A 129148-nucleotide genomic window follows, 5' to 3' on the forward strand; every position below is an offset into this window, starting at 1 on the left:
ATCAATTTTTACTACAGGTCCTAGAATACACCAAAACTCTATATCTTACCTAAACTCAAGAAATATGCAAAATTATAAACACATTTTAGGGTTAAGGGCGCACTTCATATGGGTTTTGGCAAAATTGTCATACAAAGCATCATTTGAGAAGAATGGCGTCAATGACATAAATGTTCTCCGCTAAATTTCACTATAAGTCACCAAAGAAATGAAATCTCTATTTGCATTACATACCAAGGAAATATCCGCATCAATTTTGCCAAAATACCAAGAAACTAAAATAGGGTTGCAAGTTTCTACCATTTCTACAGTTTTGGAAGTGTTTGAGTTAAGATCAATTGGAATCCTTGCACTTTTGGTGTATAATGTATTTGGCAACTTTACTTTACACATCTTTAAAATCTCCTACAAAATGTGATGGAATCTGATCAAAATATTCTAGAAATTTGTTCGCCATAAAATTTTACTATAGCTCTTAGAATACCTCAAAACTCTAAATTATACCCAAACGCCAGAAAGTGACCCTATACTATATTCTGACATTCTGAATCAAAGAAAATCTGTACATATCTGCACGACACAATATCACATAAAAACGAAAGGTGCAAATATGTGCAGGATATTTTGATGGAAATTGGTAAAAAAACTCGTCCCTTTTTATGAAATGGTAAGGTACACAGCCCAACTCGATCTTACTCACAACTATTTTCATCATTTTTTGTTGAAAATTGTCCCATAAAAATCAACAAGTACGGACATCAATTATAAAAAACGCGCACTTTGTTGACGATGCTGAACGTTTTAAATTTGTTTCACATAGCTTTAATTACAATTACACCAAAAAATATTTAAAAACCGCCGTTTATTTTGGATATTATAATATTTTAATAAACAACTTAAATATTCAGAAAATTTTTTTTCTAAATAGGGTCACTCTGACCTGCTTTTATACACACTTACTTAACTAGAAATGTATGTATTGTATTTTTTCATAACCAACCCATGCAAAAGAAGTCGTGAAAGATCCGATCTTTTCATCAGCATTTGAATCATTTGTACAGATCACTATACAAACAAACAAACAAATCGATTTGTACCTCCCTACAAGTAGCGACATCAAAACAAAAGAGTATACATTTCCAAAATTTTTGTTATAAAATTAAATTAAATGTAGGTCCACGAACTAGAAATCTGAACTGGTGATGAGAAGATAATAGAGAAGCTTTTGTAAGATGAAAAAAATCAATGGCTGATAGTGGACGAAGTAAACTATATTGCGGTGCAGCGGCGGTGATAAAATTGAAATTTTGGGTGTAAACTTTATGCTGATAAATTAGTTCTAAGTTATTTCATGAATTAGTTTGAATTAATAAACAGCCCTATTCTGAACGCATGGGAGTTGGGAATTTTTTCCCATTCCCACATTTTCGTATTCTGAACAAAATTTTGTGGGAGTTTTTTTCCCATCTCCCCTCATTCTGAATGAAGTTCGAATTGGGAATTTGTTCCCATGGGAAAAAAGTATACATTCTCTATCTTGAATTGTGGGAGAATTTTGTGTCTTTTTGTGGGAAAAATCTCCCCAGCAAACAGTGTGGGAGTTTAAAAAAAAAATTCAAGAAATTTCATATTTTTATGAAATTTCATATTTTAAGACATCTACACGACAAAATTATTGCAAATATTTATAATCGCCATGTGTTTGCTTAATAAAAGCATACAAAATGTACTGTTAAATATGTCATTAGTAGACTTCGGATTTTGCATATTCTTATATGATACAAAAACCTGCAAGAATCTAACATGTTTTACACCGATAAAAAATTTTCCTTTATGTTATCGAACAAAACAAAAAAAGTAGTAAAAATTAGTAGATTTTTGCAGTTCTGGAACAGACCATATGTATTGAAATACGAGAAAAAGAGTCATGGTTGATTCTATTAACGCAGAACAACAAGTAAAAACAAATCAATTTCAAAAGAATTTTTGGCAATAATTATTAAAATATATTGGAAAATAACCATAATATACAATCTTTACAACTTTTATTCATTTTCGTAATATAACTTTCGGGTTTTTTAAATCAGACGACCAACGTTCTATTGAAAACGTGTTAGTCTCCTCAACGACACGACAAAGATCACAGGCGTACATACATATATGCCAAATTATTGCAATGCTATTCCATTTTGCGAAATGCCTTTTCTTGAATAGGATCGTTATTTTTGAACGTAGAAGCTTGAAATTTTGCAAGGGCATGTGTTTTAGTTTTAGATTCAATCACAAACGTATTTTATTATTATTATTATTATTTTTTTTTTTGAGATACGTCTTTGGATATTTATGGTGACGATATGTAATAACAAGCAAAAATATGTAATAATCGAGAAAAATATCCGAACTTATCTTTTTGAATTTTTTTAAAAATATACAAAATACGAGTTCTAGCGATCATTAGGAATAAGTAAAACTAGCGATATACTCGTTAAACCCCTAACTAAAATTACTCGGTATCAACATACAATTTTTAAATTCGATACAAACTTAAAAAGTTCCTATTACTTTTTACATAAAAATTATGTTTGCCTACTAATTAAAAAATGCTTACACCAATTCGCGCAATCTGAAGAAAATGTGCTTATTAGAACAACATCACACATCGTTGACTCCATTCACTTAAAAAATCCATAAATCAATGCACGGTTGTTGAATTAAGTAAGTTGTGCTTTTGCTAATCTAATTCAAAAACCGCGAATTCAATGCAAATAGGCATTTTGTATTACAAAACAAAATTACAGCCCCCTAAAAGTATGCTATCATAATTTGGTGTAACTAATTTCGAATTTCGAAAATTCAATTCCCATGATTTGATGTTCCCACGTCGTTGAGAATATGGAAAACGTGGGAATGGGAAATTTCGCTCCCATGGGAAACAGTTCCCATGGGAATGTTCAGAATAGGGCTGAAAGATTTTGGTTTGTCATGAAAATCATATTTCAATACAGAATTTTCCATTTTCCAAACAAGACATGAAAATGTCATGCCAAAGGGTAGGTGAAAATGACATGTCAAAGCATTGGTCAAAATGACATGCTTAGGATCCGACAATGAATGTCATCTTAAGATCCGAAAATGAATGTCATCTTATTGTGGTCACGCTCATATAAAATTCATGAGTGAAAATGCTAAAAAGATGACATGCCAGATCACTTGCACCCATGATTCAATAGCATCCTTGGCATCGAACATTTTGCTGGGTTCTTATTAATCACGAGCTGTATCGGCAATACAACGACGTCAGTAGAGCAATGCCGTTCTTTGGTATTGTTAAAGTTACGAAGTTTTTCGGCAATTCACACACACACACACACCACTCGAACGCTACGAAAAAGCACACAAAAGATAGCAAATGTTTTGATTTGTTTTTATTTTGCAGCATGCGTGCGTACAACCTTACTAACACACTGTCAAAACCCAGCAAAATGTTCGATGCCAAAGATGACATTCAATCATGGGTGCAAGTGATCTAGCATGTCATCTTTTTAGCATCTTCATCGATGAATTTTATATGAGCGTGGACCCCAAAAGATGACTTTCTTTTCTGGATCCTAAGCATGTCATTTTAACCAATGCGTTGACATGTCATTTCCACCAATGATTTGACATGTCATTTTCGCCCATGCTTTGACATGTCCTTTTAACCAATGCTTTGGCATGAAATTTCCATATCTTGTTTGGAAAATGGAAATGCTGTATTGAAATATGGTTTTCATGAAAAACAAAACTCTTTATTAATTCAAACGAATTCATGAAATAGCTACAATTAATTTATCAGTTTAGTTTTTCAAAAGTTTACATCCAAAATTGCAATGTAATCACCACCGCTGCAACGCAAAAGATTACTTCCTCCGTTCTCCGCAACTGATATTCTTTCATCTTACAAAAGGTTTTTTCAATTATCTTCCCATCACCAGTTCAGATTTCGACATGGACTCCAAATGCACTCCTTTAAGTATTTTTATTTCGTAAATTACTTTTATTTTATAATTTTGTTATTTTATAACAACATTTTGGTAATTTATACTCTTTTGTTTAGTGACGGAAATATGTAGGGATCTACAACCCGGCTTGCTTTAGGGATCTCTAAGAACAAAATGTAACGAACGGGGAGGAGAGACTTTTTATGGAAAATACCATTTATGCTTCTTCTTCTTTATTTGCGGATCCGTTATTCGGATATAAAGCGATCATACAATAGTATACATTACATTTATATATATCATATGTACATGTTATGTTATTTTATGAAATTATAAACAGCTCTCGATTTTTAGCAGCATGTAGCAGATTTGTTTCATCTCTGTATCCTGTCCACTCTTGGATGTTACTTAGCCAGTATATCTCTCTTCTGCCTCTTGGTCGTTGTCCTTCTATGTTGCATTTAATAATGCATTGTATAAATCTGTATTTGTCATTTCTCATCAGGTGTCCAAGGTATGCGATTTTTCTCGATTTGACCGTGTGTAAGAGTTGCCTGTCGACATGCATTCGTCTGAGAACGTCTTGGTTTGAAATGTGCGATGTATAGGGTATCTTAAGTATTCTTCTATAGACCCACATTTCAAATGCTTCAATTCTTTTTTGATCTGCACTTTTGATGGTCCAAGTTTCTACGGCATATAATAGTATAGACCAAATATAACATTTGACGAATCTTATCTTGGTTGCGAGACTTAATTCGTGATTTGTAAGTGTTTTTTTTTTTGTATTTAAAAAAGGCGTTTCTGGCCATCTCCACTCGGCGCTTTATTTCGTTTGAAATATTCCATTGGTCGTTAATTGAAACGCCAAGGTATTTAAAAGTTTTTACACGTTCGACAAGTTCATTTATGCTTAATTAATTTATTTTTAATTGTTTCTTTCCAAAAGTAGTTTTTTCTTTATTTTCAGATTTTTGTTCCTTTTCGTTTCGGACTTTTTTTTTCAGATTCCAAGAAGCGAGATTTGATTGATTTCATTCTATGTCAGATTTTGAACAGACAAGGGAACTTTTAAAATAGCAATGTGTGCAGTCCGATTCTATTTTTAGCTCGATGGTTGGGACTTCATAAAACACCAATTGTTTAGAAGTTTTAGTTGTTTGATATGCAGGAAATGTGAGACAACATCACGACGACAGTTCTAACAACTTTGGTCTGTTCCAGAAACTGCAAGAATCTACTTATTTTTACTACGATAACAATTTTTCCATTATGTTATCGGAAAAAATAGTAAAAATTAGTAGATTTTTGCAGTACTGGAACATACCAAAATGAAAATAAACAGGTGTGTAAATAAAAACACAAACATCATCTCTATTGGATCGATGGAATGGGTTCAAATGCTGATGAAAAGATCGGATCTTTCACGACTTCCTTTGCATTGGTTCAAATCCTAATGAAAAGATCGGATCTTTCACGACTTCCTTTGAACCAATGCAAAAGATGACATGAAATCACGTCATCGCAAAGAACCCCTTCCGTCAAATTTTGCTGGGAAGTTGTAAATATTCAGAACATTGTGTGCCCTCTTTTTGGTCGGCAGTGCAGTAGAGTTGAACTTATCAAGGTACAGCGATTGCGTTGGCTAGGCCATGCCATTAGAATGAGCGATGATGAGCCCGCTAAAAAGGCTTCTAAATATGGGTCACATGGGGGTACACGCAAAACTGACAGGCCAAGGTTTCGATGGAGCAAACAAGTGGAAGACGAGATCGAAAGACGCGGTATTCCAAAAAGCAAAGCAACAAACAGAGAGGAATGGAAATTTGTTCTTAGTTCGGCTTATAGAAAAAAAATGTTTTGTAATAGACCAACTAAGTAAGAGGTAGTTTACACTATATGTAAATGTCATATGACATGAAATTTTCCATCATTTTATAGTCGCTAATATGTGCAATATTGGGGATTTTCCTTACGCCATTTACTTTGTGCGTCCACACCAACAAAATTGTTATAAAATTACGTCTCCACAGTGCCTGCGTGGGTACCCAGCGAAATCTTCGATGCCAAGGATGCTATTGAATCATGGGTGCAAGTGATCTGGCATATCATCTTTTTAGCATTTTCACTCATGAATTTTATATGAGCGTGACCACCATAAGATGACATTCATTTTCGGATCTTAAGATGACATTCATTGTCGGATCCTAAGCATGTCATTTTGACCAATGCTTTGACATGTCATTTTTCCTACCCTTTGGCATGACATTTTCATGTCTTGTTTGGAAAATTGAAAATTCTTTATTGAAATATGATTTTCATGACAAACCAAACTCTTTATTAATTCAAACTAATTCATGAAATAACTAGAACTAATTTATCAGCATAAAGTTTACACCCAAAATTTCAATTTTATCACCGCCGCTGCACCGCAACATAGTTTACTTCGTCCACTCTCAGCCACTGATTTTGCTTCATCTTACAAAAGCTTTTCTATTATCTTCTCATCACCAGTTCAGATTTCGACATGGACTCCAACAGCACTCCTTTAAGAATTTCTAGTTCGTGAACCTACATTTAATTTGTAATTTTATAACAAAAATTTTGGAAATGTATACTCTTTTGTTTTGATGTCGCTACATGTAGGGATGTACAAATCGACTTGTTTGTTTCTAGTGATCTGTACAAATGATTCAAATGCTGATGAAAAGATCGGATCTTTCACGACTTCCTTTGCATGGGTTTAGATGCTAATGAAAAGATCGGATCTTTCACGACTTGCTTTGAACCAATGCAAAATATGCCATGAAATCACGTCATCGCATAGAACCCCTTCCTTCAAAATTTTGCTGGGTAGATATGGAATGTTTTTATTTCGTGTCATATGACATTGATATATAATGCAAACTACCTCTAAGAAAGCAAGTATAAATACGGGCTCATGGTGATACACACAGAACTGGAAGGCCAAGGCTCCATTGGAGTAAACAAGTGGAAATCTATACTTAGTTGGCTTTTAGGACAAATATTCTGAAGATATGTTAAAAAGGGCCACCAGTAAAAAAAAACTTTTTGAACCACTGTGCGACGCCTTAAAATAAGTTTCTTTTTCATACTATTCTTATGGTCACACGCATTGGTTAGTGACGACATTTCGTTAATTGCGATGTTAATAGGGTTATGCCGAACAGGTAAAAGTAAACACTTGAGTAGGAAAGGCTACGTATTTTTCACCACCACCACCCCATCTATACCCTCCTTCTGTTTCATTTGTTTTGGCAAAATATTGACAAACTTGTGAATTGTTTATATACTTAATTTTTATTATCAGATAAATTATTAATATTTTACATTTATTTTCTTTTTTGTATATAATAATTATTTTTTATTTATTTTTTTTTGAGGTACTTAGCAAAGTGTAGAATGTTTTTGTTTTGTTTTATATAATTTTTGTTTTATTTTAAAACAACACTCTATTTATATAATAGTTTATATAAAGTTTGTAACGCATCGTATAATCTCTCATTTCAAAAGCGTTTTTATTTATATATTTTTTTTTTAATTTTTTTTTTGTGATAATTATCCTTGATAAGCAGGAATAACAAACAATTGATTTAAGTGATTTTTCACTTTTTTAAATAAAGGAATATAAATTAAAAAAAAATATATAATACTAAAACATGTTTTATAAACATTATATCTTACATTTTTTTAATAAGATGATTACATTTTTTTCGAGTAGCAAATTTCGTTTGACAACAAAAAGGGGGATTTCTGCATTCATTATTTTTTTGATTTATTTTATTGTTTTGTTTATTTTTAATTTTTCTTAGTATTTTTTGTATTGTTTTTGTTTTTTTTTAACATATGCATGTAGTTTTTTATATTGATTGTTTTAAGTTTAGCTTCTTGAAAATTAATAAATAATTTATGGCAGCTGTCTATCTAATTATATTCACATTTAGTTTATACATTTTAATTGTTATTTTGATGTTCATTTGACAATAATAGCGGCGGCACACAAGCGGCTGACTATCATCTATCGGTTACTATTCAAATGAGTTTTCAGAATTGAAACAAGTTTTTGACGTAAAACCAATATTTGGTAATTTTTTAGAATTCGTCATCACGTTTTCGAATTCGAGTTTTTATTTTTTTGTGTTGTTTTAAATATTCTCTCACACCGAAATCTAGGTAAACCAGTCAAGAGTAACAAACGCAGCCAACCAAAAACAAAAACAGATTATTTATTTAATAATTTATTTATTGAACAACTTAGAAAACAAATACTAAAGTGGAACAACGAAACAAAAGCAAATGCATTTAAATGGTCCTCTTTCTACGAATAAAGATATTTCAAATTATATCGATTGGAATCATAACATTAAATTAAACTGAGTTATTTGGAGAGAAGAGTGGGATGAGAAATTAAATTAAATGAAATTTTAAATACCACATATTCGGTCATTACACTTTTTATACCCTTAGCCTTTAGGCTTAAGAGGTTGTATACACATTGATATGATGAAAATGTCCCTCTTCGATATTCGTTTCAGACAATTTGGAGTCGATTTCATCATGTCCGTCCGTCTGCCTGGAGCGAACGATAACTCTTGAACGGATCAACTGATTCGGTCCAAGATTTGGCCCTCGCAATATTTATAACCTCAGCCTTTAGACTAACGAGTACGACCAAATATGTTTGGACGAAATTCACATAAAAAAACATTGTTCCACAACATCCCATACGGGACAAGGGAGACTTCTCTCATATCAATGAGTGCACCCCGATTCATATTTAGCTCAATGATATGGGACCTACTGTTTATCGCCGAGTCCGAACGGCGTGTCCTAAGACACCACTTATAGAGAAGTTTTCAAGGCTGAAATACTCAGGAAATGTCGCCAACATTACTGAGGGGTATTTTGCCACCGTTGAAAAATGTTTGTTGTTGCCTGGCCGGGGAATCGAACCACCGACCTTCTGCGGGCAAGGCGGGCGTGCATACCATTGCACCACGGTGGCACCCAATGGACGAAATTCATTTCAGAAAATTTGTAGTCGATTTAGCCGGCGTACAGAAATAAGGCCCCATGAAATAACACCCCAAACAAAAATGAAAATAGATCCCAATTTTTGGGGTTTATTTTTCAATTTGAAAAATGTCCCCAATACAAAAAGGCCCAAAATAAGTAAATTTGGCCCCAAAAAATGTATGCCCCAAAATTTCATTGGGGCCAAAATGCATTTTTGAAATTGTGGTGCATTTGGCAAACGCAATATCACCCCAAACACCGAAAATACAATTAGGCCCCAAACTATCCCTACAATATTTATTCACTTTAATTTGGGCTGTAAATGAAGCAAAAAATTTGGGGTAAATTTGCAAAAAGGATTTTTAAAGATATTCATACAATAGTTTGTAATAACTAATTGATGGCTATACTTTTTTTATAATTGTAACATATTGAAACCACTTCTACTCTCCATTTTTTATACCCTCCACCATAGAATGGAGGGTATATTAAGTTTGTCATTCCGTTTGTAACACATCGAACTAATCATTTGCGACCCTATAAAGTATATATATTCTTGATCAGGATAAAATTCTAAGACGATCTAGCTATGTCCGTCTGTACGTCCGTCTGTCCGTCTGTTGCAATCATTCTAGCGTCCGCAATAATTGAGATAGAGTGCTGAAATTTTGCACCCGAGAGTCTTTTTTCCATAGACAGGTCAAGTTTGAAGATGGGCTATATTAGTCGACGTTTTGGTATAGCCCCCATATATCCGTACCTCCCGATTTTCGGTATTTTGAGGATTTTAGCTACAATGTTTAACCGAACTTGCTGTAATTTGACGTATGATGTTATCTGTGGCCACGAAACTTATCCACCGAAAATCGTCAATATAGGTGCATGTTTTGGTATAGACCCCATATATCGGTACCTCCCGATTTTCGGTATTTTGTGGATTTTAGCTAAAATTTTTAACCGAACTAGCTGTAATTTGACATATGAGGTTCTCTGTGGCCAAGAAACCTATCCACCAAAAATCGTCAATATAGGTCCATGTTTTGGTATAGTCCCCATATATCCGTACCTCCCGATTTTCGGTATTTTGAGGATTTTAGCTACAATGTTTAACCGAACTTGCTGTAATTTGACGTATGATGTTATCTGTGGCCACGAAACTTATCCACCAAAAATCGTCAATATAGGACCATGTTTTGGTATAGCCCCCATATATCGGTTTCTCCCGATTTTCGGTATTTTGTGGATTTTAGCTACAATGTTTAACCGAACTTGCTGTAATTTGGCATATGGTGTTATCTGTGGCCACGAAACTCATCCACCAAAAATCGTCAATATAGGTCCATGTTCTGGTATAGCTGCCATATAACAATACCTCCCGATTTTCCGCATTTTGAGATTTTTAGGTACAACTTTTAACCGAACTAGATGTAATTTGACATATGAGGTTATCTGTGGCCACGAAACTTATCCACCAAAAATCTTCAATATAGGTCCATGTTTTGGTATAGCCCCCATATCTCGGTTCCTCCCGATTTTCGGTATTTTGTGGATTTTCGCTAAAATTTTTAACCGAACTAGCTGTAATTTGACGTATAGTGTTATCTGTGGCCACGAAACTTATCCACCAAAAATCGTCAATATAGGTCCATGTTTTGGTATAGCCCCCATGTATCGATACCTCCCGATTTTCGGTATTTTGAGGATGTTAGCTACAATGTTTAACCGAACTTGCTGTAATTTGACGTATGATGTTATCTGTGGCCACGAAACTTATCCACCAAAAATCGTCAATATAGGACCATGTTTTGGTATAGCCCCCATATATCGGTACCTCCCGATTTTCGGTATTTTGAGGATTTCAGCTACAATGTTTAACCGAACTTGCTGTAATTTGACGTATGATGTTACCTGTGGCCACCAAATTTATCCACCAAAAATCGTCAATATAGGTCCATGTTCTGGTATAGCTCCCATATAACAATACCTCCCGATTTTCCGCATTTTGAGATTTTTAGGTACATTTTTAACCGAACTAGATGTAAGCTGACATATGAGGTTCTCTGTGGCCAAAAATCGTCGATATAGGTCCATGTTTTCGTATAGCCCCCATGTATCGATACCTCCTGATTTTCGGTATTTTGAGGATGTTAGCTACAATGTTTAACCGAACTTGCTCTAATTTGACGTATGATGTTATCTGTGGCCACGAAACTTATCCACCGAAAATCGTCAATATAGGTCCATGTTTTGGTATAGCCCCCATATATCGGTTCCTCCTGATTTTCGGTATTTTGAAGATTTTAGCTACAATTTTTAACCGAACTTGCTGTAATTTGACGTATGATGTTACCTGTGGCCACGAAATTTATCCACCAAAAATCGTCAATATAGGCTCATGTTCTGGTATAGCTCCCATATAACAATACCTCCCGATTTTCCGCATTTTGAGATTTTTAGGTACATTTTTAATCGAACTAGATGTAATTTGACATATGAGGTTCTCTGTGGCCAAGAAACCTATCGATCAAAAATCGTCGAGATAGGACCATGTTTTGGTATAGCCCCCATATATCGGTACCTTCCGATTTTCGGTATTTTCAGGATTTTAGCTTCAATGTTTAACCGAACTTGCTGTAATTTGGCAGATGGTGTTATCTGTGGCCACGAAACTTATCCACCGAAAATCGTCAATATAGGTCCATGTTTTGGTATAGCCCCCATATATCGGTTCCTCCCGATTTTCGGTATTTTGAGGATTTTAGCTACAATTTTTAACCGAACTTTCTGTAATTTGACGTATGATGTTATCTGTGGCCACGAAATTTATCCACCAAAAATCGTCAATATAGGTCCATGTTCTGGTATAGCTCCCATATAACAATACCTCCCGATTTTCCGCATTTTGAGATTTTTAGGTACATTTTTAAGCGAACTAGATGTAAGTTGACATATGAGGTTCTCTGTGGCCAAGAAACCTATCGATCAAAAATCGTCAATATAGGTCCATGTTTTCGTATAGCCCCCATATATCGGTTCCTCCCGATTTTCGGTATTTTGAGGATGTTAGCTACAATGTTTAACCGAACTTGCTGTAATTTGACGTATGATGTTATCTGTGGCCACGAAACTTATCCACCAAAAATCGTCAATATAGGACCATGTTTTGGTATAGCCCCGATATATCGGTTCCTCCCGATTTTCGGTATTTTGAGGATTTTAGCTACAATGTTTAACCGAACTTGCTGTAATTTGACGTATGTGTTATCTGTGGCCACAAAACTTATCCACCAAAAATCGTCAATATAGGTCCATGTTCTGGTATAGCTCCAATATAACAATACCTCCCGATTTTCCGCATTTTGAGATTTTTAGGTACAATTTTTAAACGAACTAGATGTAATTTGACATATGAGGTTCTCTGTGGCCACGAAACTTATCCACCAAAAATCGTCAATGTAGGTCCATGTTCTGGTATAGCTCCCATAAACTGTATTTTGAGATTTTTAGCCAAAAACTAACCAATGGGGTTAATTGGAGATTTTATGTAAAGTTAAACGGTATTATATACAAAGTTTTTCTAAAAAATTTCAAATAATTGTATAAAACCAAAAAGCGCCGCAGATGAAAATAATTTTGAAAAAATCGCACGACTTTTTTACAAAAATATTTTCACAGTTTTACTAAATACAAAGTTTTTCTAAAAAATTGCAAATAATTTTATAAAACCGAAAAGAGCCGCAGGTGAAAAAATTTTTGAAAAAAATCGCGCGATTTTTTAAGAAATATTTTCCGAACTGCTATTGAAAAAATCAGATATAATTTCATTTTTAAATACTTTTATGAAATCTGGAAGATTTTGTGGAGACTTTGGCACTTAAGCCTTCCCAAATGTATGTACAATTCCACTTCTTCTCTAAAATTTATAACAGTTCTTTGATCAATAGAAAAGAATGGAAAATTTCGAAAAGCAAAAAAAAAATAACTTTGGCATTTAGAAAAAAATCGTTGAAAACAATGTCCGCGTTTTTTATAGTTATGTCCGCTTTGCCCCAACGAATTTTGAGAGTAATGTCCGCGCACCGTTTTTTGTTTGTTCTTAATAAAATTTAAAAAAATTACACCCTAATTTTTGTTCGTTTTCTTTATCATAACTTTCGAAAATTCGCCCCAATTTGTTTTTTTCTGTTAAACACTGGATTGCATTTGGGCCCTATGGCCTCAAGGAAAAATACAATTAGGCCCCAATATTATTTAGACCCCAATTAGATTTTCAAATTTTCGATTTACTTGTTGTGAAGACAAATTGGCCCCAACATCTGAATGAAAAAAGGCACGGTGATCTTGAAACAGTTTTAAATGGAAGGTGCTTACACCTCGAAAGTTTTTGCGGATTCTGAAACTACAATGTTCGTAGATGAGAAAAATCAAAAAACAAAAAAATCGCCGGATCGCTTTTTAAATGAATCGCGACTTAAGTTGACATTTTTAGGGGTTGTATAGGTTTTCACGATTTTGCTTAGAAACCGCAAGTCCTATCAAAACGGGACTAAAGGAAATGTTGTAGCTATGAAAATTCTCTACAAGATAGACCTTTAAGGTATTTTCGTAGTTTTTACCATTTTTGAGATGTAGAAGTTCAAATTGGGACAATGCACTGACTGTATCGCATCAACTAACTTTTGATGAAAATCGCTTACACAGGGAAAGTTTTTGTGAATTCTGAAACAGCAATGTTCATATATGAGAAAAATCCAAAACCAAAAAAAAAAATTGCTGTAGGGATTTTTGAATAAATCGCGGACAAAATTCACATTTTTAGGTTTTCACGATTTTGCTTGGAAACCGCAAGTCAAATCCAAATGGAGCTAAAGAAAATGTAGTAGCTGTGAAAATTCTCTAGAGGATTGACGTTTATCATTTGTTCCCAGCATGTACCATTTTTGAGATAAAGAAGCTCAGTTTACATTTTTAAGTTTTTTTGTTAGGGTTTCGCGATTTTGTTTGAATACGGTAAGTCTTATCGACATGGGACCTGAAAAAATCTTAAAGCTGTGAAAATTCTCTACAAGACTGGCTTAAGTAACTTATCCTAAGTTGTAACATTTTTTTTGATATATATGTTTAAGTTGGGAATTTGCAGTCATGACATTGTTTTATAAGGAGGCGATACAGAATTGAATTGAATTTGAATTGTCCCAATTTGAACTTATATATCTCAAAAAACGGTAAAACCGACGAGAATATCATAAAGGTCAATCTTGTAGAGATTTTTCATAGCTACAACATTTGTTTTAGTCCCATTTTGATAGGAATTGCGGTTTCTAAGCAAAATGGCGAAAACCTACACAACACCTAAAAATGTCAACTTAGCGCTCCGGCGATTTTTTTTGTTTTTTGATTGTTCTCATCTATAAACATTGTAGTTTCAGAATCCGCAAAAATTTCCGAGGTGTAAGCACCTTCCATTTAAAATTGTTTCAAGAGCACCGTGAAGGTTCAAAAAAGACGAAAATAGGCCCCAAAAGTTTTGTTGTTGTTTTCCATATACCTGTTTGGGGTATATTTTCATTTTCAATTTGGGGTGTTATTTCATGGGGCCTTATTTCTGTACGCCGATTTAGCCATGTCCGTCCAACCGCTTACCTGGCTGGCTGGGACGCACGAATATACTTTTTTTCGGGGGCAAGTCTATACTTCCTGACATAATGGCTTAAAAATTCCAAGAAATCCTGACGGTACCAACGAAAATGACTATTCCGCAAGATAATTCACAGGGAATTTCTGATTGGTCCAAACTTTGTATATTGTTATATTTCCTCCAGATCTTTATATTTCCTCCAGACAGTTTCGATTATGGACTATATCGATGTACTACGTCGGATACCTCCCACACAAAAAATCGAAATTATTGGTTGGCACAAGTGCAGTTTAAGCACACTTCACAGGTTGTGCTCGTTGCCCCTTTTACGACAATGTTTTTCGTGGGCAAGCCCATGCTTCCTGAAATAATGCCCCAAGAGCTCTAAATAACCCTGCCGGTACCAACTAAAATGACTGATGATCACGAAAACTTACAAATTGAGTATCCGATTTGGTCGAAACTTTGCACACCATAAAATTACTACCAAAATACCATATCCTCGCTTAAGTGCAGCTAAAGGGATGTTCGAGGATGGTTAGCATATTTTTACCGAAAGTATTTCTTCTGGTCCTGTTTACAGCGATATGTTTTTTCGCGGGCTAGTCCATCCACGGTGACCAACAAAAGTGCCTGATGGACACGATAACTATCGAAAAGAGTTATTTCCTTTGGGCTGTCCAATCTAAAAAATATAAGATTGGTATTGCGTCCCACTGATGTTGTTGCTGTTCCTGCGGGAATTGCGATGGAAAAACGCAAGAAAAAAAATCAGAAATTATTTGTGCCCACGACCCGACCAAAGATAAAGATGAAGAAACAAGTAACAAAGTATCAGTCGGCCTTGCCGACAGAGTTTTACCCTCAGCCCGTGTGAACTGAAACACATTTTTCTCAAAAACGTATGTATTTAAGGGGTCTTCAGAATTTTGGGCGTATGAACTTGCCGACAAAGATATGAATTAGGATAAAATCTCCAAAGTTTTGCGGGAGAGAGGTACCTAAAGGAATGGACCGACATAGTCCATTTTGGAAGTGTGTCTTATTTTGTGAGTAATTCCTCTCAATAGTACCATCATCTCAGGAAACATGGACTTGCCCACGAAAAAACATCCACAGGGCTACTAGGAGTACCTTTGATTCAAATTTCCAAAGGATTCTCTCACATTTGTGTGGTTGGTACCCTAAGGAATGGACCATAGAACCCACTTTTGAACATAAACTAAGTTTGAACTAAGTTTTGCAAGGTACTCGAAGAAGTGAACCTACAAGCACCATCTTCGAGTTTTATCTAATATTCGAAGAAATATTACGATATACTAAGTGTTGACCAATGAAGTATTCGGTTCGGGAGTTGTGGTGGGCACCAGCCACTACACATGCTGGCCGTATGGTTTTTTTTTAGTTTTCGGGTCATTTTGGACTTGCCATTGAAACCTGTACCATCGTAATAGGGGCCTTGAGTGCAACCTTTCCGAAATTTTGTGTGGGAGGTATCCAAATGAGTTGACATAGATATATAGTCCATATTCTAACGTAATCTAAGTCTCGTAGAAATATTACGATGTCCAAAGTATGGACAAAATCGGTTACTGCCTTCGAAATTTATCGTGGGGAGGTACCCAAAGGAGTGGACCGATAAGGCACATCTTAGAACATGACATAACTTTATGCAAAATATTAATTAATTGTTCCACACACATCCCACACGGGACATGTCTCTCATACCAATGAGTGCACCCCGATTCATATTAGCTCAATGATATGGGACCTACTGCTTATCGCCGAGTCCGAACGGCGTGTCTTAAGACACCACTTGTAGAGAAGTTTTACATGGCTGAAATACTCAGGAAATGTCGCCAACATTACTGAGGGGTATTTTGCCACCGTTGAACATTTGATGTTGCCTGGCATGGAAATCGAATCCTCGACATTCTGCGTGCAAGGCGGGTGTGCATACCATTGAACCACGGTGTCACCCAAAATATTATTAAGTCGAAATCGCTTATAACGTAGGTCAAAGGACCGACGGAATTCGTCGCTATAACCGATATGTCGTTATAAGCGATAGGGCTATAAAGGGCCCCAGAGATTTGGGACTTTTGGATATGGTCGTTATTATGGACGTTATAAGCGATTTCGACTGTATTCCCAAATTTTGGATCGAATCGGTTATTCATTCGAGAGTTATCGTGCGCTCCATACACTACACATGGTGTCTTATCGGGTTTTTACAGCTTTCAGGCCATTTTCTCAGGAAGTATGCCCTTGCCCCAGGAAAATTGCACCGTCGTAATGGGGGACAGCGAATACAAGTTGTTACAACAAAAATCAAAAGGATTCGAGAGGAGGTCTTAAACTGCACATTTCTGAAATATTTTGGGTATTTCTGAAATATTTGGGATATTATGTATCCGTTCGAGAGTTATCGTGAGCTTCAGTTAGACAGACAGACGGACGGACATTGCTAAATCCATTCCAAATTGTCTGAAACACATTTCGTCCAAACAGACTTGGGGTCTAAAACCATTATTTCGATGAAGCACATTTTGCCCGTATGAAAGTGTATATCCCTCGTTAGCATAAATGCTGAGGGTATAAACATTGATATATTCTATGAGCACCTAGAGAGAACACATATCTGCAGCCCTGGCCATGACATTAAGATTATTCTAGGAGATTTTAATGCTAAAACTGGGAGTGAAAATATCTTTGTACCAGAAAACGGAAAGAGAAAGAAAACCTAAATAGCCCTAATACAGACGACCTCCGCAAATGTCCAGTGTGTTTCGGATTATTTCCTTGTAGGAAACAAGGTATGAACCCATCTTAATCTTGCATCAAAAAGAGCGATCTAATACAACATATAGAACTAGCCTACTCCACCTAACTGGCCCAAATGCTGAAAGACGGCACACCTTGTCCACAATTTTGGATGGAGAAGGTTTTTGCCACTGGGAACCGTAAATGCCCGAAAATGTAGACAAAAACTAGAAAAAACTACTGAAATTGGTGGTACTGTTTTCTGGGGGCCATACCAAAATGTTGGGACTATGTTGACAATTTTTATTGGAGAAGTTTTGTGACCACGATCAAAACATGTAGCTTATATCTTCAAATTACCTAAAATCGGGAGATACCGTTATATGGGGGCCATACCAAAACATGATTTTGGGATCTGTGGGAACCTCAAATGTTAAAACATGTACCTATATTAACAAGTTTTAGTGGAGAAATGTTGTTACCTCTGAGAATCTCAAATGTTAAGATACATATAGTTCGGTTAAAAATGTGACGAAAATCCTCAAAATACCGAAAATCGAGAGGTACCATTATATGGGGGATATAGCAAAACATCGACCCATGCTAACAAAATTTAGTGAATATGTTTTGTGACTACTGGGAACATCAAACATCAACAAATTACAGGTAGTTCCGTTAAAAAATGTGGCTAAAATACTCAAAATACCGAAAATCGAGAGATACCGTTATATGTGGGCTATAACAAAACATGTACCTATGGTGACAATTTTTGGTGGAGATGTTGTTTAGACTCTTGAGAACCTCAAATGTTAAATTCAAGGTAATTCGGTCAAAAAATTTAGCTAAAGTCCTCAAAATACCGGAAATCGTGAGGTACCGTTATACCAAACTTGATCTGCCCATGGAAAAAGATTGAAACCTTAGTATATTAAATTCTATGCACAAGATGGGAAACAAGACGGTATATGCTGTCTACAGAGGTATATGCTGTCTGCTTCCCATCGCATAAAAAAATAAAAAATGCTTTTGAGCGTATTGAACGGCTAAAACCGATGTTTGACAAAATGATTTGATCATATCAATGCGATTTAGGACTGGTAGACCATATCTTTTTTGTTTGGTGGAAGTGGGCAATTTGACACCCCCCCCCCCCCCCCCCTCCCCCCCTTTAATTTCCTCGAATTCAAGAAGAGTTTCATTCGCGAGTGGAATTCAAGCGAGTATTCGGAAACAAAACCACTTCTCGCCGAACAAAAATCTGTCTCTACAAGACACTAAGGGGTCGATTATGCATTGCCACTAAACTTGAGTTGCATTGTCAATGGCCAGCGAGACTGAGATGAAATGTTGTATTATTGATGTCAACCCAACTGGGTGATCGATAAACGTGTTATCGATCAGTGTTTTTATACCCTACACCACTATGTGGTAAGGGGTATTATGTGTTAGTGCACTTGTATGTAACATACAAAAGGAAGCGAGATAGACCCATAGTTCCTTCTAGGGATATACATAGAATCACTTACTGAGTCGATTTATGCATGTCCGTCCGTCCGTCCGTTCGCAACATACAGGTCGCATTTGTTAACCGATTTCGCTGAAAATTGGGGAATAAAATTTTTTTAGCCGTCGGAAGGTCAATTTCGAAGATGGGATATATCGGTCCACGTTTTGGTATAGCCCCCATATAACGGTACCACCCGATTTACGGTATTTTGACGTTTTCAGCTACATTTTCAGACCGATTTAGCTATAATTTGACATTTAGGGTTCTTAAGTGTCAATAAACTTATATAACAAAAGTTGTGGACATAGGTCCACGTTTTGGTATAGCCCCCATATAACGGTACCCTCCGATTTGCGGTATTTTGACGTTTTTAGCTACATTTTCAGACCGATGTAGCTATAATTTGACATTTAGGGTTCTTAAATGTCAATAAACATATATAACAAAAGTTGTGGACATAGGTCCACGTTTCGGTATAGCCCCCATATAACGGTACCCCCCGATTTACGGTATTTTGACAGTTTTAGCTACATTTTCAGACCGATTTAGCTATATTTTGACACTTAGGGTTCTTAAGTGTCAATAAACTTATATAACAAAACTTGTGGACATAGGTCCACGTTTTGGTATAGCCCCCATATAACGGTACCCCCCGATTTACGGTATTTTGACAGTTTTAGCTACATTTTCAGACCGATTTAGCTATATTTTGACACTTAGGGTTCTTAAGTGTCAATAAACTTATATAACAAAACTTGTGGACATAGGTCCACGTTTTGGTATAGCCCCCATATAACGGTTCATTTAAGTTCATATTTTCGTATAGCCCAGATACCTCCGAACTAGCTGTTAATGACATTTGAAGTTCCCACGTTATGTACCGATTTTCGATATTTTGAAGATTCTAGCTAAATTTTTTAACCGAATTAGAAGTTATTTGACATTAAAGGCTCCCATCAAAAACTGTCAACATAGGCCCATGTTTTATTATAACCCCTATATAACAGTACCTCCCAATTTCAAGCCCACCAAAAATTGTCAACATACATAGTTAGATATAGGCACCATAAAAAAGGGCCTCGCGAATGAAGCATAAATGTACATAAACATTATCTGACATTTTAACGTACCCACTTAAAGTTGGGGACAGGAATGAAAAGTAATTATTCCATTTTAGTTCAGAATATTTTATGGTGGAGGGTATGAAAAGTTCGACCCGGCCGAACTTAATGCTTTTTTACTTGTTTTAAACTTGTGAACTCTATATTCAATCAAAAACACACAATTCGCAAAAAACTATTTTAAAATGATAAGTTCAGTGGAATTATTTTTTGATGAAGAAGAAAATGTACAGGACATTGCATATATTAGAAGAAATTTGGGGGACAAATCGAATCCATTGGAATTGCCGTCTACACTGTAAATTGATGATGATGATGATGATGTTGGAAAGATCTGTATAATCAGTAAATTATTTTTAGGTTTAAGGTGTATTTTCGATCGCCAAATGATGCCGTAGTTTACACTGTGGAAACGTTAAAGGATGACTTTTAAAGTGTCCGCTGCGTTGATTTTTTGCGGAGGGAAGTTTTGTCCCGGTCCACACTAACGTGAATTTCATTAAAAAAATCATGAAATTAGGCGTTCTTAGATGGCATTCCACTCTACTGCAAATTCATGATTTTACTCTACTATGAAACTCGATCTACAAACGCATAATTTCGTGAAATTTTTTAATTAAATTCACGGTAGTGTGGACTGGGACCTTCCAAAAGTCCCATAGCAATGATTACAACTATTGCATGGCTCAATCTACATTGTCGAACAGCATTTGCTTGGTGTATTTGAGATTGAGAGAAAAGGCATATGTATACGAACCATTTGATTGTACACGGTGATAAGGGAAGAAACAAAACTACGATAGAAAAACCAAGAAGAAGATGATATCCCAAAGCATGGTATTATTCTAAGTTGGAAGAAACAAGTAAAATAGTACCACTCCGCTTTGGCGACAGAAATGTATCCTAAGCCCATAACCTAATGAAAAAAGTTCGAACTTTTGTGAGTGAGGTACCGGAAGAAGAGGACCGATATAGTTCATCTTTGAGTTTGTCGTAAGTTTGGAAGAACGATTACGATGTGCAACGAATGGATTTAAGAGTCATAGTTGTTGTAACAATGTTTATTATTACATGTTTGTGTATTCGTTCTTCTGCTCAATCTGGCTCTGGGTCTATCTCCAGTTCTAGGAAGGTGGCTGCTTCGATGGGATGTAACCACAGATCAACTGGAGTTAGATGAGTAGGTTTAGCAGGACAGTTGAAAAGGTGCAGTGTTCCGTGCGGGCCCATGCCTATAAGAATTTAAGCGACTGCAATATCCCGAGCGTAGTTGAGCCAAAACATCGTGGCAGCTGACGTTCCTCAACTGCGATAGATGGGGGATGTACTCCGAGGACTTCACACTATATTTGCTTATGGCCTTAGCAACTGCGTGGCCAATCTTGGTATTTAGAGTAATAGAGTAAATAGAAACCCTACATGCAAAAAATCATCAATATAGGTCCACGTTTTGATTTTAGCTATTTCGAGGATCTTGGTCACATTTTCCAATTGATTAGGCTCTAATTTAGCATCTTCGTTTCCCAAGGTTTCTGGTTTTAGCTATTTCAAGGGTCTTGACTGAGAACCCAAAATTCTTTTGGAATTTCTCACACCCTAAACCATGGCCCGAAAATTGTTGTACTGAGTTATTAATTGCACTGTATAAGCGGTTCCCACCGTATTTTGATTTTAAATGAAAAAAAAAAAAAAACAAATCAATGATGATTTTACACGTGTTGATTATTTGTTAGCAATTAATTTTTTGTTTATTTGACAATCCGACATTCTTCCTGAAATAATTTGTGGGACATGTGCTGGTTTACATTTGTTTGGATGATGAATTAGAATATTTTTTTTCATTTGTAATAGACTTCGTCCTAGTGAGGGGCGTTCAACTTTGCTTTACATGCTTTGTTTCTGAACACGAAAAATTAGTCATTGTTAGGCTTAAATAAAAAAATCGATTTTCAAAAAAATTTCATTGTCTAATTTTGGAATTGTGAATTTTGTGCAGTGAAAGTGTCAAAGTCTCAAACGGGTTTATAAAAATCGCATAGAATGTCTAACAGTGCCTTATCCGAATTGTAATTACCCCGAAATTGTAATTTTTAGAAATTTTTTGTATATTTTACTAACAAAACATCAAATTTTGTCAAGTGTCAAATTTGGTGTTTATTCTTCGTTGGGGCTATAAAACTTTCCACCAGAAATTTGTCGATATTGGTACACATTTTCATATAGCCCCCATAGAACGGTACCTCCGGATTTTCGAAGGACTGAACTTTGTTAGTTATAAAATATTTCGGAAGAGAATTATTAGTATAGGTCCGCGACTTCTATATACCCCATAGAAGCGCGTACCCCTTTATTTTCGAAATTTTGAAGGGTTTACCGAAATATCGGAAATTTCGTTTTAGTCTTCTTTGAGTCTAAAAACTTTCCACCAGAAATTTGTAGGTATAGATTGACGTTTTGATATAGCCCCCATGTAACGGCACCTCCCGATTTTCGGTATTTTGAAGGTTAGCCACGTTGTGTTACCGAACTTGCTGAAATTTGGTATTTACCCAGCTAACAATTTTTCCGATTTTTTTCCGAATTCGAAACGAAACTCTGCCCAAATTTCCGATTCTGATGCCGCATTCGTTCCGAAATCGGAACACAATTGTGTAAAGGTGCCCACGAATTCGGAAAGTTTTGTCGGAAAAAAATCGGAAGGAACATTCGAGTTTCTTTCCGAATTCTAAACGAAATCGTTTAAAAACTAGAATGAAACAAGTAAAAAAGTGTCAGTCGGCTTTGCCGACAGATGTATACCCTCAGCCTGTATATATTGAAACAATTTTTTCCCAAAAAAAAAAACGTATTTATTTAGGAGTTTTTAAGAATGTTGGGCGTATGAACCGACAAAAATGTTGATTAGGATTAAAGAGCAAAAGTTTTGCGGAGGAAATACTAAAAGGAATGGATCGATATTGACCATTATGGAAGTGGATCTCCAGCCACTACATATCTTGCCATAGGGGGTTTTTACACCCTTCGGGCTGTTTGCTCAAGAAGTGTGGATTTGCCCCTGAAAAAACTTTTACCATCGTAATTGAGGCAGCGAATGCATGTTGTTTCAACAAAAATCAAAGTGATTCGATAGAAGGTCTTAAAATGAACTTATCCGAAATTTTGTTTGGGAGGTACTGGATGAAGTGGACAAACATAGTCCATATTTGAACCTGATCTATATCTAGCAGATATATATTGGAATGTGTACAATATGGACCAATTCGGCCACTCCCTTCAAGAGTTACCGTATGAAAAATTTTTCCGAATATTTTTGAACTTTTGTGGGGAAGGTACTTGAAGGAGTGGACCGATATGGCTTATCTTCAAATATTACTAAATATTACTAAGACCAAATTTTGGACCGAATCGGCAGATCCGATCGAAAGTTATCTTGCGCTCCAACCACATCACACGGTGTCGTAGGGTATTTTTGCAACTTTCAGGCTTTTTTCTCAGGAAGTATGGACTTGCCCCTAATGAAACTTGTACCGTCGTATGGAGGGCAGTGAATACAAGTTGCTAAAACAAAAATCAGAGCGATTCGAGGGATGGGTCTAAACTCAACTTTTCCGAAATTTTGTGTGGGAGGTACCCGAAGGAGTGGACCGATTGAGTCTATATTGAAACATTATTTAAGTCTGGTACAAATTTTGCGATGGGCGAAGTATGGACCAAATCGGTTACTCCCTTCAAGAATTATCGTGCGCTCCAACCAGCCAGACAGACAGACGGACGGACATTGCTCAATCGACTTCAAATTGTCTGAAACACATTTCGTCCAAACATACTTGGGGTCTAAAACCATTATTTCGATGAGGCACATTTTGCCCGTATGAAAGTGTATATACCCTCGTTAGCATAAATGCTGAGGGTATAAAAAGGGGAAATTTTGAGGGAATTTTCGATATTCTGCACAATTTCGGATAAAACTCTAACAGAACATTCGAAAATGGGCAGAAAATCGGATGAATTTCGGATAATTTCCAGAATTTCGAAAAGAATTCTGATGTTTGATCCGAAATTCGGAAAATTATCGGATGTTTCATCCGATTTTCGAAAAATTATTGGACGTTTGATCCGATATTGGGGAAAAATCGGAATATTTCCGAATTTCTCGGAACAAATTCCGGTGATTTATACCAAATCCGGAAAATTGTCGGATGTTTGGTGCGAACTTCTCAATAATTATTTTCTTTATTTGTTGAACTTTATAAATTGGATTTAATAGTATTCATTATAAAATACAGCCTTTCTTAATAAAGTTTCCATATGCCATCATGTTCTTGTTCTTTATTTGACGTATCTAAAATAGAATTAACAATATTAATTATTATAAACAGTTCTTTTACAAAATGTGTATGCAAACATCCCATTTTCATTTATTTTAAACACACACAATAATTTGTTCCGCTACGTCTTACTCACTTAATTGCTGCGAACTAACTAAAAAAACAAGCTACAGCAGGCAAACAAAACAAAACTCTCAACCGAAGTTCGGGAATTTTGCTCGCAAGAAAAAAAAAACGAATCAAAATTTCTTTTTCAGATTATGTACCGATTACTCGGAAACTAATCGGAAAAAAACGTATTAACATTTCCCTTCAGCATATGTGCAGAGTACTCGAAAATTAATCGTAAAAAATCGAATCAAAATTTCCCTTCAGAGAATGTGCAGAGCGCTCGGAAAATAATCGGAAAAAATGGTTAGGAACTCTATAAAAAAATCTGATATCAGAGCCATCGGCAAAAATTGTTGGCTGAGTAGTCTTCTTCATAAACGGAAGAATCTAATTGTTTAATTTTACTTCAATACAACTCGTGGTGGAGGGTATAACAAGTTCGGCCTGGCCGAACTTAATGCCGTTCTTACTTTCATAATAAATTTTCCAAATATTGTAAACAAATTGAGACTTATTTTATGGGTTTCTCCATAAACTTTCTAAACTTGAAATTTTTAATCACCAACAGTCGATTCATTGATTGTGAAATTACCTAAGGTGACTCACCTTAGGTGAGTTCGGAGACCGGATCAACAGTTAATCTCGCCATTTTCCTGAAGATAAGAAACGTACTACCACCCTCAGAAACTAAGAAGTTGTCTGGGCATTAAAACTGAAACTGGATAAAGACATGGATAGTCTTATTACATACCACGGTGCTCCTGAACTAACTTTAAATGAATGGTGCTTACACCTGAGAAGTTTTTGCGGATTCTGAAACTACAATACAATGTTCATAGATGAGAAGAAAAAAAAACAAAACAAAAAATGTTCTGGTGTGTTTCTAGTCTTCTATAAGACTTTTCACTCTTCTGGACACCATAACTGTAGAAGGTGAAGCATTCTGCTGCGTATTCGTTTTGCATCACAAGTACTGCAACATCGGTACCGGAACGAGTTAATTGTTGAAAACAGTCAAGACAATGTCGAACCATGTAAAAAAAGGAAGATGGACATCATGTTCAAAGGCGAAGAACTGACAGATTCAAACAAGTGGACTGATTATGTCAAGCAACCGTTTGTGGGAATTTAAATTTTATTTGGTTCCGGCCGTAAAACTCTCTACCGCAAATAGACGTAGGATGTACATGATTGGACACAATAACCTCTAGGAAGTAGAAAAATAAAGAAAAGAATGACAAAAATATACAAAAAATTGCGAATTTTTTCTTTGAGAATTTAATATGTGTATGTGTTGTTTTTATTTGTCTTAATGTAATGTAATCAATATACCTATGTATGTATAATTTTTCTTGGAACTTTTGGATAAAACAAACAAATTGTTTAGTAAAAAAACTAAGTAAAATAAAAAAAATAATCTGGCCGTTATTTGCTACACTTTCAAATGTTTCGTTTGTATCTTAGTTTGGAAATTCATAAAATTCATGGACATACAAATAGAATGGATACGAGTACATGCTACTAATATTCGAATTTCTTCATAAATATTCATACATACATTCATTTTCACCCAAAAACTTTATAACGATTTGCATTTGTATTTTTGTTTGTAATAACTACACAATATTATTATTATCATCAATTCAATATCAATCAATATTAGGAGCAATTCCAAATTTTAGGTTTCGTTTTTTAGTTTAATTAAATCATATATAAAAACGATTTATATATACACCATATCGTATATAGTAAAGCAATTGTAATTTGTAACAGTTCTTATACATAGGAAGAGATAGATGTGTGTTTGTGTAGTTGTTGCTTTGTATATATTAAAAATAATAATGTGTGAGGAGGTTATGTTTTAATTTACTGCTTTCGTTTGTTTTCCGTGTTTGTTCAAAAAGAGATACTTCTTCGTTATTTTACAATACTCTCATAAACTAATAGTTAAATATGTAGTAAGGAAAAATAGGAAAATTTAATACAAATTATATATTAGAAAATACTATACAGCAGGAATTATATACAAACAAATTATTATTTATAAGCGAAACTTCATAAATAGGGTTCAGGGAGATTTATAAATGTTTTTTTTTTTTTGTTCATAAAAATCGATTTTTCATAACACATGACCTAAATGTTCGGTTGAAAGGCTTACAGTATTTTTACATATAACCGAATTTAAGATATCCATATATACATATGTTCCCACAACATCCCCGAATTGACAAGGTAGGTATAATCTCATATCAACGAGTACACGCCGATTCATATTGGCTCAATCCCAGCAAAATGTTCGATGCCAAAGATGCCATTCAATCATGGGTGCAAGTGAGCTGGCATGTCATCTTTTTAGCATCTTCATCGATGAATTTTATATGAGCGTGGACCCCAAAAGATGCTATTCATTTTTGGATCCAAAGCATGTCATTTACACCAATGCTTTGACATGTCATTTTCACCAATGCTTTGGCATGTCATGTCCACCAATGCTCTGGCATGTCATTTTCACCAATCCTTTGCAATGACGACGAGGGTTTTTTAACAATTTTGGTTGTGATTTCGAGCCTCCGACAACTTCAAGCCTATTGTAAATAATTAATCTTATATTTAGAAAAATGTGTATAAATAAAAACACAAAATGCATCTCTATTGGATCGATGGAATGGGTTCAAATGCTGACGAAAAGATCGGATCTTTCACGACTTCCTTTGCATTGGTTCAAATGCTAATGAAAAGATCAGATCTTTCACGACTTCGTTTGAACCAATGCAAAAGATGCAATGAAATCACGTCATCGCATGAAACCCCTTCCTTCAAATTTTGCTGGGATGATGTAGGACCTACTTTTTATCGCCGTGTATGAACGGCGTGTCCTATGACACCACTTGTAGAGAAGTTTTTCGTGGCTGAAATATGCAGGAAATGCCAACATTACTCTGATGCTCTGGTCAGGGATTAAGCCGCAGAACTTTTGAGTGCAAGATGGATGTGCTTACCACTGCACCACGGTGGTTCCCAAATCCACTGCCAATTCAATTGCGCATACGTCAAATAAAGAAGATTAACCCGAAAACAGTTATAATACAAAAAGTAAAAAAATATCACTTGGCATTGCTGACTAAGATATACCCTCAGACTATATGAATTGAAATTTTCGTCTACGGACAGATCGAATACCGGCCACACAATCAAAATTCTTTTCCCCAAAAATTATGTATATAGGACATTTTTAGAATTTTGTGGCCCTTTTTGGACATTTGAACTTGCCTACAAAAATGTAAATTAGGAGTAAAGATGCGGAGGAGGTACTTGTAGGAATGGATCGACATAGTCCATTTTGGAAGTGGATCTTATTTTGGGAGTCATTTCTTTTCGACAGAATGCGTGCTCTCCAGTCAATTCAGTTGGTCACCGTATAACTTAGAGGTTTTGTCAGGAAGCATTGACTTGCCTACGAAAACATAATATCGGTGTAAACTAAGGAGAAGACCGATATGGACCATTTTTGAAGTTGAACTACATTCGAACAAAATATTAGGAAATCCAAGGTTTGCACCAAATCAGTTGCTCCGTTCAAGAAATATCGCTCGTATCATTTTAGTGAACGTTTTTGAACTTTTGAGGGGGAGGTACCGGAAGGATTGGACCGAAATGGCCCTTATTCGAACTTAAACGAAATTTGGACAAAATATTACGAAAGCCAAATTCTGGACCGAATGCGTTGATCCGTTCGAGAAATATCGTGCGTCGTCAGACTTTTTATAGCTCTCGGACCATTTTCTCAGGAAGTATGGACTTGCTCCTGAAAAAATGTGTACGTTGTAATGGTACAAACTAAGTTTGGACAAAATATTACAAAAGCCAAATTTTGGACCGCATCGGCTAATCCGTTCGACAGTTATCGTGGGCTCCAACCACTACACAATGTGCCTTAGGACTTTTTACAGCTTTCGGGCCATTTTATCAGAAAGTATGGACTTGTCCCTGAAAATAACTTGTACCTTCGTAATGGGCGAAGCAAAGCGAAAGTTTTTGAACTTTTGTGGGGGAGGTACTCGAAGGATTGGACCGATATGACACATCTTCGAACTTAAACCAAATTTTGGGCTCCTATATGATTCCTGCCTTCCACAAGAACTTCTTGTATTCTCAAAATGTTCCATATCATATTTAAATACTTCTTAAGACCTTTAGTTTCTCTAAACTATCTTTTGGATTTTATTGGACCTTTCGCTCGTCAATAAATCCTCCTAGTTACTTATGTAGTTAGGAACATTCAAATATATGTATTAGACCGGGGCGATTTGTATGGAAGAAAAAACACCTTATTTGGGCCTTCGCGTTTCTGAGTCCTGGGATTGTACTGAGCAAAAAAGTCCACTATACCATATGTCTACCTATGGTGAAAATCGAGCCTCCCGATTTTGACATGAAGTTTTTTATCCACAAGGCCAAAACTGCCTGAAGGAGCGTTCCAATGCTTTTGCGCTGTCCTAGAAAGGTCTTATTTATTGTCTTGGCTACAATTTTAGACTTGGTGTTGGATCGAAAATCTCGATGGTTGAGCCAAAATATCCAAAAAAAGTGGATAAAAAACTTCTGGACTTTTTTACGCAGTACAATCCCAGGAATCAGAAAGGCGAAGGGCCCAATAAGGTGTTCCAATCGCCCACCATATTATAGGCATATATGTAAAAACGCGGCCAAAATATTCCAATATTTTGTGATGTTTAGCGTAATTTTTAAAAATTATAATTATATTTTTATAATTGTCTACAGAATGGAATTTAAATCCCTGGACTCATTTAGGTCATGTGTTGTTTGTTTCTTTGCCTATTTTGCTTTTTTCCTTTTTTATTATTTTATATTCTATTATTATTATTTAAGGATATAGTTTCATTTTTTTTAAATATTACTTCTTTATTATTATTAATCAATTAATAATAATAGTTATACTAAAAAATAATTACAATTTATAATACGTTTGTGTGTGTTCGTTTGTTGTTGTTTGTTATTTAGATATTGATTTGGTTTTTGTTTATAAAACATTTCTAATATTATTTTCGGGAATATATTTTTTTTTTTCATTGTATGTACGTTGTTGTTACACAAATACAATTAACCTTGAGTTAAATTTTGGAGCGAAACAAAAATTATTGTTTATTACTGTTTACGGTTATTATTATTTTGTTTGTTCTCCTTTTCTTTCAAAAGTCTACTTTGTATCTTCGGTTAAATACAACATTCCATTAGAAATTCTTTTTTGTTTTGTCATTTTATAGATTTGTAACGATTGTTTTGTGTTATTGTTGTGGTTTTTGTTTTGTTTGTTTTTACTTTAAATCTACCTTTACTATATCATAATTATTATTATTATATATCATCTACTACATTTACAGAGTTCAATGGTATTTTGTTTTTGTTATTATTATTATTAATACTATTTACTACCCATTTGTTTAGATGTTTCATGTTTGGTTTTAATCGGGTAACATATGGACGAAACTTACGGGAAACATGCCACGCCGCGTTGGATCACCTTCTATAACACCTTCCATCCAGTTCTCATCATCCGTTCGTTCGTTGAGAACAATTAGGACTTCGCCTTCTTTGAATTCCAATTCGTCATCATTGTCGGCAGAACAATCGTATAAGGCACGACAACGGCGATGACCGGCCTAAAAAGATTAAAATAAAATTAAAAAAAAAAAAAAATAATTAAATTATAGAACATATAACTTCAATGAGATATGAAATTCCCAACTTCCGTAAGATCATTGCTTGTGCTGTTACCACAACAATCCTTGGTTGCTTTATGAAGGAGGGAAGCCATCTTAGAGAGCTTTTGCAAGAAACTCCATAAAATATTTAAAAAAATAAATTTGCAATACTTACATAATTATATTTATTTCCACCGGTTGTTAGTGTCAATACACTGCCACATACACCGGAACCACTTGTACTACCACCACCAAGTCCACCACAACCACCACCACCACTACTGCATGGGCCCTTAAGGAGATTATCTGGCGACGAATTAATACGATCGTTATCACTTGATGATAAATTTGAATCGGCTGAGTGGTCTAGACCGCCTCCCGAAGAATCCATATCAGTGTTCCATGACTCATATTCGGTGTAATTGGTCGATTGATTCATTAGCTGGAAAAAATGAAATGGAAAAATAGAAGGAGAAAAACGAAAAACAATACAATTATAATTTTGTTGTAAATTGGACATTCTATGATGGTGACGACGACGATTCATGAGAAAAAAGAGTTTGTTTTTTTTTTCTTCTTCAGATAAGATATTGTAAAGGAAAAATGCATACACAACAACGCACGCACATACAGTACATTAAAAACGCATACATTAAAGAGTAAACATTAAAGTAGTTGATTGATGATGGGCAAGTAAAATAATGATTAATAATTCTATTGTGTTTTGTTTGTTTTTGTAATACACAACTCTCTATGGCGGAGTAACTTGAATGAGGGTAGATTACAACTTGTAAATAATAATCGGAACAATGTAATTGTTGTAATAATGTTGTTGTTATTGTTTCTGTTTTTCATATTCATTGTGTTTTTTACTTTATTTTTTGAATGAATTTCATAGTGGTATTTTTCGGAGGGTTTAGGGGGGATGATAGTAGTTACATGCCTTCATCGTTCGTTTAATAGCGCCATAAATTGAACGAAAAAAAAAACAAAATTTGATCGTTTCCGATAATTGTCATTAAATACTATTGGCTATATAAATCTCGACGACATTCATGGTCAATACACAACAAATAGAAAATTAGCGCTTGGCACCAACATTTAGAAGGCGTGGAAATTGTGTATATCTTTTGTAAAACTTAGATTGCAATTTGTAGAACAATCTCCTAACCTAATCGTATGAAACCGTACTACGCTGCACAAGGAAATTCGTCAATCTTGTGAGGATCCCTGCAAAAAAAAAAATGTTCAATATAGGCTCCGCCCGCTTTAAGGTTATTAATTTATAAAAATATGAATTTGTTATAACATTGTAAGATAAAAAAACTTGCTACCGTGTTGTTTATTTTAGAGGAGATGATAAGTCTTCCCGGAGGACCTAAAGAGGACTGTATACGAGAATTAATAATGTAAATAAATATTGATTTTCAAAAGATGTTTAGAAGTACGTAAAGTGGAAAAGAATCGTGGATTTTAAACTATTTTTGTTTTAGGAGCAGAAGCTCTACCAAAAGGACAAGATTGGATTTTTAAATGGTGATTCGAGAGAGCACTGCTTCTGGCAGGGAGAGGGAGCACTGCTTCTGTCGCGATTTCATATAAACAGTGGCTAAAAATAGAAGGCTGGAGTAGGTGGATGAATTTTGATACAAGTACTTGTTGAGTGCAACAAATTGGAAAGGTCAGTCTTGTGTGTGAAGATAAATTGGATTTCAAATGGAAAATTTTAGCAAAGACACGATTAAGGGATTAACAGATCTTTGTTAAGGACTTAACAAAGCACTGCTGAGGCTTAATTGGAATTTAATGACAAAATGTAATTTAAGAATGAAACTATTAAATTCGGTATAATATGTGAAGAATATTTAACAGAATTAAGGGAAACTGTAAATATTTAGTATACAATTTTATTATATTAGTGAGGTTTGTTTAAACGTTTAAATAATTATATATGTAAGTGTCAATTTCTAACAAAAGTACCAACGACCAAAACTGCTAAAGGGTAATTACTTTGGGGAGGGGTTCGTCGACGGAATTTTTTTTTCTGGACGACGAACCCCTACCCATTGTTTGTTGAGGGGCCCCAAAGTAATTACACTTTATCAGCTTTCGAAGTGGGTATATAAAATAATTTTTTTCCAAAATCTGAATATATTTAGAATTTCTTGAAAGACATAGGCTAGGTGGACATTCGATGCCCTATCCAGAAAAAAATATTCCGTCGACGAACCCCTCGCCATTGTTTGGTGGGGGCCCCAAAGTAATTACCCTTTAGCAGCTTTCGGGGTATATAAAATATTTTTTTTCCAAAATCTCAATATATTTAGAATTTCTTAAAAGACATATGCAAGATGGACATTCGATGCCCTATCCAGAAAAAAATAGCCCGTAGACGAACCTCTCCCCAAAGTAATAACCCTTTAGCAGTTTTGGTCGTTGGTATTTTACAGTTTCCCTTAATTCAGTTAAATATTCTTCACATATTATACCGAATTTAATAGTTTCATTCTTAAATTAAATTTTGTCATTAAATTCCAATTTCAATGTAGCCTGTGCTCTGTTAAGTCCTTAACAGATATCTGTTAATCCCTTAACAGTACAATGTTGTTGGTTCGTGTCTTTGCTAAAATTAAATTTTCCAATTTGAAATCCAATTTATCTTCACACATATTATTGAATACATCAAAATTTTGTATTTAACTAAGAGAATTTCCCTTAAAAAAACCTTTTTTACCGATTAATGATCAAAAACGGTCCATTTTTTAAATCGAAATGTCGACTTTAACTCTTCACAATCTTTTTTTTTTTTTTAAATTGATATTTTTAAAATTTCCTAGTTTAAAAACAAGATTATTAGGTACTTATTTAGCCCACAAAATTTTATGATGATCGGTCCATTCGTTTTCGAGCTTTAGTCGACACCACAAAACGCTTGGTTAAAAAATGGGGTGGTCGGGTACTGAAAAAGATAAATAACATGTTCGTCTGCAAATCTCTTCAGCTGGCGCCTTTATACATTTGAAGTACTCACAACTCAACTCACAACTCAAACAGCAAATAATGTGTTAATATTTATTTAAAGATATTTATTATAATTATAATAAGGACAAATTACAAAAGCACTAGCAATAAAAGCTATCGGCTATTAACAGCAAATCATATCGATATACACTTATACAATTTGCCCACTCCTCTAATTTTCAAAATTTCCTTCACAAAATTGATGAACTAAGAACGGCAGGCCTGTGTAACTGTAAAGACCATATGATCACTATTTGTTTTCAAACAAATGTAAAGCCACGTATATTACATCCAAAGCAACTTAAAAAAAATCTGTTTTTAACGACCGTTACTTTAAATATTCAAATATTTGAAGAAAATATGGAGAAAAATGAACATTGCCAATAATTATCGGATTTGAAACTACTTGAGGTACCTCCTAATTGGAATGTTTTCTATAGACTCTCATCAATATATTTGTACTCCGAGGTACTTGATTTTAAGCATTTTTGGCCGCTGTCGTGACACCGTGGGTCGCCTTCCATTTTGGTGGATGGTAAGTATTACTAATAGAGTTGTGCCAATTGAACTAAATAAAACTACCACACTACGTCGTTCCACATCGTTTGTATAAAAAACACTGAGTACGTTTTGGAAGTAGGACAGTGAAGATTACTGAACTCTAATTACTTTCGAAAAATCTGGCAAGGCAACATCAAATTTTCAACTGTGGCAAAAATACCCCTCAGCGTAATCTTGGCGACATTTCCAGACTATCTCAACCATGGAAAATTTTTCTATAAGTAGTGTCTTCATTGGACGTACTCTATGTCCTCTATTTTTGATTTGTTTTACAAATACATGTGAGTTAGGGTGGGGTGATTTGAACACCTTATTGGGCCCTTCGCGTTTCTGATTCGTGGGATTGTACTGAACAAAAAAGTCCACTAGATCATATGTCTACAGTAAAAATCGAGCCTCCCGATTTTGATGTTTTTTTATCCACGTTTTTTGGGTATTTTGGCATAAACAGCCAAACCATTGAGATTTTAGATCCAGCAATTAGAAAAAAATTGTAGCCAAGACAATAATTAAGAACTCCCTAGTACAACACAAAAGCATTGGAAAAGGAGCGGAGGCAGTTTTAGCCTTGTGGATAAAAAACTTCAAGTCAAAATCGGGAGGCTCGATTTTCACCGTAGACAAATGGTGGAATCAACATCGCGAAGGGCCCAATAAGAGATTTTCCTTCCATACAAATCGCCCCGGCCTAATGTGAATACATACGAAATCCAATGAAATCAGAGAGACCTAGGCAGAAATTAAACAAAGCATTGACTTGGTTTAAATGAAATCACTCATTTTTTTGTTGATATCACTATGCAACATTTGATGATTATATATCTGAAAACTCCATTAATTTGTATATTTAGCACCATATCTCCAAACCAATGCATTATTCTTTGACTTATCTTTGGAAAAATAGCCGTTGGAATGTTATTTACAGGTCTTTACAGGTCATTCTTGTAAAATGCCTCAATCAAGCTGTTTCTAGCATATTTTTCAAAGTCAATTTGATAAATATATAAAGAATGCATTGAAATCCCAAATATTAAATATATAGGCAGTCTAAACATTGTTTGAAACACATTTTGTAGAATGTATAATATAAAACACCGAATAAACAACATGAAATAAGTATTTTAGAGTTTCAGAATGTGCGAAAGAAATGTCGAGCACAATATTTGGAAAATTTTTGCGAAAGGTTACTTGGTTCGACTCCCAATAGTTTAGCTGCTGCTGGCCAGAGTTCCAGAAATTATGTAGACATATATTTTATCGATTTTCACCCGCTAGATGCAGTTTCTAGTTAATCTGTTCGACACTTAAGTTCTACTACTTTAGAGGTATAATATTGCTGAAGACCACAAGGCAAAATTCTTATTAGTTTTAGAGATGAAGCCTCGAACAATGAAAAAAGGGTCGTTTTAGCCACAACGCAAAACCCCAAATAGGGGTTTTGTAGTCTTAATATGCTTAATATGTTTGAATTTTCAGTGTTGCACAGTGTATTAAAAGTTTTAAAGGGAAGTTTTTAATAATAGAAATATTAAAATCAGTTGATTTTTTGTTTAAGTGATTTTACCGTCTTCTTTTTGGCATGTAACTATTCATGAATATGTATATGTACTCTATTTTCATCCAAAAATATTGGTCAGCGTAGTTATTTAAGGGAGAGAAGTCTCCCTTGTCCCGTATGGGATGTTTGTGGAACAATTATATAGTTATTTATTCCATATTCAAACCTGATCTATGTCTGTCCCTTGGTGGATGTTGTGGGAATATATGGTAAAAAACAAAAAAGTTGTACAATCGATTAATCCAAGTTTCATCCTTGACATATTCCATAGAATATGAGTGAATTTCTTTAAAATTAAGTGTTTTAGGACCATTAAAAATAATTTACGTGGAAGCTGTGCTGGCATCAATGTTGAAAAATGAGTTGAAGCCAACAGGTTTTTTTATGTTCCATTCCGACTTCTGGCTTAACCTTACATTTCATAGACCTATGCCCAAAGAAAAAATCGTGGGCATCACGATACTAGTGTATGATTTTTCGATATATCCAGTGCATCCACCTAAAATTAATGCTGACATTTTGAAACCTGAATTTCGGATTTTTTATTGGTTTTTTATATATATATAACCGGGCTCGTAACAAGATAATATTCAAAACTGATTAGAGGATTGTAGAACTCGTTATTTCACGTATGTAAAATCTATGATGTGTATCTCATGAGTAGACAGCGGAATCCTATGCAAAGGCATATATATGGTTAGGATGGTCGTAGAGAAAATCTGATTATTACAAAATAAAACGAATTAGGCCCAGAAATTTTTGCATATACTGCATATTTTATATATCGTGCATATTTTGACATATTTTTACATATTTGCATAAAATGAGCATATGCAAAACCATATGTAAAAATATATACAAGGATTTTTGGTCTAAAAATCCCACTCAAATGGCTGAAATGTGGAATTAAGTCTTCGTTAGGGGTATGAAACTTTACACCTGAAATTTGGCAGCATGGGTCCACGTCTTCATATAGCCTCCATAGAACAGTAACTCCCGATTTTCGGTATTTTGGAAGTTGTAGCTTCAATATCCCACCGAAATGACTGAAATTTGGTATTTAGTCTACGATGGGTGTATAAAACTTTCCACCTGAATTTTCTCGGTATAGGTTAACGTCTTTATATAGTCCCATAGAACGGTACCCCCGGATTTCTGGTATTTTGAAGGTTGTGGTCTCAATATCCCTCCGAGATTGCTGAAATTTGGTATTAAGTCTTCCTTGGGAGTATAAAACATTCCACTTGAAATTTCTCGGTACAGGTTCAGGTCTTCATATAGCCCCCATAGAAAGGTACCCCCGGATTTCTAGTATTTTAAAGGTTGTGGCCTCAATATCCCTCCGAAATGGCTGAAATTTGGTATTAAGTTTTCCTTGGGGATAAACAACTTTCCACCTAAAATTTGTCGGTTTAGGTTCAGGCACTCATATAGCCCCCATAGAACGATACCCCCCGATTTTCGGTATTTTGAAGGTTGGGGATGTGGTTATTTATACATTTCTCTATTTAATTAACTTGTCTGAAAAGAATTTTAAACAGAAAAATTGTACATTTTTGTACCTATTATTGAAATAATTGTTGCATAAGAAAATATGTATATGTCATATGTTTCGATTGCAATTTAATCAGAAGCCAAAAATATGCCCAGTCCCAAAGTTTGACATGAATCGGACCAAAAATAGGAGTTGCATAAAATTCCGCTGTCTACTCATGAGTGTGCTCCGTACATCATCCTAGTAATTGGAGTCTAAAGTCATAAGTTTGATGCGTAAATTTTCTTAAATTTTTTTCGCTAAAGCCACTACAATAGGTCTATACGATAACTGTAAGCAACATTTTTGGGTTATCGTGCATACTTAATATCGTAATTTATTTTATGTTTTTTTTTTCACAATCTCCCACTTCATCATGTCTTGTTTTTTTTCCTTTCAGATCCTCTTATTTCATTATCAATGAACATCACAATGGACCGAAAGGTCTGCGAGTGGGTTACCTTCAGAAATTTAGAAGTGGTATCTATAAAAAACCATTTCAATTCGATGATGGCTAAGTCGGATAAGAGTGATAAAGGTTACTTTAAGGGATTAACCCCACTTGTCACTTTCGCCAAATCGACTATTATTGAATAATAATATAAGTAGTAGCATAGAATATGCGGTAAAAATTTCTAGCCTGTCGGTAATGGAAGGGATAATAAAACCATTTTCTTTTGTATGTTGCGTAGAAACGCGTTTTTCTCGAAATCCCCCGTTTAGATTTTTAAGGTTCCCACGTTTAAAGACCAGATTATGTACTTAATAAGCATACAAAAATATAATATGATCTGCCCATTCGTTTTCGAGCTAGAGTGGACAACACACAGTGTTTCATAGGCGACCACTTGTATAAAAACTATACAATATTTTTCAACAAAAAATTATCGAAAGTAGCTCAAGTTGTGACCTTTCAACATGACGAATTCGAGCCAATGTAAACACCTAGTATGCCATTATTCAAATGCTATCAGCCAAAAGATTACATAGGTGTGCACAGAATCCCAGCTCTAAGTTCACTCTCGGACTCAGTAAAAGTAATTTGACAACATAAGTTTTATTAGTAATGATGATGTGGTTAATAAAAAAACTGCAAAAACACATTTCAAAAAAATTTAACAACAATCTCAAAAAGATTAAACAAAAAAGAACAAATTATCTTGTAGCTACATATAATAGGCAACAACAGTAACAATATAACTTAGTAAAAATCAAATAGGAAATGCCAAAGCGAGCTTATGTGTTTAACCAATTAGTATTGCTATAAATAGTATATTAGGGTGGGCCCAAACAAATAACACAGGTCAAAAACACAACAACAACAACAAATTCTAGTATGAAAATTAGAATCAAACAAAACGCAACGGACAACAAACAGAAGAGTTCTAATTTTACCGTTTCTTCACTGGGTTGAGACAATTTCAATAATTTATTATGTTTGCGCTGAAAAATAGTATTTTGAAATAAATTGTTTTGAAAAAAAAAAAAAAACAAATAACAATATAAACGAAAATAAGAACATAGCACAGGGATATCTATATTTCTTTATAACAAGTAGAAGCAGATAATTTAAACTTTTAATAATCCCGGAAACTGCAATTTTAAACAAGAAGAGAAAGTCGAAATAGTATTTTTTTCTTATTAAACTTACCTTACGGGGTGGCGCAATGGGTCCTTCGTCTATGGAACTAATGCTTTCATTTGATTGACCATTAGAGATTTCACGTTCTGAAAAGAGTTTTTATTTTTAATTTGCTTTTATAGATTAGAATTGGGTTTGGGGGTATTACCTGCTGGTGGTCCTGGTGGTGGTATTTTTGGTCTTGACAATGCCGATTTATCCACATGTTTCAATGTGGGTATTTCCCCAGCTGGTGGCAATACTAACTTGGCACCGGCCAAATGCAAATTACGATTTAATGATTCTCCACTGGGTGAACGTTTGTGACCGAATGTTGTCATCGCTGGCATTATATGATGCCCACCTGTTGTGGTGGGACCACCATTGGGATCCTGAGAGACAACAAGTTTATCTATTCGTTCATAAAAACTACTACCATGTGATGATGAACTATTATGACCTCCACCGCCGCCCATAATACGTGGACTACTGTCAACGGAACGTAAAAGCGGAAGCGTACCATATGATGCTGGATCCATTGATTGATTTTTATGATTGTGCGTTCGTATATCATTTGTATCGAAATTTGTTGAATGCCTAGGCGGATGTGGTAATGTACCATAGAAATTTGATGACGTTGTTCCGGGTGGGGGTGCTGGAGCTGTTCGTTTCTTTAGAGAATTCATATTGGCTGCGGAAACAAAGGAGAATAAGAAAATAAGTTAGGGTAATTTGAAAGGTGTAATGTAAATAAGATATTGTTAAGTTCTTTTAGGTGGGTCTTTTATAGGAAGTCCTTCTAAAGATAAAGAAATACTGCCTCCAAAGTTTTCAATATAGACGAAGGTCCTCAATTGGGTTTCTATATTAAAAGTCCTGTATAAAAAGAAGCTCTGGATTCGCTATAAAAAGAAACCCCGAAATGAATACCTTCTAGAAGTCATCTATAGGAAAGAAGGCCCTCTAGATGTCTATAGAAGAAAACTTTCTAATGCGCTTATACAGAATGAAGGCCTAGTAGAGGTCTTCTTCTTTTCGCAACTCTTCTAATGATAGAAGAAGACTATCTTCAAAGTTTTCTATATAGACGAGAGGGTTTCTTGGGTTTCTATACTTAAAGTCGTGTATAAAAAGAAGTTCCGGAGTCGCTATAAAAATAAACACTGAAAAGAAAACCTTTCGTAGTTAGCTACTAAACCATCTTCCCTCTTTAAATAACCTGACTTCTCCAATACAGTCACTAAGTATTCTAATTATTCTTACTCTTCTCTCTTGTCATACCAACTTTCGCTTCCCTTCCTGTCCAACCTTTCCAACCTAATCATCTTCCTCCCACACAGCACATCACATCAACAGACATATATCATCACCAACAGTCAGTCACACAGCACCACATAGCTCTATCCACAACAGGCACCACATCACTTGTCTTCCACACCACCAATATCTTCACACACACTATCATCATCTAAATAGCCACGCATCATCATCTACAGATATATAACATATCTCTTTGCACAGTCATCACCTGAATTCACAAATCACCATATAGCCATCAGTTACACACCATCACCATCTACAACCCAATCAACATCAACACACATAGCCATATCCATCATCTACAATCAAATAGCCCAAATCACACATCAATACAACATCCTTCACCTCTACAACACACATAATTCAATAGTTTGGATGATCACAATGGACCTCAAGGTCTCCGAGTGGATTAGCTGCCAACATGGCAGTTGCGCATCCTGAACCTAACCTAACCTAAACTTTCTAGAGGTCATCTATGGGAAGAATATCTTCTAGAGGTCTTCTATGAAAAAAGGTCTTCTAGAGGTCGTCTATAAAAAACCCCTTCTGAAGCGCTTCTGTGGAATGAAGGCCTACTACTACTTTCGCAGCTCTTGTAAAGGTAGAAGCACACTATATTCAAAGTTGTCTATATAAATGGAAAATCTTCAATTGGGTTTCTATACTAAAATTCGTATATAAAAATAAGTTCTGGAGTCGTTATAAAAATAATCCCTGGAGAGAAGCCTGTCTATTGAAAGAAAACCTTCAAAAGCGCTTCTATGGAATGAATGCCTACAAGAGATCTTCTATGGAAAGAAGACCTCCTAAAGATCTTCTATGGAAAGAAGACCTCCTAAAGATCTTCTATGGAAAGAAGACCTCCTAAAGATCTTCTAAAGAAAAATAACGGGAGTTAATCTGAACATAAATCCCTCGTGAGTTTCCTCACTTTCTCCTTTAAGTTGAAACGGAGGAAAGACAAAACTCACGGGGAATTTTTGTTCAGAGGTCTTCTACAGACTTCTAGGGGTCTTCGCAGGAAAGAAAATCTTCTAGAATTTTTTATGGAATAAAGAATTTCAAGAGGCCTCTATTAAAAATTGTATTTATTTCTTTACAAAGAGAAGACCTTTGAGAGGTCTTTTACAATGAGGAGAGAGGGACAGTAGGCATTTCCAAAATAAATAGATAAATAGAGCCTTCCAGACGTCATTTATAGAAAGAAAAGCTCTACTATGGATAGAAGATCTTCTAAATGTCGTCTATGGAATAAGACCTTCTAAAGGTTTTCTGCAAAGAGAAGACTTCAAGGAGGCCATGTAAGGAATTTCTACAAAGGAATACCTTTCGTGAAGCCTTCTGTAAGAACGAGGGAGCTGTAGGCCTTCACGAAATGGATAGATAGAAAAAGGTCTTCGAGATGTAATCTATGGGAAAAATATCTTCTAAAGATCTTCTGAGGAAAGAGAGAGGGCCATATAAAGGTTTCCCACAGAATTAAGACCTTCAAGACATATTCTACTAGGAGGAAACCCCTGTAGAATGTTCTTCTTCTATAGAAGATCTTCTCCTAATTTATATAGAGAGAAGTACAGAAGAATCTCTAGATATTTTTTATAGAAAGAAATACTTTCTGGAGGCGCTTGACTTGCCGAAATACTTTGATACATTCATGCTCTTCACGCTGTTTCTTGTTGTTGTAAATCATTAAATATGTGGAGGCCAGTAGTATGACTTATGATAATAAGACGATAAGAAGTCGACGCCTCGTAGATTAAAACAGGGAGTTCCACAAGTTGGGGTGATATCTCCGGAACTCTTTAACCTCTGCCTTTCCGTGGTACCTTCCCTAATGTTGTTTGTGAAAGGTTGAACTCCGATTTTATCGATTTTTCAACGTAAAAATATACCCCACTAATTCTATGGCCACTCTTTGCACCATCTGGACTGCGGGAGATGAGCACTGAATTGAATGTCCTGGTCAATGGCAACAGAATTCCGACCACTAACTACCCCAAGATTCGACAATATATTCATGTCGTTCGCGCATGCCACAACTCTCTGCGACAAGTTGAGATGTAGGAACATATCGAGTCGTAGAACTTCTTCCATACGACTCCTTAACAAGACTGAGATCAGAATTGCTGTAGGGGTCATGACGGGACACTGCTACGTAAGATCCAGAACTTGTCTGTGGGACAGTACTGTCGATTACTGCAGGCTATGCGAGGATGAGGAGGAGACAGAAAACATTGAGCACCTACTATGTCATTGCCCAATGTTAAACAACACTAGACACAGACTCTTCGGCAACTATGAGATATCTTCTGCCTCAGACCTATCTAGCATAGACCCATGAACACAATGGACCTTTGGTCTCCGAGTGGAGCGGCTGCATTAATTGCAGTCGCTCGTCCTAAAACCTAAACCTAAGTCCCTAGCAGGCAGCACTTGGGGTGCGAACAAAGAAACCTTGTAAACCGCATACAACGCGACGCCAGTTTGCTCTGCGAATATAAGTGCAACGCGATGGATGTCAGAAGGGATCTTCATGATCTAGAATGAGAAGTCCATCGTTACTAGATAGTACCCCTAGATAAACAAGCTAATCAAGCAGGTTTAAATAGAATTCACACAGATACAGTCGCAGATGCCATAAACAGCTATCGAGTGTATGCGGTCCTCGGAGAACATCCCACATCTATCGCAGCTGAGAAGCGTTAGCTGCCACAACAAACCAGAGTAGTTCTGGCTCAACTACGGTCGGGATGGTGCAGCCGTCTGAATTTCTATAGAGCAAGGATCGATGACACCTTGCAAAACATATTCCCAACATGCGGCATAGGCCCGCACGACAAACTGCACCTTTTCAACTGCCCTGCCAAACCTACTAAACTACCGGAAAAGCAGGAAAACGAACATACAATCATATCACATGCAGTTACAACAGCAACAAGAGATTTTCTGGAGGTCTCCACAGAGGTCTCTACAGAAAGACAGAATAGAAAAATTTATATTTATGTGTCTGTCGTAGCATTTGAATATATTTCGAAGATCCTCTGGCTGGCGTCTATATATTCATCAGGACCATCGAGAGCCCAGTGGAGTGAGTATATTAATTGATGACTTTAAGAAGCTATTCGGAATGTCTTAATAAAGGTCGTTAAGTGTGAATGACAAATAGCTAATTTTTACCTGTGGATGTTGATTTTCTTGCTCCACCACCAAATTCATTGTTACTTCTCGCCAGGCGGCCACTTTGGCTTGATGCTGAACTGGGACTCGAACCACCACCACCAACGGCACTATTACTACCACCGCCACTGCCAACAACACCCGCAGCCACAGCAGCATTAATATTACCGGCACTACCCAAATATTGGCCCAAAGACATTTGTTGTTTGGGTGAAGTGCCTGCCGATTGTTGATACATGGGCAATGTAAACTGTCGACTGGGACAATTTGCAATAGGACTAGAACTACTTTGTATTGAATCACAAGTTGAGGAACGTGAACGTAATACCGGTGAATCACCGCCGGCAAAACTGGGAGGACGTGAACGCTTCTGAATGAAAAAATGGAGAATTAAATAAAAGAGAAACAAATTACAGTAAAATAATAGCCGACAACACTTACACGTTCATCTATGACCGTATCATCATCTGAAAAATCAGTTGAACCATCTTCGTTTGGTAGATTCCAATCGGTGTTGATATGATCGAAAGCACTTTTCTCTCGTCTCATGGCACATTCAATCTAAAAAACAAAGACAATACAAATCCCACATATGTACATATTTAGTCACAATCAGCCCTATCAATAATATCAACACCCCGTGAGTTTTCTCACTCTCTCCTTTAAGTTGCAAATGCAGAGGGACAAAACTCACGCGGATTAACATTCATGATTGAACTGAATACCTCAAATCTTTCCTGACTCTCTCTACTTACCAATTCCTTACACACATTATGGCCCATTTCTTTGGCTATATCCAAAGCTGTTTTATTTTGTGAATTACGCAACTCATAATCGGCCCCGGACCGCAACAGCAGCTTCATACATTCTCGCTTATCATGGGCTGCACACAAATGTAACGCCGTATTCTTGCCGATAACATTTAATATTGTCGGTGGATTGGTGACTTTATTTAAACCTTTCGGTGGCATATTCTGTATAAGAAAATCAACAATATGCAGTGGGGTATCACGTAGTACAGCCAAATGTAATGCCGTAACACCATCATCCCATGAGGGTAGGCAACATGTCAAATCGGCCCCCTCAGCCCATACTTGCAACAGTTGACTCATATCGGCATTTACCACTGCCTGTTCTAAATCACAGCGTAAATCATTTTCATCGGCACAGGTTCGCATCACATAACGTTTTGCCACATATTTGGCACGTATAAAATCGTAACGTTGTTCCCTGTTAAAAAACAACAGCAACTAAATTAGTTTTCTGTAGGAAATTTTTTGGCCCACAAGTTTCCTATAGGCAAATTTTTATATATAGGAACATTTTTTTTTTTTGACCCCCAAGTTTTCTATAGGAAAATTAGTAGGGGCCCACAAGTTTTCTGTAGGAAAAGTTGTGGTCCAACTACGTTTTTACTACTTCTACTACTTTTCTTGTTTTTCTAAGAAAAATCCTTAAGAAAATGTATTGCACTTACATTGTACTATCCGGTGTTAGTTTGCCTTTGCCCAATGTGGCTTCCATAATTTCATTTAACGTATGATTACCCATGGCACGTGCTATCAATAGATTGGCGGTTGTTAAATTGTCCAGTGTCAAACTTTGTATACGCGAGTGGTGGACGCCAAGATCACGATGAACACCAGAGCATTGAATACAAACAAGAATGCCAAAATTCAGACTTATCCAGGTAACGTCATTGCGGGATCCACAATCACAGCATTGATCATTGCCTGGTAACAATTGGACGTATCTGGAACAACAAAAACAATGAAATAAATGAATAAAAACTAAAAGGCTCCTCCATCTTAAGGCTTGGAACAAACCTGATAACAGTCTTTTGTAATTCCACCAAACTGGGACTCATTTGGGGATTTGCATGTTGGAATGCCTTAGCTAAAGCTTTTTCTTTACAATTAACCAAAACAGCCATCCAAGCTTTTTGATCGGACTCATCTTCGGCTTGAAAATGATATGGACGATTGTCTGGAAGAAAAAAAAACAAATGCAATAAGATTTCTACTTCTCCTTTTCTCCCTAAAAATACTTACAACTGATTAAATCAAAGCCTCGTTTATCATCCGGTACCGGTTTGATTTGACATGTCAACAGATTTACTCTTGTCGGCGGTTTAGTTTCATCGGCATGACAAATATCCAGAAACCCATCACTGGTTACCCGACACCGTCGTTTTTGCCACACTCTTCTCACTTTGCCTTCACTTTTCTTCAATAAATGGCCGGAACGTGTGACACCATGATGTTTATCACCCTGCAGCTGATGCAGTGAATACCCCGTCGTTCCACCTCCACCCTTATCTGTGGGTACATTTTCGACACGTTCAAAGTCGGGCGTACTACGCAATAATGTTCGCAATTCCAATAGACTGCGGCGATCTTCATCCTGTCGCTGTTTAATTTTGTGCAGTTTATCACTTAAATCGCTGATATAGGTGCCGAAATGTTCAATTGTTTGTAGGCCATCTTTGAAATAGCTGAGGAGAAAAATTACAAACACAAAATTAGAATGATTTTCATGCCTAAAGGAGAAATGTTTACGCATTACAACAACTATTTCATAACGAAAACCTTTGGGGGTACATCAACAACACAACTATTTCATCAACAACGTTTCCAAGATAACAACATTCTAGAAAAAATGGAGGCAAGAATGAAACTTGTTCTCCATCCAGAATGTGTTCAAAAAACCTAAGACGATTGGTTTTACGGTACCGAATCGATCCCGGCGGGTTCTTCGATACTTGATTGACCCGGAGCTACACAACACCTGTTATCGGGACAGCGGCTGCCACCACAGTGTACATATGTTTGTATTTGTTTAGTTCGTGTCGGGACGGAGGTTACGTTGAGATGGTTACACCGTACTGAAGATGGAAATCGCACCAGAAGTGAAGGTGGGGGACTAGCATTCATATTCCACAAGTCTGTTCAATACATACTTACTTCGCTTGCGGCTGGCTCTAATGACGCGTACGTAGATCGAATATAGGGGGGTAGCAGTCAGGTGTTGAACTATCGAGGTAGAATTGCTTAACGTGTACATCCCGCCGATATATAGTAACATACCCAAGGTTATAGGCCCTACATAAGCCCGCTTTTGGAAGGTTATAACCGACTGGCCTTGGTGGATTTTGGACTTTAATGCTCATCATGAGTGGATGTATTGATAGCTGATATATTGATAACACCCTAACAGAATTTGCGGAGAGTGTCACAGTTCGCCAGTTATAACTATTGTGTCAGCTGGTCTGACAAATGACGTCACATGGCAACCCCTCGTTTCTCTTGGATCAGACTATCTCCCCATAATTGTCCTCATCAGCAGACCGCCCGCTTTCATCATCTACGAACGCCACACTTTCATCAATCATGGAAAAGCTAAGCTAAAAAGCTAATGCTAAGAGCGTTCGCCAATCACCTCTTCAGAGAATTGCCCAAGCCTTCGGATGTTCGGGTAGCAGAAAGGATGTTCCGAGACATCACCGCAGCTGCAGCCGCTCACCATATATCTGCTGGTCGAATACCCGAACTGAGATCCTGCAGAGGGGTCGGACTGATCCGAAGAAGGGCGGATGTTATCGCCAGGATGAAGAGTTGAGTGCTACGTCACATTAGATCTCTTCCTGCCGAGAAGGAACCGCCACAATTAACAATGGCTGATCTTGCAAATACCATTGGGAAAGCTAAATCAATGCGCTGAGCCCTGACGGAATATCCAAGCTAACGCTGGAATCTCCATGCTAACGCTCACCAAAGATATCAACAAGTCTTTAGCCACCCACCTCGTTCCCGAAGTCTGGAAAAAGGGCAGGGTGGTCCTGCTACTGAAGTCAGACGAGGATACCAGCACAGGTGAATCGTACAGACCGATTTTGCTTTCGCCACCCGTAGCAAAGACCATTGAGGCTTTAGTCCTCCCCAGCGTCAGAAATAGCTGTCCAGTTGCCGATCATCAGTATAGATTCCGTAAGCAGCACAGCACGACAGAAGCGTTGCACGCCATCTCCAGACATATCAAGGATTCGACCAGAGCAAGCCACGGCAGCGGGTTCTTTCGAACCGGATTGACCCGAAACCATAGTGTTTCGGCCAGCGGCTTCCAACCCAGCATCAAACGTATGCCTCTACGTAGGTTTCTTGCTGCTACAACAACAACAATAGAACAGTGATGGTGTCGCTTGGCTTATCAAAAGATTTTGATACTGTAAAGCACACCACGCTGTTTGAGGATATCGAGTAGACTACCTCGGCAATCCGGTCAAGTTTGAAAAGTTAGATAATCAATTATATTTGTGGACGCCAGTCGTACGTGGAATTCAGGAACAATAAGCCCAAGCCCTGTAGAGTGAAACAGGGAGCTCTCTAAAGTGGGTGATATCTCCGGAACTGTTTAGCCTCTAACACTACGGTATTCCGCCCCTTCCAGATGACATTGAGATCGTAAGGTATGCAAGTGATTGTACAATCTTGGCGTACCTTCCCGGATGTCATTTGTGAAAGTATGAACTGCAATTTAACTGATCTCACCAACTTTTCTCACGCGAGGAATATGTAAATATCCACCACTATGTTCACCACATGGACGGCAAAGTTGAGAACAGAGTTGAATATCATGGTCGATGGTACCAGAATACCGACCACAAACTACCCCAAAATTCCCACCCAGGCACGTCAGGAGAGATCTGATCTAGAAAGAAAGGTCCAGAGTTAAAAGAGAGAACCCCTAGATCGACAAGCCTATCAAGCAGGTTTAAATTTCATTCACACGGAATAGTTTTGGCTCAACTACGCTCAGAATGTTGCAGCCGCCTAAAATCCTATATGACAAGGAACGATGACACCGTGCAAAACATCTGCCCAGCATGCAGAACAGGCAGCAATGAATAAAGACGCATTCATAGCAATTTGGAGAGTGAATGCCATAGTCCAACGACCTATTATCTTCTCTAAAAAAAAACTGTCTTCTGAAGTAAAGGGTATTAGCGTACTGCTATGCCGCACGCAACATAACCTGCTGGTCGAATATATGAAATCAAGAGACCGGGCTGTGCTTTGTCTCCATCAACAGATCGATCGACTTTATCATTTCGGCACGTAACACTTTCCATCAATTATGAGAAAGAAAACTGATTAAATTTTGAGGATTTGATCAATCACACCATCATCTGATATTCTGGTAGAAGATCAGATTTTCTGGGACAGCATCTCTGCTGCAGGCCTTTTTTAAACCTCCTGGTCAAATTAATGAACGGATATTTCCATAGAGCCTGCGGAACAGTATATTTTTGTTTCTTTGTTTTTAATCAGCATTGTGCATCCCTAGTGACCTGGCTACCAGATCAGTGGGCATTACTGCGCAGTTGAAGATTTGTATCGTAACGTGTGACTGTTTGACCATACTGGACCGATGTTTTGTGTACTATTATAAATTCTAGGCCAGTATGACTTGAGGCGGCTACATCAGAGTTCTTGTAACTCTGGATCTCTAAGGATCTCGCCTTACTTGTCTGGACGGTGGGTATTTGGTGATATGGATGGCTAGGTCGATAACACCCAAGCAGTTACTGCCGGTAGATGATCCATTGAGCAAATGAGAAGACACCCTATTGTAGAAGAAGTTACCATCTATTTCTATTGCTAATCAATAACATTTCCATAAGTGAAATAAAATGGAAAGTGTGCCTGAGACACACTATGCGTAACTAATTTCCAATTCATTAAACGCCCCAAAGAAAGAAACAACGTCCGTCCGTTCAGCTAATAAATATGACAACATTGATTTCGGATTTTGAAGATCAGCAACCGGCAAAATACAATTTTCAATTCAAAACAGACACTTGATAAATAAGGTAAGACATATGGACACTTATTGTTCGTTAAACAAACAAACAAACATACACCAAAAATACACATATAGAGAATGGCGGCGGCGTATACAATTCCATACAACACAGACATATTTGTCTAAATTACACTGGAAGATTGAAATCGAGATGGCAATGGTGAGGTAGGTGATGATGGTGTGATGTGACGGCCATAAGCTAAAAGTATTGTCGCATTTATTTTATCATAAGGGATCTCAAGTGTGGCATAGACAACAGCGTACCAAAATCAGAGAGTTGGACGAAGGAAAAACAAAAGTAACAACGACAAACAATATCCACAACAATAAATAACAAAAATGCATAATGGGTGGATGGATGGATATGATACGTATTGCAACAATATTCATCATCATATCGATTCGTATCGGTTTGTGTATAACAGCAGGCAGCGGACAACATACTTACTTATTCAAAGCATGATAGTATTCGATAAAATGCTGCAGCAATTCGATGCCAGTTTTTGTTTTGATTTCCTTATATTTCAATAAATACTGAAAGAAAAAGAAAACAAACAAAAAATGTACAATAATATCAACAATGAATTTAAATAAAAATAAACAAATTGGGAATGAAAAGGGTAAATAACAATTTGCAGTTGGTGTGTGTTTTTGCAAAGGGTGGGAGGTAGTGAGAGGCAGGGAAGTCGAGAGGATGTTGACTGGAAAAAAGAATTATGACCGGCTTATATTACATTATGGATAATAATGTAATCCACTAATGGTGATGACGGATAGATAGCAATACAAGCACAGTGGGGATGTAGTTTACAAACAATTTTTATGTTAAACTTTGGTATTGTAGATTTTTTTCTATAAAAGGAGGTGTTGGCCACCTATAGAGAAATAGCTGTGCATTTAATTTTTTAAAAAATCCACGACATTTTCTTTTTAAAAAATCTTCAAAAAATGCACGATTTTACTTTATAAAAAATATTGTTTTTTTTTTAAATAGTCTGGCTTAATCCCATTGTTGTTTTATTATTTTAAAACTAATTTATTAATGGAAAAAGTTTGGCATTGTTCTCCAAGGGGTAAGGCAGGGAAGACTAGTTTCGATCCCCGCCACTGGATCTCATCAGTTCCCTTGTTTCTTGTTTGTGGATATTCTCCACCGAAGTTATTTTTCAATAACTTCTTCAACAAGAAACTTTTTATACCCAAACATCAATCGCCTTACCCCTTGCCGAACAATGCCAAACTTTTCCACTAATAAATTAGTTGTTTTAAAATAATAAAACAACAACAATTGGATTAAGCCAGACTATTTTGAAAAAACAAAATTGTATTAGCTCTTCCCAATAAAAAACGACGCCGCCAATGTTCGATTTATAAAAAATATTTAAAAAAATTCTTTTGAAAAAAATCACGACTTTTTCTTTATAAAAATTCTTTTAAATATTCTCCACTTTTTCTTTATAAAAACTCGCGACTTTTCCTTTCTTTAAAAAGTTCACAATTTTTTTCTTTATAGAAATTCTTTACAAAATTCACGAATTTTTTTTTATAAAAATACTTTAAAAAAATTAACAACGTTCTCTTTTACAAAATAAAAAAAATCTTTGAAAAATCCTCGACTTTTTCCTAAAAAAAAAAAATCTTTCAAAAAATCACGACTTTTCCTTTAAAAAATACCCTACAAAACCAACATCTTTGAAAAATGCACGACTTTTCCTTTAAAAAAATTTTAAAAAAATCCCCGACTTTTCCCTAAAAAAAATTTAAAAATCCACGTTTTTTGCTTTAAGAAATCCACTATTTTTTTCTTTAAAAAATCCACGATTTAAAAAAAATGTTTAAAAAATCCACGAATTTTTCTATTAAAAATCCACCGTTTTTGTCTTTAAAAAATCTATAAAAATCCACGATCTGTTCCTTAAAAAAAATTCCACCACTTTTCCTTCAAAAAATCCACGAATTTTCCTTTAAAAAATCCACGAATTTTCCTTTAAAAAATCCACGACATTTACTTAAAAAACATGATTTTTCCTCCGACATTTTCTTTAAAAAAATCTTTGAAAAATTCACGTTTTTTGCTTTCAAAATCCACTATTTTTCCTTTAAAATCATTTTTCTTTATAAAAAATATTTAAAAAATGTACGACAAGTTCTTTATAAAAATTCTTTTGAAAAAAAAAATCACGATTTTCTTTATTAAAAAATTCTTTTAAATATTCTCCACTTTTTCTTTATAAAAACTCACGACTTTTCCTTTCTTTAAAAAGTTCACAATTTTTTTCTTTATAGAAATTCTTTAAAAAATTCACGAATTTTTCTTTATAAAAATACTTTAAAAAAATTAACAACGTTCTCTTTTACAAAATAACGACGTGTTTTCCTTTAAAAAAATATTTAAAAAATCCCCGACTTTTCCCTAAAAAAAATTCTAAAGTCCACGTTTTTTGCTTTAAAAAATCCACTGTTTATTCTTTAAAAAAATCTTTAAAAAATCCACGATTTAAAAAAAATGTTTAAAAAATCCACGAATTTTTCGATTAAAAATCCACCGTTTTTGTCTTAAAAAATCTTTAAAAATCCACGACTTTTTCCTTAAAAAAATTCCACCACTTTTCCTTTAAAAAATCCACGAATTTTCCTTTAAAAAATCCACGAATTTTCCTTTAAAAACATGATTTTTCCTCTAAAAATCCACGACATATTCTTTAAAAAAATCTTTGAAAAATCCACGTGTTTTGCTTTCAAAATCCACTATTTTTCCTTTAAAACCATTAAAAAACCACTGTTATCTTTAAAAAATGTTTAAGAAATCCGTGACATTTTCTTGATGAAAATTTTTTAAAAAATTCTCCACTTTTACAATTCTTTAAAAAAATCCACGATTTTTTCTTTTGAAAAATTCTTTAAAAAATTCACGACTTTTTCCTTAAAAAAATTCCACGAATTTTCCTTTAAAAAATCCACGAATTTTCCTTTAAAAAATCCAGGACATTTACTTAAAAAAACATGAGTTTTCCTATAAAAATCCACGACATTTTCTTTAAAAAAAATCTTTGACAAATGCACGTTTTTTGCATTCAAAATCCACTATTTTTCCTTTAAAATCATTAAAAAAATCCGCGGTTTCCTTTAAAAAAAAAAATATTTAAAAAATGCCCGACTTTTCCTTAAAAAAACTTAAAAATCCACGTTTTTGCTTTAAAAAATCTACTATTTTCCCTTTAAAAAATCTTTAAAAAGTGCACGATTTGCTTTAAAAAATTTGTAAAAAATCCACGAATTTTTCTATTAAAAATCCAACGTTTTTGTCTTTAAAAAATCTACGACTTTTTCCTTAAAAAATTCCACAACTTTTCCTTTAAAAAATCCACGAATTTTCCTTAACCAAACATGATTTTTCCTCTAAAAATCCACGACATTTTCTTTAAAAAAATCTTTGAAAAATCCACGTTTTTTGCTTTAAAAATCGACTATTTTCCTTTAAAAACATTAAAAAAATCCGCGGTTTCTTTTAAAAAATGTTTAAGAAATCCATGACGTTTTCTTAATGAAAATTCTTTAAAAGATTCGCCGCTTATGCTTTAAACAGTTCTTTAAAAAAATACATGATTTTTTCTTTTAAAAAATTCTTTAAAAAATTCGCTACTTTCTCTATATAAAAATTCTTTAGAAATTCACAACTTCTTCTTTAAAAAAAAGTTCACTAAAAATTCACAACTTCTTCTTTAAAAAAAGTTCTTTAAAAATCCACGATTTTTTCTTCATAAAAATTCTTTAAAAACCCACGATTTTTTCTTCATAAAAATTCTTTAAAAAATCCACTACTTTTCCTTTAAACATATTCTTTAATTCTTAAAAAAATAAAAAATTCCACGACTTTTCCTTTAAACATATTCTTTAATTCTTAAAAAAAAATAAAAAATCCACGAATTTTCCATTAAAAATCACAAAAAAATCTACGAATTTTCCTTTAAAAAAAATCGTTAAAAAATCCGCGAATTTTCCTTTAAAAATCATTAAAATATCCACGACATTTCCTTTTAAAAAATAAATTCTTTAAAAAAATTCACGACTTTTCCATTAAATAATTTACGAATTTTCCTTTAAAAAATTTAAGACTTTTCCATTAAGAAATCCACGAATTTTCCTTTAAAAAATTTACGACTTTTCCATTAAAAACTCCACGATTTTTCCTTTCAAAATCCACAACATTTACTTAAAAAAAACTTGATTTTTCCTCTAACAATTCACGACATCTTCTTTAAAAAATCCATGACTTTTTCTTTATAAAAATTCTTTAAAAAAATGCGCCACTTTATAAAAACTAAAAAACATGATTTGTTTCTTTATAAACATTTTTTAAAAATCCACGATGTCTACTTTTTCTATACAAAAATTCTTTAACAAATCCTTCAAAAATATATAATAAAATATCCTTCAAAAATCTCCACGTTTGCCCTTTTAAAAAATTCTTCAAAAAAAAAACCTTTAAAAATACCAATTTTTCCTAAAAAGAAATTCACGACTTTTTCTTTATAAAAAACTTTATAAAAATTCTTTTAAAAATCCAGGACTTTTTCCTTAAAAAACCTTTAAAAATACCAATTTTTCCTAAAAAGAAATTCACGACTTTTTCTTTATAAAAAAAAAAAAAACTTTATAAAAATTCTTTTAAAAATCCAGGACTTTTTCTTTAAAAATATTCTTTAAAAAATCCACGTCTTTTCCACGTCCCGGATCTTGATGATATATACCACAGATAGCCCTTGTGGCCCTGAGTATAACGATATACATTTTGTCTTGCATAAGTCCATACTTTCTGAAATATGGGCGGGCTTTCAAAGTTTCCCAAATACCAATGACATTCCCGTATTTTTACAGCCGACCTATGCAATATACGTAATATTGTAGTTTGTTTTTATGTAGCCGGCCTTCGGGGATTTAAGACTTTTTTCCTATGGACAGGAGCAAATCTCAGGAATGGGAACACAATTTTCTTATAAATTGTAAATTTTTCTAAGTAGCCGGCTTTTACACAATGTAATTTTCGGAATTTCAGAGGCCCATATCTCGGGAATTGTGGGCTTATGCAAGACAAAATTTATATCATTATACTCAGGACCCCAAGGGCTATCTGTGGTATATATATAAACTTGATCCGGGACTGGGCCCTACACTGGACTTATGCCAAAATCTTAAAAAATCCACTTTTGATTTTTCAAAATAGTCTGGCTTAATCCCTTTTGTTGTTTTAATATTTAAAACAACAAGTTTATTAGTGGAGAAGGTTTGGCATTGTTTGCCTTACCCCTTGGCGAACAATGCCAAACCTTCTCCACTAATAAACTTGTTGTTTTAAATATTAAAACAACAAAAGGGATTAAGCCAGACTATTTTGAAAAATCAAAATTGTAACAGCTATCCCAATTAAATAAACGCCACCAATGTTCTATTTGAGAAACACTGGCACGGTTTTGTGTGTTGTTGGTATATAAGCTACCAAACAGCATTTGGGTATGTGCATTTGTTGAAAAATCAACGACACATACGAGTGGAAGAAGGTTTGCTTTGTTTCGTAAACACTTTCGTCGGAGTTGTGTTAGGTACCCAAAGAAAAACTTCTCATTGAAGGGTTTTCTTTGTTTACGTTTATACTTCGAGCTGACGATTGATGTTTGGGTATAAAAAGTTCCTTGTTGAAGAAGTTATTGAAAAATAACTTCGGTGGAGAATATCCACAAACAAGAAACAAAGGGAACTGATGAGATCCAGTGGCGTGGATCGAAACTAGTCTTCCTTGCCTTACCCCTTGGCGAACAATGCCAAACCTTCTCCACTAATAAACTTGTTGTTTTAAATATTAAAACAACAAAAGGGATTAAGCCAGACTATTTTGAAAAATCAAAATTGTAACAGCTATCCCAATTAAATAAACGCCACCAATGTTCTATTAAAAAATCCACGACTTTTTCGTTAAAAAAAATAATCCAAAAATCCACGACTTTCCTTTTAAAAAAATTCTTCAAAAATTCACGACTTTGCCTTTAAAAAATCCACGACCTTTCCTTTAAAAGATTCACAACTTTGCCTTTAAAACAAAATCTTAAAAAAAGCCTCAACTTTTGCTTCAAAAAATTGACGACTATTCCTTTAAAAAATTTACGACTTTTCTTTAAAAAAAAATTAAAAAATCCACGACCTTCCATTAAAAAAATCTTTAAACATCCACGACTTTTCATTTAAAAAATTTACGAATTTTTCTTTAAAACATTATTTAAAAAATCCATGAACGCTCCTTTAAACAAATGTTTAAAAAAAAATTATACAAATTTTTTAAAAAATCCACGATTTAAAAAAATCTCTAAAAATCCCTGATTTTTTTTCTTTATAACATTTTTTAGAAAATCCACGACTTTTTGAAGAATTTTTATTTATTTTTTTTATTAAAATTCTTTAAAAATCCCCGACTTTATCTTTATAAAATTCTGTACAAAATCCACGATTTTGTCAAAAACTTTTCCATAAGAAAAAATAGTCCCTTTATAGGTATGAAATGATATACGATTGTTACAATTATTCCACATCATCCCGCTGTGCCTTGCAAAACAAAAAATATAACAAAAGTTCTAATAAAATTTTCAACAAATTATTTTTTCCTACATACTTCACAGGTTTGTAACTGATACAGGCGACGTTCTTTTTCCATTTCGTCGGCAACAACAGCTGCATCGATTTCTGTTCGCACCATACCCGCCTCTTTGGCCTGGGCCTTTTTCTCTTTTTCGATTTTTATGAATTTCGCTTCATAGTCTTTGGCAGCCTTATCGAAGGGCCTTTTCATGTCGCCCTTGACACCACGTAATTCACTTTTCAACATTGAATCGACCGGAAACATGACAATATTGTTGATATTTTGCATCTGAAAAAAATGGAAGAAGAGGAAAATCAATTTGACTGTCAAGTGGCGGCAATGAGAGGAGAGGTTGATGACAACTTCATCATGTGTAGTACATACCAATGTTTTCATTAATGCACTCAACTCTTTTGTCACCACGGAGAATTTAAGGAATGCAGCTCCAATATCAGGTTCATCCTGATCGATTACCTTGCCACCGAGACGTTCAAGGGCCCTCACCAGAAACATTTCATTGTCTACGTGTGCTGTAACGATGAGAAAGTGTATTAATTAATGTAGGGGGCATAGCCGGCATATGGGTGGGGTATGTTGTGGCATGTGGCACACAAACAATTAAGAGGTGTTGTTGTGATGGGTAGGTATTGAGTGTGTCAAGTATTTTATGGAAATTAGTTTAAGTGAGAAGGTACAGTGCAGCAGTAACTAGCAGTAGCACAGTAAGGAAATAGAAAAAGTAATGTGTTGGGCAGGTTGTTATTCATTATTTGTCCTTGAGCTGAGAGAGCAGCAATCACTTGTCTTAGTGACGTAAGGGTTTTAATGGCCACAAAGTTACCTTGAGATTAAAAATGTTTTTCCAAAGATATCTTTAAGGATTTTTATAAGAATCACTGTGCCAAGAGAGTGTGGCCGTATGTTTGTTAAGGTAAATTGTTCGGAATGCCGATTTTATCTGCGTACATTGTACATATATGAGTATGTATGTATGTTAGTGTGCATCCGTGCTACAAGGAGTTTTAAAAATAAAAAAATGCGACGACTTGATGAATTGATGGTGCTTTGGTGGTTGGGTATTTTGTCGTCGCATCTATGGCTGAGGGTATGTGGCATGTGGCAATATGCACACACACACACACTAATCGTTGCTTGGCCACTTGTTACTACTTAATTTAGAGACACATAAATTGCACTTTAATACCAAGATTGTGTTGTCAGATAGATAGTGGGGTGGTGGAGGTGGAGAGCAAACATTTTTTTGTTTTAAAAATACTTACTATTTCCTGAATTGTGTATGGCCTTGACTGCTTTCTTCAATTTTGTTAATCCTTCACGGTCAAATTCCAAACGCTGCAATAAAAAAGAGAATAGGAAAAAATTGTTATTAGAAGAAGTAATAGTAAATGGAAAGTTATACAAGGTTTAGACTTGTGTTAAGAAATTTCAACAAGGAAATGACTGATATATACCCATTGATATGATCACCGAAATAATGGATTTAGACCCCAAGTATGTTTGGAAATCCATTTCAGGCAATTTGGAGTGGATTTAGCCATGTGCGTCCACGATAACTCTTAAACTGATCAACCGATTTGGTTCAAATTTTGGGTATCATAATATTTTGTCCAAACTTAGTTTATGTTCGAAGATAGGCCATACCGGTCCATAACCCGAAAAGTTCAAATTTTTGCTAAAATGGTGCGCACGATAACTCTCGAAGGGAGGGACCGAATTGGTCGTAACTTTGCATATGATAATAAAACCTTCGGGCATAGGTCAATATGGACTAAATCCGTATAATCCTTCGTGTACCTCCCAAACAAAATTTAGAAAAGGTACAGTTTAAAAGCTCGTCTCAGATGGTTTTTGCCACAAGTTCTTCTTGCGGAATCTGTTACGACGGCGAAATTTTTTTCGGTGGGCAAGTCCATATTTGCTGAGATAAAGGCCCAAAAACTTAAAAGCCTACCGGCATCAACTAAACTGCGTAGTACATAACATAACCCTCTAAGGGAGAAACTGACTTTGTCCAAACAATGTACATTTCTTATAGATTCGGATTATGTCCGAATATTGACTACATCCACAACTCTTTCGGAAAGTTTGGAAAGAGTGCAGCTTAAAGACTCTTCTGGAATCATTTTTAAATTTTTGGCAACATGTTGTGTACGAAGGTGCAATTTTTTTCCTGAGAAATTGGTCAAAAGCTCAAAAACCCCTATAAACGTAAATGCTCACCATGAGCTTTGGCATTCTATCCTAGGCAATGTCCAGAAGGTCGTCATCTACGAAAGGTAGATGGACGTATTCGCTTATAAGAAATGTGAAAGCTTGATCAAATAGGCGACGTGGATACCTAATTTTTTATCTCACCCAGTTTCTCTCCGGATATGCCTGTTTCAGACCCTACTTATATAGTTTTGATCTTGACAGCTCCCCATGTTGTTTTAACAGTGTTTATATGATTGTATGTTCATTTTTCTGATTTAGGGGTGTTTTCACTAGCCATCAATGTCACATCACCCGAAATAAAATTATTCCATATCCGCCCATTCCTCAGTACGTGGTAACCATCAACAAAGCTGTAAGCTGCAGTTGCTGTTTAGCTTGGTTTACTGCACCGCCGCGACCATGACAATCTTCCGACTCATGAAATCCATTATTTCCTCGATTTTACCTCGGGATAAAAAAATGAGGCAACAACGGCTGGTGTTAAGTGCTGCGTGTGCGGGTTGTATTCACGCAGCATGCAGCAACATAGTCCCGGTCGTAGTGCCTCGTATGGACGAGTACAGAACAACCCCTGAGATGCACCCACTCCCGACATCTATTGACAAACCGATTACATATAAATTGGTCCGTTCCGGAGCGGACCAAAAGAATCCCGAGCAGGCACTCCGGAATGTGCTACTCCCAACACAGAAAAACGATACAAATACAAACATGTATACAATGAGGTGGCAACCGCTGGCCGGAACACGGATGTTGTGTTTCCGGTCAGTCAGGTACGAAAGAACCCGCTGCCGTGGGATTACCAAAGAACCCACAGAACCCATGATTACACATGTCGATAGTCTGGCGGCCCTAAAGACTCTGAGGTCATGGACCATAAATTCGTCAGCGATCAATGCTTGCAGAAAGGCTCTGTATGATGTATGAAATATCGTTACACTTTCCTCGATTTTTAGGACACATAATGGTAAAACGAAAAAACTGATGAACTAGCTCGGGGAGGCTTTAGGACAATGGATCAACTAATTTATGAGTTTGCTCGGTGGCCTGATATGCTACTACATCGGTTAACTTCGTGAGTATTACCCTAAGAAGGAGTCCATTAGATGGCTTATGGAGCCTAGATGTGGAGTATTCAACGTAATCGGGCCTGCTATATTCCAAGGTAGAAGCAATTCGCCTCTCTGACACCATAAGTTAAGGATGAAGATCACTGTCAAGCTGGAGTAATAGTGTCGTTGACTAATATAGATTATATAAAGATACAGAGGAAATAGATGTCAATAAAGATACATAAATTCGTATTTAACAAGCGAAGACATAAACCACTCTAACCACTCTGTTAACGCTTTTGCTAACATCGTGTTAGCAGATCACTGTTAAAGTTAACAGAGTTATTCAAAAATGGGTTTCTTTGTAAAAAAAATTCCCTTTTTAGGTCCTTTAAGGAAAACATGGGTACCATTGGAAAGCTTATCGAGATAGCTATCCCCTGGCCTAATAAAATCTTTAAAAAATATTGCCCGATGTCGCGATATCTACCGTTTTTTGGGAATGACCCTGCAATAAGGAAACTTTTTTTTTTTTGACCACTGACCCTTTAAGGAAAATTCTGCCAGGACAACATGGGGACCATTGGAAAGCTCAGGAGATAGCAATCCCCTGACCTCATAAAATCTTTAAAAAATATTGTCCGATGTCGCGATATTTACCGTTTTGGGAATGACCTTGCAATAAGGATACTTATCTTGACCACAGATCATTTAAGGAAAATTCTGTTAAAGTTGACAGAACTATTCAAAAATGGGTTTCTTTGTAAAAAATATACTTTTCAGGTCCTTTAAAGAAAATTCTGCCAGGACAACATGGGTACCAGTGCAAAGCTTATCGGGGGGATAGCTGTCTCGATAAGCTTTCCAATGGTCTCCATGTTGTCCTGGAAGAACCCATTTTAGAATAGTTCTGTCAACTTTAACAGTGCTCTGCTAACGCGCTGTTAGCATAAGCGTTAATAGACCGATTTGTGTCTCCGCTGGAGTGATTTGTGTCTTCGGTAATTAAATACAAATGTATCTAAATGGACATAGGAAATACAAATTTTTCAGATGTAATTCCAAACATTTTAGTTGTAATTCGTAAAATTTCATTTGTAATTCGAAAATTCCATTTGAAATTCGCATTATTCCATTTGTAATTCGAATTATTCTATTTGTAATTCGAATTATTCCATTTGAAATTCGCATTATTGTATTTGAAATTCGAAAAGCTTATCGGGGGGATAGCTGTCTCGATAAGCTTTCCAATGGTCTCCATGTTGTCCTGGAAGAACCCATTTTAGAATAGTTCTGTCAACTTTAACAGTGCTCTGCTAACGCGCTGTTAGCATAAGCGTTAATAGACCGATTTGTGTCTCCGCTGGAGTGATTTGTGTCTTCGGTAATTAAATACAAATGTATCTAAATGGACATAGGAAATACAAATTTTTCAGATGTAATTCCAAACATTTTAGTTGTAATTCGTAAAATTTCATTTGTAATTCGAAAATTCCATTTGAAATTCGCATTATTCCATTTGTAATTCGAATTATTCTATTTGTAATTCGAATTATTCCATTTGAAATTCGCATTATTGTATTTGAAATTCGAAACAAAAAAAATATTTTTTGGAATTATTTTAGACCTGGTTTTTTCGAATTTGTAATGATAGCATGATTCCAATAACAAATAAAGTGATTCGAATTTCAAATGCAATAATTCGAATTACAAATTGAATAATTCGAATTACAATCGAAATAATTCAAATTTCAAATGGAGTAATTCAAATTTCAAATGGAATAATTCGAAGTACAAATGGAATAATTCGAATTACAATCGAAATAATTCAAATTTCAAATGGAATAATTCGAATTACAAACGGAATATTTCGAATTATAAATGGAATAATTCGAATTACAAATGGAATAATTCGAATTACAAATGGAATTCTCGAATTACAAATGAAATGTTACGAATTACAAATAGAATTCTCGAATTACAATTAAAATAATTCGAATTACATCCGAACAAGTAAGAAAGTATCAGCCAGCTGTGCTGACGGAGATACACTCAGCCACCGACCAAAAAAAAATAGTTTGGAAACAATTTTTGAAAAAGTTTTAAAGTTATCTTGCACAATAGCCATGTGTGCCGACAGGGTTTTGGAGCTTTTGGGCCATTATCTCAGAATGTATCGACTTACTCCGGAAAAAATTGTACCGTTGTAAATGAGGCCGCTAGAACAATTTACTGAAAAAAGAATCGAAACCATGCGAGAGGAGCTCATAAACTTCACTTTTTCCGAATTTTGTGTGGGAGGTACCCGAAGGACTGGAACGATATAGTCCATATTCTAACTTGATACATGACTGGATGAAATAATACGATGTGCAGCAAAGTCTGTTCCAATCGAATTTGCCATTTTGGTTGGTGCCGTCAGGGTTTCATGGAGTTTTTAGGCTAATATCTCAAGAAGTATGGACTTGCGCAAGGAAAAAAATTGTACCGTCGTGAAAGGAGCCGCAAGAACAACCTACTGAAAAAAATCAACACGATCTGAGGGGTGCTCTTAAAATTCACTTTACCTGAATTTTATGTGGGATGTACCCGAAGGAATGGACCGATATAGTCCGTATTCGAGTCCGATATATATCTGGAAGGAATAATACGATGTGCAAAGTTTGGACCAAACCAATTGCTCATTTCAAGAGTTATTGTTCACACCATTTTACAGAAAAATGTTGAAATTTTGTGGGGAAGGTACCCGAACGAAGTGGACCGATATGGTCCATTTTCGAACTTAAACTAAGTTTACGATACCCAACATTTGGTTTGAATCGGTTGATCCGTTCGAGAGTTATCGTGCGAAGCAGATAGACAGACGGACGGACATGGCTAAATCGAGTCCAAATTGCCTGAAACGAATTTCGTCCAAACATATATGGGGTCTAAAACTGTTATTTCGATGAGGCGCATTTTTAGTTGTATCAAAGTGTACGAGGGCGGTTCGGAAACTTCTTAGCCTATCAATGAAAGAGAATAGTTAGTTTTTCAAAAAAAAAATTATTTTTTAATATAATCTCCTGAAACTTCAATACACTTAGTCCAACGCTTTTCTAGCAATTATATCCCTTGATTAAAATAGTTTTCCTCAAGGTCTTCAAAATAGTGGTTTACAACTGTAATTGCATCTTCATTTGAGGTAAAACGCTTGCCAGCAAGGCATTTTTTTAGATTTGGAAACAAGTAAAAGTCACTGGAAGCTAAATCAGGAGAATAAGGTGGGTGGTCAAGCAACTCGTACTTTAATTCGTTGATTTTAGCCATTGTTAAAACACTCTTGTGCGCTGGTGCGTTGTCTTGATGAAAAATAATTTTTTTGTGTTGTAAGCCAGGACGTTTTTCTCGAATTTGTACATTTAATTGATCCAAAAGGTTGCAATAGTACTCTGAATTTATTGTTTTACCCTTTTGCAGATAGTCAATCAATAAAATACCTTTGAAGTCCCAAAAAACCGTTGCCATAACCTTACCAGCCGATTGAATTATTTTTGCCTTCTTTGGGGCACTTCCTCCAGCTTCAGTCCATTGTTTGGATTGTTCTTTTGTCTCTGGAGTATACATAGTGGTGGATCCATATCGCATCAACAGTTATGAGACGACGCTTAAAATCCATTTTATTTCGCTTAAAACGATCCAAACAAGCTTGAGAAATGTTCATTCTTACACGTTTTTGATCGACTGTTAACAAATGCGACACCCATCTTGTAGAAAGCTTTTTTACTGTTGCATATGAAGGAGCACTTTCACTTAACACATTCACCATATCATTATGAATTTCTTGTCCCGATAAACCTTTTTTATGTAAATATTTAATGACAGCACGCATTTCTAATTTTTCCAATGTAAAAAAATTGCGGATGCGTCTTTTTTGAACAAATGTTTCTATATGAAGGAGTTGCCAGATCGAAAAAAATTAACATGTGTTCATAACAGAGATGGAAGTTTCCAAAACACTTAACTTTTTTCTGTTTATACCGCGCTTTTTGTGCTAGGCTAAGAAGTTTCCGAACTGCCCTCGTATATACCCTTTCTAGCCTAAAGGCTGGGGGTATAAAAAGGTGTAGAGGCGGTCGAGCTGTACTGCTGCATACAAGAAGACATCGATTACTAGGTAGATAAATCTAAATTTTCTCAAAATCATAATATTTTCAATTCTATTCATGGATGCTGCAGTATGAACACAACGGGCCAAGGGTTTCCGAGCGAAATGGCCAAACGAAAGTTATAATAGACCTATTATAATTATATCTGAGAATGCAAAAATCTTCCAAATGTGATGGAAATGCTCCATTTTGTTTTTCAAATCAGCTTCAATACATTCATGTTCGAAAGTCTCCCCTCTCTCCCTTCAATTGGTATAACAAAATTAAGGTCATACATTTGTTTGTTTGTTTATAAAACTTTGTTCATGTCCTGTTTTCTTTATTTCTGTTTTCTAGAAGAGGTTTCGTGTAAGATTTGTTTCAATCTACGATTTAGTTTAGTTTTCAGTTTGTTGTTGTTGCTGCTGTTGTTGTTCGGTTAAGTGCCTGTTGCACTTAAGCTACATGTATGGGAGATTTAGTTATGTAGGACATGGATACATACATACGAATGTATATATATGTACATGAAATACCTTTCGTATACAACACATAAAGATATTAACGTGAGTACTTATGTATGCATGTACATCATGTCATGTTTTCTGGTACTTTAATACCGGATGTAAATAATTGTTGAAAAAAAAGTACAGATTGAGTTCCGTTTTATATTTTGAAGTTGCTTTCAAAGAGTTTTTGGATTTCGTTTATAGGTTTCTTTAAGTTATTTTGATGGAGGTAATAGCATTTTTAAAGATTTCTTCAAAGAATAAATCCATTGTAGAGACACAAATTCGCTTTCATACTATTGACAGTTTGTAGTTCCTCCCTACTTCATACTTTTTTTTGTGTGTTTGGATAACAAAAATTGGAATTGTTATTCCCAATTTTATACGACAAACACAAAGAAGAAAAAATATTCAACTTGACAGATGTACGTTTCAGTTGTTTTTCTTACTTTTACCCGTATACATTTTTTTGAATACTTTATTCACTTGTTGTTTTTGTTCTGGTTATTGTCATTGGCGGCGACATCGTCATCGCACTCACTTTCTGAATCTGAATGGAAATCTGTTTCAATTTGTTGCTATTGAAAGGGGAATTTCGTATTCTTCGTCTTCTTCTTCCTCTCCGGCTTATCTTGAGTACTCACTCTATTGCCTTTATTTTTGTATTTCTCTAGTATGGTTTTAGTTGTTGCTGATTTCGTTGTTGTTGTTCTTATTATTTGTTTCCTAAAGATGAATATTTTTTGTATGTTAAGTGGCGCACATCGTATTTTAATTCATTCATAAATTGTTTCGTTTTGTTTTCTTTTTTAATTTTAAGTTTTATTTGTAGTGTGTCATAGATAAGGTACGAAAGGGGAGGCTGGAGGTATGGTTCCCCAATAATCAAATTGAAATAGAAAATTTGTTATTTATAGGAACTTAGGGGGGGGGGGGGGGGTGGGAGGAAAGGTATATGTTTTTAATTGGGAATTTAATAAATATATTTAAAAATAAACCCCAAAGCTGTCAAACTATCGATAGTCTAACGATAATTTTGAGCGGTGTCGGATTCCAAACCAATTATTTTATAAATAATAAGAACACCGTAGTGGTCTTCCTAAGAACAGAAGGCCCTCGCAGAGGTCATCTATGGAATAGAAGACCACCGAGGTGGTCTTCCAAAGTATAGAAGACCACGTAGGGTTCTTCTATAGAATAGAAGACCACCGTAAGTGCCTTCTATACAATAGATGACCACCGTAGGGGTCTTCTATACAATAGAAGACCACCGTAGGGGTCTTCTATACAATAGAAGACCACCGTAAGTCCACGCCTTTATATAGCCTCCATAGAACGGTACCTCCCGATTTTCGATATTTTGAAGGTTGTGGCCTTCATATAGCCCCCATAGAACGGTACCTCCCGATTTTCGATATTTTGAAGGTTGTGGCCTTCATATAGCCCCCATAGAACGGTACCTCCCGATTTTCGTTATTTTGAAGGTTGTGTCTGGTTAGCCCCCATAGAGCGTACCTCCCGATTTTCTGTGGTTTGAAGGTTATGGCCTCAATATTCCTCAGAAATTGCTGAAATTTGGTATTTAGTCTTCGTTAAGGGTATAAAACTTCTGCCCCGAAACTTGTCGCTACAGGTCCACACCTTAGTACAGCCCCCATAGAAAGGTACCTGCCTATTTCCGGTATTTTGAAGGTTGTGGCCTCAATATTCCCCCGAAATGGCTGAAATTTGGTATTTGGTTTTCATTTGGGGTATTAGGTCCACGCCTTCATATAGCCCCCATAGAACGGTACCACCCGATTTTCGGTATTTTTCAGGTTTTAGCCTCATTATTACACCGAAATGGCTAAAATTTGGTACTTAGTCTTTGTTGGGGGCATAAATCTTTCTCTCAGAAATTTGTCGGTATCGGTCCACGCCTTTATGTAGCCTCCATAGAACGGTACCTCCCGATTTTCGATATTTTGAAGGTTGTGACCACAGCAAACCACCGAAATGGCTGAAACTTGGTTGTTAGTCTTGTTGGAGGTAAAAGCCTGGTTAGCCCCCATAGAGCGTACCTCCCGATTTTCTGTGGTTTGAAGGTTATGGCCTCAATATTCCTCAGAAATTGCTGAAATTTGGTATTTAGTCTTCGTTAAGGGTATAAAACTTCTGCCCCGAAACTTGTCGCTACAGGTCCACACCTTAGTACAGCCCCCATAGAAAGGTACCTGCCTATTTCCGGTATTTTGATGGTTGTGGCCTCAATATTCCCCCGAAATGGCTGAAATTTGGTATTTGGTTTTCATTTGGGGTATTAAACGTTTCATATGAAATTTGACGCCATAGGTCCACGCCTTCATATAGCCCCCATAGAACGGTACCACCCGATTTTCGGTATTTTTCAGGTTTTAGCCTCATTATTACACCGAAATGGCTAAAATTTGGTACTTAGTCTTTGTTGGAGGCATAAATCTTTCTCTCAGAAATTTGTCGGTATCGGTCCACGCCTTTATGTAGCCTCCATAGAACGGTACCTCCCGATTTTCGATATTTTGAAGGTTGTGACCACAGCAAACCACCGAAATGGCTGAAACTTGGTTGTTAGTCTTGTTGGAGGTAAAAGCCTGGTTAGCCCCATAGAGCGTACCTCCCGATTTTCTGTGGTTTGAAGGTTATGACCTCAATATTCCTCAGAAATTGCGGAAATTTGGTATTTAGTCTTCGTTAAGGGTATAAAACTTTTGCCCCGAAACTTGTCGCTACAGGTCCACACCTTAGTACAGCCCCCATAGAAAGGTACCTGCCTATTTCCGGTATTTTGAAGGTTGTGGCCTCAATATTCCCCCGAAATGGCTGAAATTTGGTATTTGGTTTTCATTTGGGGTATTAAACGTTTCATATGAAATTTGACGCCATAGGTCCACGCCTTCATATAGCCCCCATAGAACGGTACCACCCGATTTTCGGTATTTTTCAGGTTTTAGCCTCATTATTACACCGAAATGGCTAAAATTTGGTACTTAGTCTTTGTTGGGGGCATAAATCTTTCTCTCATAAATTTGTCGGTATCGGTCCACGCCTTTATGTAGCCTCCATAGAACGGTACTTCCCGATTTTCGATATTTTGAAGGTTGTGACCACAGCAAACCACCGAAATGGCTGAAACTTGGTTGTTAGTCTTGTTGGAGGTAAAAGCCTGGTTAGCCCCATAGAGCGTACCTCCCGATTTTCTGTGGTTTGAAGGTTATGACCTCAATATTCCTCAGAAATTGCGGAAATTTGGTATTTAGTCTTCGTTAAGGGTATAAAACTTTTGCCCCGAAACTTGTCGCTACAGGTCCACACCTTAGTACAGCCCCCATAGAAAGGTACCTGCCTATTTCCGGTATTTTGAAGGTTGTGGCCTCAATATTCCCCCGAAATGGCTGAAATTTGGTATTTGGTTTTCATTTGGGGTATTAAACGTTTCATATGAAATTTGACGCCATAGGTCCACGCCTTCATATAGCCCCCATAGAACGGTACCACCCGATTTTCGGTATTTTTCAGGTTTTAGCCTCATTATTACACCGAAATGGCTAAAATTTGGTACTTAGTCTTTGTTGGGGGCATAAAACTTTCTCTCAGAAATTTGTCGGTATCGGTCCACGCCTTTATATAGCCTCCATAGAACGGTTTTCGATTTTCGATATTTTGAAGGTTGTGACCACAGCAAACCACCGAAATGGCTGAAACTTGGTTGTTAGTCTTGTTGGAGGTAAAAGCCTTTCTGACTGAAATTCGTCGGTATACATAGGTCCACGTTTCGATATAGCCCCCATAGAACTGTACCTCCCGATTTCCGTAATTCTGAAATTTGTGACGTCAATATCCCTCCGAGAGACTGTAATTTGTTATCCAGAGGATAATTATCAGTATAGGTCTTCTTTAAGTGTAAAAACTTTCCGCCAGAAATTTTTAGGTATAGATCGACGTTTTGATATAGCCCCAATGGAAACGTACCTCCCGAATTTCGGTATTTTGAGGTTAGCCAAATTGTTTTACCGAACTTGCTGAAATTCGGTATTTAGTCTTCTTCATAAACGAAGGGAAACTAATTATTCCATTTTACTTCAATACAACTCGTGGTGGAGTGTATAACAAGTTCGACCTGGCCGAACTTAACGCAGTTCTTACTTGTTAATTTTCATTTTAAGAGCACCTAAAAGGGTTATATGACCGATACAAATGTTTTAAAAAAATGAACAATAATATCGAAATGATGTAGACTTAAAAACTATCTTCAAGTGCTGGAAAAAATTAGCTTATAAAAAATGATAAATTCTTTAATAAATTCAGTCTGTGAACAGAGTTTTCAGTCAATTTACTATTCAGCGCCGGAGATGTTTCTTATCGTTGAAAAAGTTCCCAATCAGGAAATCTTCTTTACAAAAAATACTCCAGTCGTTATCTTATTTCAACCGTATTAAAAATCTCCCTGTTTGTCATTCTTGTTTTATCCCTTTACACTGACAACCTAACCCAAAATTTTACATTGCTTTTGCCTTCCAGGAAATTTGTCATTATCTGTCCAAGACCCCCCCCTTTCTGTTTGGTTTCTAAACTTTAGCTCTTCACAACTTTTCCTTTGGTCAAATCACATCATTAATTATTTTATTTGCAACACTAAAACAAATTGGCAGGCAACAGTAACAACAACAAAAACAACACTTAATCAATGACTGAAAATTACAACATTTGACGTATTGACCTCCATTTTCCACATACGAAAAAAAAAACAAAAACAATATTTGATAACGTTGTGAATAGTAACAAGGGTTGCCACTTAAAAACAATATTAATAAAAGTTCCATAGATTAAGACTGTAGCCAGACCTGACCTCTCATGCTCACAGAGTAGAAGGTCTTCATAAGGTCTCTTGATAAAAGTCAATGTATGTATGTATTGTCATAGGAGGACAAATCGCCATCTCAAAAACGATCAGAAGATTTTCTCATAGAAGCCCCAAAGATACCTTTACAAAAGAACGAAAGCTCTTCTCATGGAAGCCCAAGAGGTGCTCATAGAATAATACTACTACTAATGTATTCACATGGAAGTCTACAAAAATATTCCCATAGAAGACCAATAGACCAAAACCTCTTTTTATAGAATACCACAATATCTACTCACTGAAGACCACACAGTCTTCTCATAAAAGACAGGAAGCCTTCTCAGAGAAGACAACAAAGACTTCTCAGAGAGGACAAAAGTCTTCCTATAGAAGACCAAAGTCTTATCCGTGAAGATCAAAATCTTCTAATAAAAGACCAAATTTTTCTCATAGAAGTCCAAAGTCTTCTAATAGAGGACAAAAGTCTTCCAAAGGAAGACCAAACTCTTCTCATGCAAGACCATAGTCATCACATGGAAGACCAAAGACCAAATTCTTCTCATAGAATACCAAACTCGTCTCATGAAGACCAAAGTCTTCTCATAGAATACACAAGTCTTCACATAGAACACTAAAGTCTCCTCATAAAAGACCAAACCCTAGAATACCAAAGTCTTGCGATGGAAGACGCATGTCTTCTCATAGAAGACCAAAGACTTTCATAAAAGTCCAAAGTCTTCTCATAGAAGATCGAAGTCTTCTCATTTACCATCAAAGTCTTCTCATAAAAGTCCAAAGTTTTCTCATAGAACACCAAACTCTTCTCATATAACACCAAAGTCTTATAGAAGACCAAAGCTTTCTCATAGAAGACCAAAGTCTTATCATAGAAGACCAAAGTCTTCTCATAGAAGACCAAAGTCTTCTCATAAAAGACCAAAGTCTTCTCATAGACGACCAAAGTCTTCTCATAGAAGACCAAAGTCTTGTCCTAGAAGTCTTTATGGGAATCAAGACTAAAGTCTTCTCATAGAAGATCAATTCTTTCTCATAAAACACCAAAATCTTCGATAGAAGACCTTCTCAAAGCCAAACCCCAAAGTCTTCCTTCGAGAACCAATGTCTTCTCATACAAGGCCAACATCTTTTCCTAAAAGACCAAAGTCTTCTCAAAGAAGACTAAATACCAAAGACTTCTCCTAGAAGCCTGAAGTCTTCCCATAGAAGACCAAAGTCTACTCATAGACGACCAAAGATGTCCAACGTTACAAGAGAGAACCCTTAGATCAACATACCTATAAGAAGACCACAATGTATTCTCATAAAATACCACCTTCCTGTATAAGATTAAGAAAACCGACCACATATCCTTTTATCTCTCTTCTGTGAGAAGACATTATGATCTTCGGTATGAAGACCCTACCGTCTTCCATGAGAAGACCCCCTGGACTTCTTGTAAAATTCCAAGAGGTATGCTGTAGAGGGCAAAGAGGCCATCCTATAGAAGGCCACAAAGCCTTCTCATAGAAGACCAAAGGCCTTCTCTTAACAAGTAAGAAAGTATCAGTCAGCCATGCGATAGAGATATGCCCTCAGCCTCGAATTTACAGAAAGAAGTAAGCACAATTTTGAGTTTTTGTGTGCATTTTTCAGGTTTTACTCGGAATAGGGTTCATGGTCCCTTCTGCAAAAAAAATCAAAGTCTTCTCATAGAAGACCAAAGTCTTCTCATACAAGTCTTTATGGGAACCAAGGCTAAAGTCTTCTCATAGAAGATCAATTTCTTCTCATAAAACACCAAAATCTTCCATAGAAAACCTTCTCAAAGCCAAAGTCCAAAGTCTTACCATAGAAGACCAATGTCTTCTCATACAAGACCAACGTCTGTTCATAAAAGACCAAAGTCTTTTCAAAGAAGACTAAAGATTAAAGCCTTCTCATAGAAGACCAAAGTCGTCTCATAGAAGACCAAAGCATCGTCAAAGAAGACCAAAGTCTTCTTATAAAACGCAAGAGACTTCTCCTAGAAGACTGAAGTCTTCCCACAGAAGACCAAAGTCTTCTCATAGAAGACCAAAGTCTTCTCATAGAAGACCACACTTCCTGGGGTGTTACCGTAAGGGGCGTCTTAATCACCACTTGGCGTATAGTACGCCGCCCAGGCATGTTAGGTGGGATCTTCATGATCTAGAAGTAGATTTCCAACGTTACAAGAGAGAACCCCTAGATCAACAAACCTATAAGAAGACCACAATGTATTCTCATAAAATACCACCTTCCTGTATAAGATTAAGAAAACCGACCACATATCCTTTTATCTCTCTTCTGTGAGAAGACATTATGATCTTCGGTATGAAGACCCTACGGTCTTCCTGGACTACTAATTTTGTGTGGGAGGTACCCGAAGGACGGGATCAATATAGTCCATATTCCGAGCTGATACATGGCTGGATGAACTAATGTGAAGTGCAAAGTTTGCACCAATCAGAATTCACTGCGAGAGTAATCTTCAAGTAATCCATCAAGGTTTCTTAGAGCTTTTAGGTCATTCTCTCAGGAAATATGGTCTTGCCCCCGAAAAAACTTCACTTTTTCCGAATTTACCCGAAGGAGTGGACTGGTATAGTCCATATTCGTACCCGATATATATTTATGGAAGGGATAATACGATGTGCAAAGTTCGAAACGAATAAACCGATCAGTATATGTTTTTGTGGGATCATTAAGAACCTAAGAATCTTATGCTTAAGCGGAACGGAATAAAAAATACCCTTTAAAAAAAAATTGTGAACTGTCAAAGTCAAAATTTCGATTTTAACTAAAAAAATTATAGCTTTATCACCATAAATACGTCAAGATTTTTTAAGAAAAGTCCCTCGCTTATTTTCAAACTTTTTATATGTACAATATGTATGTAAAATTTGTAAGTGGTCATAACCCCTTAAACTAAGTTTGGGGAAAATATTACGAACTGCCAAATTTGGTTCGAATCGAGTTATCCTGCGCACCAGCCAGTCCAAATTGCCTGATACAAATTTCGTCCAAACAAACTTGGCGTCTAAAACCATTATTTCGATAAGGTACATTTATGGTCGCATCATTTTCGACCATTTCTTGTTTCACGCCACATTTTCTGGCAACCCCGTTTTATTAAAAAAAGCGCAATCAAGCGCTCAACATGTACAAAGTTAAGGATTCACTCAATTAATGTAATGAATTATTTATTAATTGCTGCAAACAAAGAGTTAACTTTGTTGTTGTTGTTGTTGCGTTTAGAAATCTAGCAGAGCTGCAAATGATTATCATTACCATGCCACACAGACTGACTGATAGATTCACTAGCTGGCTGATAGACAGGCAGACGGACAGACAGGGGGACAGACAGCAAAGTAAGTGATGATTAATTCCATTTAATTTGTTGCCTTTGTTTAACATTTTCGTGGTGTTCTACAAAAAAACGTAAAACCGAAGAGAAATAACGAAACTAAGTTTTTGTCGGTTAAATTTGATTGCATTTTTTGTTTTTGTTTTGGCTTTTGTACTTTTTTGCTAAACGACAACTTCATTGCTGCTGCTGCTCTCCACACATGAAAGGAGCTATGTAGTGCCAACCAACCAAACCGCCAGTCATTCATTATTTGGTGTTAAGTCGCCTTAAATTGCCAGTTGAGTGTGCTGGGAAAGCTAAATGAGGTTATTATTGTGGCTATAATTTAAGAAATAAAACAACAAAAACTTTTTCTTCAATTTGATGATTTTATTTGTTGAGATTGAGTTTTGGGTGGAGATAATTTTGAAAGTTTTGAAGGCAATTGGCTAAACATTGTCGACGATGTGTTATAAAGGTCAATGGTCGGTCATGAGGTCAAAAATTAATTGTGCAAGTTTTGAACGTCCTTTCAGCGGTTATAAGACCCTTAAGCACATATTTCCCAGGACCCAACGGCCATTTTGCAGGCTTATGTACAAAGTGTGTCTTATTTTCTTTTGTAACAAAAAAATAATTAAAAAAATTTTTAAAATTTAAAACAAATGCACCATAAATTCCGCCATGACCCCCATGTATCATATATTTAGTTTGATTGCATTTTTTTAATTGAAAAAAAAAATACCAAAATAAAAATGCTCGTGTGTCCCCAATGAACCAATTTAAACGCAACAGCAACACCCACCCCAATTATTCTCAGGCAGCCGTCGCCGACATGTGCATGTTTGCGGTTTGATGGATGGCGGTTATTGTGTCGCCCGCCGCCCGGGTTTTTTATTTGCAAATCAGAAAATGTGACACAAGGTCGTTTCAGTTATTAAACTTAATAACCCATTTTTTGTGCTCTCAAAATAAACAAACAACAATAAAAAAGACTCATACTCGGCTACAACAACGACAACAGCAGCAACAATGGACGACCGGCAATTGCAAACATTCTTGTCAAACTATGACTAACTGAAAGTTTTTTGTTTGCTATTTTAAAATTCTTACTACATCAGCCAGCGTGTAATCAGCAAGCGAGTTAGTTAGTAATCAGGTACTCTTAACTTTAAGCGCCATAAATTTTGTTCAGTATAAAATTGTTGTTTTACTTTTTGTTGCTGTTTAGACACAGTAAGACCCGCTATTATGGGAACAATAATGGAATACAATCGGTATACAGAGAGAAAGAGAGACATTTATTATGGGTAAACCTTAACAGAGAGAACTCTGGATAAACTTTCTAGCACATCAGACTTATGTCGCTACCAAGCTACAGGGAATTTAGGGAACGCTTTCGCCGCATAGACCGGACTATGGAGATCGTTATGACCTTCCTTACTTACACTTCCATAGAAGTTTTGACGCTGCACATAGTCAGAGTCACCCAAAAATACGAAAACCTTAGATGATTTTGACAATACTGTGACTGTCAAAACTTTACATAACAGCAAAGTCTACCAAAAATTATGATGACAACCATACGGCGGTCGATTCTGTGCACCGCACAGTGGTTCAGAATCGTTTTTTCCTGGTCAAAATTCTGTAACTTTTGAACGGATAGAGATATATTCCTAATTCTTTTTTTGTTAGACAGATAACACAATCAGCTTTCAGACGAATTATAAGCGGTAAAGTTCGGTCCGGTAGTTGCAGAGAAATTCAAGGTCAAAGTTAAACTTTTGAGTTTTTTAACTAATTTTCATCAAAATATGAGTGTTTTTGTGGTTTTTATATCTTCCTATGTATTAAAGATGGTCAAACACCAACAAATAAACAAAATAATTACCAAAAAAAAAAACTAAAAAAAAAATTCGACAAAATTTCGAAAATTTTTTTCAAAAATTTTTAAAAAAATATTTTACAAAAAAAATTTAAATTTTTTTAAAAATTAAAAAAAAAATCTCCTTGGGTTTTAATAAAACTTATATACTTAACTCGTATAAAAACTCATATACTCAAAAAAGTTGTAATTTGTGTCAAAAAAACTGTAATTCATAGGGAAACAGTATAGAAAAACACACATTTTTACCCATGTAATTTCAATAAATTGAAAAAAAGTGTTAAACGGACGGAACGGGACGGGTACAGAAGTATATATGGGCTGGAAGAGGAGCATCTTTATGTGAAAACAGAACTTTGTTCCATGTTGTTCCACAAAAGTTCTAGTCCACTAAATTTGGAATTTCATAAAATTTAGTACCCGAGGAAAAATAAAATAGATCATGTTGTGTAAACGCTACTGTAATTTATTAAAACGGTTTTTAAAGGCCATAATCCTACCTACCTTACAAAAAAACAATGAACACAATAACTCTTATAGTTTCAGAGAAATAGCTTCGTCTTTCTCCAGAAATTTGCAAAAATTACGTATTTTCCAAAAATGGGGAAAATGCTCGTCTTTAGTGGCACGCCACGCCCACACCTTCCAATATTTGGGCCTAATTTTTTGGTTTCCTTAGTTTCAATATGTTTACTATCGAATCCCATATACAAATTAAATATCTTTGACAAAACAAAATTTTGATTTTTGGCCAGGAAAATCGATTCCTGAACCATTGTGCACCGGACTGAATCGGAGGAATCATCGACCATGGGCAATCACCTCAAAAATTTTTGGTTGTGTTCATGTATATTTTTTATCATGGGCCGAGCACTTTTGGTCCGTGCCGGGATAGATGAATCCATGGCCCGAGGATTTGTTCCATTTGTCAGATCCGCTTCCACCACATGTCAACATCAGTGAGATGTAACGGATGTAGGGAATGGGTGTGCACTTACGAGGCTGCTCTGGCCTTAGTCGACTCCGGGATTAATGCGATAGGAGTTATGTTGCTGCTTGCTGCGCAAGAACATCGCCCAGCGTTTAACATTCGACACTACATTCAAGTCGTGCGCACACGCCACAGCTATCTGCGACAAACTGAAAAGTAGGAACAAGGTCCTCCTCAAGTCCCTAGCCGGCAGCACTTGGGGTGCAGATAAAGAAGCCATGTTGACCACATATAACGCAGTAGGTCGGTCTGTGGTAAGCTGTGCGGCTCCAGTTTGATTATGTCATACGAATTGGAAAAATATTCAAACCTGTCAGAATGCTGCCCTGAGAACAGCAACAGAGTGTCTCCTCAAGTCTTCAGTGGACCATCTACATGAGGAGGCAAAGATTCTTCCAGTACAGCAACACAATGAGATGCTTTCGTTGCAGTACTTGCTTGGGTGTTACCGTGAGAGCCATCCCAACCACCATCTGGTTGATAGGCCCGACACATTCAGGCACATCAGGAAGAATATCCACGCTCTAGAGGGAGAGGTTCAACGATACAGGAGAGAACCATTAGATCTACATGCATATCAAGCAGGTTTAAATAGCATTCACACTAAAGCTGGCAAACTGTCGATAGTCAGACAATCGTTGTGATCACTGTCGTCAAGCTTTGTTTATAACGGACTCGGATGCAACTATGTTTTAAATAATTCGCGATAGATAACCCAAATAACTTGTTTTAGTTGCCGCCATAACCTTTGTTTTACGACAGCAATCAAAATGATAGTCGGACTGTAGATAGTTTGCCAGCTCTAATTCACACGGATGCAGTTGCTAAGGCCATAAGCAAATAAAGTCCTCGGAGTACATCCCTCATCTATCGCTGCTGAGGAGCGTTAGCTGCCACGACAAACCAGAGTAGTTTTGGCTCAATTACGCTCGGGATATTGCAGTCGCCTAAATTCTTATTGGCCGGAAATCAATTGCGCGTGCAAAATATGTGCCCAGTAGGCGGCATGGGCCCGCACGACACAAAGCACCTTTTCAACTGCCCCGCAAAACCTACTCTTCTAACTCCAATGGATCTGTGGCTACACCACATCGAAGCAGCCATTTCCTGGAACTGGAGATAGACCCAGAGCCAGATTGAACGGAAGAACGAACATACAAACATAATAATAAACACTGTTACAACAACAACGTCTCCCAGCGTTTCTCCAACTTCGTCTACTACTACGAGACACCTACTCGGCATCCTCAACAAAATCAAATGCAGCACTTAACACCACAAGTTGTTGTTAAGGGCCCCGCCCTTAAGCTCATCGTAAACTGTGGCTTTCAACGTTGCGATGGTTACAATGTTTTGCAGAAGGATCGGAGGAGGAGAACTTGCCTTCATAATATACCAGTTTGTCCAGTATAGTACAGAGCTTGAGCTTGACTCTAGTGACCCATACGTGGTATGTAAACAGTGGTACTGCCGAGGCTGTTGTTGTGAGAAGCAGCATAGAAACCTACATACGTAGAAGCATAGGTTTGATACTGGGTTGGCAGCCTCTTGCCGAAACATTATGGTTTCGGGTCGAACCGGTACGAAAGAACCCACTGCCTTGGGATTGCACTGCCGAGGTAGAGCTGATTGGTGTGTACATACCGCCGATGAATAGATATGTCCCGTGTTATATGCCCGTTATTAGTATGCTTTTAGAGCGAAATATCCATCTGGTGCTAGGGGACTTCCATGTCAATCATGAGCTTCGGCTTTCCTTCCTAGGTAATGACCGAAGGGGTACAGCGCTGGTCGAGCATATTGACAGCATCACGTTTTGCACGGCAAAAGAAGACGATCCTACGAGATTTAGAGGAGATTGTCACAGCTCGACAAATGTCATTGTGGCGCTAGATCTGATAAATGATGTATCCTGGCAACCCGTAATTTTTCCTTCCTTTCCACCTTCCTATCATCATCTACGTAAATAGACTACCCAACTTCGTAACCTCTGAACGCAGTACTTTTCTCAACCATGGATAAACTGGTTCAGAAAGATGTCCGTTCCCTCAGATCCTCGCTAAGCTAAGAGAATTTTCCGGCACATTGTCACAGCTGCAGCCGCTCGCTATATAGGAGATATGCGAATACCCAAATTTCTCAGCAGATGCGTCGGGACTAGCAAATGAGCGTGATGAGCTTCGTCGCAGAAATCCAGAAGCACCAAAAGTTAGATAACTTACTCTTGAAGTTAACAGGCCAGTAGACGAACACAAGCCGAAAAAGTGGGTAGACCAACTGAAACAATGCAACATTGATACAGGGTTATGTAAACTGTGGGCAACGGTTAAATCACTCTCGATGCCGGGTAAGGAGAACGGCACCCATTCCCCCCTTGCAGACGACCCTGTACTGTCGTTTTCATGGTAAAAATACACACACATGCGTACAAATGTTCCCACAAAGATCCCAGGTGGAACAAGGGAGACTTCAGTCATATAAAAGAGTGAACCCGGATTCATATCTCAACCTTTAGGATAATGAGTGTATACACTTTGATGGGATGAAAATTTGTCTTATTGAAATAATATATTTGGATTCCATGTATGTTTGGACAAAATCCGTTTCAGACAATTTGGAGCCATATCCATTCGTCTGTATGCTGGCTGTAGTGCACGATAACTCACGAACAGTTCAATCGATTTCGTCAAAAATTTGGTTATCGTAATATTTTGTTCAAACCTAGATCAAATTCGAAAATGGGCCATATCGGTCGACTCGTTCGCATAACTCCCCCACAAAAGTTCAAAACTTTCTCTAAGGAGAACCCGATTTGTTGCAAACTTTTTGCATCGTAATTTGTCTTCCAAACATAGATCAGGCTAGAAAATGGAGTATGTTGGTCCATTCATTAGAGTACTTCTCACACAAAGAAGTTTAAATTTGGACAAAAATTTTGGACGAAATCGGTTGATCATTTCGAGAGTTATCGTGTTCTCCAGCCACTACATATGGTGTCATAGGGGGTTTTTAACCTTTCGGTCAGTTTTCTCAAGAAGTATGGACTTGCCCCTGAAAAAACTTTTACCGTCGTAATGGAGCCATCGAATGCAAGTTGCTTCAACAAATGTCAAAGCGATACGAGACCAGGCCCTAAACAGAACTTATCCGAAATTTTGTGTGGGAGGTACCCAAAGTAGTGGACCGACCAATTAAGTCCATATTGGAACCTCATCTACGTCTGGTAGAAATTTCACGATGTGCAAAGTATGGACCAAATCGGTTACACCCTTCAAGAGTTATCGTGCGCACAAATTTTCGGAAAATTTTCGGACTTTTGTGGAGGAGATACCTGAAGGAGTGGACCGATATAACATAACCTAAGTTTGGACAAAATATTACAAAAGCAAAATTTTGGACCGAGTGGGTTGACCCGTTCGAGAGTTATCGTGCGCTCCAGTCAGGCAGACAGACGGACAGACATGGCTAAATCAACTCCAAGTTGTCTGAAACTGTTTTCGTCCAAACATACTTGGGGTCTAACACCATTTTTTAATGAGACACACTTTGCCCGTATGAAAGTATATAGCATAAATGCTGAGGCTATAAAAATCCCCCTCGGACCACATGACAACTTTCGAACCGTCGAAGATTCCCCTTAGGGAATGGATGTAAGTGGTTCCACTGTAACTGTACACACAAACATACTTACACCTCTTTACGATTACTACAAATGATTAAATATTTACAGCAATGTTGTGGAATTTTAAAATGGAAATAAAGGGTGTGTGAACTTGATTTTTTTTTTTTTTGACTAGCTCTCCATTATCCTCCTGGGTAAGAATTTATTAAAGTCACCTCTGTAAATAATATAAAATTAGTTTGAAATTTAATTTTCAAACTAATAACTCCCATAGCAAAAATTTATTTTATTTGAATTGCACAGAATATTGAGTTCCAAGGTAACTAAACAACATCCCATATAAGTCAATAGAAAAAACCAAAAAACAAAAAGCAAAATTAAATCCATAAATGTGACGTGTTGCAACAATTGTTGTTTCAACGGCATCTTGACAAACTTTGTGCTTGTTCTTTTTTGTTGGCTTTCTTTGTCTTGTGCATGTAGCCAGTCGTGTTGTTTTATCCACCGATATACAGATATAAAATTTGTCAAATCAAAACTGTAAATGGCAGCAACAATAGCAACACCAATAACAAAATCACAAAATCCTTTAGTCTATTTCGGAGGTACAATAAATGATTCGGCGAGTGCCACAAAAATTGTACCTTAAACGTCAACAACAAAAATTCTCCCCTTTCCTTCATCTTCAGCTTCTTCACCAAACCAAATTGTAATGGCAAACTATTCGAAAAAGGTAATTGCAGTGATGTGCACTGCTGCTACATACATCCACAGACTTTGTTGCAAGTGCTTGCTCAGGCAGCCTGCCTCTCTGCTCCCTGTTGGCAACAGGAACCCAAATTCATATTGAAATGTAAAAGTTTAGTCGTCATTTTGTCTTTGACACTGTGACTGCTACATCGTCGTCCGTCAGTCCCTCTATGAGTAAATTGACAAAATTCTTCGTAAACATGAATGCATTTACGTCAATCGCTGTATATGGGCCGACTAAAGAAACAACAACAGCAGCATCGCCGAATAGCAAAGCACTCCCAAATGAATAATTCCAAAAATATATTTGTGGCGTCAGTCATTTTTTTCTGTTTAGTACGTGCCGATTTATGACAATTTAAAAGGAAAAGAAAAAAACAAAACAAAAATACAAATTGTGTTATTAGAAAATGTTGTTGTTTTTGTATTTTGTCAGGAAATTTGAATGCAACATTGTTGCACTGATGATGTCAATTGAAAGGGGGACAACAATTCGCCATTATTTCTCAGTTCCAAATGCATTCAACTCCTACCATAAACATATACTACACTTTTGCATCGATATTAAAAAAAGAATTTCCCATAAAATCCCAAAGTTCTACTATAAACCCACAAATTCTTCTCCATGAAGGTCAATTAACCCAGATATGCCCATTGCTTGATCGTGATCATTTTAAAAGTATTTTTATATTATTTTAGAAGCAAATGTGAAACAATAACAGTATGTTTATATGTTTTTTAAAAAATTTTTGAAAAAAGTGGTTTTTGAGGCCACTTTTGGACACAGGGTTTTATCATATAACTGGGAGTTATGGGACACAAAACATTTGACATATAGTCCAAAGACACCTTTTCGGCATCTAGATAACGTTTTTTCGTAGTAGGCTCCACATCGTGTATGTTTTCGTTATAAAACTACCCAATATTTAATCGGTCATAACGCAAATCATTGTAAAAACTAAGCGATAGGTGGCAACATCGATGAACTAGACCTCAAAACTCAAAAATAGTAGCTCAAAATAATGGAATCACATAATATCCCAAGAGCTACAGATGTGTACTGAGTATATCACCAAAATAAACGGTACTTTGATAAACATAACATATCAAATTAGCAAGAATTTTGTGTGTCCTATATATAGGACGTTGGGCATATCTGGGTTAAGATAAATTCGTATTTAATTAGCGAAGACACAAATCACTCTAGCGAAGACACAAATCACTCTAGCGAAGGCACAAATCACTCTAGCGAAGGCACAAATCACTCTAGCGAAGACACATATCACTCTAGCGAAGACACAAATCACTCTAGCGGAGACACCAAGCGCTCTGTTAACGCTTTGGCTAACAGCGCGTTAGCTGAGCACTGTTAATGTTAACAGAGCTATTCAAAAATGTTTTTTGCAAAAAAATATCTTTTTTGCGGCACTTCGGAAAATTCTGCCAGGAAAAAAATGGGTACCATTGGAAAGCTTATCGAGATAGCTATCCCCTGCGCTAATAAAATCTTTAAAAAATATTACCCGATGTCGCGATATTTACTGTTTTTGGGATAAAGCCTTCAAAAGATAATTATTTTGACCACAGATCCTTTAAGGAGAATTCTGCCGGGACAACATGGGTACCATTGGAAAGCTTATCGCGATAGCTATCCCCTGCGCTAATAAAATCTTTAAAAAATATTGCCCGATGTCGAGATATTTACTGTTTTTAGGAAAAACCTTGCAATAAAGATAATTATTTTGATATTTTTTACAAAGAAAACTATTTTTGAATAGCTCTGTTAACGTTAACAGTGCTCTGCTAACGCGCTTTTTGTCTCTGCTAGAGTGATTTGTGTCTTCGCTAATTAAATACGAATTTCTCTTAATGGACATAGGTCTTCTCGCGCAAAACCAGCAGATATTCTCACAGAAGACCACAATATCTTCATTTATAATACCCGAAGGTCTTCTTCTAAACGGTCATCAGGACTTTCTGAAAACGGATGGTTGCACGATCTTGGCGTAGGGTACTTTCCCTGATGTCATTTGTAAAAGGCTGTACTAACATTTGCTCGATCTTTAGAAGAATCTTTGTGTGCTCATGTAGATGGTCCACTGAAGACATGAAGAGGTAGGCACGCTGTTACAGTTCTCAGAACGGCAAACTGACAGGTTTGAATATTTTTCAATCGCGTTGTTTTTGTATTCGCAGACCACACTGGTCCTCATAGCTTATCATAGACCGACCTATCGCGTTATATGTTGTCATCAAGCTTTCATTACCTGTGCTGTGGACTAGGAACCTGAGGACCTCATTCCTACATCTCAATTTGTTGCATATAACTGTGGCATGCGCGGACGACGTGAACGTGCTGTCGACTGTGACCCATAGAATGATGGGGTAATCGGTGGTCGGAATTCTACTCACGGTGCTCCTTAAATAATTTTAAATGGAAGGTGCTTACACCTGGGAAGTTTTTGCAGATTCTGAAACTATAATGTTCATAGATGAGAAATATCAAGAAACAAAAAAAATCGCTGGAGAGATTTTCAAATAAATCGCGATTTAAGTTCACATTTTTGGGGTTCTTTAGGTTTTCACGATTTGCTTGGAAACCGCGAGTCCTATGTAAATGGGCCTAGAGAAAATGTTGTAGGTGTGAAAATTCTTCACAAGATTGACCTTTATGATATTTTCGTAGGTTTTACCGTTTTTGAGATATAGAAGTTCAAATTGAGACAATGCACTGACTGTATCGCCTCCTTATAAAACAATGTCATTACTGCAATATCCCAAATTAAACTTATATATCTTGAAAATGGTACAACCTAGGAAAAAATAAATCATCTAGTCTTGTAGAGAATTTTTACAGCTTCAACATTTTCTTTAGTCCCATTTTGATATGACTTGCGGTTTCCAGCAAAATCTTGAAAACTTAAGATAAAAACCTAAAAATTTTAACTGAACCTCTATATCTCAAAAATGATAAAACCTACGAAAAAATTTAAAGGTCAGTCTTGTAGAAAATTTTCACAGCTACAACATTTTCTTTGGACTCATTTCGATACGACTTGCGGTTTCCAAACAAAATCGTGAAAACCTAAAAAACCCCTAAAATTGTGAATTTTGATCGCGATTTATTTAAAAATCCCTCCGGCGATTTTTTCTGTTTTTTTTTTTTAATTTTTCTTATCTATGAACATTGCTGTTTCAGAATCCGCGAAATTTTCCCATGTGTAAGCGGTTCTCATCAAAAGTTAGTTAAGGTGCACTGAGCATGATATTGTTTTATAAGGAGGCGATACAGTCAGTGCATTGTCTCAATTTGAACTTTTTTTTTATTTTTTTTTATTTATGATTGTTTTCCCCCATTGGCTCAACTTCATTTATTACTCTCTATTACAGAGAGTAATGTTTTTCAAAACGAACTGACAGTGTTGCAAAATTTTACTGATCGCTACCAATATCATGATTTCATCCCGGCGAAGGGAATTATCAATTGGCTTCTCAGTTTTTGAAATGATGCCTTTTTAGCGAAAAACCGAACTCTTTAAGTGTCCAGTATTCTCATATGAATGAGAATCACACTCACTTTTCGGCTTTTTCAAAGAAACACCAAAATCAAAATATTTTGCAACATGTCAGCACGTATCAACTAAAAATTCTTCGAATTCTGTGAGTTGAAAAGGACACCAACACAGTTGCCTGTGAGGTTGTTATTGGAATTTTGTTTTTTTTTTGTTTTTAACAAAGCTCCATTCATTCGCCCGTGCCTCGGCTGTTTTTATTTATTTAAAAATTCTTTCATGTAAACAAAGCCATACGGCCAAAAGAGATGATTACATTATGCATAACATTGAGAAATTCACTACTCCAAAATCGGGAAAAAATAAATCCTATATTTATTACTAAAAATAATATTAAAATTTAGTGAGATAAAAAAAAATATTTAAAAGGTTACGTTATATACAGCCCTGAGAAAAATACACTACTTCTACATCTCAAAAACGGTAAAACCTATGAAAATGTCATAGAGATGAATCTTGTGGAGAATTTTCACAGCTACAACATTTTCTTTATGCCTATTTACATAAGAATCGCGGTTTCCAAGCAAAATCGTGAAAACCTAAAGAACCCCTACAAATGTGAACTTAAATCGCGATTTATTTGAAAATTCTTCCGCCGATTTTGTTTCTTGAGATTTCACATCTATAAGCCTTATAGTTTCAGAATCTGCAAAAACTTCCCAGGTGTAAGCACCTTCCATTTAAATTTGGTTAAGGCACACCGTGTACTACCATCGACCATGACATTCAATTCGGTGCTCAGAATGGACGTGGATTTAGTGGGGGATATTTGCATATTCCTTGCGTGGGAAAAGGTTTTATGACCAATCAAATAGGAGTTCAGCCGTTAACAAATTACATCAAGGAAGGTACTCGATGTCAAGATCGTATAATCATCCGCAAACGTTACGATCTCAATATCGTCTGGAGGGGATGCAACAGGACATATTCAAAAATGAATGTCGACAATTTTGGGGGGCCCAACGGACAAAATTTGATGGTTTGTAAGTAAAATATACAATTTCTAAAAAATTACCACTTCGGAGGGCTGCAATACAGGAGAGGTAGAGGTTAAACAGTTCCGAAGGATTTCATCCACCTTGAGGAACTCACTGTTTCACTCTGCGGGGCTTGGACTCCTTGTTCCTGATCCACTCATATAATTGATTATACAATGTTTCAATCTTGGCCGGAGGGTTGTCTGCTCCATGTCCTCAAACAGCGTGGGGAGCTTGACAGTATGAAATGCTTTTGACAAGTCAGCGCCACCAGCACTATTCTATCACACGGCTTGCTCTGTTTGAGTCCTCGGCTAATATGTATGGAGATGGCGTGCAGCGCTGTTGTCGTGATGTGCTGCTTATGGAACCTATGCTGATGACCACCAACTGAATAGCTATTTCTGACGGTGGGAAGGATTAGAGCCTCAAGATTCTTTGCTACGGGCGACAGAAGCGAAATCAGTCTGTACGATTCACCTTTGCTGGCATCTTTCCAAACTTCGGGAACGACACGACACATCCAGCTTTGGATGATGTAGAGTTCCTGATGACATTCGCAACATCATCCATTGTTAATTGTGGTGGTTCAAACTCGGGAGGAAGAGATCTAATGTGACGGAGCACTCTTCTCTTCGCCCTGTCACTCCCGGGGTGCTCGACAAACTGTTGATAGAAATAACTTGCGCATCTCTTCGAATCAGTCAGCGTAAAGTCCTGAGGTCATATCTTCCTTCTTTCCAGAGTTGGAGAGTGACTTAACCCTTACCCAAATTTCACTTATTACGGCTCAAATGTTGCAACTCTTCAGATTATATAACCACTTTTTACGATTATGCTCACCGACCAACCTGTTAACTTCCACTGTCAACTCACTGACTCGGGTCACTGGGGTTGCCACGACGAAGCTCTTCACGCTCATATGCTAATCCAGCCGCCTTTGCTGGGGAATTTGGTTTCACTTCGGGTATGTATATAGCGAGAGGATAATGTCTCGAAACGTAATTTCTGCTAAACCAACATCAGAAGAGATAAACAGATCTCTGAAGCGGTGATTATTTAACTCTCTGAAACTCTGCCAATTAGCTTTCCCATGATTGATGAAAGTGCGGCGTTCAGAGGTGATGAAATCGGGAGACAATAATGAAGAGATGGTCTGATCCAAGAGATACGACGGGTTGCAAAGCGGCGTCATTTTTTAGACCAGGGCCCTATTCCACGAAACAACTTATCAACTTTTCATTTGGTTATGTCTAGCGAACTGCGACACTCTCCTCTAATTCTGGTAGGGGCGCCCTCATTTACCGTGGAAATCGTAGAGCTATCAATCTGCTCAGCCAGCACTATACCCCTCTGGTCGTTTCCGAGGACCAAATGCCACAACTCATGATGAGCATTAAGTCCTCCCAGACCTACCAAAAGATGGCTAATGTTGGGCCTAGAACCTAAGTATAGCTATTTATCGGCGGGATGTATACTAGGCCGGAGCGACTTGAAACCCTCAATGAACCCTTCGCGTTTCTGATTCCTGGGATTTTACTGAGCAAAAAAAGCTACTAGAGCCTCCCGATTTTTACTTGAAATCTGAATGGTTTAGCTGTTATACTCGTATGCCAAAATATCCAAAATACATGGATTAAAATCATCCACTTTTTTGGATATTTTGGCATTTAACAGCTAAACCATTGAGATTTTCGATCCAACACCGCCACAAAAATTATAGCCAAGACAGTAATTAATAAATCTCTAGTACATCGCAAAAGTATTGGAACGCTCCTTCAAGCAGTTTTAGCTTGAGACAGTGCACCTTTTTTGGAAAATACATATCAATAAATGACCAGAGAAATATTCAAGAGTTCAGATACAACAATTCTATCGTCCGTGGACAACGAAAATACTTTGGTTCGTTTGGGGCACTTCGTTTTGTTTTTTTATAATAAAACAAATCGCAAATACAAACATGTGTACACTGAGGTGGAAACCGCTGGCCCGAACACGAATGTTGTGTGGTTTCGGGTACGAGAGAACACGCTGCCGTGTTCGTCCTTGTCTTCAAGTTTTCAACATTCTTATATGGGAGAACTCGCGGCACATGTTACTCACAACCTTTAGTTGAAGGTCACACTAGAGTGGTTTTACTGAAACTTTTAGGTATTTATAGATCGAGTTCCCCACTACAGCAACTTTATGATATCACTCTACTGTGAAACTCGACCTAGGAACCCTTGTTTTCATGAAATTGTTTCAATGAAACACTCTAGTGTGACCTTCGACTTATGAACATTAGGAAAAATTCGTATTTTACTAGCAAAGGCACAAACCACCTTTCTTAACAGCGCATTAGCAGAGCCCAATTAAAGTTAACAGAGCTATTCCAAAATGTTTTTTTTTTTTTTTTTTTTGTAAAAAAATATCCTTATCAGGTCCTTTAAGGAAAATTCTGCCTGGACGACATGGGTACCATTGGAAAGCTTATCGAGACAGGTATCTACTGAGCTATTAAAATCTTTAAAAAATATTGCCCGATGTCGCGATATTTACCGTTTTTAGGTATGACCCTGCAATAAGGATACATATTTTGATCACAGATCCTTTAAGGAAAATTCTACCATAACAACATGGGTATCATTGGAAAGCTTATCGATATAGTTATCTCCTGAGCTAAAAACCTATTTAAAAAATATTGCCTAATGTCACGGTAATTGCTGTTTTTTTGAATGACCCTGGAACATGGCACAATCATACAGGTACCCACATCAGCACAAAATTAAAAAACAAAATTTTAAATGAAAGGTTGTGAATTTTTTATGGATTTTTGCAATAATGCGTTTATTATTTCTGCCTAACAAATTTTTTTTGAAAAAATTGTGTTAATCGGTTCATGTTTGGAAAACATTTTTGACATTTCACAGTACTGAACTGGTTTTTGTTGTAGTTGTTGGCTGATGCATCTATTTGGTAATTGTGCCATGCCCTGGAATAAGTATACATACTAGATCACAGATCGTTTAAGGAAAATTCTGCCAGAACAAAATGGGTACCATTACAAAGTTTATCGAAACATATATCTCCTGAATTTATATTAATGGTGATACTACCTTCGGCGGATGTTAAAGGCAACTCTCCAAGTGACACCACGGGGAGGTCAGTGTCCACTTGAGATGAAAGAGGGACCAAAATGGGTCCCGGGCTTTGTCATGTTAAAGCCGACCAGGTCCGTTGCTTGTTATCTTTCATCTTCCACGTCACCCCATCAACAAAATAAATGTAGCATTTTTATCAAAATTTATTTGAAAAATTTATATGAGAATTGTATACCACCAATTTAAAACCCTCAGCAGCAGGATGACAATTTTTAGGTCCGTTGCAATATAACCTCCATATTTCCTACAAAACGATTAGGCCAACTTGCCTTAGCTAAAGACTGCCAAGAATATAACTTCTTATATGAAAAGGTATGAAAAGATTTTTTGGGTTGGGTTATGCCATTTTCTTTCGGACACTTTGGTTTGCTGGGATATTGCAACTCTATACCACACACATATTTACATAATACATCCTAATTTACTAGTCTGTTTGAAAAATCTCTGTGGCCATTCCATCTCATATTACATCCCATTCTTTAATGGTCTAACATTCAACAAGTCAGACGGCCGTTCATTTTTTTAAGTTGCACATAACCGCCGCCACACGAACAATGCTACTGTTGCTGCTGCCGCTGCCTGAAACATGCTTTGACGTTCTAGGTTTATTGGCTTTTTGTATGGTATCTGATAACGTCATTTGTTGTTATTTGATAAGAATTCGCTTCTGAAAATTGTGTTTTTTGATCTATGGATATGTCCACATACCCCACACCACCACCTCATAGCACACGCTAAGCAAACTGAGTTGAGTTGAGTTGCATTAGCCAGGTTATTAACATATCAAATTGTTTTTGTTGTTTTACATGGAATATTGATATCTTTGTTGTTCGAAAGTTAAAGAATTATGAACAAATAAACATCGACCTCTATACGATGGACGAATGCTTCTCTAGGGCGACATTTTTCTAAGATTTACCGAAATATGTCCTCTTTTTTATTAACAAAATAACAAATTCATCAAATACCACAAAAAATCATACAAAATTCCACAAAAAATTTGTTGAAAAAACAACCCTTCAACAAGATTTGACACTTGGAGAATTGTATTTGTTTTAAATTTGAACTCTTATGACCTCAATAAATCTTCAAACAAAATGATATTTTTTTGCATTCACATTGTATGCCCGGAATTTTTAGTTATTTATTTGTCGCTGTTTTAAACGGGTTTTCGGGGTTTTTGACAGCATGTTTTTTTATTTTGTATAAAAAAGAAATATGTTTTTTATTTACATTTCATTCATTAATGAATAAGAAGGAAAAAAATGAAGCAAGAAGTCAGTAGGAACAATAGATTTGCATTTATTATCCACCGATATTAAGTTATTCAGAGGTGACTATTCGCATAAATTTCGTTTTCTTCAAATGTTCACACATTTTTTTTAAACCGGATTCGTTTTCTATAAAACAAAAACTAAAAGCTTTCGTCCATTCTAGAGGAAATAACAGTAAAACAGACGAAATATTATTTTTTAATGAAAAGATAAGGTATAAGAATTTTGTGAAATCAATTTATTGTTCGGTTTGAGCTCTGCAAAACATATTAAAGGTTTAGATTTTTCAATTTTGATTTTTCAAAATAGTCTGGCTTAATCCCTTTTGTTGTTTTAATATTTAAAACAACAAGTTTATTAGTGGAGAAGGTTTGGCATTGTTCGCCAAGGGGTAAGGCAATGTTCTATTAAAGGTTTATATAAAAGCCCCCCGTAATAACTAGACAGCGGAGTTTTATGCAACCCCTATTTTTGGTCTGATTCATGTCAAATTGGAACTGGGCATATTGCAATCAAAACATATGCAAAATGCATTAATTTTGCATATGCAAAAAAATAATATGTGCATATGCAAAATTTATGCAGTTTACATATTTTCTTATGCAACAAATACTTCAATAAAAGGCACAAAAGTGTTTGTGTGTAAAATTTTTCTATTTAAAATTCTCTTCAGACAAAACAATAAAATAGAGAAATTTATAATTACAGCCACAACCTTCAAAATACCGAAAATCGGGGGTATCGTTCTATGGGGGCTATATGAAGGCCTGAACCTAAACCGATAAATTTTAGGTGGAAAGTTTTTTACCCCCGGAAGACTTAATACCAAATGTCAGCCATTAGGGAGGGATATTGAGGCCACAACCTTCAAAATACCAGAAATCCGGAGGTGCAGTTCTATGGGGGCTATATGAAGACGTGGACCTATGCGGACAGATTTCAGTTGTAAAGTTGCATACCCGTAACGAAGACTTAATACCAAATTTCAGCCATTTCGGTGGGGTATTGAAGCCAAAACCTTCAAAATACCGAGAATCGGGAGGTACCGTTCTATGCGGACTATATGAAGACGTGGACCTATACCTACAAATTTCAGGTGGAAAGTCTTATATCCACAAGGAAGACTTAATACCAAATTTTATACATTTCGGAGAGATATTGAGGACACAACCTTCAAAATACCAAAAATTCGGAGGTACTGTTGTTCTAAACTTGAACCTATACCGAGAAATTTCAGGTGGAAAGTGTTATACCACCAACGAAGACTAAATATCAATTTTCAGCCATTTCGGTGGAATATTGAAGCCACAACCTTCAAAACACCGAAAATCGGGAAGTACCGTTCTATGGGGTCTATATTAGGGTGTGGACCTGTGCCGACAAATGACTCGTTGAAAGTTCTATACTCCCAACGAAGACTAAATATCAAGTTTCACTTATCTCTGTGATATATTGAGGCCACAGCCTTCAAAATACCGAAAATCGGGAGGTACCGTTTTATGGGGGCTATATAACGACGTGGACTTACACCGACAAATTTCAGGTGGAAAGTTGTATACCCCCAACGAAGACTTAATACAAAATTTCAGCCATTTCAGTGTGATGTTGATGCCGCAACCTTCAAAATATCGGAAATCGGGAGCTAACGTTCTATGGGGGCTATATGAAGACGTCGACCTATGAGGACAAATTACAGGTGTAAAGTTTCATACCCCCAACGAAGACTTAATACCAAATTACAGCCATTTCGGTGGGATATTCAGGCCACAAATCCTTGCATATATTTTTGCATATGGTTTTGCATATGCTAATTTTATGCAAATATGTAAAAATATGTCAAAATATGCACGATATGCAAAAAATTCCGGGCCTAATTCGCTTTATTTTGTGATAAAACGAGTTTCTGTCTAATCAGATTTTCTCTATGACCATTCTAACCATATATGCATATGCATAGGATTCCGCTGTCTAGTAATAACTTAGATGGGGGGCTTTAACTGTGTTTTTAAAGACGAACTCAGGTTAGAATTACAAGCGGCATTCTAGCTTTTACAGAGAATAAGATCTCCTTACGAACAGAACCACCTTCAAATGTCTGAGTAAACCTCGTCAAGACCCACGCAGAAAAGACTGTCTCGAGTATTCTTTATCAGAGGACAACAAAGCGAGCTCGGACATAAAGAAGGTGATCCCGATCACGGAATCAAGGAAATATCCGACCTTCCAGTACGCCAAGGTAGCCAAACAGAAGTACAGGGAAGATCTGTGTTATGAGGTGATCGACACCAGTAATGGGTCTGGAAGACTACACAGAGATGATCAGAAAGCCATCAAGAAAATGGTCAATGACTAAAGGCCAAAACTCAATCAATCTTTGCTTGCAAGCCAGAAACAAAAAATAACTGGTTGTGAAAAAAAAATCGCAACAACAACAACGCACGAAACACGGGCGTTTGGCACAGGGATGCCAACTGTTCCTATGTAAAAATCGCTACAGCCACATACGCACCATAGGTCTGTAGCAATTTTTACCTTAAAACAGTTGACATTCCTGCTTAAACAGTGGTTTTTGTACGTCAAAAATCACCACAAGTAGCGGGAAAACCACCAACTTGGCACCCCTGGTTTGGCATACACACCACCAAAACAAAAACAAGCTTTTTACCCTCCCGTCTTCGCTTCTGCGTCTTCTATTACACCATACACACAGCTCTTTATTATAAAACAGCATTCCGCTACCGCGATAGCCTTGTTGTTACTCTCTTCGACAAAAATCCTCTCTCCACGCATAAAAAATATGGGTAATATAAAATTGAGATATGCTACAAAATATTGCAAACATATATTTGTTTGCAACCAGTCCCAAACATAAATTTGTTTGGATCCAAACATATTTCTGACATATATTTTTCTGTGCGTGCTTTCTACGCTTTTTGAAGCAAAATTATAAAGGAGAACCGCGGCGGAATTGCTAAGTGGCTCTGGCATTCCTTTATAATTTGACATTTTAAAAGCGAACAAAGCAAGCCCCGAACTGATGAGTTTGGGCCTTAATTGTTGGATCACATCCTTCAAGATAATCTGCAGTGAGCTTAAAGCGGAACTCTTAATGTACAACTTGGGCCCGTACGCCAACTCTGTAGATCTCGGGAAGGAAGCCATTAGTTAGCAACTGTTTCGGAATGCTTGCATAGCACTCGCGGTTTCCAAGCAAAATCGTGAAAACCTAAAGAACCCCTAAAAATGCGAACTTAAATCGCGATTTATTTGAAAATCCCTCCAGCGATTTTTTTCGTTTCTTGATATTTCTCATCTATGAACATTCTAGTTTCATAATCTGCAAAAACTTCCAAGATGTAAGCAGCTTCCATTTAAAATTAGTTAAGGGGCACCGTGATAACTAAAATTAAAATAAATAAATAACTCGAATACATAATTTTCGAATGATTTGTGGTATAAATGCTAGTTTCCAAGCCTACGTCCACCCACTAAAAATAACATTCTAATATGCCTGATGATCGGTCTAACCACCCGTGAAACGTAGCATAATGGTTGAATGTGTGGGGCTTCGGTCATAACGGCTCAACTCGAAAGCGAATTAATTCAGATATTCAAAATAGTTTTTTAAAAAGACTTTGTACTTGATAATTTTTACTATAGGTTGCTGAAACGCGTTTTTTAGCAACTTTTTCATTATACAACTGTCAAAATTCGAAACATTTGTAATAATTATTACAAATTATCGAGTGCACGGGCAGGCATATTATTTATATGTAAATTCTTCTATATACTGAGAATGCACATTTAAAAAAATCTCAAACGTAATTTCCAAAGAGCAAAAGAAATGTTCAATAATCTAATTTTCCTAAAATTATCAAACATTTATCACCTCTAAGCACCGATTATAACAAGAATAAGATTTATTAATCGCATATTTATGTATTTATATATTCTTCGCTAGAACCACAGCAAAAGCAAATATTATCCAAATTTCCGTTTCTGTTTATTTCTGTCACAAGTGACACATTAATTATTACAAAATTTCCATTTCCATGGGGAGATTAAAATATTAGTCAGAAGAAGAATATCTGTCGACGTAAGAGTAGGGGGAGAGGGAACTATTTTTATAATAAGTGTGTCATTTGATGGTGTAAATATTTTGAGAAAAAGATTCGTGATTTATTATTTCAGAAAAAAATAACCCAAAACACAGAAATTTAGTATCCAAGAAACATTCTGATGTCGTCTTCTGACGTTTTGATGATCATTAGCTGGCCACAGTCATAGTCTCACATCCAAATCGTTTTTTTTTTGCCGCACAAAAATAGAAAATTGGAACAGAATTAAAAGTAAAAAAAAGTGAGAAAAGAAAATGAAATGTTCTGATGCGGGCGGTGGAACAGCCAGCACACAAGTACGGTACAATGTTGGGAAACAAATTTTTGAAGCTCATTGAAACAAATTCTACATACTTTCGAATTTTTGGGAATCGTATATTCTTTTGCAAAAAATGTTTTTTTATTTGTTTAAGAAATGTTTTATGGTTTGCATGTGTTTTTTTTTTTTTTTTGGATAAACAAAAACGCCATAAACATTTATCACTCCACCACTACCCATGGGTGATAAAGAGTCGGTGTGCGTATGTGAAAAATGGTATCTAGGTGTACAAATTGTTTACATTTTGAATTTATTGCCATTAATATTAAAAGATGTGCGAAAAATTGTTAAATTTTTTAGCGGCAGTTCATGCGAGTCTCTGGAGTGCTTAGAAAATAATCTATGAGTAATTATCCAAACATATTTGCAGTCGATTTTCTGCAAATTATATAAGAAAATAATCTGCGATAATTTGTCTAGCTGTTGGATTTTTGGAGAAGCAACATTTTCAATTTTAAACAGAATAACATCCGTAGCTGCAGAGTAAGAAAATTTTCGCAGAAATCATATTTTGAAAGAACTGTAGTTGTAGTAACTATGTATATTGAGATATACTTGTAATATTTTATATATTATTTTTTGTTTAATTCAATAAAAAATTTTTCATGAATTCCCCGAAAATAATTTCCGTATTCATTCAATGTTTATCTCAATAATAGGGGATTCCCTTTTTATTGTTATCCTCGAATATAGAGTCGTACATAGTATGACGCCAATTGTAGAGACATTTTACATGGCTGAAATAATCAAGTGACGCAGGACAAAACATGCAAGGCATCCGATGGCGACTTTTTCGATACCGGATGAACCCGAAACCACTCAACGCCCGTGTTCCGGTCAGTGGCTGCCACCTCATCGTACAAATGTTTGTATTAGTATCGTTTTTCTTTGTTGGGAGCAGCATATCCCGGAATGTCTTTTCCGGATTCTTTAGCTCCATGCCGGGATGGAAGAAACCCCACGACCAATTTAAATGTGCTAAGTTTGTCACATTCGCATCCACCATCTCTCTCTCAGGGGCTGTTCTGAACTCGCCCATGCGAAGGACTACGACAGGGACTATGTTGCTGCATGCTGCGTGAATACAGCCCCCCCGTGAGTCGTCATCTGAATACAAGACTCCCCTGCAGTCTTAACAACAGCAGACGCACACGCAGAACTTAACACCATCCATTGCTGTTCCAATCCATGAAAATACATCTTTTACCAATTTATTGGATTTCATAAATCAACTCAACACCAACTGCAGCTTACAGTGTTGTGATGGTTACAACGTACTGAGGAGTATCGCACCAATAGTGGAGATGGGGCGAGTAGCTTTCCTGTTGCACCATATCTCTGACTTATCTCGTTTGATCCTGGCCCTAAAGACCCGTACATGGTATGACTTATCTCGTTTGATCCTGGCTATAAAGACCCGAACATGGTGTGTATGGTGGTAGCAGTCAGTTGTGGAACTGTCAAGGTAGAGTTGCTTAACGTATACATCTCGCCGATAAATGGTTGTATTCCGCGTTATAAGCCCAACATTAGCCCGCTTTGGTAAGGGCATAACCGTCTGTTCTTGGGTGACTTAAATGCTCAACACGAGTTGTGGCATTCGGTCTTTGAAAACGACCAGAGGGGTATAGTGCTGGCTGGGTAAACTAATAGCTCTACGTATTGCACGGTCAATGAGACCGCACCTACCAGTATTAGCGAGAGTATCACAGTTTGCCAGTTATAACCATCGTGTCTCCTGGTCACAAATGATCAGATCATCTCCCCATAATTGTCTCCATCTGAACGCCCGACATTCAAGAATCATGAGAAAGCTAATTGGCCTAGTTTTAGAGAGTTAACTAATCTCCGCTTCAGAAATCTGTACAACTCTGCTGCAGCCGCTCGCCATATACCTGCTGGTCGCAAATTAGCGTAATGAGCATCGTCGTGCCAACCGTATAGACCCGAGGCAGGGAGATGACACTGGAAGTTAACATTTTGGTCGGTGAGCATAAACGAACCAGCTGTTAAATCATCTGCAGAGTTGCAACATTGCAGCCGGAATAAATGAATTGCGGGAAAGGGATAAGTCATTTTTGAACACTGGAAAGAAGAAAGATAGGACCTCAGTCACGTTTGGCGGCCCTAAGCTGACTGATCCGAAGAGGTGCGCAAGTTATTTCAATCGACAAGCATTCCGGGAGTGACAGGGTGAAGAGAATAGTGCTACGCCGTATTAGATCTCTTCCTGCCGAGGATGAACCACCACAATTTACAATAGATGATGTTGGCGAGGTCATCATCTAAAGCGTTGGGCCCTGATGGAATCTCCATGATAATGCTGAAACAACTCGATGTGCCGGGAGTTGAGTATCTCATTAAAGTTCTCAGCCCACTTCGTTTCCGAAATCTGGAAAATGGACAAACTGGTCGCACTACTAAATCCAGGCAAGGATGCCAGCAAAGGTGAATGGTACAGACCGATTTCGCTTTTGTCGACCGTAGCAAAGAGCCTTGGGGCTTAAGTCCTTCCCAGCGTTAGAAATAGCTATCCAGTTGCTGATCATCAACATGTGTTCTGTAAGCATCACAGCACTACAACAGGGCTGTATACCATCTCCATGCCGTGTAATAGAACAGTGATGGTGGCTCTTGACTTATCAAAAGCCTTTGATACTTCGGTCAAGTTTGAAACGTTGCATAATCAATTATATGTGTGGACGCCAATCATACGAGGTATTCAGGAGCGATAAGTCCAAGCTCCGTAGGATAAAACAGGGAGTTCTCCAAAGGGGGATGATATCTCCAGAACTATTCAACCTGTACCTATGTCCTCAAACAGCGTAAAGCGCTCGACAATGTCAAATGCTTTTGACAAGTCAAATGCTTTTGACAAGTCACCTATGTTGATAGGCACTTGAGATTAAGGCTCTTCTGTCCGAACCATCTGATCACCATTCAGATCACCGAAGTAATGAAAAACACTTTTCAGGCTGCTTTGTATGTGATGCTGCATTTTCAACCTCTGGAGATGCTAATCCAGTTTCAAAGTATGAGGACGGTTTTTAGGCTCCGAGAGAGAAGAAGCAGAGTTGGTTAGAGGACTTGAAACCAGTCTCACAGGACCCGTGACTATATATGTTGATACTCAGACGGTCCTAAAGGCTATCAAGTCAATGATGTACGAAATATCTTTAAACCTCGGTGGGTTCCAGGAAATATTCATATAAAGGGTGGCTTTAAGTCGATCGATTTATGTTCCATTGATGCAACTGTTAGGCCCACCCTCTTTTATATTTATATTGCAATGTCCTAAGAATAATAATTACCCACCTTAAGTTCATTTCATTTTTCTTTCAATGGCTTCTAAAAGAATGAAACCAAAATGAAAACATTAATAAAAATCAGATCATCCGATGCAGTGAATACTGCGCTGCTGCCCAGATGATGCGGATGATGGTGATGATGATGATGCATTCATTCATTCATCCAACCATTCGTAATGTATTCAACACATTAAGCTAATTAAATGAAATCAATTTGCTGTACTATCTGTTGAGATTTAACCTCAAAGAATACCTTGGAGATGATTGGGCTGCTGTTTGGCTGTTGTACATCAATCGTCGTCGTCATTCATTCAGTAGCAAGCAATCTTTCACAAAACGGAGGCGGCGGGAGCGGTTGAAAAAAAGTTTAGCACACCTCTAAGAAGACGTTGTAAAATGTGATGGGGTGATTGCTTTTGTTTTTGGTTTCGTCTTGATTGCAGCGGCGACTGGCGATGGCTGATGTTTGTCTGTCTATCTTGCCCAAGATGGATATTGCTTGGCTTCTTCTTCATGATGTTTGTGTTGGCGGGTGTTATTATGTCTTGTTTAACTTTTTTCATATTTTCTTTTTTGTAGCGAGATGAAATGCACACAAAAATTTGTGCCAGTTAAATATTAAAAGACAAGCAAGCAGACAAGTCAGCTAAGTGAACAGCTGAGATGGCCAGCAACAGCAACATCAGCAGCAGCAGACAGACAGACGCATGCATATCTGACGACAAATATTTTGCTAAATGGAGGAATATATGCAATACACTTAATGAATTTAAATCATTTGCTTGTATTTGAAACGCTTACCCAATTGGGGAATGAAGCAGCGAGAAGCTATAATACAGCAAAAATGACTTATTTTTTGGTAGTTTGCCAATAATATTTGCCACCTTCCATTAGGTTATTTTGCGCTCTCTGTCATATCATAAGACAACTCACAATCTCTCTATTTCTTACTCCCTCTCTTTGGCATTCCTTGAGAGACGATAAGTTTCACAAAAATAGCATGACAAATTAATTACGGCGGAACCTATTTCAAATGATTCAACTGACAAAATAACAACAACACCGATAAACAATGATAACAAAGTGAGACAATCCCACGGCGGAGGTTATTTAATACCGGATTGACCAGGAACCAAACAACAATCGTGTTCCGGTCAGCGATTTTCTGTGTTGGGTGCAGCATATCCCGAAATGCTTTTGGTCCGTGACGGGACGGAGAAAAACACCAGGACCAATATACTATTTGTGCTCGGTTTTTCACATACACATCTTCACCCAAATCCAAACTTTGGCCAGACGCAATAGATGTCGGGAGTGAGTTGTTCTGGACTTGTCCATGCGAGGAACTACAACAGGGACTATGTTGCTGCATGCTGCGTGAACACAGCCCCCAGTGAGTCTTCGTCAGATTACGCGAATCCCCCGCAGCAACAGCCGCACACGCAGCATTTAACACCAACCGTTGTTGTTTCAAAATGCATCCTTTTTGCAATTTATTTGCAATGGACTACGAGGAAATAGTGGACTCCATGAGTCGGAAGCATATCATGAGTGCGGCGGTGCAGGAAACCAAGCTCAACAACAACTGCAGCATATAGCGTTGTGATGGTTACAACGTACTGAGGAAGGATCGCCCCGAGTAGTTGAAGTTGGGTATTAGCCTTCCTATTGTACCAGTCTCTTCAATACCCGTACACGGAATGTATGGGGGTAGCAGTCATTGGGTGGAACTGACGAGGTAGAGTTCTTGAATGTATACAACCCGCCGATATATTAGCGTACTCCAGGTTATAGACCCAACATTTGCACGCTTTTGGAGGGTCATAACCGTCTGGTCTTGGGGGACTTTAATGCTCATAGTTATATTGTATCATTTCGTCCTTGGAATCCCCAAAGGGGTATAGCGCTGGCTGAGCATACTGATAGCTCTACGTTTTGCTCAATTAATGAGGACGCCCCTATCAGAATTAGAGGAAAGTGTCAAAGTTCGCCAGACATAATCATTGTGTCACCTTGTCTGACAAATGACGTCACCTGGCAACCCACCATTTTTCTTTGATCCGTTCATCTTTCACCAATTATGGTAAAGCTAATTGGGCTAGCTTCAAAGAGTTCACTAATCACCGCTTCAGAGATCTGTCCAACCCTTCAGGTGTTCGGGAAGCAAAAAGGACGTTCCGAGACATCATCACTGTTGCAGCTGCACGCCATATACCTGCTGGTCGAATACCCGAAGTGAAACCAAACTTCACAGCAAAGACGTGAGCGTGACGAGCTTCGTCGTGTCAACACCAGTGACCCCAGAGTCAGGGAGCTGATACTGGAAGTTAAAAGGTTGGTCGCTGAGCATAATCGGAACAAGTTGTTAAATCATCCGAAGAGTTGCAATATAAAAGCCGGTTTAAGTGAATTTTGGGCAACGGCAAAGTCACACGCGAACCTTGGAAAGAAGGAAAATAGGACCTCAGTCACATTTGCCCACGTTACACTGACTGACCCAAGTGGTGCTCAAGTTATTTCAATAGACAGTTTGTCATGTACCCTGGGAGTGACAGACCGAAGGGAAGAGTACACGTCGCCTCAGATCTCTTCCTGCCGAGGACGAAGCACCACAGTTTACAATGGATGATGTTGGGAATGCCATTAGGAACGCTAAATCACCCAAGGCGTTGGGCCCTGATGGAATCTCCATGGCAATGCTGGATGTGCCGGGAGTGGAGTATCTCACCAAAGTCCTCAAACTGACGCTAGCCACCCTCATCTTCCCCGAAGTCTGGAAAATGGGCAGGGTGGTCCCGCTACTGAAGCCAGACATGGATGCCTGCAAAGATTAATCATACAGACCAATTTTGCTTTTGTCGTCCGTTGCAAATACTCTTGACGATTTACTTCTCCGCAGCATCAGAACTAGCTATCCAGTTGTCGACCATCACAGCGCTTCACGCCATCTCCACACATATTTGTCGTGGACCCATCACGAGTGATAGAATAGTGCATGTGGCGTAGAGCTGGCAAATCGATGGAAATATCGATATTATCGATACTTAATTTTTTACGCCAATATCGACGAATAGTTTTTTATATCGATATTATCGGCCATTTTGACATCACTAAAGAAAAGCCATAGAAGCAATAGCCACAAATGTTTATACCCTCAGCCTTTAAGTAGAAACACAATAAAATACTCCGCTTTTTCACGCTCAGTTTCATGTAAAAGTTTAAAGGCCAAGTACTACCTATTTCAAATGAATTCGATAGCGTTTGAATTAGGTAGTACTTGGCCTTTAATCCTTTACATGAAAATGAGCGTGAAAAAAGCGGCGTATTTTATTGTGTTTCAACCTTGAAGCTGACGAGGTCATATACACTTTGAAGCTGTAAACACATCCAACGTTTGAGTAAAGTTTTGTGTCATTTCTGGTACATGAATAGAAGACAAATTTGTCCTTACTCTTCTACCAGAAATGACACAAAACTTTACTCAAACGTTGGATGTGTTTAGGGCTTGATACGACCTAAAATGTGCCTCATCGAAATAAAGGTTTTAGACCTCAAGTATTTTTTGACGAAATTCGATTTAGACAATTTTGAGTAGATCTAGCAATGTCCGTCCGTCTGTCTGTCTGGCTGGCTGGTGCGCACGATAACTCTCGAACGGATCAATCGATTCGGTTCAAATTTTGGGTATCGAAATATTTTGTCCAGATTCGATTTGAGTTCGAAGATGGGCCATATAGGTCCACTCCTTCAGGTACCTCCCCCACAAATGTTCAAAAATTGTCGCAAAACTTGTGCGCACGATAACTCTTGTAGGGAATAACCGGTTTGGTCCATACTTTGCACAAGCGATTCGAAACAAATTTTGCATTTAGTAATATGAGCCATATCGGTCCAATTCGTCTAGTAACTACCCCACAAAAGTTCAAAATTTTAGTGTAAAATGATGTGAACGATAACTATCGAAGAGATCAATAGATTTCTTCCAAACTTTGCACGTCGTATTATTCCTTCCAGATATAGATCGGCTTCGAATATGGATTATCACGGCTTACTCCTTCCGGTAGCTCCCACAGAAAATTTGGAACAAGTGAATTTTAAGAGCTCCTCCCGGATCGTGTCGAAATTATTTTCTGCATTTTCTTATAAACATCTTTTAAATCACCGCGATCGTAGTTTTTCGAAATTTCTTGCACCGATAAATGCGGGATCCGACGAGAAAATCCCATTTTTTGCGCAATATCAAATGTTAGTTGGTGTAATAAATGACCAAGGATGCCTTTATGTCACGGTTCATAACATGGCGATCTTGCATTATTCGTTCAAGCTCGGCCTAATTTATTCTGGCACAATGACCGTTTTTGGACGACCCTCAAGAACTTCGTTTTTGCCAAAAAATATCAAATGACGACTGGCGACACTGCGTGTTACTTAGGCCGCAAACTTTTCTATTTCGCCTCGTATTTCACTGACATGTGAAGTGTAAACAAAACACATTTGTCGGCCATTTTGAATTCTAAATAAATAGGAGTAGGAAATCTACGATAGTATCGATTTTATCGATATTTTGAAACGAAATTATCGAAAAAAATCGAATGGGGCCGATATCGATAGTTTGCCAGCTCTAATGTGGCGCTTGACTTATTAAAAGCCTTTGATACTGTCAAGCACTCCACTATGTTTGAGAACATCGAGCAGACAACCCTCCGGTCAAGTTTGAAAAGTTGTATAAATAATTCTATGTGTGAACGCAAGTCGTATGTGCAATCCAAGAACAAGAAGTTCAAGCTTCGTAGAGTGAAAGAGGGAGTTCCCCAAGGTGAGGTAATATCTCCGGAACTGCTTAACATCTACCTCTCCTGTATTCCGCCCCCTCCAGACGGCATTGATTGTACGGTCTTGGCATTAGGTAGTTTCCCTGATGCCACTCTGTTCACCGCATGGACGGCAGAGGTGAGAACAGTATTAAATGTCATAATCGATGGTAGCAAAATTCTAGGGGTTACATTCGACAGAATGTTCATGTCGTCCGCGCGGACCTCCCCCACCAACCCCGAGCCGGATTAAGCGGAAAAAGGAACATACAAACATATCAAAAACAACACGGCAATACTTTGAACACAATGAACTAACGATCTCCGAGTGAAGCAGTCACATATACGATTAGATGGCTGCGCATCCTTAAACCTAAGGTTCAGAAGCATGAGTGCTTCCGGCAGCAGGACAGTACTACTCGATGTCATTTGGGGGTGATTCTGAACGAAAATTCGCCGTGAGTTTTTGTCTTTCCGCCATTTCAACTTAAGGAAGTGAAAAATATCACGGGGAATTTTCGTTCAGAACAACCCCGACAATATTGTTCATATTTTAAAATCATTTGACAAAATAAAAGAATCTCGACTAACCCTATTATACCTAATAGCTTAAGAGTTCTATTGTTATCAAATAAACAAGTGTCTACATATGTATGTACATACGAGTAGATACCTACTTTCGTTATTATTTTTATTGTTCATTTGTATTTTATTTGTAGTGGTTTCCCCAATAACTGTTGTGATTATGAAGCTGTGCACACACCTCTAAAATAAGTAAATACACAAATAACCTTGATGTCAACACATTTGTTGAGAAAAAATCTATTTTTTCCTACTGTGAATAATTGTTATATATTCAATTGCAAAAATTAATAACAAATACAAATATACTATTCAAAAAAAAATTGTTCAACAAATTGCCAAAAGTCAATTTATTAATTGACCTAAGGCAGAAAAAAGTCAATGCATTCATTCATTGTTATGGTTGTCAAATGGTGTTTTAACAAAGCCTCGACTCAGTGTGTGTGTGTGTGTAAGCCTTAATTACTCTTGCTCTCACTCACGTCATTGTTTATGAAATCACCTGTTCGATTTATGAGTGATGTTACAGAGCAAGAGAGGACTAAAAACCCTTTTTCGACGGGCAAAAGGGTACGTGGTGTTTGTTGTTGTAATAAAAATAAAAATAAAACAGGTGTACTCGTATTTTAAATCAGTAGTAAATTTTATGTGGCCACTAGGTATATGTACAAAAACCAATGTAGACAGATGATGTTTATCAGCTGTGAATTGTATCTATTAAAACAGCTGATTCCTTTTATGTCATTTTGTAAGGCATACAAGACTAGAAAGGATTGACTTGCGTTTTTATCAGAAAATAATTATAAATACGATCTGAAAAATTCCTTCAGACATGAATTATTAACATGATAGATTATTTGGTGAACATTTACTATAAGTCGTCTAAGGTACAACCATAATTCAAAACAAACATCAAAAAATCATTGCTAAAACCTTTTAATGATATTAAGGATGTAAAAGTGGACGATATTGCAATTGTTTCTTTAAAAACAATTAATTCCCTTAAAATAGAATGTAAAAGTGACAAAAACTTTGGCATAAGATCCTGTTTGTGTTAAAAATTATAAAGAAAACGCAGGGCCGTGCCAATACTCTTCTTAAGGCCAACTTTTTTTTTTTTTTTTTTGATAAATTGACAGATTTCCCAAATTGTTTTCGCAGACAGTCCTCAGTGTCCTGAATACAACAATATACACATATTTTATTATGGGAAGTCCATACTTCCCGGGATATAGGTCTTCAAAGTTCCAAACAACTCGCGTAGCCGTGAAAGTCTTAAATAGCTGTCCGAAGCCCGCTATTGGGATAAGCTTACCTTTGCACCTGTTCCTAGGTGAAAATATCAAATCGCCGTTTTTTCCCGGGGATTAACGTATTCCAATTTTTATGAAAATCTTGGGCTTAACCCATATCGTACCGAGAAAAATTGTTTATTTATTTTTTTAAAAACAAAACACTTTTTTAGTGTAATTAGGACCCACTGATGTCAAAAATCAACTCAAACAATTTTTTCCGACTTTTCGTTTTCCCGGAAAGTGGTGTTCGAAATTTCGAACACTGGCGCTTAAGCTATATGTATAGAAGTAAAATAGAATTGATTTATTTGCCGTTTTATTGATTTATTTCACCATTTTTGTATGAAAAAATTGTTGAAGATTGGTATTGAGACTTCTTTGGACCTACAAAACTTTTCCCTGAAATGTGGCAGCACTGGTCCCCTTTTTGGATTGCCCCCTATAGAACGGTACCGCCCGATTTTCGGAGATTTCAAGGATTTAGCTGCATTATCCTCCAGAAATGATTGTAAATTAATATATATTTAGTCTTTTTTGAGGCTACTTAATTTTCCTGCAGAAATTTGTTAGCATAGGTCCACGTTTTATATAACCTCCGTTGAATTGTACCTAACGATTTTAGGGAATTTCAGGATTTTAGCCGCACTATCCTTTAGAAATGGCTGAAATTTAGTATTTAGTCTTATAAGGTGCTATAATAAATAACTTTTCCCCGCAATTTGTCAGTACATTTCCACGTTTTGATATACCCATCGATATGTAGGTTAAGTACCAGCGTTCGAAATTTCGAAAGTCAACTTTGCACATCTGTAAAGTCGAGCTTGCGCATCATGTTCTCTATATTTTGTGAAACATTGGCAATAATTCCCCATGATTATTTAATTTCATTTTTTATAATTTTTTAAAATTAATTTAAAAAAGATCCAAAAATATAGGTTTCAAAAATCTACCCTTAACATCGTGGGGGAGGCGGGGTTTTCAAGGGAACAATTTTTTTTATTTGCTGACAGATTAGACTTTATACATATACCAAAACATGTTTAAAATTAAACCTTTTTCATCCATAAATATTTTTTTTTTTTTGAAAAAAAGTGATTTTACTGTTCGAAAAATCGAACACCAAGTACGAAATGGGTTAAGCAGGGTCTATGCGCTGCCCTATGATTTGTTTGGAATTTTTACCATTGATAGGAGTTGTTGTCCTGATCCTTTATATAGTAGAAGTCGCGCATAAACCCAACACGTTCCAAAACTTCAATAAATTTGCCTTTGTATGAAATAAAGCTTGCTTTTTTACCCGTAGGTAATTTTAACATCATTTTAAACTAAATAGCGCAGCTCAGATCTGACAAGTGTTGATAAGACTGGCCGTAAGGATTTTTTTCTGTCAGAGTCATAAAATACATATCTGTGGTGTCAGAGAATTTCACTTATGATTCACAATATTTTAAAACTAATAAAACTAAAACTAATAAACTAAAATATTAAAACAACAACTATGGGATTAAGCCAGACTATTTAGAAAAAATAAAGTTTTCCACTATATTTCCACCATTAATCGGGAATTTCAAAACAATTTCCCAGGAAATTCCTTCCAAAAAATATCGTGAATTCCCGGTAATTCGGGAAAGTTGAGGACTCAAACCACAAATCACACACTGGATGTATGTAACCATGATCCTGCCCATCATAACATACGGTAGACTTCTCTGCTAGCAAGCACTTTGGAATAAGGTATTACTGTCTAAACTATCAAGTGTTCAAAGGGCTGCGTCAATTCTGATTACAGGAGCAATCAAAAGCACTCCTCAGGCCTCTTTGACCGTAATCCGGGATCTAATACCTCTGAATTTTATGGATCAGGCTGCGAGGTCGACTTTTATACACCGAGAGCTAGAATCGTGGCGGATTTCACATTGCGGACATGACAGCTTTAATCTGACGACATTAATAACTGAACTTCAGTCACGTTGGCCACATCACGCTGACTGGTCTAAAGAAGTGCGCTAGTAATTTTAACCAAAAATTTGTCGGGTATCCTGGGAGTTCAAGATTGAAGGGAATAGAAGGACTACCATGCCACAGTATGGTCCGCGAATATAAGTGCAACGCAATGGAAAAATAACTAAACCTGTCAGAATTCCACCTTGAGAACTGCAACATTGTGGCTCCTTATGTCTTCAGTGGACCATCTTAATCCCCATATAGTGGATAGGACGGAGGAGGGATCTTTATGATATAGAATGAGAGAGATCCCCTAGTTCAACAAGCCTATCAAGCAGGTTTAAATAGCATTCACAAAGATGCAGTCGCAGATGCCATAAACAACTATTATGTGACTGCAATCCTCGGAGAACATCCCCCATTTATCGCAGCTGAGGAGCGTCAGCTGCCACGACAAACCAAAGTAGTTTTGGCTCAACCAAGCTGGTTATGATGCAGCCGTCTAAATTCCTATAGGGCAAGGATCGATGACACCGTGCAAAGCATCTGCCCAGTATGCGGCAAAGGCCCGCACAATACGCAGTTCCTTTTCTAACAATAACAATATTACTGTAGATTATGTGAAGATGCAAAAGAGATAGAGATGGTAGAAAATATATTTGTTGTTGTTGTAGCAGCATGAACCCTACGTAGAAACATAGGTTTAATACTGGGTTGGCAGCCACTGGCCGAAACACAATGGGTTCGGGTCAATCCGGTACGTTAGAAACCGCTGCCGTGGGTTTGAAAACAAGTAGTCTTGAAAATATATTTTGTCGGTGCCGCTTGTTGCACACAAGAAGACACCGACTAATAGTTCGATTAGATGCAGGATGAAGGCGATATACCAAAGGTCTCCGAAAGAAGCAGAGTATACTATTAAATTAGATGTCTGTGCATCCTAACCTACCTTATTTCAACCGAAAATTTGACAAGCATCCTGAGGGTGACAGTGGAAGTGAAAAGTATTACATCGCACACGACTTTTAACTGCGGAGGTGGTACCACGCTATTTACAATTGACGTTCTAAGTGTCACCCTAAAAAGTGAATCACCCGGATGAAAAATCATTACCGTGGATTTTAATATTTTTTAATTTTAATATCTACGGTAATTCGAAGTCTGGAAAAAGGCATGTTGGTCCAATAATTATACCCTCAGCATTTATGCTAACGCGGGTATATACACTTTCATACGGGCAAAATGTACCTCATCGAAATAATGGTTTTAGACCCCAAGTATGTTTGAACGAAATGTGTTTCAGACAATTTGGAGTCGATTGAGCAATGTCCGTCTGTCTGTCTAGCTGGCTGGAGCGCACGATAACACTCGAACGGATGATCCGATTCGGTTCAAATTTTGGCTTTCGTAATATTTTGCCCAAACTTAGTTTAAGTTCGAAGATGGGCTATATCGGTCCACTCCTTCCGGACTATATTTGTCGACTCCATCCGGTACCTCCAACACAAAATTTGGGATAAGTTCACTTTAAGACCTGATATGGAATCACTTTGATTTTTGTTGAAGCAACTTGCATTCGCTGCCTCAATTACGATGGTAAATGTTTTTTCAGGGGCAAGTCCATACTTCTTGAGAAAACAGCCCGAAGGGTGTAAAAACCCCCTATGGTACCATATGTAGTTGCTGGAGATCCATTCTTTTTAGTATCTCCTCCGCAAAACGTTTGATCTTTAATCTTAATCAACATTTTTGTCGGTTCTAACGCTCAACATTTAAAAAACATACGTTTTTGGTAAAAAATTGTTTCAATATACACAGGCTGAGGGAGTATCTCTGTCGGCAAACCCGACTGATATTTTTTTACTTGTTTTATTTATTAATACCACTGAATGTGGAGGTCGACGATATAACAACTCCAAACACTACCAGCACGATTCTCGGGACACAATTAATAAATATATACCTATTCTTTAGGTTCTACATTTTCTTCGATTATTTCTTCAAGAACGAGTTTTTATATAAAGCCAAAAGGTTACCAAAACGGCAACAAATCTCCCAATCATAGATATACCTATTATTAAAATGGGGGGTGGAACAATTTGTTGACGTCCAATGCATTTACAATCATATTCTCTCATTATTATTTTTACAAGTCCATCTCGACTTCATTTGACGTAATATATAGAAGCATCTGTCAACTAAATGATGACCGACTTATATCTAAATATATGTAAAGAACTCGACCTTAAATAAAAAAAAAGTAATGTAAAAGACCTTCCATTAAATATTTAAAACAAAAAAAAACAGAAACTTACCTCTTCCAATACCGCTATTGTTTGGCGACATGCCGGCATCATGCGGGATGCAAATGTTGATGTTGTTGGTGAATTGTAATCATCTCGAGTTTCCTCAACAAATTCGGCTATATTCATAAGTGCAGGCGGCATTTTTCACAATATGCAGTAGAATGTGCCAAGGGGCACACTCTGCCAGTGGTTGTACTCCGTAGGGTGTCCAATATCAATGTAAAAACAATTGTAGGGCCGCCGAGTTGCTGCTCTTGGCTATTATTGGCCCCGTCCCGTTGTTGTTGTTGTTGTCGTTGTAAAGTTAAACGGGCAAATTATAGCGCGTAAAATTTAAAACAGCTGGTTAACACACGGTGTGGTGTTGTTAAACGGGGGTACGTACACAAACTAGTTGGGTGACAAAAAACCGACGTATAATTTTAATAACAACAAGAAAGGGAAGAAGGAAAAAATAACATAAATCATTAAATATTCAATTCATAACAACACTCAGCTGAAAATGTTAATTTTGAATTGTTGGTTTTTGGGTGATTTGCATTGAAAAAGGACACTGACATTTAATGCAAATTGTTTGTGTTCTGTTGGCAAAGGAAAAGACGTAATTTATGATAAAATCGATCTCTATTTTATTTTTATTCTCTCACTCTCCACTAATTATGAGGCTGTAATTTTCAAGTACCTCATGAGCAAGGATAGTAATGACGTTTTATTTGCGAGAATTATTTTTTTAATGAAATGATGCACAAAACAAAACTATGCCAGTCGAGTGTAACTGATTGGCAGGCACTTTTAAAATCAATGACACTTTTATAATTCAATAAATACACAATGACGACAAACAATAATGAACCGAGTTATTACTCAAACTCAAGTATGTATTTGCAGGGTTTTTTGTTGTGGTTTGCAATGGATTACTTGGCATTTTGTTTTAGTTTTGAATTTATTTTTACGTTTTTCATAATCTAAAAGATATTTTGTTATTTCACATAATAACGCTGTATTTTTTCCCAATCCCTTTTTATTTGAACAATCAATTATTTAATTCCTTATTCTTTATTATTTGGAGATGAGTGATACGATACACTACATAACAAACCACTTTGGCATTGCTATACTACTTTGCTGTGCCTGCCTTTGCCTGTGTTTTGTTGTAAAAATTTTGTTTCTATTTTGTTGTTGTTGCTGCGTCGCAGCAACACCCATTTTTTGCCTCCACTTCTTTCCAACTTTAAAACAAAAGGATTTGCTGCAAAAAACACAATTTCAACACTCTAAAATCACACTCACTTTATTTGTTTCAACACACCGATTACTAGACCATTATTTATTGCTATATTTTTTGTGATATTTTTATTTTCCTTTAGTTGTTTGCAGCATTCTGTTTCTTTATATTTTTTGTAGTATAAACTTTACAATTCAAGGGTTTTCTTCGTTGCTCTCTTTCCAATTGGTTTTGTTGTGTTTTTATAAACTCCACATTTTCTTAATCCATTAATTTTTTCATTTAGTTATTTATTTGTAATATATTTCTTAATAATTTTTTATTTTGAATTATATTCCCATTTTCCATTATTTTTTTAGAATGTGAATGTGGCAGAGAACCGAGCTATACTAAAAACACAGTAAGCGACGGCGTTGGTCACAGTACAGTACAAAGTACATATATGCATAAACTGCGCCGCCGTGTTATGTTTTCGCTATCATTTCACCGTGCAGTCATAACGGAGATGCCACATTGTCTCAAAATGATAAATGGTCTTTGAAAGGCGTTTTTGTTACAATTAAAGACGTAAAAACATGGTGTCAAAGCAAATTCATATAAGTATACGCATGAATTACAACAACTAACAAATTTACAAAAAAAAAAAACATTGTTGTTATTGAAAATTAACAGCTATACCTAATTTAAGTCGTGACGTACAAAAAATATTCACCTACCTACCAAAACAACGCTCTCTGAGCGTCCGTATTACCCAAATACGTTGAATCCGAAATCCCATTTAAAACACAAAAATCGCGACTGAAACTTTATTAAACGTTTTCATTCGTAAAACAAACATTTTTTCCTTTGCAATAAATTGTATTTCATGTTTTGTTGTGCTTTTGTTTTCAAAATACAAAACACATACAATAACATATCGTACGTTCTGTCAAAGTTGAAAATGTTTAACTTACAAAAAGTATACGCTCGACGTATTTCGGTAGTGCTCATAAGAATACATGTGTTCTACTTTTTTCACCACACACGCCCTGGGAATACGGTTGTATTTAGGCATAGCAGTAATTGTCAAAGATATATATTGAATAATAGGGTCGTTCCAAAAATTTTTTTCAGGAAAAACATAAATACATTTTGAAAATCATATATAATAGAAGACATTTGAATCAAAATGTAAATATAACGCATTCAGAACTCTCGTAGGTAATTTTTATTACACATTTATTGTTGTGTCTGGAATGGTCTCAGAGTGGACTTATGTTGAATAATTGAAAAGTTTCGCACGCGTTTAATTTTTGATTAGTTTATTAGGAATTCATTTATTCTCTTTGCGCTATAAACTTACAAACTATGAAGTAGAAAAAGGAATACAATAGCTGTGTCTGGTTACCCTAAAATTTGTAACAATTTGCACCAATTGTTGCTGGAAGTCGTCTGTTAACACAAAAAACCAGCAAAAGAGAGCGATTCGAGAGAGACATTTTGACAGTTCTTTCACTGAGAGCTTGCAAATTCTTGCTGGACAAATTTCTTCTAGCAAGCACTTGCAAGCTCTTCTTCTTCCTGAAAACAATCAATCAGCCGTTTTTAGTTTTTTGTTGATTTATGTTTGTGAACATTAAAAACAATTTTATTGTGGTAATAACATAGTCTAATTGTTGCTCTGTTCCAGAACCTGCAAGAAGCTACTATTTTTTACTACGATAACATTTTTTCCTTTATGTTATCGAAAAAAATAGTAGAAATTAGTAGATTCTTGCAGTTCTGGAACAGACCATGTATTGTTTTATGGAGAACAAATTTGTAAAGTGGAAAAATACTTTTTTGTTTCATTTTCTTTTTTATTTTTAATAAAATACAACGTGTTTGCTTCCTTTGTTGGCGGACAAATTGTTCTGTTTTGGCAAGTCAGCTGATTGCTTGCTTTACTTTTTAAAATTTTCTAGCAAAAGAGAATAAAAACCCCTTACTCTCTTCTTGCTGGACAATTCTTGCTGGGAAAGTAACCAGACAGACTTAATGACATTTGAATTATAGTGTTGCCACTGTATTATAATTTACATTATTGATTAGAGTTACCATTGTGCATTAATTATAAATAGGTATACAACATTTATGATGAAAAGAAGTATTTTATGGTAGCAAATTTCGAAATTTCAAATTTCACGAGTAGATCCTATTACATTTTGAAAACCAAATTTACAAAAAAGTAAAAATACAGCTGATTGTCACTTCTACCTTCTATAAATGTGCCTTGCATGCATGGTAGAATAAGAAAAGGTAGCAGCAATACACAGCTGACTGAACTGGGTTGTAACGTTAGTGTCAAATTTCATATGACATTTTATACATTTATTTCTATTTCGATGTACATTAGGGACATATATTTTTTGAGAAAAAAATATATATCATTCGGAAAGAACCATTTCCCAGAAAGACTTCTTCATATCAATGATATGTAACCTCCTCCAAGTTCGAACAATAAGCCGCGCAGTAAATCACCGCTTGTAGAAGCGATACAACGTTTGTTAATATGTGAGGTATTTTGTTAAAATTTAAAAATATAAAGCCCTAATAAACATGTGCTTCTTTGATTTCTAAAACAAAACATTGAAACAGCTTCTCCTTTTTCTATGAATTTCCAGCGACCCCAAACGTTTCTGCAAGAATTCTACTTTCTGCGAGAATTTATGCATTTAGTGGAAAGATGTGGAAACATAAAAATTGAAAATGTAACGAATTTTCATTCATGTTTTCCAAAATATTCAACCAAATATGAAAAATTATTAGTTTTTTAAATTCCAATAATTTATAGACATTTGCTTGTTTTGTTTACAAATACAACTGGCAGTAACGTTATGCGGGGCATACACTATACTGCCAAACTGCACTGCCAAATGAACCCTTGTGTACGTGTGTGATTGAATAGTGTGTGGCATTACTTCAATCCATATTCCAAAAATGATGAATTTTTTTTATTTACATTTACAAAATCAAAACTATTTTGATTTCAATCCTGCCAAAACTATGTTATGTGCGGTCAAAATAAATACAACGCCATCTATACGCGATGCCTAGAAAACACATGACAGCGACCATTCGAGCGGATGTAAATTACATCTGTCTTGTTTATGTTTGTAAATTGTCAATAAAAAAGGAAATTTGGAATCTGAGAGAAAATATGGGAAAACTGAGAACTAAAATTTTATGTAGGTCAAAGAAAAGAGGTTCTTTCTGGTTTTGGAGTTCTTGGCAGCAGGAGGTAGATAAGCTTAAAGGAAAGATTCCGTTGTATAGAGACAACACTGCAGAAAGGTGCTGAGTCTGGATATTAACTTGTCTTATCTGATATAAACGCCTACAAATAAACAGTCAAACATTTATTTCGTGAAGTTAATTGAGTATTGTTAATCAGTGATACCTTAAAATCTATCTTCAACAAATAATATAACGCTGACAAGTTGGAATACAGTCATCCGATTCTGCCTCCTCTGTCCAACGTTGGAGTAGCTGTTGAGCACACGACATCCCGCGGTGCTGAGGTACCTAAAGAAAAATCAATAAGAAAGCTAATTGGGCTTACGACTCTTACCTAATACCTTCATTAAATATTTAGACGTTTAAGACGGACGGACAGTCATTACAATCTAGAATAAAAGGAGATTAAAGAAAAGTGGTAGCGAGGGTAGACATTATACAAGTTAACTTTTTCTGCGGAATTGAATGGTTCCGAGTCCCATCCGTATAGAAAGAGCTCTCTCTAGGCAGATAGGCAGTCAGTGTAATTATTTGTAGGAGTATGGTCTCTCCAGGTACCTAATTAATGTTGTCCCTTGTCTAAAAATTGCCACATAAGAAAAAAAAAAAACTCGCAAAAATCAAAAGTTACTTTTATTCAAGATCTTCCTCATAAACTGAAATACTTATACTACGACAGACAACAAGCTCAATTGGCAGTGAAGCCGCCTCATAAAGGTCCTCGATCGCCCAGCCCTGGAAGGAAAGCAGCAGATGTTAGTTCAGATTAGCAACTCCTACTAAATTATAATTGTTTTTTTTTAACACTTGCATGGCTCAAAGCCAATGGTTCTTTATGCACCATGTTCCTCTTTTGTATGACACTGTAACTTACGTTTAACTTAACTTTTTCACATTGTCTAATTTAATTATATTCTGAAATGAACTCCAAATGAAATGAAATTATAACGATCAATGAGAATCAACATGTCTTTTGAGTAAAGAAGGGTAGATAGGAGAGTGGCGTACCAATAAAGAGGTAGGTATGGGGGCAACAATATGTCTGTGATTGCCATGGTGGAACGAACGTTCCAATGGGGGGGACAACCTCGACACGTCAGCAGTCGAGAGGTAGGTTTCAAACTAACTTGAAATTTTTTATGCTGTGTGACATTAATCCACAAGAAATTGCCAATCCTTTTGGGCTCTGAATACCCCTTATATGATAGATCAGACTGGCATGATATATTTTTTTGTTAGTGGAATTGCCATCACCCGTACCAACGCCGTCAAGAACCACCCCATCCGGCGAGCACTAGCCGTGCAAAAAAAGCCAACATGCCAGCATCGACGACGTCTGGTCAAAAAGAATCCGATAAAGATGGCGTTAAAGGAGAACAAAACACAACAAAATGGCGCCCATAACGTGGGGCCCAAAAAGGATGTAGTATTAGTCAAACTAAAATGTATACTATCTGGTCCAAGTAGGTCCCGTAAGTCGAATCCAAGGAATTCTAGCGGCTGCCACTTGGATAAGTAGTATACATGTTGTACAGTATCGAAGAGCTATCTTGGTTGGTCTTAGTTTTTGATAATTAGAAATCTAATAGCCTTTGACTAAGTTATTCTCGATATTGGGAGTAAAAATTCTCACATTAATAACAGTTTTTTTCAAGGTTCATATTAGTAGCATCTGCCCCGATGGAAAGTCATATAGACGTCATCGAGTAGTAGATACTAGAATTTGGATCGATTAAACCTTCAGATAACGTATAACCGTAGGTCTTAAAATTAGGCTTATATTTTGCTATATTTTAAACGCCACGGTAAGGTTGAGTTCTTAGGTCCACTTTTATTTGTCGCAAATTTTCAATAGACATATTTAATTACCCATAGTAGTAATCAGGAGTTGATTCTTGGTTCAGAACTAAATCTTAAGTAAATTCATTCATAAGGTAAACACAAAATCTTATTCTGAAAAGCTATGACTAGTTAAACCATAATTCACTTACAACACAGCATAAAAAAAAGAAGTTTGAAAACATTATTTGACTGGTTTCTTTTTGAATCCAGATTTAGCATCTACTCTTTTTGGTCGCCACGGTAAATCCTATCCTTAATTGCGAAAGTAATAAATTTACAAAATTGATAATAGCTTTCACAGGTGCACACAGCATTGATCGAATTAGGTTACACAATTTGCAACATAAGCATTTAGGTTCTTAACATTATCTTGAGGCTTATGTTTTCAATTTTTTTATTTAGTCGTTCTCTATTACTGTGGAATGGTTTTGACCCGGAGTGGTAGCAAACTTCAGCAGAGCAAAATGAATAATAACACCGAGAGGGCAGACAACACCGAGCCCAGAGAAGAGGTTCAAAATTCTGGGAATGATGTACCCGCAACCTCCTCTGTAACTTTACAAACCAACAGTGTTACGGGGGGTATGGTTACTTCACATAGCGCTCAATCTGTCGAGAGTGACGGGTCAATTAGTCCAGGGGTACTCAACGACACTATAGTTTCTCCTGACTTTGCTAGTAGAACAGCTCGAAATATCCAAAGAGAGCATCGCCAGTCGAGCGGAGACTATAGGTCTGATATAATTCATGGGAACAATCTCCAGGAAATGGTAGCTTCAATAGGATTAGCACAAGCACAATTGTTACGGAGTGTAGAAGTTATTCGGCAGGTTCAGCAAAATCTTCATCAGGCACAGCCTGCAGTAGGAGAAGCACTAGATCAGATAATACGTTCGGGAGGAGTAATACCAGAACCCAGCGGTGACGGGGATACTACGCGACGCCCAACAGTACCCCTTCCACCAGCGCCATTATCTGGAAGAGATGCAAACGGAGTACCAACGTCAGAAGATGGTCTTGCTGACAATACGTCGGGTTTACCGCCAACCCATAACCCATCATCTCGTGGGTATGGAGATCAGCAGAACAGTTTCACTCGATTTAACATCAAGAAGTGGGGAGTTCGATTCGACGGGAATGAGAAGAATATGGACGCGGAAGATTTTATATTTCGGTTAGAGTCTATGAGGCAAGACTATGGCTATCCGTTTCCCGAACTTCTAAAAGATTTCCCGCAGCTTCTAGAGGGCAGTGCACTCGACTGGTACTGGCAACAGCGTCGAATATCTCCATTTAGTCACTGGAACGAGTTGCGAGAAGCATTCCTAACACAATTTCGACGTTTTCAAAATGAATTCCAAATTCAAAAAAGAATTATGGATCGTCGTCAGTTACCTAATGAAACCTTCGATGAATTTTTTGATGCAGTTCTCAAGATGAGAAACCAGCAACGATGCCCTTACAATGAAAACGACCTGGTAGAGATAATGAAGGGAAACCTGAAATCATCACTTGCTTCTCTGATCTTTCCACTCCGGATTAATGGACTAAACCATTTTAGACAAGAGGTTAAACGAGCTGAAGTAATGCTGGCAGGTCAAAGGCAGAATTATCAGCAGCGAGTGTTTACGCCACAGAAAGCACATGAGCTGGAATATGCAAGCGCAGAACCTGACATGGAAGTTGAAGCTTTAGCCACCACCGGCCGTTACACTTGTTGGAATTGTAAAAAAGTTGGACACAGCTTCATAGAATGCCATGTACCAATATCCAGAATATTTTGTTTCAAATGCGGAAGAGATGGAGTTCTTGCCCCAAAATGCCCAAAATGTCAGGGAAACTCAATCCGGAGCGTTCCTCGACCTGGGGAGGCTCGCTCCACCCAAACAGAAACCCAGACGAATCACTAGAAGTAGGGAGTCAGGAACCAGTAAGGCAAATCTCGAAAAGTCCTACAATTTTATTAAACGTTGAAAGAATTCCAAAGGAAGAAAAACCAAAACTGCGTGAGTTGAAGCCACTGCACATAAGGAAAAGGGAATATGATGAGGCAAGAGAGAAGATTTTCGGTGTGGTATCAAATAAAGTAAAGCGGGCTAGAGACAGGTACAAGAAGAGGAAGGAATTGAGGAAAGAAATTTCCGCTTCTACTCTATTCGAAGGGGAAGATTCCCGGTTCTACACCAAAATCCGCATAAACGGTGAGGAAATTGAGGGTCTTCTCGACAGTGGAGCCACCGTTTCGTGTTTAGGTAAGGGTTGCTTGGAATTTGTAGGTAAAATTGGTTTAACTCCTCAACACTTTTTCTCTTTTATCAAGACGGCCGATGGGAGTGCACACAAGATAGTTGGGAAGATTCATTCGGACATATCATTCAACGGTAAAACACATCCGATAACATTTTTTTTGGTCCCAACCCTAAACCGACAGCTTTTCCTGGGTATTGACTTCATGAAAACCTTCAAAATGTTCGCGTCTATAGAGAGCCTAACCACCAATGCAGTTAGTCTTTGTGATGATGCTGATAGTAGTACCTGTGATGACCGAATAGTCCATAAATTGTCTGATCCACAACGGAAACGTTTGGAAAAGATAATAGCAAGATTTCCTTGCTATTCTAAACAAGGCTTAGGCCGGACTAAGTCTGAGATACACACGATCGACACAGGTGAAGCCACTCCAGTTAAGAGTAGACACTATCCGGTATCGCCAGCCGTACAGAAACTAATGTACGCGGAGTTAGATAGGATGCTTGATCTGGGAGTCATTGAGCTCAGTGAAAGCCCATGGAGCCATCCAGTTACCCTTGTCCGTAAGGGTGAAAAAAACAGGCTCTGTTTGGATGCTCGCAAACTCAATGCTCTTACGATCAAGGATGCCTATCCGCTCCCGCACATTGAGGGACTACTTAGTAGGCTAGGCGATACTTATTTTATCTCTAGTGTCGACTTAAAAGACGCCTTCTGGCAGATCCCATTAGAGGAGTCCAGTAAAGAAAAAACAGCATTCACAGTACCGGGTAGACCACTTTATCAGTTTACGGTCATGCCTTTTGGGTTGTGCAATGCAGCCCAAAGGTTATGCCGTCTAATGGATAAAGTGATCCCCTCGGTACTGCGAGACCAGGTTTTCGTTTACTTGGACGATCTTTTGGTGGTCTCACCAGATTTTGATAATCATCTGGAGTTGCTGGGACGTGTTGCCGATCTATTGGCAGAAGCAGGACTAACTATAAATGTGGGAAAGTCAAAATTCTGTTTCAAAGAATTACGATATTTAGGCTATATCGTTGGCGGAGGGGAACTGAAGCCAGACCCAGCTAAAATTGAAACAATCACACGTTTCTGTTATCCGAAGTCGGCCAAGCAAGTGCGCAGCTTCATGGGGGCAACAGGCTGGTATCGTAGGTTTATACCTAATTACGCAACGATCGCAGCTCCAATTTTTGAGACATTAAAGAAAGGCAAAGTTTTTAAGTTTACCGAGGAAGCAAAGGTAGCATTTGAAAATCTTAAATCTGCATTAGTCACTAGCCCAGTACTCACTCATCCCGATTTCTCCAAACATTTCTTTGTGCAATGTGATGCTTCGGACCTAGGAATAGGAGCAGTGCTATTTCAAAAAGATAGCGAAGGAGGGGAGCATCCCATTGCTTATTTTTCCCAGAAACTCACGTCTGCACAAAAGAACTATTCGGTAACGGAGAGAGAGTGTCTGGCAGTGGTTAATGCAGTAAGGAAGTTTCGTCCATATATAGAACTAATGCCCTTTACGATCATAACTGATCACAGTAGCCTAAAATGGTTAATGTCCCATAAAGATTTGAGCGGCCGTCTCGCTAGATGGAGCCTGCACCTCCAATCATTTAGTTTTAGCATAGAGCATCGTCAAGGCAGCAAAAATATTGTGCCTGATACACTGTCTAGATACGATATGGAGGAATTGTCAGCAAATGTAGAGGCGTTAATTGACCTTTCATCGCCAACTTTCCAAAGCGAGAGCTATCAAGAGCTTATAGATAAAGTCAACAATAATTCAGACCAGCTACCAGATATCAAAGTTATCGACGGATTCGTGTATAAAAGAACACTATTTTATGATGGTACGCCTGTAAACGAAGACTTCGCTTGGAAGTTATGGGTCCCGTTGGAATTGACCAACGGGTTAATTGAAAAGGCTCATTGTCCCCCTATAGCAGCTCATGGCGGATTTCATAAGACCTTAAAAAGAATCAAGGAATATTTTTATTGGCCCAATCTAACCAAACAAGTGAAGGAATTCGTCCTCAAATGTCAGGTTTGTAAAGAGAGTAAGTCATCAAGTGTGACCCTTCGCCCTCCCATGGGTAAAGAAGCCGAAGTTGAACGGCCTTTTCAGAGGATATATGTGGATTTTTTAGGACCTTATCCGCGCTCGAAAGCCGGTAATACATATATTTTCATCGTCCTTGACCACCTCAGCAAATACGTTCTGCTAAAAGCTATGAGCAAAGCCAGTACACAGAACGTTGTACAGTTTTTAATATCAGAAGTATTCCACAAATTCGGTACCCCAGAAGTACTTATTTCTGATAATGGACAGCAATTTATGGCTAAGGAATTCACAAGCCTTATGACCAACTTTGGAATAACTCACATTCGAACAGCTACGCACTCGCCGCAAGCAAATGCTTCGGAGCGAGTAAACCAAAGTGTTTTGTCGGCCATACGCTCTTATCTGCAAGACAACCAAACAGAGTGGGACAAATATTTGTCGGAGATAGAATGCTCTTTGAGATCCGCAGTTCATTCTACCATTGGGGTTACGCCATATTTCGCCCTTTTTGGAATGAACATGGTGAATCATGGCAGTGTTTATGCACTAGCCCGGAAATTGAGCATTTTGAATGATTCTGAATTGAATGTTCTTCCGAAAAACCTCAAATTAGAAATCATTCGAGACAAAATAAGGGAAAATCTGCACCGTGCTTACCTGACGAGTGAAAGAAAGTACAACACAAGGACAAGAAAAATAAAGTTTATACCTGGTCAAGAGGTGTACCGTCGCAGCTTTCAACAAAGCGACTTTAAGAAAAACTTCAATGCTAAACTCGGTCCAAAATTCCTAAAGTGTAGAATAGTTTGCCCTGTTGGTAATTGTTTGTATGAGGTCGAGGACATGAAAGGAAACCCCATAGGAATATTCCACATGAAAGACCTTAAACAATGAAGACAGGCTCGTTTCATTGTAGGATTTTGACAGCGTTAAACCGCTATGAACCCCATATATATAAATCGTGGTCTGATTTGGTTGTTTTATAATCTCTTATTTAGATTTCGACACTTAATAATTCCATTTGACCTAATACATGCACTCTCCCTGAATTTCAAAACCTAATGCACCTTTCAAAATATGATTCTAGATATAACGTCCAATGCCCTGTGACACATTTTCTCTCTCCAAAAGAAAACGTCATCGAAGAAGAAACTTCAAAGATGTTCATGCTTAGAAGCAAACAGACACAGGATAGTTTAAGTAAACAGTGCAATGTTGAGCTATCCATATCGAATAGGAAACAAGGTAATAACAATATAACAATTGGCAAAGTAAAACAAAAGAAATTACTCACCCGTACGGGAAACAATGATATGATCTGTCGGAACTCGGGTTGATGAAAATAAGTATGTCATGTTTTTTTTATTCTTTCGTAAAATACATTGAAAAATTAAAACCATAATCACTTCTACACTCATTGGTATTAAATCATCACTTTGATATAAGAAAACAATACCTTGATTTCTTTTTGTTTTGATAACGCACCTTTTGTTTTGATATCATGTTCTTGTTCTGTCAACATGTCTTTGTTTTGATACCTCGATTTCACTCAATATCTCTTTTCATAATCCCACTTTTAGCACTCAACTCTGCCCTTTTCTCTTTCTTGCACTATAATATTTCTCTTTATTTTCTTGGTTTTTCCAAAAGTAGACACTCGCGTTGTTGTTGCAGAGCATTCTTCTCAACTTGAAAACGAAATTAAGCATTTAAACTATACATATACAAAATTTAAACTATAACTAATTTATTATGTTTTTATGACCTGGTATTATAACTTATGGATTTCTTAAAACTAAAAACGGTCATTAAAAACCCTCACTCATTATATTATCCCATATCAAAACACTAGTTTCCATTTATTCTTAATCAAAATAGGCGTTTTGCCAATAACACAAAACTGGATTCCTTTGAAGTTTGATTGACAAATTCGGATTCTCTAATCTCAACTGTATTTCTTTTGTTCTAGATCACAATCACAATAAGTAACGGTCTAATTTTCGCTTGGCAACAAGTTGTTTTATGAACCGACGCGTCGCAACTCTTTTTTTATCACTTTTTCTTTTGCTTTTACCCGTTACAAAATTTGGCAAAGTTAATTCTTCCTATAGATCCACTTTTGGCACATTGAGTGGCTTTACTTAATTAAACACTATTATTTGATTTAGGCAGATGCATAGAAAAATTGCAAATAAATCGCTCGGTATTAACTGTTTCATTTTATTATATTTCTTGTTTCGAACGCCCGCAAATTAGCTTTACCGTCTGTCTGTGTGTTTTCACAATTTACTTATTCGCAATACCCTAGTCGAAGTAGTAAAACTTGACGCCGGTGTAAACTAAATGACAACCACAAAATTAGAGGAGCTCCGTTCATTCAAGACATCAAACAAACCATACAACAATTTGCCACACTTTTTCCCTCCCATCCATTTACAGTGGTGTACAAAGGATGGTTGGGTTTGTTATGTGCGGTCAAAATAAATACAACGCCATCTATACGCGATGCCTAGAAAACACATGACAGCGACCATTCGAGCGGATGTAAATTACATCTGTCTTGTTTATGTTTGTAAATTGTCAATAAAAAAGGAAATTTGGAATCTGAGAGAAAATATGGGAAAACTGAGAACTAAAATTTTATGTAGGTCAAAGAAAAGAGGTTCTTTCTGGTTTTGGAGTTCTTGGCAGCAGGAGGTAGATAAGCTTAAAGGAAAGATTCCGTTGTATAGAGACAACACTGCAGAAAGGTGCTGAGTCTGGATATTAACTTGTCTTATCTGATATAAACGCCTACAAATAAACAGTCAAACATTTATTTCGTGAAGTTAATTGAGTATTCTTAATCAGTGATACCTTAAAATCTATCTTCAACAAATAATATAACGCTGACAAGTTGGAATACAGTCATCCGATTCTGCCTCCTCTGTCCAACGTTGGAGTAGCTGTTGAGCACACGACATCCCGCGGTGCTGAGGTACCTAAAGAAAAATCAATAAGAAAGCTAATTGGGCTTACGACTCTTACCTAATACCTTCATTAAATATTTAGACGTTTAAGACGGACGGACAGTCATTACAATCTAGAATAAAAGGAGATTAAAGAAAAGTGGTAGCGAGGGTAGACATTATACAAGTTAACTTTTTCTGCGGAATTGAATGGTTCCGAGTCCCATCCGTATAGAAAGAGCTCTCTCTAGGCAGATAGGCAGTCAGTGTAATTATTTGTAGGAGTATGGTCTCTCCAGGTACCTAATTAATGTTGTCCCTTGTCTAAAAATTGCCACATAAGAAAAAAAAAAACTCGCAAAAATCAAAAGTTACTTTTATTCAAGATCTTCCTCATAAACTGAAATACTTATACTACGACAGACAACAAGCTCAATTGGCAGTGAAGCCGCCTCATAAAGGTCCTCGATCGCCCAGCCCTGGAAGGAAAGCAGCAGATGTTAGTTCAGATTAGCAACTCCTACTAAATTATAATTGTTTTTTTTTTAACACTTGCATGGCTCAAAGCCAATGGTTCTTTATGCACCATGTTCCTCTTTTGTATGACACTGTAACTTACGTTTAACTTAACTTTTTCACATTGTCTAATTTAATTATATTCTGAAATGAACTCCAAATGAAATAAAATTATAACGATCAATGAGAATCAACATGTCTTTTGAGTAAAGAAGGGTAGATAGGAGAGTGGCGTACCAATAAAGAGGTAGGTATGGGGGCAACAATATGTCTGTGATTGCCATGGTGGAACGAACGTTCCAATGGGGGGGACAACCTCGACACGTCAGCAGTCGAGAGGTAGGTTTCAAACTAACTTGAAATTTTTTATGCTGTGTGACATTAATCCACAAGAAATTGCCAATCCTTTTGGGCTCTGAATACCCCTTATATGATAGATCAGACTGGCATGATATATTTTTTTGTTAGTGGAATTGCCATCACCCGTACCAACGCCGTCAAGAACCACCCCATCCGGCGAGCACTAGCCGTGCAAAAAAAGCCAACATGCCAGCATCGACGACGTCTGGTCAAAAAGAATCCGATAAAGATGGCGTTAAAGGAGAACAAAACACAACAACTACTCCCAAATACATTGACAAAAACTTCAAAATTTACTAATACTATTACAAATGCACTCGTGCATGCCCATAGTGTATGGCCCGCATAACAAACAAAAACAAATTCCTTTGTGGTTGTTGTTCGAGTTGTATTTGTTGTAGTATTAACTTTACCTTATATTTGTTCTACCATGCTTGCATGGTGGAATAAGAAGATGTAGCGCCAAAAACAGCTGAGCTTCATACCAGTTGTCAAAATGCGTTATTGTGAATAAAATCACATACAAAATTTAAACAAGTAATTCACAGTAATGCATTATTGTGAGCAAATTTGACGTTTAACATGATTTGATGTAATACCTTCTTATTCCACCATGCGTAAAAACATCAAACGTTTCAGTAAAGTTGGGCGTCATTTCGGATAAAAGAATACACTGCACCCCGCTTATTTACCTCTCTGCTTAACTGCCTTTCCCGTTTAATTGCCTCACAATCGGAACATTTTGTTAACGAACGTTACCCCCCCGTTTACGTATGCAAGTGACAGTTCGAAAAATACCAATACACTCACACATAATCACTGCCACACCAACTAACAACCTCACTGCCGGTAAAATTTCCTTGTCAGTAATCAATGTAAAGGCCTGGGTACATAAGCTACCGCGACTGCTTGCCTTGCTTTGCTGATCATTTCTGACATAATAAAAATAAAAGAATAAAGAAGGCCGATCAAATTTCGAACTGGGTTGCCCTTTTCCTTTTTTATTCTTTTATCAGAAGCAAGCAAGGCAGCTTGCCTTACTTTCTTGCTTCATTTCTGACATAATAAAAATAAAAGAATAAAGGGGTGATGTGCCTGATTACCTTGCTTGCTTCTGATAAAAGAATAAAAAAGAAAAGGGCAACCAAGTTCGAAATTTGCTCGGCCTTCTTTATTCTTTTATTTTTATTGTGTCAGAAATGAAGCAGGAAAGCAAGGCAATCAGGCAAGGCAGCTTATGTACGCAGGCTTTAAAGGAGGCCGAGCAAATTTCGAACTGGGTTGTCCTTTTCTTTTTTATTCTTTTATCAGGAGCAAGCAAGGTAAGCAGGCAAGGAAGCTTATGTACTCACCCCTTTAAGCCCTGAGTACATAAGCTGCCTCGCCTGCTTAGGGGTAGTTTACACTATATGTAAATGTCATATGACATGAAATTTTTCATCATTATATAGTCGCTAACATGGTACAATAATACAGGTAGCATTATCATGCCAGCTGATGGTAACATAATGTGTCAACTGCATTGAATTGATGTCAAATTTTGACACCTTATGTTACCAACAATTGCCGATGCGGCTACCTGTGTATTTGTACCATGGTCGCTAATATGTGCAATATTGGGGATTTTCCTTACGCAATTTACTTTGTGCGTCCACACCAGCAAAAATGTAATAAAATTACGTCTCCATATTGCCGGCGTGGCTAGATATGGAATGCTTTCATTTCGTGTCATATGACATTGATAGATAGTGTAAACTACCTCTTACCTTGCTTGCTTCTGATAAAAGAATAAAAAAAGAAAAGGGCAACCCAGTGCTCGGCCTCCTTTACCCTGCGTTTACAAATGGCAGGACAGTTGACTTCATGTATTGATTGTCAAAATCCCACAACTTGCCTGTGTGGCGTAGGCGTCTTGACAACTGCGAAAACAGTTGTACAATTATGAATGAAAATCACCGATTTCTTTTTGTTTTCCGTTCACATATTTTGTTTAGTACATATTCTTTTGTTTTCAGCACATTTGAATTATTATAGGGAAGATTCCAGAGGCGATACTCTGTCCTGACCACCAGTTGGAAAACGGAAAATCGACAACTTTGTTCTACAAAAAAATGATATTGAAAATTCCTAGTATGAGGAAATCTTCTCTGGGACTCTATCTTTAATTCCATGTATTCAGTTTGGACGAGGTTTGTATAGGGAAGATTCCACAGACAATTTTCTGTCCTGACCACCAGTTGGAAAACGGAAAATCGACAAGTTTGTTCTACAATAAACTGAAATTGAACATTCCTGGTATGAGGAAATGTTCTCTAGGACTCTATATTTAATTCCATGTATTCAGTTTTGACGAGGTTTGTATAGGGAAGATTCCAGAGGCGATAATCTGTCCTGACCACCGGTCAAATTTAAGTACAAAACTATGCGTAATTTGATACGGTTTGGTAACGTTGATGTACATTTAACTTTTGAAAATTTCTTATGTTTTATTATTTATAATTAGCTTTATGATTTTTGGAGTTTTCCTTTCATAATTTTATTATAATATTCGTCGTTAACTTTTTTCGTCAGCAGGGTTGAAAAAATAGTACTAAATGTGAATTTTGGACTTTCTGTGTCACCCTGTGAATTTCTATAACCCTGTGTTATCGAAAGTTAGCGACGTCGCTAACTTCACGCAGGTATATTTTCGATATAATGTTTTAAAATATCGATTGCTATCGATATTACCGTTAAATTGTCATCGCCATTAATTTGGCAGAGCTGGCAAACCATCGATATACCCAACATTAGATATTTTCGATATAATGTTTTAAAATATCGATTGCTATCGATGTTATCGTTAAGTTGTCTTCGCCTTTAATTTGGAGATGACAATGGCGGAAATGTCAATGATTTTCTTGAAATTATGCAAAAGTAGTTCACAGAAATGTAAAGGAGAAAAAACAACTGCTTTTATTTTATAAAAATTTAAAAAAATACATTTTATTTTACCGAAAAATGTGTACGTGTCACTTCGGACTTACTCTCTTACACACACATAACCGAAAAGCAGAGAAATTACTATTTATTTCAATGGATTTCAGGTTAGTGGTTTTTATTCCCATAATATCGATAGGCAAAACTATCTATCGATATTGAATATTTAAATAATAATCGATATTATCGATAGTGCCATCGATTGTTTGCCAGCTCTAGTATGTACCCGGCTTTTCGAAAGTCGATTGTCCGGTTTCTGCACAGTCAAAAGTCGACAACGACTTTTCGAATTTTACGACTCATAACCAGGGATGGAAAATTCAGTACAATAGTACTTTTTTCAGTACCATTTCGCTATAAAAAGTACCGAAGTACCCCCGCGGTCAATTCAGTACCATTTCCATACTCTAGCAAAATTCAAGACAAATGTACTAGAAATTTCAAAAATCTGGATATATGTTGGGAATATAACAAAATATGAACCTATATTGATCATTTCCTTCGTGGAGTTCTTCCGCACTTTGAGAATCCGAAATATGAAGTTACAGTCACAACGGTAGGCTAATCATTTAAAAGACTTCACATCGAGCGGTATCGGAGTACATTTCAATATGAGAATCTGCAATACCTCTTGTTTATGGGCCATATTAGTGCTAGTAAACTATCGACAGTCTGACTATCGTTTTAATTACTGACGAATAACACCAACATTTTTTGGACTATCTGTGACGAATTATTTAAAAAAATAATTTGTTTAGAGTTTAATATAAACAAGGCTTTACGACTGCGATCAAAGCGATAGCCGAACTATCCATAGTTTTCCAGCTCTAGGCTATTTAAAACGTGCATCTATACCCACATTCCCTATAGGAATGTTTTATATTCATATCGAATACAAAGTATTTAATTTCAGTAATTTTGGTGGGATAATGAGGGTAAAACTTTCAAAATACCGTTCTATGGAGGCTATATCAGAACGTGGACCCGCACTGATAAATTTCTGGGGGAGAGTTTTGTAGCCCCAACGAAGACTAAATACCAAATTTCAACAATTTTTGTATGATAATGTGGCTCAAACCGTTGTATGGGAGCTATAACAAAACGTGAACCGATAGAGCCCTTTTTTAACACCAAACTTCCTAGGAGTAATTAAAGCTTCTGTACTAAATAAAAAATTCCATATTAAATATTGAGAGCTGTATCTGGAATTCAACAGACACGGACTTGGTTAAATACTGTATAGGGTATCCCACGAATATTTTGATGTGTTACAAACGGAATGACAAAGTTAATTATACCTTCCAGTATGGTATAAAAATATATAACGTTTCGAAATATTCTTCAGACAAATAGATATGTCTTTGTTGTTGTTTTTTACTGAATAATTTTTTTTTTATTTTTTTTTCCTTAAAAAATAATAAAAAAGTACCTTTTCAATGAAAAAAGTACAATTTTAGTACTGTTTGAAATTTTTAATTTTCCATCCCTGCTCATAACCGATTAACCGATATCGACTTGACGCTTCCCTAAAAACTGAAAAGTGTGGTCAAGGAAAGGAATATTAAAAGGTTTTTGTTTTGTTAATTTTTTGGCATAAATGGCTGGTAAAAGGCAAGCTACCTCAGATTTAAATCACGACAACTGGGATCGTGAGGAAGAGCCTGAAGAACGTGGTACATTTAAAACGGCAGATGAACAGGAACTGAAAAATCGTGTTATCAAAAAAGCCGCCAGACGAAGAGTAGCCGGCTCAAGCGATTCTGCCGATTCTGGAACCAAGAGTGTTTTCAGTGGATTTTCAGGCTTTGGTAAGCCTGCAGCTGCTGCTGCCACATCGACTGGAGCATCACCTTTTTCATTTTTATCCAAAATATCATCGGCTACACCAGCATCGTCCAGTACTACTGCTGCTGCAACAAGTGAGACGCCCAAGCCTGCTGCCACTTTCTCATTTGGCTTATCGGCTACAACGACAACAAAAACGTCAGAAAGTGCCAAAGAAACTAAAAGTGACACTAAGACCGCGGACGCAACATCTGATGAATATTATGCCAAATTAAAAGGACTCAACCAGGCAGTGAGTGATTGGATTAAAACTCATGTTGATAAAAATCCTTTGTGTATATTGACTCCAATTTTTAAAGACTATGAAAAGTATTTGGCAGAACTTGAAGAAGAGAAAAAGAAGAAGGCCGGAGATAATAGCACAAACTCCTCCACCACAACCAATGATGAAAAGAAGGCACCTACTACCTCCACATCCTCTTCGGCGGGTATTGGCACTTTCAAATTTTCCGATACATCTACAGCCAAAAGTTCTACAACAACAATACCAGTGTTTTCCTTTTCATCCAGTGGCTCCAGTGCCACAACAACAGCTACTGGAGATACTACGAGCACCAAAACAAATGGTTTCAGTTTTGGCCTGAAGAAACCTGAAGATACCACGGATGCTAAGACCACACCAGCATCCACGGCTGGTTTTTCGTTTGGTCTTAAATCCAGCACCACAACCTCTTCAACTACATCTACCTCGTCAGCTGCTCCCTCATTTACCTTTGGAAAACCAGCCTCTGCATCAGATGGTGATACAGCGCCCAAACCATTTTCCTTTACACCTGGTGCTACGCCATTTAGTTTTGGTAACATAAAGCCACCCGAAGCTCCCGCACCATCTACAACTGAAAACGACGAAGAAGATGAAGAACCGCCTAAAAATGAATTCAAACAAGTCGTTGAAGAAGATGCCGTCTATTCTAAGAAATGTAAGGTCTTCGTTAAGAAAGATGGTAATTTTGCTGACAAAGGTGTTGGCACACTCTATCTGAAACCGATTGAATCCAGTGGAAAGACTCAGTTGATTGTACGAGCCGATACAAATTTGGGAAATATTTTGGTCAATTTAATTCTTAGCTCAGCCATTCCGGCCCAACGTATGGGCAAGAATAACGTTATGATGGTCTGTATACCCACACCCGATGTTGAGAAGCCTACACCAATGCTCTTGCGCGTCAAGACTGGGGAAGAAGCCGATGAACTATTGGCCACTATTGAAAAATATAAGAAATAAGACCATTTCAAAAAAAAAACTTAAAAGATGGACTGCATAAAAAGGAAATAAATTTAATTTGTGTGTTTTGTTGTTTATGAGAATTCAAATGCATACGTACGCAAATTTTTTGATGTTAATTTATTTTTTTAGTTATAAAAAAAGAAAATGATAAATAAAAATAGGTTTATAAAAACACGTAGATTATTGTTTATCAAATATGAGTATTGTACATTAATGTCTGTTGGACAACCTGGAAGATACAGAACAAATTGGTCTGTTTCGATATCATAAAGGAAAAATTGTGTGTAGTCGCTATTGTCATTGTTTGGAACCAGAAGATTGTGAACATGTCCAGTTAGTTTAATGGGCCGATTCCGTACAGCGAGGCGAGTCGTGTCGCGTCGCCAAATGCAATTTTTCGATTCCGTATGGCAATATCGCCTGACGTCGTCAAATTTTGTCGCCGAAATGTTCATTTTCCGGCGACAACAAATTAGCTGTCGCCGTACATTTTTACTAACGAATAAAAATAAAATAAAAATAACTTGTTATCGACGATTATTTTCTATCGCTGTACGTAGTACATTTTTTAAATTTTGTCACAGAGACGATAGACGACGCGACATGACTCGCCTCGCTGTACGGAATCGGCCCATAAAAGTTGTATAGGACTTATATTCTTAAACTACCTTCTGCTCCCTAACAATGACAATAGCTTCGACTACACGCACGCACTTGATCCCCAGTGAGGAGTCGTCGGATTTAACACCGATTATTGATGTTCCAGTTCCTGACCATGTGACACTCCTGCAGTTTAACTGAGTGGCAAAATCAATAAGATCGTAAATTTTATGAGAGGAAGAGGTATAATGATCCCGGCGATTCAGGAAAAGAAGCTGAATAACACTAGCAGTATTCATAGTTGTGATGGATACAACGTTCTTCGTTTGGATCATACGAGAAGTGGTAATGCTGGACTTACAATCCTATTGAACCAGCCTGTCCTGATCTTAGGAGATTTCAATGCGCACCATGAGTTGTGACATTCAAGCTTAGGGAATGACCATGGTACAATCATTTAACTAATAATTGAACCATGGGAATGACCACAGAGGCATACAAGTATGTGATGGAAAAGGATATTTTATTGAAATTGAAAAAGGATTTTAAAATACATATTATTCAAATAAACGGCGTTTGCGAGGCAAATGGTCTGTTCCAGTACTGCACGAATCTACTAATTTTTACAATTTTTTTCGATATCATAAAGGAAAAAATGTTATCGTAGTAAAAAATAGCAGCTTCTTTCAAGTTCTGGAACAGGCATAAAATTATACTTATCATGAAAGGCACTCCGAATATACCAAGGCAAATTAATATAAGGTACCTATTTGCATGAATTACAACAACTAAAAAATGTGCAAAAACAATATTGTTGTTATTGAAAATTAATTGTCAAAGATAATATTGAATAATAGGGTCGTTCCAAAAATTTTCTCAGGAAAAACATAAATTCATTTTGAAAATCCTCTAAAGTAGAACAAATTTGATCAAAATGTAAATATAAAGCATTCAGAACTGTCGTAGGTCATTTTTATTACACGTTTAGGATGAAAAGCAGTATTTTATGGTAGCAAATTTCGAAATTTCAAATTTCATGAGTAGACCCTATTACATTTTGAAAACTAAACTTACAAAAAAAGTAAGAATACAGCTGATTGTCACTTCTACCTTATATGAATATGCCTTGGAATAGACATATACCATTACGATTATGCAAATCGAGTCGATTCGGTTTTCATCACATACCAGATAGATCAGAGCAAATTGATAGCTCCACATATTGCACCGTGAACGAGAACGCAAACACCAGGATTAGTTCGCCTGACATGTCCATCGTGTCACCTGGTCTGACGAATGACGCGACTTGAAAAGGATTCAGAGAACTGCACAATCCCTCTGATGTTCGGGTAGCAGAACATTATCACTGCTGCAACCGCTTGCCATATTCCTGCTGGTCGAATACCTGAAAATAATGCCCAATTTCCCATCAGATGCGACGGGATTAGTATTTCAGCAAGGCCCTCAAGCTATCCTTAGCCACCCTAATAGTTCCCGAAG

General features: G+C 36.7%; 2 protein-coding genes and 1 long non-coding RNA gene across 6 annotated transcripts; 2 read left to right on the top strand and 1 right to left on the bottom strand.

Annotated features, from left to right (window-relative positions):
* Nucleotides 1–20418: 20418 nt before the first annotated feature.
* Nucleotides 20419–118483, bottom strand: Asap (ArfGAP domain of ASAP). 4 transcript variants are annotated; one of them, XM_073956405.1, is made up of 17 exons: nucleotides 118467–118483; nucleotides 106545–106925; nucleotides 56771–56843; nucleotides 55875–56020; nucleotides 55524–55778; nucleotides 49311–49396; nucleotides 45052–45494; nucleotides 44827–44986; nucleotides 44478–44753; nucleotides 43756–44230; nucleotides 43442–43561; nucleotides 43001–43370; nucleotides 38673–39194; nucleotides 38534–38610; nucleotides 38278–38325; nucleotides 30384–30650; nucleotides 20419–30166 (listed from the first exon to the last, which is right to left on the bottom strand). In XM_073956405.1, exons 2-17 carry the CDS (start codon nucleotides 106674–106676, stop codon nucleotides 29969–29971), a joined length of 3648 nt encoding a protein of 1215 aa, XP_073812506.1. In that variant the 5' UTR covers nucleotides 106677–106925; nucleotides 118467–118483; the 3' UTR covers nucleotides 20419–29968. The 4 variants fall into 4 exon arrangements, with proteins under 4 accessions (XP_073812506.1, XP_073812505.1, XP_073812507.1 ...); XM_073956404.1 differs by lacking the exon at nucleotides 118467–118483 and adding an exon at nucleotides 107826–108210; XM_073956406.1 differs by lacking the exon at nucleotides 118467–118483 and adding an exon at nucleotides 107626–107795.
* LOC141387163 (uncharacterized) lies at nucleotides 31210–32218 on the top strand. The gene is made up of 3 exons (XR_012408493.1): nucleotides 31210–31482; nucleotides 31560–31617; nucleotides 31702–32218. It is a non-coding gene; the product is annotated as an uncharacterized lncRNA (long non-coding RNA).
* Nucleotides 118484–125470: 6987 nt separating the features above from the next.
* Nup50 (nuclear pore complex protein Nup50) lies at nucleotides 125471–127224 on the top strand. Its single transcript, XM_073989683.1, has one exon. It carries the CDS (start codon nucleotides 125573–125575, stop codon nucleotides 127043–127045), a length of 1473 nt encoding a protein of 490 aa, XP_073845784.1. The 5' UTR covers nucleotides 125471–125572; the 3' UTR covers nucleotides 127046–127224.
* Nucleotides 127225–129148: the final 1924 nt, after the last annotated feature.

This window comes from Musca autumnalis, unplaced genomic scaffold, assembly GCF_047663935.1.
Source record: "Musca autumnalis isolate F117 unplaced genomic scaffold, ASM4766393v1 scaffold_5, whole genome shotgun sequence".
Lineage (NCBI taxonomy): Eukaryota > Metazoa > Arthropoda > Insecta > Diptera > Muscidae > Musca > Musca autumnalis.

Bases quoted from the DNA above. Each gene is read 5' to 3' on its own strand.
- Nup50 (XM_073989683.1), top strand. From the start codon at position 125,573: ATGGCTGGTAAAAGGCAAGCTACCTCAGATTTAAATCACGACAACTGG.
- Asap (XM_073956405.1), bottom strand. From the start codon at position 106,676: ATGCCGCCTGCACTTATGAATATAGCCGAATTTGTTGAGGAAACTCGA. The intron at 43,562-43,755 runs GTAAGTAGAGAG...TTTGTTTTTTAG, and splicing joins ATAATGTGTGTAAGGAATTG to ATTGAATGTGCCATGAGACG. The intron at 39,195-43,000 runs GTAAAAATTAGC...TTGTTTCCGCAG, and splicing joins AAGAAAATCAACATCCACAG to CCAATATGAATTCTCTAAAG.